The sequence below is a fragment of the Bos indicus genome, chromosome 28, assembly GCF_029378745.1.
Source record: "Bos indicus isolate NIAB-ARS_2022 breed Sahiwal x Tharparkar chromosome 28, NIAB-ARS_B.indTharparkar_mat_pri_1.0, whole genome shotgun sequence".
NCBI lineage: Eukaryota > Metazoa > Chordata > Mammalia > Artiodactyla > Bovidae > Bos > Bos indicus.
This window is the reverse complement of record NC_091787.1, coordinates 44167837-44302529: the sequence shown is the minus strand read 5'-3', so window position 1 is coordinate 44302529 and position 134693 is coordinate 44167837. Positions and strand designations below refer to the sequence as shown.

The window sequence follows — 134693 nt, the reverse complement described above, 5'->3', positions numbered from 1 at the left end:
TTCACAGCTGAATTCTACCGAAAATTTAGAGAAGAGCTAACACCTATCCTACTCAAACTCTTCCAGAAAATTGCAGAGCAAGGTAAACTTCCAAACTCATTCTATGAGGCCACCATCACCCTAATACCAAAACCTGACAAAGATGCCACAAAAAAAAACTACAGGCCAATATCACTGATGAACATAGATGCAAAAATCCTTAACAAAATTCTAGCAATCAGAATCCAACAACACATTAAAAAGATCATACACCATGATCAAGTGGGCTTTATCCCAGGGATGCAAGGATTCTTCAATATCCACAAATCAATCAGTGTAATACACCACATTAACAAACTGAAAAATAAAAACCATATGATTATCTCAATAGATGCAGAGAAAGCCTTTGACAAAATTCAACACCCATTTATGATAAAAACTCTCCAGAAAGCAGGAATAGGAGGAACATACCTCCACATAATAGAAGCTATATATGACAAACCCACAGCAAACATTATCCTCAATGGTGAAAAATTGAAAGCATTTCCCCTAAAGTCAGGAACAAGACAAGGGTGCCCACTTTCACCATTACTATTCAACATAGTTTTGGAAGTTTTGGCCACAGCAATCAGAGCAGAAAAAGAAATAAAAGGAATCCAAATTGGAAAATAAGAAGTAAAACTCTCACTGTTTTGCAGATGACATAATCCTCTACATAGAAAACCCTAAAGACTCCACCAGAAAATTACTAGAACTAATCAATGAATATAGTAAAGTTGCAGGATATAAAATCAACACACAGAAATCCCTTGCATTCCTATACACTAATAATGAGAAAATAGAAAGAGAAATTAAGGAAACAATTCCATTCACCATTGCAATGAAAATAATAAAATACTTAGGAATATGTCTACCTAAAGAAACTAAAGACCTATATATAGAAAACTATAAAACACTGGTGAAAGAAATCAAAGAGGACGCTAATAGATGGAGAAATACACCATGTTCATGGATCAGAAGAATCAATATAGTGAAAATGAGTATACTACTCAAAGCAATCTATAGATTCAATGAAATCCCTATCAAGCTACCAACAGTATTTTTCACAGAGGTAGAACAAATAATTTCACAATTTGTATGGAAATACAAAAAACCTCGAATAGCCAAAGTAATCTTGAGAAAGAAGAATGGAACTGGAGGAATCAACCTGCCTGACTTCAGGCTCTACTACAAAGACACAGTCATCAAGACAGTATGGTACTGGCACAAAGACAGAAATATAGATCAATGGAACAAAATAGAAAACCCAGAGATAAATCCACGGACCTAGGGACACCTTATCTTTGACAAAGGAGGCAAGAATATACAATGGATTAAAGACAATCTCTTTAACAAGTGGTGCTGGGAAAACTGGTCAACCACTTGTAAAAGAATGAAACTAAAACACTTTCTAAGACCATACACAAAAATAAACTCAAAATGGATTAAAGATCTAAACGTAAGACCAGAAACTATAAAACTCCTAGAGGAGAACATAGGCAAAACACCCTCTGACATACATCACAGCAGGATCCTCTATGACCCACCTCCCAGAATATTGGAAATAAAAGCAAAAATAAACAAATGGGACCTAATTAAAATTAAAAGCCTCTGCACAACAAAGGAAACTATAAGCAAGGTGAAAAAGCCTTCAGAATGGGAGAAAATAATAGCAAAAGAAGCAACAGACAAACAACTAATGTCAAAAATATACAAGCAACTCCTACAGCTCAATTCCAGAAAAATAAACGACCCAATCAAAAAAATGGGCCAAAGAACTAAATAGACATTTCTCCAAAGAAGACATACAGATGGCTAACAAACACATGAAAAGATGCTCAACATCACTCATTATCAGAGAAATGCAAATCAAAACCACTATGAGGTACCATTTCACGCCAGTCAGAATGGCTGCAATCCAAAAGTCTACAAGCAATAAATGCTGGAGAGGGTGTGGAGAAAAGGGAACCCTCTTACACTGTTGGTGGGAATGCAAACTAGTACAGCCACTATGGAGAACAGTGTGGAGATTCCTTAAAAAACTAGAAATAGAACTGCCTTATGACCCAGCAATCCCACTGCTGGGCATACACACTGAGGAAACCAGAATTGAAAGAGACACGTGTACCCCAGTGTTCATCGCAGCACTGTTTGTAATAGCCAGGACATGGAAGCAACCTAGATGTCCAACAGCAGACGAATGGATAAGAAAGCTGTGGTACATATACACAATGGAGGATTACTCAGCCATTAAAAAGAATACATTTGAATCAGTTCTAATGAGGTGGATGAAACTGGAGCTTATTATACAGAGTGAAGTAAGCCAGAAGGAAAAACACCAATACAGTATACTAATGCATATATATGGAATTTAGAAAGATGGTAACAATAACCCTGTATGCGAGACAGCAAAAGAGACACAGATGTATAGAACAGTCTTTTGGACTCTGTGGGAGAGGGAGCGGGTGGGATGATTTGGGAGAATGGCATTGAAACATGTATAATATCATATAAGAAACGAATCGCCAGTCCAGGTTCAATGCAGGATACAGGATGCTTGGGGCTGGTGCACTGGAATGACCTAGAGGGATGGTATGGGGAGGGAGGTGGGGAGGGGGGGTCAGGATGGGGAACACGTGTACACCCATGGCAGATTCATGTTGATGTATGGCAAAACCAATACAATATTGTAAAGTAATTAACCTCCAATTAAATAAATTTAAAATTTTAAAAATGTTTAAAAATAAAACAACAAAAAAATTATTTTTAAAAATGAAGAATTCATAACAAACAATATGATTTAAAACATGAACATTCTTAATCTGATAAAAGCAAAGAGAAAAGCAACTGGAAACAAACCCCATGAGCTGTACAAAAAAGGAATGAAAATGACAAAAATATGTATATTTTTGAGCAAAAGAAAGGAATTAAAGGAAAGCCCATTCTAGCAACCCTGGATTATGGGGAAAAAAATATCATACTATTTGTGTCTTCAATAATATTTCTATAAATTTAATACTTTAACTTATTTGTTGCCTTTTAATGTAAAATCAACCTAAAAGCAAAGCAGAAAAGACTATATAATCACTTAAAGTTGATTTAACGAGGGTTAATATGCAATGCTTGGGAACAAGGATAGATAGATGGACAGGAAGGGAATTCCTGCCTTCACGGACTTGGCATCTTGTGCAATTCAAAGGATAGCACAAGTGTCAAAATAATACCATGGTATATTCCATGAAGCAAAAGTACTAATGTAAGAGAGAAAGGGTACTGACTTAAAGATCAGGGAAGCCTTCCTTCAGAAAGTAATGATGGAGCTGGCATCTGACAAAATAGAGTAGGTGTTAATGGGCAAACAAGCTAGGAAAACTAAAAGTTAGTGTGGGCAAATCCCAGAAAACGTGGATAAGACAGTACAGCGTGAGGCTGGAGAAGCAGATGGAAGCCAGAATACAGAGGCCTTACTAGTAAGAAGGGTTGGGATTTGAGTCTTTGTAAAAGAACACAAGTCACTGATACATTTTGACGTTGATGTGCTTAATTTTTTTGGTTCTGTAAGAACAGTACGTTTAAGAATATAAAATGGGTCATGAAGGGCATAGAACTAAATTCGAGGAGCTTGGTCAGGAAACTATTGCAATAGCTCAGGTGAAAGCTATGGTAACATGGACTAGGGTAATTGCAGAGGAGTCAGTGAATTTGAAATACTTTCCTGGTGGCTCAGATGGTAAAGAATCTACCTGCAATATAGAAGATATGGGTTCTATCCCTGGGTCAGGAAGATCCCCGGAGGAGGAAATGGCTACCCACTCCAGTATTCTTGCCTGGAGAATTCCATGGACAGAAGAAACTGGCAGGCTATAGTCCATGGGGTTGCAGAGAGTCAGACAAGACTGAGGGACTAACATTTTCACTTTTTTCAATGTAACTCAGCTGACTGCTGCTGCTGCTAAGTCGCTTCAGTTGTGTCCGACTCTGTGCGACCCCAGAGACGGCAGCCTACCAGGTTCCCCCGTCCCTGGGATTCTCCAGGCAAGAACACTGGAGTGGGTTGCCATTTCCTTCTCCAATGCATGAAAGTGGAAAGTGAAAGTAGGAAGTCACTTAGTCGTGTCCGACTCTCAGCGACCCCTTGGACTGCAGCCTACCAGGCTCCTCCATCCATGGGATTTTCCAGGCAAGAGTACTGGAGTGGGGTGCCATTGCCTTCTCCAAACTCGGCTGACTACTGTGGGCTAAATATGTGTCTCCTCCAAATTCCTATGTTGAAGCCCTAAACCCATTGAGGATGTATTAGGTTTAGGATGAGTAAGGAAGTAATTAAGATTAATGAGGTCATAAGAGTGAAACTCTGACCCCATGGTATTGTCTTTTTTTTATTTACTGATTTGCATTCGATGGGTCTTAGTTGTGGCACACAGACTGACTCTTAATTGTGGCTCACAGGCTTAGCTGCTCCGGAGATGTGGGATCTCAGTTCCCTGAAGAGGGATCAAACAGTGTCCCCTGCACTGTAAGGCAGATTCTTAACCACTGGCCCACCAGGGAAGTCATGCTATTAATGTATGTCTTCATGAGAAGAGACGTCAGAGTTCCATGTGTACACACTAAGGAAAGGCCATGTCAGAAAGCAGCTCTCCGAAAGGCAGCGAGAGAGGGCTCACCAGAGGCCCCCCGTGCTGGACCGTGACCTGGACTTCTAGCCTCCAGAACTGTGAGAAAGCTCATTTCTGTGGTTTAAGCCACAGAGCCTGTGGTGTTCTGTTATGGCAGTATAAGCACTACACTAAGGCACTGAAAAACTGGGAAGTGAAAGTCTAAAATGTATTATCATGCTAAATTCCTTGCCTGTAATAATGTGGTATCAAAAAATAATGTCTATTTACCTTGGCTAGTGTTATGATGGTAACTACCAAAAAAATAAAATTAGAAATCATTACGAGATTGGGGAGGTATTTGGTGAAATCTTTACTTTCATTTTTCATCCTTTTATAGTTTCCCTAAAACTATGTCATTTACTTTCATCACTTTGAAAGGTTAACATAATTTTCAAAGAAAAGTGAAAACATACCTTTTTTCCTAAATTCCAGCCACTCACATCTGTTTTTACAATTTTTGCTGTATGTAACCTTGTCAGTTTTCAATCAACTTTCTTAACCTATATAAATTTATTTTCTACTTGTTACTTAGAGTTACATTTTTCTTCTGATACACATTAAAAATATATAATTATTCTTAAAATGTTCACCTGTGTACTACTTAAAATCATCTCATGTTCCAGGAGTGGTACAGGGGTCATAATTTGGAAAACACTGCTAAATATAAGACTGAATTATCTGTCATAATGGTATAAAACCATATTATTAAATATGTATCAAAAAACTAACTCCTGTCTTTTTCATAATTAAATACCTCCATAAGTCACAACACTTACAAAATTTTAAAACATCCTAGTATGTAAAATTCCCATATTAGAATGACTAAAATTCACTAAACTTAACTATGTGAAATATATGCAAGTTAAAAGTTAAAAATTTTCAGACATTTTTAGTGCCGCTAAAACCAAATGCTTACTGTTTTTAAAAATCCAGAAGCTAGATTTTATTAGTTATATAAAACAGTATAAATGCATTTATTTTTATCATGGTTAAACTGTCCAATACAACAGCGCCTATGTGTAAGGCATTCTACTTACTAGCAATGCAAGGATAGATCTAAGGTCTCTAAAAACTATGATCACTTCCTCATAAGAATTTAAGACATTAAGAAATGCTTCCCAATAATGATATAATATCTTGAATTAAACTGGTTTATTTCTCAGTGACTTAGAAATTAGTAAAAAGACTCAACTTTGACCAAAATCTTTGGTAAACTTAAAGCAAGAGTGATTTCCACAATGCATGGTCTTGGTTTAAAAAGCATAGTGCACTAAGCATATATCAAATGTGTCCTAAGCATTCATTTTTATCTATAGAATAAAACGTTTTGCTCCATGTTTCAGCAGCCTATCCACATAACAGAGTTCTTAAGATTTTAAATATCTAAAGCACAGGTGGTCTTGATAAAGGGAAAAAAAGTGAACTACGCGACACAGAAATATTTTTCACTAGCCTATACAGATAGCCCCCTTAAAAAGCATGCTATTAACCCTTACTAGCAGAGGGAAGTAGAGGGCTTCCCAGCTGGCACAGTGGTAAAAAATCTTCCTGCCAGTGCAGGAGACATAAGAGATGCTGCTTCAATCCCTGGGTCAGGAAGATCCCCTGGAGTAGGAAATGGCAACCCAGTCTAGTATTTTTGCCTGGAAAAAGTCTCATATACAGAGGAGCCTGGTGGACTACAGTCCATGTGGCTGCAAAGAATTGGACACGACTGAGCACAAGAATGGAGAAGGCGATGGCACCCCACTCCAGTACTCTTGCCTGGAAAATCCCATGGACGGAGGAGCCTGGTAGGCTGTAGTCCATGGGGTCGCTAAGAGTCGGACACGACTGAGCGACTTCACTTTCACTTTTCACTTTCATGCATTGGAGAAGGAAATGGCAACCCACTCCAGTGTTCTTGCCTGGAGAACCCCAGGGACGGGGGAGCCTGGTGGGCTGCTGTCTCTGGGGTTGCACAGAGTCAGACACGACTGACGTGACTTAGCAGCAGCAGCAGAGCACAAGAAATAGAGGAAAGATAACAGGACTCCCCATTTTGCTCACTTCTGTATTAGCCTCTGGCACCCACACATGTCCCACCCGGGCTGGACCAGAGTTGCAGAGTCCACGTGGGTTGCCTGTTAGCTATTTGCCAGGGTTCAGCATCAGATTCAACTAAGCTTCCATAAGGCAAGCGGCCTCCTCAAAGCTTGAATGCTGTATTAGCTACATCTGGGGAGCAGGATCCTTATACTGTTAAAGAATTCTTTTATACTGATAGTCATTTTTTCCAAGCAGAATAAATTACTGATTTATTTAAATGGTTTTATTTTTTAAGTATTTATAAGAGAAAATTATTGTAAATAATCAAATCAAAATCATAATGAAATTGAATATTTATTTGAATTTTTCCTGGTAATAGCACTCAACATAAGAAAAACAAACCAAGCTCTGAGATTTTGTTTTCAATATACTCACTTTTCAAAAGGTGAAAAGTTGGGTTCTCTATTTAATGGCAACAAGTGGGACTACCATTCAAAAAGCAGTATTTTAAGAGAGATATACTATGATTAACATGATGTGTTTTATATTGTAGAATGGATACATACCAAATGCCAATCTGAATACAGAAGAAATACATGTGTTAAAACCACACTGGAAAACCAAATGTTCTTTTTTATAAAAAGCTTGACATAAAAAGGAACTTGCCAGTAAATTCAATGAACTTTCACGTATGGGTTTTTTTTAAATCCCCACCCACACCACCCCCACAAAAAAACTGTAGATTTGAGTAGAGCCATTATATGACAGCTCATTTCTGTACAACATGGAAGCTGGCTACGCAGTCAGTGTCAGCTTCCTAAAGTGCATCTTTTGAAGACTTGTTTAGTAAAATTGCAATATCAAATACTTAACACAAGACATGTAATAACAGAGCTACATCATTATGAAGTTTTTAAAACTACTTTTTAAACTTTTTGATTCACCAAAGAATAAAGGTGTCAAATACAGTAGCTTTCTCATTCTACAACAGTATACATAATAAGCTTTTGTTATTTGGCAAGTCTTTTGGAGTCGAACAAAAATAATGCAGTCTAAACAATATTTCTTCTGTCACTGTAATACGACTCCTTGTGCAGAACAGTTAGGCGCAGAGCAAGAGTTAGATTTTTGGAAGCTTTGGTGCATTAACCACAGGATTTGCCTCCTGTAAGTATCTCCTCCCTGCACTCTTGTAATCATAGGTACAGCTGTGAGTTTCTGCATAGCGATGAGATGCACAGAAGTTGTTTCCACATCTAAAGCACAAAAAAAGTTTATGTGAATAGCCACATTTCTGTAAGAGCCTCCTCTCTTTGGGAGATCAAAGCTTGACTTCAGGTAGTCCAACAGGAGCCTTTCGGTTCTCTTTAGCAATTTCAGAATTGACATTTCCCTTATACTTATAAACAAGCACAGGCACCACCCCCCCCCCAAAAAAAAAGAACAAGTTAATTGTCCCTGAATGTCCAAGTGTATAATAAAGAATCTCCTCTGAAGTGAAAGAGGATGTAGACCTTTATGAAGCAGTAAAGCTGCGAGAGCCAATAGATACGTGCACCGCCTTCTTTCATATCTGGCAAGCCTGGGCAAACCGTGGATTTCTGAGAAATTCAGTCTTATAAGAAAATCAAATTATGTAAAACCTAACTATGCCATGGAAGGATTTTAAAGTATTTCAGCAATAAGGTAAGCTGTTTCTATTTGAACAGAATACACTCTAAAAAGCAGCAGCTTTACTTAATGCCTGGCCTCAACCTAAGGGCAGACACCATCCTTGGAGCATATTAATCAATACTACTAAATAGTTATTGGTAGAAAAACTCATTATTTTTGTAAACATATTATTCATCTCTTTTGAAACAAAAGTGTACCATATAATTAACAGTACATTAACATTAAATTTAGTCCTTTTTATTCAATTTAAAATAGAATCTTGGAAGAGGCTTTCTCCCAAGCTACATTCAAAGAAAAACCAAGACTATCTATCATAAGACAAAGAGAACACACTCTTCAATTGGTTTATATATCCTACTTTAAAGGGCAGGAGAGGATCTCAGGAGTTTGGAAATGCGTAAGCTATCTATCTGCTATTTATTCAGCCAATAAGGAGTTCAGCTGAGGAGTGCTATTTGAACATCATCTAAATGATATTATGAAGCGGCAATTTAAAGAATATTTTCTATTGTATCCCTAAGCTGGGTCACCACAAAGCAAGCATCTCAACTTTTCAGCTAGCCAACCTGCCTGCATTCGTAGCTAGTAGCCAGTCCAGTTTTCTTTCCACAGAGAAAACAATGCTTTGTTGTTTTCTTCTTTGTTTGAATAGGGGCTTTCACAGGCGGGAGGTGATGACTACATTCTCCTGTTCAGAGAAAGGACACCTTGATTAACACAGAAATAAAATTCTAAATGTGAAATACTAAGAAACAAAACATTAAACACATCCTGTCACAGCAAACCTCTCAGCCATAAATATCAATTTGTGCTTTTTTATATCTAAAATTATTTACAGAGTCTGTAATAAAGATGAACTAGAACTGTTATTTCTCTTAAGACATGGTAATTTCTACTGACTAAGACATTTTTATACATATCAATACCTTTCTGATTATTTCTGAAGGCAATACGTATATTTAAAGTACACTACACTCTGACAGAGAATCAAGAAAAATGTCTGGCTCAAAATCGTATTTATGAAGCTTCTGAGGAACAACATACGTATTAAAATCACCTTGTTCTTTCACGCCAAGCAGGAGCACGAGAATGTCATGAAACTGAGCTCTTGGTGCTAATTATACCACAGAAACTAAATGCATCGAGCCATCAGCAAATTATTTAACTTTAAAGCTTCAATTTGTTCATTTTTAAGATAACAGGACATGTATTTTTCTCCCTAAGTTTCTAAGTGTTCAAAGGTCAACTCAGTTCTCACAATAAAAAGCATTCTGAATTTTTAAAATATTATAATTATATAAAATACGGTATTATCAATAGTGACTTGTAGGGTGCACTGTTCAATTTCACAGTACTACAACCGTTCCAAAATATATTTACTAAACTCTGGGCTATAGCAACAGGTTGACTTTTTATCTTAAATGTAAGAGCACATCTGCTATTATATGAGAAAGGATTAAATCAGTTTAATACTAAGTGAAATGCTTTTAAAACTGAGCAAAACTCCAAGAAACCCCACTGACGAGCAGAGAGGCTCAATGTCGTCATCCAAAGCTGTTACATAAAAGTACAAGTGCCCAGTGCTTGGTGGCCCCAAAGGCCAAGGAGGAAAAGGCAAACAAAGCAAACACAAAGGGAAGGCGTGTCGGTGGAAATGGCGCCCACTCTCTACCAAAACAGCTTTGGGAGGCCTGGCTTAATGCTATGTAGCAGCTGAAAGTAATCCTTCAAGGGTTCAAAACGTTGAATTACATTTAATTGGCAGCATGCCTTTTGCCACAATCCGGGTTGGGTTCTGTATATACAAGCAGAATAAAATGAATGCTTTATGACTAGTCTAAAATACACTCCCAGATCTTGCCCAAAACTGGGGGGAAAAAACTGCCCCAAACTGGAAACTAACTTATGACTCCTAATGGTGGTCAGGTAGCAACTCAAGCTAATAAGCACTTTCTTCTTCAAGGGCACTTAAGAGTTATCAAGAACATTTCACCAAGGTGATGGGATGCTTTCCTCTTCTTAAATAATGAAAATAAGACAGGCATTTGCACAGGATGCAGAGGAAAGGCGCATACTGCCAGATACCCTCTGACGTCCATCTAATTGCAATTATCTCTGGAATTCAGGCTTAGGATATTGTTCCTTAAACAGCAGTTAAAAAAAAAATCTGTTGACAAAAATTTAGTTCAGCGTAGTCATTATTTTCATGTCTTTCTTTCCTTGGGGTACTTAAGTTTCCCAACCCTTTTTCATTCACAAACTCCTGTGAATGTGCAGAAGCAGAGCACACAGTAGTGACCAGCGTGAGGGGGCACAGAAACAGAACTGCAGTCTTCTCCTATGACAGTGGTTTCCGTTTATCCTTCTCCCCACTACAGAAAAAAACAAGTACTAGTCACATACTCTCTGCTGGGAACCAGCCCAAATAGGCAAGTTCCCTCCTACAAAGAGGAAAAATTCAAACTCCATGGGCTGACATTCAAGGACTTGTGTGTCCAATATGCCTTTATAACTTTCCAGGGCCATCTTCTATCACGTGCCACATCATCCCCACCCTGAATGACACACCAGATCCATTTACAAGTGCCACCTCCTCTTCTAAAACGCTCAGGAACTTTGTCAACTTAGTAACATTCTACTTATCCAGTAAGAAGATATCACTAATCATTAACTCTTCTCTGAAGCCTTCTCTCAAATATGTAATGAACATATATGAAAACAGAAAAAGTCAATAAAATAATGCTGATGTGAAAAGTTGCTTTTCAGAATGAGAATAAAGATATTTGGATTAAGGCACTTGTTTGGTACTTCCTACTTTAATATTTGGTCTAACACAATTATCTATAAAAATTCACCCAAAAGAAAAGTCAGGCAATAAAGTAATAAGGCAGTGTTTGTGATACAAGTTTGGTAGTCATCTGCCTAAAAATGATAACTAAAATGATGAGGATGGGTATGATTTCCAAGGAAGACCTTACAGTGAAAAGCAAAGAGAACCAATGGAAAAACTTAAGTCAATTAAACAAAACTTATGCCAGAATTTTCACAAACTCTTCTAAGTAATTGAGAATGATACTGTTATTACTGTATGGCAGGAAGGAAATGGCAAAAAGTTACACAGCTCTAGTTTGGGGAATCATAAACTGCAGGTAGCAGTTGATGACTTGACCTAAATGAAATCAATCAAGAGTATATATCTGGGGACAAGCAGAGGGGCTGGTAAAACAAGTTCAAAAGAAACCTGAAGTTTAAAAAAAAAAAAAAAAAACAGAAACAAAAACAAAAAGCTACAAAAATGTAACAGCCCAGAATAAAAAAAGAAAGGAAAGAGAAAAACTCTTCTAAGAAGGGCCATAACAATCAAGATAAGTGTACAGAATCATCCACTGGATTGAAAATTATGAAGATCTTTTCAGCAACAGCAGTTTCAGAAGAAAGCACTGTAGCTTGAATCAGAGTTTAGGGAGCTGGAACAAGTACAATTCAAACTCCCAAGAGCTGAGCTGTGGATCAGCACAAGACAGATTTAAATAGACGTCAGAAGAAAACTGCCATCTACTTATGGCTTTCCAGGTGGCGCTAGTGGTAAAGAACCTTCTGCCAATGCAGGATATGTAAGAGATGCAGGTTTGATCCCTGGGTTGGGAAGATCCCCTAGAGAAGGGTATGGCAACCCACGCCAGTATTTTTGCCTGGAGAATCCCATAGACAGAGGAGCCTGGCAGGCAACAGTCCACGGGGTCGCAAAGAGTTGGACACAACTGAAGCAAATTAGCACACATGCTCAAAGGAAAATAATTATAATATTAAAAGTAGATACACATTAATCAAAAACAGCATGGCACTGGCATACAGACAGACATACAGATCAATGGAACACAACAGAGAACTCTGAAATAAACTCTCACATATATAATGAAATGATTTTTGACAAGGTACTAATAAGACCATTTGATGGGGAAAAGGACAGGTTTTTTTTTTTTTTTTTAATGAATATAGCCTCAAAACCTGGATGAAAAATTTGTGACCCCATGGACTGTAGTCCATGGAATTCTCCAGGCCAGAATACTGGAGTGGGTAGCCTTTCCCTTCTCCGGGAATCTTCCCAACCCAGGGATCAAACCCAGGTCTCCCACATTGCAGGCGGATTCTTTACCAGCTGAGCCACAAGGGAAGCCCAAGAATACTGGGGTGGGAAGTCTATCCCTTCTCCAGCAGATCTCCCTGACCCAGGAATCAAACTGGGCTCTCCTGCACTGCAGGCAGATTCTTTACCAACTGAGCTATCAGGGAAGCCCCGAAAACTGGATATCCACATGGAAAAGAATGAAGCTGGACCCTTACATTACACCATATATAAAAATTAATTCAAATGTATTAAAGACCTAATGTAAGACCTAAAACTACACAACTTCTAGAAGAAAACGTAAAGGAAAAGCTTCATTAACGGTGGATTTGGTAACAATTTATTGAACACAATACTCGGCACAGGCAACAAAGAAAAAAAAGAGACAAATTGAACTTTATGAAAATTAAAAACTGTTGAGCATCAAGACATCATCAACAGAGTAAAAAGGTGACCTATAGATGGGAGAAATATTTGCAAATCATACATAAGGAATTAATATCCAGAATATATGGCGACAAGAAAACCAAGACACAAATTCAAAAATGGGCAAGGTGTTTTTTTTTATTTCCTGCCTCCAGGGCAAGGAATTTGAACACACATTTCTCCAAAGATCTCCAAATAGCACATTAAGAGGTACTCAACATAACTAGTCATCAGGGAAATGCTAATCTAAATCACAGTAAGATACCACCTCATATCTGCTAGGATGCCCACTATCAGACAAAACATAAAATAACAAGTATGGTGAGAAAGTAGAGAAACTGGAAACCTGCACACTGCCGCTGGGAATGTGGCACAGCACAGCTACTATGGAAACAGATGCAGCAACTCCTAAAAAACTGAGACCAGAACTGCCACATGCTCCGGGAATGCCACTGCTGGATATGCACTCAAAGAACTGCAATCAGAGTCTCAAAGAGATACTTGTACAGTGTCTGTAGCAGCATTGTTCACAGTAGCTAAAATGTAGAAGTGACACAAGTGTCCATCCATAGACGCACAGATAAGCAAGAGACTGTATATACACACAATGGAATGTTATTCCGCTTAAAAAGTATGGGGATTTGGACACATGCTACAACATAGGTGAATCCTGGGAACATTATGCTACATAAAGTAAGCCAGGCACAAAAAGACAAATACTGAGTGATTTCACTTATGTGAGGTACCGAGAGTAGTTAAAATTATAGACAGAAAACAGAACGGTGGTTGCCAGGGTCTGGGGAGACAGAGTAATGAGGAGTTAAAGTTTAATGGGCACAGAGTTTCCATTTTGATGAAATGAGTTCTGGAGATACATGGTGATACTGGTTGGCTAAAAATGTGAATGTACTTAACACCATTCAATTGTACACTTAAAAATGGTTAGGATAGTAAATTTTATTACAATAAAAAAAAGTAGATATATTACAACTTTAGAACCTTGGGCTTTATACAGTAGTGGAAACAAACCTTAGTTATCTCTTTAAAGACATGAAACGCACATGACAACCCTAATACGTAAGGTAGCCTTTAGAAGCTGGGGCTACAAACGCGGTGCACATGTGCTAGTCTCCATCCCTAGCCTGGGCACCAGGACACAAAAGGTGAAGTGATGGCTTCTTCACAAGTGTTTGGCCAGTATGCCTTTAAGACACCACTGGTAGAAGGAATGCTAATAAGGAAAGTGCTAGTCAAAGAGACCAGCCCTTTCTTTTATCCAGAAATAACCAGTTCATCAAGTGGAGCTCTTACTGTCCTTGATATTGGACCATGAGTTTAAGAAACACCTTTCTAGGGTATTTTCTCAAAACTCATCCTGCACCCCACATGGCTCTAGAGTGGCCAGGACTAGATAAATTGTGAAATACATGTTAATTTTTCATTCATCTTATCTTTTCACATAGACCATATCCTTTTCCAGACAATAGAGACCTCAACCTCAATTTCTGTTTCAGTCTTCAAATATGCCCTACGGTCAGTTCTCTCAATCGTTTCTTCAGTGGAACAAAGTCTAAGGAAGTTTGCTCTGTATACACCACAGAGAATGTTCTTCTCAGTACTCTCTGAAAATTCACATTCATAGTACGCATAATGCTATGATTATTAACCTTATATTGTTTTCAAAATTATCTGTAGCTTACCTACTCTTTTCCCTGATGTTGTATTATTTCCATTCATTCCAAAACCACGGGCAGACTACAATTAAAACACAAAACATCTATACAGGTGAGTTAATGGAAAACAGAGGAGATCACCTAACATGAAATAATTATATTTTATGACGAAAATGTTGATGAACTTTCACTTTAAATTATTTAATCTGTTTTTAAGTAAATTAACCTGGTACCTGGCTGTCACATCCATCAATACCGTACTTATTCTTTACCTTCAAGAGAGCCACAGCTGTCTACGGCCATATGACTCTCAATGTGCCTGACCCTGTCTGCGCCTGGAAGCTAGGCAAGGTCAGGCCTGGTTAATACTTGGATGGAAGACAGTGAAATTTGATGGCTCAAATAAAATTTCTTATTAGGGAAAAACATTAATTAAAATATTTAGCATTTTAAAATATATGATAAAGTGTTTAAAATTAAAATAATCTTAAGGTACTATAAAAATAGTTTATATTAAATTACTTTCAAATTATAATTCTAAATTTAGAACTAAAACATTATTTAAAATTCAACTGTCAAAAATTTTTCTATAAACTAGACAGACATTTTAAGAGGAAGTTATGAAAAGAATTCAACCTTGGACCTCTTTATTTAACATGTAAACAAAAAACAAAGTACCCTGAGTCACTACAAGGATAACTAGCAGAACACATTGAAAGGCAAATACTTACTAAAAAAAATTCTGTAGTTTCTAACTGAGGAGAACTTCTCCTAAGGCTTTCTTCCTGAAAATGCTGGAGGTTTGCAGACAGCCCAACTCCAGAGGCCCGCAGCCTGCCTGCCCCACGTGCACTCTGTAAGCTGTCTCTGCTTGCGCTCCGGGCCAGCGAAGCAAGAAAACCTATATTATTTACAAAACCAACAGGCTCTTTGGATGCCCTGTTAGCCATTTCTGTGATATCCCGAGCCTCAACTTTAGAAATAATATCAGATCTTTTCCCAGTTGAATCAACTTTAACAGCTCGAAAGCGAGTAGTCCTAGAGAAAGACGAATCACATGTATTTCGAACATCCAATGACCGAAGCAGGTTTTGTGAAGCAGAAGACTGGAGGCTCCCAGACTCAAAACATTTGGACTGTCTCTGTGGTTTCGCCAGAGAATTATGGAGTGACGTTGGTGCAGAACAGCGAAGAGGTGATAAGAGTCTATTCTTGTGAGGACTTAATTCACGGCGGCTGAGAACTGAAGCCTCTACCGATTCACCATTCCACACTTTTGCAGCGTGTTTCAGACGCTGCTCTTTAGCTTTCGACCCTTTATCACCATTAATGAGACAGGGTTCTGGGTTCACCTTGCGCATGCCTCCTACGCCACTGCTCTGTTCACCAGCATTCCCTTCTGTAATGGAAGCAGATGAACCCACTTCAGGTGGAAGTGACTCTTCAGTGACACACTCTTCTGAAGTTGGAAATAAAACAGCGTCATCCTCGTTGTTAGATGACAGACTTCCCGGAAAGTGCTTTGTCCTCCGAGGCAGGGACGATCCAAGGTGGAGCACAGCATCAGCAAGCTCTTTGTCAGTTTCAAACTCCATGTGAGGCATCTGAGATGGTAGTCTGAAGCCACTACTGGAGTGAGACAGTGCGTAACTCTCCCAGTTCTCACCTTCCTTAAGAAGATCACTAGTGATCGATGATACGGGTCTATCAGCAGCGGGCAGAGCTGCCAAACTGGAAACTGCACTGCTGGCCAAGTCAGGGAGACGTGTGCTCCCAGGAGAAGGTAAACACGACTGCCCGATGTGGGGAAGAGCTCTTAACACCCTATGGCGAGCAGCTGCTGTGGGACCACTACAAGGTCGAGGAGCTACGGGCGGACGAGGTTTTACCTTGACAGCTTTCTTAGGCTAAAAGAAAGGAATGAATACATAATTCTTTACACAATCATTTTCTCCACGCAATAACAAAAATTATCAAAGAAAAGGTTACTTACATATTGGCAATTGGATTACCTCAATCTAAAATATTTAAAAAGATTAAAATCTTAAGCTTATGATTGAGAAGAATTTTGCTATCTTTCCTCATTGAGTATAATTTCCAACAATGTTAAAGAAAACCAATTTTCTTTTTCATCACTATTGACTGTCAGTTTTGTTGAGAAGAAAATTGATTATATTAGATATAACACAGCTGACCTATTTCAGATCCCCAACAACTTTTCCTAGTAAGATGAGTCAAGTGTCTGGATAGGTAGCTACTGAAGAAGAGAGTTAATACATGACCTAAACTGCTATCCTTGAAAACGCCTGCTTGCAAGTCTGGCCCTTGGCTGGCTTCTAGAAACTTGTATTTCAAGAAGGTTCCTGCTACCTTAACTTGTAAGAGACACTCACTGTGCCTAATTTGTTTGTGCAAGCAATATGGTTTATGCTGAACATTGACTTTTCTTCTGGGAGTCTGGAATTTTGGTACATGCTAGGCAGAGGGTGCCTTCATTAAGAGCTCCGAATGAAATCCCTGGGCACAAAGTCTTTAACAAGCTTCCCTAGTAGACAACATTCCACATGTGCTGATCAAACTCACTGACAAAGTAAGTATATACATTTTATGAGACTTCATTGGGAAAGTTTGTACCTGATTTCCTCTATATTTCACCCACCACGCACCTTTTCCCTTTGCTGATTTTGCTTTGTACCCCTTTGCTAAAATAAATCTTAACCATGAGTAAAACGATATGCTAGTCCTGTGAGCCCTTCAAGCAAACCCAACCATCAAATCTAGGAGTGGTCTAGGGGTTCCCAATATAGTTGATTTTAATAGAAGTGTCACAGCAATTCATGATGTATGGTTAAAGCTGAAAATTAAAAATATGAAGCCTTAGCACTTATCTTTAAGATATGGACTGATATGAGCATGACAAAGAATGGAATACCTGATGAAATACCAAAACTCCCAACCTAGAAATATAAGAATATGTAGATAATGTAATATCCAGCCAAAAATGTTTGACTTGCATCTAATCATGATGAAACAATAAGATAAATTCAAATTGAGGATATTCTACAAAACTAACCAACACTTCAAAACTATTTGACATGAATGTTTAAAAAAAGGCTAAGAAATAATTCTGCATAAAAAAGCAGACCAAGAAAACATTACAACTAAATACAGCACATGATTCTTGACTAGATCTCAAACTGAAGAGAGAACAAAAAATCAAAATAAAACAAAATGCTAGCAAATACATTATTGAGAAATGAAGAAATATGAATATAGATTATATAATGTGTATCAGTGATAAATTATGTGTATGATAACTGTATTGCAGTTATATAGGAGAAGACTCTATTCTTAGGAGTTATATACTGAATATTTAGGGGGAACTAACTCCCAAATGAATCAGGTAAAAAAAACAGAGAAAGCAAATGTGGAAAAAATGTTAACTGTTGAATCTAGGTAAAATGTCCATGGATGTTCACAGGTATAACATTTCTGAAGGACTGAACATTTTTCAAAATAAAAAAAGGCAAAGTAAGGGTTCAGACAAAGACTGAGATATTTAATTGCCAAAAGTCATAAATGGAAAAAAAAAGGGCACTAGAAGATTCAGACAGAAGGAAAATAATCTTTAAAGGAAGCAAGTAATTGCAGGAAAGAATAAAGAGCAACAGAAAAGGTAAATATGTGGATAAATATAAATAATATTGGCAATATAAAACAACTTGAGGTGTTCAAAATATATGTAAATTAAAATGCATGACAAAAACGACACAAAAGATGTTCCTAAGTGTAACTGGAGTTAGTGTTCTAAGATTCTAGCATTAAAAGAAAAGGGATAAAAATCATTTTTATTATACTATAGTCAAGAATGTACAAATAATCTCTAGAGCAACCATTTGAAAAAACTACTAATAAAAAAGTAACAGGATAAAAACTGAAAAACAAAAAGTAGATTAAAGAAAGGAAGAAAGAGAGGAAAAAGAAACATAAAACAGGTGTTTAAATAGAAAACAAACAGTAAGATGATAAAAATTCACATGTATTGGTAATTATATTAAATGTTACAGAATGAAAAGCTTGTCAGTTTGAATAAAAAAATAATAAAAAAATCCATCATCCATTGATTATAAGCAAAATTCTTAAATGTAGAAACATAGGAGTAAAAATAATAAAATGGAAAGGATATACAATAGAAATATAAATCAAAAGAAAGCTAGCTTAGCTATACTAATATTAGACAAAATAGCTTTTAAGACAAGTGCATTACAAGACAAACATTTTTATAATAATAAATAACAGTATTTATAATACTAACTACAAGGAAGATACCATAATTCCTTGGATATCATACAAATCTGTCCTATATCATCTGACCTAGTTTGACAGTTTCAAAATATATAAAGCAAAAATAAACATACTAAAAGAAGAGACACACAAATTCACAACCAAAGGAGAGATTTCTAATAAATTTCTCTCAATAACTGATGGAAAACAGACACACACAAAAATCAGAAAGGCTCCAGAAGATCGAACACAAATAACACTTATCTAACTGATATATGCAGACCACCACACACACACACACACACACACACACACACACAGTATCAGACTACAGTCTTTCCAAATGGCATTTACCAATATGCTTAGTCACGAATCAATCCTCAACTTATTTCAAAGGTCTGAAATCATTTAGAGTATGTTCTCTGACTACAGTGATATTAAACTACAAATCAATAAAAAAGATATATAATATTCTACATATTTGTAAACTAAGGAGTTCAGAGCCATGAGTCACATGGATCTAAAGATTAAATATAATTCCTATCAAAAAATCCCAATGGATTTTTTTTTTTTTGCAAAAATAGAATAATCCATCCTAAAATTCGCAAGTGACCACAAGGAACTCCAAAGAGTCAAAATAATCTTGACAAAGAACAAAGTTGCAGGTCTCACATTTCCTGATTTCAAAACCTACTGCAAAGCTCAGTAAATCAGAAAAGTGTGGTACTGGCATAAAGACAGACATACTGGCCAATAGAACAGAATCAAGAGCCCAGAGGTTCTCTATAAATCCATTCCTAGCTACATGCCCCAAAGAAAAGAGTGCATGTGTCCACCAAAGACGTGTATAAAAGAATGCTCAAAGCAGCTTTGTTGACGAAAACCAAAAATGTCAAAAGGAGAAAGAATAAACGAAGTACAGGCATATCTCGTTTTATTGCACTTTGTAGATATTGCTTTTTTACAAGTTGAAGGTTTGCTGCAACCCTGCATTGAGCAAGTCTATATTGATGCCATTTTTCCAACAGCATTTGCTCACTTTGCATCTCTGGGTCACATTTTGGTAATTCTTGTAGTATTTCAGGCTTTTTCATTATTATTATTATATTTCTTATGGTGATCTGTGATCAGTGATCTTTGATGTTACTACTACAACTCACTGAAGGCTCAGATGATGGCTAGCATTTTTCAGCAATAAGTATTTTCAATTAAGGTATTTACATTGTTTTTAGATATAATGCTATTGTACACTTAACAGACTATAGTATAGTGTAAATATAAATTTTATATGCACTGGGAAACCAAGAAATTCGTGTGACTCACTTTATTGTGATATTCGCTTTATTGTGGCGGTCTGGAACCGAATCTGCAATATCTCCGAGGTATGCCTGTATAGTCATACAATGGATTAGTACACAGCAGTAAAAGAGAATGAGCCGATACATGCAACAAACGGATGAATTGCAAAAGTATTATGTTGACCAAAAGAAACCAGACCAAAAAAAGGAAGTATATTACATACGATATCATTTGTACCAAGTTCAAGAACAGTAAAAACTAATTTGTGGCGACACATGTAAGAACAGTAGTTATTCTGGGAGCAGGGAAAGGGAGGCACTGACTGGGAAAGGCTGTAAGAAAACGTGGAGAGAAAAACAGGTCCTATTTTAATTTGAGTTGTACCTACATGACTGTATATAAATGTAAAAATTCATCAAGCTATATTAAAGACTTGTGAATTTTATTTTATGTACATAGTACATTTCAATAAAGAAAAAGTTACTAACAGAGTGAAAAGCAAAGTTATAGAGTAGTGCTATACATATGACAAAGAACTAATATACAGAATATATAAAAATCTCCAAAAAAATCAGTAAGCAAAATGAACACAATCCAATTTTTTAAATGAGCAAAAAAACTGAATACACATTTTACAAAAAAGGATATCCAAGTACCCAATAAATATATGAAAGGTGCTCAACTTCATTAATCAGAGAAATGAAAATTAAAACTATAATGTAATGCCACTACACACCAATGAGAATGACAAAAATAAAACAGAAGAACCATATCAAATACTGGTAAGAACCCATGAAAACTGTAACTCTCATTCACTACTGGAGAGAATTCATTCAATTATTTTGGAAAACTGACAATATCTAGGATAGCTAAACATTCCTTACCAACCCCAGACAGACCTATCCCTAATAAGTAAATATTAACAGCATTTTAAAAAGTAACTTGCAAAATTAAGGTTAGACTCTCTTTTACTATCCTTCTTAGTTCTAGAATCATGAAATTTTTTAAAGCCATGAGTTATTTTGAGTGCAATATTATCACATTAAATACACTGCTGGCTGAAAAAAATTAATTCTTTACGGTTAATATTTCAATCAATGAGGTCAGAAACTTGAGATGAATAACATTTTATATAAATGTTTTTCCCAACGATTACCAACAGACCTCAATGCTGTGAGCCCTGCAAAGATAAACTGAAGAAAGACCTGGCCCAGCTTCACCTTTTTGCTGAGATTCATGTTCTCCATCTTAGCCTTCAGCAGCTTCATCTTATTCATAGTTATTGAATTTTCAATTATCTGTTGCCCAGAAGGAGAAGGCTCTATTTCCTCATCTTCATCAGCATACAAACTATACACAGAACCACTACTGCAAAGAAAATGATAATTGCTATTGAAATGCACCTGATACCTGCCCAATGACTAAACATATTTAAGTACAATACAAAGCTATAGATGATACTAATGATAAAATAAGTTCATTTTCTCAATGGAAGTTCAAGGCAAATGTACTTCAAAAATGTATTTCTTATGAGAAAAAATAAATGAGGATAAATACTATAATTTAACTTTATCAAAAATCTAGTATAACTGAGCTTTTCTTTAAAGTCAATATACCATAAGCGAAGATCTTTTGTTTGGAAACGGAACCACTCAGAATAGCACAGATTTTACAATGAAAAGACACACTGTGGTCACGTCATGACAAATTATTACAAATGTAAGAAACTCCAATTACTGATCAATTACAATAACATCTATTCACACCTTATTATTTGGCATCCCTTCTGACTACATAATGCCATGGTATAAGGGTACTACCACACTGCCCCGCTATTATACGTCTGTCTTTCCCTCTTACTCCTCTCTATGTGAGCAAGTTGAAAGCAGGTATTAATACTGGGCTTTTTCCATCTTCCCAGTCTTAGCACCTGGCACAATGCCTGGCACATATTTAATAAATGTTTGCTAGATTTATTAAACATTTAATAAATGTTTGCTAGAACACAAATAATTGTAATTTCATTCAACTTTTTCAATAAGGGGAAAACTTAAATGGCTACATAATCTCAGTGTATTTGAAGAATGACTGAAATTTTAAATAGAGCATAGCAAGACTTTATATTAGTCACTGTGTCCAGTGTACTACAGGAGAACTAAAGTATGCATGCTAAAGCAGTATGAGAATTAATAAGATTCCTGTTCTACATGATTGCTAAGAAATGGAAACAATCTAAGACAACCCTAGCAAGGCATATTCCCTACCACTTCTGAAGGACTATTACCATCACGCAAAGATGAAGCTGGGAGTGGATGTGTCCCTTCCTAAAATTCACGTTTAGGGAACCAAATGTGAAACTGGTGACGTTTTGAAACCATGGGTCAGTTACACTACCCAGCAGCAATGGCGTCAGGAGGAGTAACGGTGGGAACGGGCCTCCACGATCAATTCAGTCCCTCTGCCTGGTCTGTGACCATCATTTCCACCTAAATACAAGACACGTCTAGTATAAAATGAAAACTGGCACAATGACAGAAGACCAAGTTAGCACTGCTGCTCGCTACTCAACGCCTAATCGCCAGGCACTTTCCACATAATATTTCTAATCCTCACAGAATTTACATGAAATGATATTACACCCCATTTTATAAATGAGGAGCCTGCAGCTGAGAGAAGTTAGATGATTCTGTTCAGTCATGAGTAAAATCAGAACGCGTAAACGATGCATCTAAGACTCAAGTCCTTCCTCTCTCTGGCTCCAAAGCCGGTGCTTTACCCTGCTTCCTGCTGTCCCCAGGCACCAAGCAACAGCCCTTACTGCGCCATGCTTATCCAAACAAGAGACAGAGCTCAGGGGCGTGACGGCTCTCGTCGGAGGCCAGCTACACCTGAAAACGAGGGCTGAGTGAAGATTTCTGCCAGTTCTCCCTTGGAGTTGGAAGGAATGACTCAAGATATTCTATTCTTGCTCATCTTATAATACTTTAACTTCAACTACTTCTCATTATATCTCATGGCATTTTAAACTTATCCATATTGAACGCTGAAAGAGGTTTCTGACTCAGTCTTCCTGTAATAAAACGCTGGCCCTTGACCGTTTTCCCACAGAGACCAATGTGTTTCTGTGTTTCTGTGTGTGTGTGAATACACATACATACACACGTGAGAAACACTTCATGGGATGCATTGTAGCAGGTAAAAAACACTTTTAAGTTCACCTGATTTTTTAAAGCACCACCTTATTGTGTTTTCTCTCGCAGCGCACAGATTCATGATTCACTGAGAAGCCAATCTCAAGTTTTTTCTAAATGGAAAAATGTAACTAGGATAACACATTAATTTATCAACTTAATCCAAGAATATCCTTCTTTATATTTAAATGCTGTAAATATTTTCTTGAATGCTATATTTAACTTTTTCTAAATCTTTTAATCTAATAATACGATTAAAAAATAAGAGATGTGCAAATGCAATATTTATTTCAACAAGAATACTGTTCATCCTGAAGCCAAGTCCTCATGCGACTTTCACAGATAAGTTAGAATTTAATTAACTTTTGCAATGCTTCCTTTTATTTCTTCCCACTTAAAAAAGCGGTAAGGTGGAAAGATTTGAGATTAATAGTGATGACTGATACTAGATGTTGCATCAAATCAAATAATTCTATTTCTTTTTTAGAGCAAGAATTGGCAAACTGAGACCAAGATCAAACTTAGTCCACCACTTATTTCTTATTGACCCATGAGCTAAGAATAGTCTTTATAACTTTAAACAGTTGAAAAAAATTCAAAATATTTCATAATGTGAAAATGTGAAATTCATATTTGTGTCCAATAAAGTTTTACTGGAATATAGTCACACTCGATCACACGTTACACATACTGCTCTTGCACTACAATAGCAGAGTTGATCGCTACTACGGAAATTGTACGTGGCTCTCTCGTTGCTTTGCTCTGTGGCTTAGCGCTATAAATCACAGTGGCACAGGCATAATTCAACAGCATTTTGAGTGCCATGTGTATCACTGTACAATGATATTTTTTACTAGTACATACCCAACAAGTCAAAACAAAGAGAAGAATGAATTTCAAAAGTTGCAGTTTTAAAGCACTGCAGAGAGTGCTCAGTCTTGCCAGACTCTGCAACCCCACGGACTACAGCCCTTCAGGTGCCTCTGTCCGTGCGACTTCCCAGGCAAGAGTACTGGAGCGGGTCCACTTTCCCCTCCAGGGGGTCTTCCCTACCCAGGGACTGAACCCAGGTCTCCCGCTTGGCAGTTGGATTCTTTACCACTGAGCCACCAGGGAAGATCATTTTGCGATCAATTAAGCAGCAGAGTACTGTCTTTATGATACAAAGACACTCACTACAGGTATGCTAAAGAAAAACAACATATTTGGACATTATCAGATTAAGGAATCATGACAACATGCCCAACTTGCAGGAACGCAAGAATAAGAAAGAGCAGAAAATAAAAAATGGAATATATCATCACAGTGTGAGAACGAACATGAGAGTGCAGCCGAAAGGAGCTTTGGAGTGGCTTGTCTACCAGCCACATAAGGAAATGTTTACCAATTGTGAATTAAGCAGTTGAACACAGCAGTTGAAAAAATGTGGCCAGAGAAAATAAACTTGTTTAAAGACAATTTTTTTGGCAAGAACAATTTCTAGAAGAGATGAGAACAATGGAAGCAACATCAATAGTCAGTTAAAAGATGAGGCAAATGAGTCACTTTCTTCCTTGGCTTTTGATGAGTTAATATAAGCCAAATGTTACTCAGTTGTCTTTGTTTATTCAGGGTATCAATACCAAATTTGAAGTGACTGAAGAACTAGACTCAATGTACAGTCTGCATGAAATAAGCACAGGTAAGAATATTTTCAAAAAAGTTGCTAAATCGCCAAGCATAGCTTGAAGTGAAACTGTGAAAGTGAGAGTCACTCAGTCATGGCCCACTCTGAGACCCCATGGACTGTGGCCCGCCAGGCTCCTCTCTCCATGGATTTCTCAGGCAAGAATACTGGAGTGGGTTGCCATTCCCTTCTCCAGGGGATCTTCCCAGCCCAGGGAAAGAACCCCAGGTTTTCTGCACCGCAGGCAGACTCTTTCCCGTCTGAGCCACCAAGTGAGACCTGCCACAACTGACAGAACAGGAGAACCTTGCTGAACAAATGTACAAAGCTAACGAAAATGCGAGGCGTGCAAAGCCTACGGCTGTCTGTGTTATTCGTCAGAAGGCATTCCGCAGTAATACTTCAGTCTGTCACATACCACTGAACCAACAGTGTCAATGGAAGTTAAAGGAAACCTGCATATTTCAAAAATCTGTTTAAATGTGCAATTGAGAAGCTCCACCTATGTTCAACTGGAAGTGCAACATAGTCACACACTAAAGGCAAACAGCAAAAAATACTCTAAGAGTATTCTATAAATGCCTTCCTAGTGACGAAAGTGCTCAATTAAAATCATGTGCTCATGGACTGCTACCAGTATTTGGAAGTACAAATTTTTCAAGATAAATAAAATCTCATTCCAGATCAATATTAACAAATAAATTTTCACAACTGATTCCACAAATTTTGACAGGTAACGCTTTCAACCCCAATTAACTAAACTATTACTCCCACAAAAGAGAACTCCATTCTTCTCGTTAGTAGACCTGAATTAGATACACACACACTCAATTATTATATTTTGAATTTTGTCTGTAAAAATTTTGTGAAAATTTGTTTTATCTGGTTATATAAGTACTTTTACATGGTATCCTTAACTTCATCTCTTGGCCTGAAAACCCTAGAATAGTTACTATCTGGCCCTTTACAGAAATGGTTGCTGTCTCCTATTATAAGAGTTAAGAAAGCCTCTCTCGGGGTAAGAAAAGAACTTTCTGCTCTGCTTCTTCATCCACCCTATCCCTTGTCCAATTCTGGTAAGTGACTACAGAGAAAAGTAAAAGAAACAAAGAATATATTAAGAGGAACAATAATATAATTTTAATTGAAATCCATAATAACATTTGGATAATGTCTTAAACACAAATAGAAGTTTTGTGTTTACTCTTAGTAAAAGGAGTAAGTGATGTTTCAAGCAAACGAAAAAGAAGTACAAAAGCATGGCACAGTAAACAGGAGCTATAAAAATGATAACAGGTGTAAAAGGCCGTCCACGCCAAGCTGTGGAGCTTAGATTCTCTCCTCTAGGAAAGGAGAGCCAAAGAGGACGTCCTGAGGAAGAAAACCGAGACAACCGCAAACTGGCGAAAGGCAAGACGGGCATAAAGGAATCCTACTCACGGCCTAAACCGAGAGACGCTGGGTTAAAGCCGCGGCCTCACTGCTCCCTCTTCTCCACTTTTATGTTTAAGGCACGTTTGCAGTGCTAACCAGATTCTGACACAGAGTCAACAAAAAACGCCATTCCTGATGTCTGCTCTCTGCCAACAGAGTAAGTATAATCTTTCTTCCACATAACACACCGAGGCGAGGCAGAATCCTAAAGGAACTCCCTGATTCCCAATTCTAGGTGCTCACACCCTGTATATTCTCCTAACCTCGAGTCTGACATGACCTATGCCTTGCTTCTATTCAACAGAATATGGCAAAAGTAGAGGGATTTTTCAGATAGAACTCAGGCTCCAAAATCAGCTGATTTTGAGTTAATCAAAAGAGAACTGAAGGCAGCCTCTACCCAAAAGCCAGCAAAAACACCAGGGCCCTCAGTCATACGACTGTCAGGAACAGGCCAACGAAGTGAATGAGCTTGAAAGCAGATTATCTTCCCCACTGAAATGTCCAGGTGGGGGTGCGCCTTTGCCAACACCTTGACTGCAGCTTTGCAGAGGCCTGAGAAGAGCACCGGCTAACCTGTGCCTAGACTCCCCAGCCACGGGACTGACTCCAGACGGCAAGTTAAGCTCCGTGCACGTGGGACTGCCGCTAGGCTTTAATGCTGTGGGATTAAATCTTAGTCTCCTGTAACCTTTCCTTCGCTGCCTGTCCTACTTCTCTTTTAAGGTCACTTTTTCTCAGAGGTTATTCCTAACTCCCCACCTTTCAGATAAAATGAAGACCCTCTTGTTTGCTTTTCCAGAGACTTTAATGTCTTTTTACAACAAATAACAAAATTATATTATAGATACAATTTATAGCAGATTTCATGTTCCATAAAGGAAGGAATATAATTTTTATAACTTAGTGTGTAGTATAAAAACAGACTATAAAAGTTCAGTTAAATGTTTAGTGAATGTTTTAAAGTGAAATAAGGTTAAAAAAATCATAGTAAGGCAGAGTGCACAGAAACTTAAAACTTACCTTACCCAATTTACTAACTTTTCCACTGCCTAGCCCAAGTACCTTTGTTTCCTTCTGACTTTAAAACAACCCTCCTTCCTTTTTTTAAGGATTATACATTATATAATTTGTTATTTTATTTATTTATCATTTTTTGAGGCTGTGCCCCACAGCTTGTGGGATCTTAGTTCGCAAACCAGAGATTGAATCTGGGCCCCTGTCAGTGAGAACACTGAGTCCTAACAACTGGACCACCAAGGAATCCCCCTCCTCCTTTCACAGAGTAGGAAAATAGGACTAGAGAAGTAAAGATTTATCCACCTTTAAGCAACAGTTAAATTTTGGGGGAAAAAAGAGTAACTTCAGGCTTAATCCTTTATATTATGCCATAGCTATATTGATATAACATCATACTATTATAACAAAACTCAATAACCCAGTAGGCATCTTAGAGTGTTAATGACAAATATTTTTATAAAAAATCCTACTCCATAAAGAAACTTCAGTTTTAGAAATTACTCCTATCAATCATAGGAAGGACAATTTCAGAATTATACAACTGAGGTGGGATGGGGAGAAGGGGAGAATGCATAAAACTTAGTCAATCTTTTGACTACAGTAAGATTATCCTGACAACACAAGGTAAACCTGAGGTTTATGGGTGTATCATATGACGTTCTCCTTTCCTAAGTGAGACATGTAAATGAAACCTCTTTACCTTAAAGATTCAGACAACGGTGTTAGAGTGCCGTCTCCCCTGTCTACTACACGGAAGAAATTCAACTGATCTCCTTCTTGGTATACCAGAAGTGTAACTTGCTTGTTGCAGGAGGTCTTCTCCCAGACCTCATCTCGGCTGGAATCCATGTACTCAGCCATGTCCTTAAGTGGATCTTCCAGAGGAACTACAAATGGAAACACTGATAGATAAGTTTTCAATTTATATCAAGTTCAATGCATTTTTGTACACCATCAGGATATAACATGTCAAATTTGAACAACAATCCTGTGCATACAATACATATATATTATATTCTTCAAATAAGTTTTTGGTCTTTTTATAGTTAGTACAACATTTACTATGCTGTATTAATACGAGAGAAAAGAAATATGTTGTTATGTACAAAGACAGGGTTTAACCAAATGCATGAGGCTTTCCTGGGCCACTGGAGTGTACATTCACTGATTCTATGATGTAATTATCTATAACTACTTTCACTTCATATCTTTCACTCCCTATATGTTCAAATATTGGTTTCAACAATCAATAATTTAAAATTAATGTAAATTCCACTTACTTTAGATTTAAAAAACACACACACACAACTGGGAGGCATATTTTAGAAATTAGAAGTGAATCCCTTTTTCCTTTCTGGTTTTATATAAAGGCTGATTCTTCTCAGAGTTCTTTCTTGACGTGAAGACAGGTAATTTTAAAAAAGCAAAAGTGAGGTCGCTCAGTCGTGTCCAACTCTTTGAGACCCCATGGACTGCAGCCTCCAGGCTCCTCTGTCCATGGGGTTTTCTAGGCAAGAGTACTGGAATGGGGCGCCATTTCGGTACATAGTAACTCAAGACCACAAGGGGGCCGCTTATTATACAAAAATTGCTGTCTGTAATGATTAATATGCTGCAACTTGAAAGCATCCGCCCAGGACCCCACATGTTCTGGTGTACATCTGTGTGTCTTGTCAGCGTACACGGCTCCAGTGATCTAGAGCAGTCGTCAGGCTTGAATGATATTGCTACCATCATCTCAAGCCACTCTCATCCACGGCAGCCACAGATCCTGCTCTTGTGGTGGGAACAAGCCTCAAGAGGTGGCTAGCTCACAGGCTCAATGTTCTAAAAGCCCCTGAACCCCAGATCGGGGCGTCTAAGTAATGGCTACAGCAAAAAGAGCTCATTCCCAAAGACATTTTCATGTCAAGTTGCACAAACACTGTTCTTTCTTAAAGAGGCAACAATTTCCCAAATTCCATAACTTTCATTCAAGTAGCTCATTTATTAACAGAATCACAGTGCTAAACTACCCTTTAGAAAGTCACAACAATAATGAATATTAAAGTCTGAAGCTAATTAACCATTAATGATGTCCCCATATCCTAAATTCAATACCCCACTATTAATAAAACACAGAAACTTTAGAAACACAGTAAGATTTACCTTGTTTTTGATAAGACTTTCATAGACACAAAATGTATTTATGCAACACTTTCCGCATTACATTAACAAGAAACAAAAGCTATGCGCCGCCATTACTAAAACCACAGGGAAGTCTTGTTTAAACCAAGAGTGTGCCCATCTTCAGGAGTCGTTGGCACTGACTCTGTGTATGCACTTAATGTCTACACACACACATCCTTTTCCAGAATAGAAAAATCACTTAGGTTTCATCAAGTATAAAATATTATGCATATAGTTTAGGATAAAATTGAGTTTTAGAAAGGAAAATATTTTCCTTTTCTGGCTGTGCCATGCAGCTTGCAGGATCTTAGTTCCTACCAGGGATCAAAATCATGCCCCCTGCTGTGGAAGCAGAGTCCAAACCACTGGACTGCCAAGGAAGTCCTTTTCTAGGTTGCTTTGATAATGTTTAATTCAAAAACAATTTTAAAAGCTAAGTATTACTAGCATTCACATGATAAAGATATTTTCTAAACCACGAATTTCAAGTAAGACTCAGTAGCTAAAAATAAGGTTTCTGATATACAGTATGGAAAAGTTCTAGATTTGGGTAGTTTTTCCTTTTCACAAAGTTTTCAATGATGTAAAGCAGACAACTGGAGAAGGAAATGGTAACCCACTCCAGTATTTTTTCCTGGAGAACCTCATGGGGAAAGGAGACTAGCAGGCGATAAATAGAGTCCATGAAGTTGCAGAGTCAGACACAACTTAGCAACCAAACAAAGGAGATAGACAACAGCAAGCTGTTAAATTTTAAAAGCTGACTCAATAAAGGCAAACTTATTAAAAACTTAATCTAAAATATCAAATAAGACAAGTTCTAGGGTTTGACTTTTTCAGTTACAAACAAGGCACAGGAAATTGTAGGCAAAATGTATGACAACACTTCAACTACAAAAGGGTAGTGATAACTTTCACTTACTTTAAATTTAAAAAATACACATATTTTAAATTCAGAACCTGTGGTGCACATACTCTTTCTTATACATATTATTGTAGTCCTAGTAAGAAAAACAGGTAATAAATAATAATAATAATGATAAATAATAATAAAACATCCATGTTTAAAGACAATCCTCTACACAAATAACAAACTTCGAAAATATAACGCAATGGAATTCACACGTCATTAAATTCGCGTCTATCGTAGCGGCTCAGTAAATGCATTAGGGTTTTTGTACTACTTTCAGAATTGGTAGTATAGACGTCACATGGGCCAATTTAAGTCCAATTAATTGGAAGTCCCTGATATTACGAGTCTAGTTAATCAGCTCTCACATTATTATCTTTGTTTTTTTCTAACTTATCCATAAGAGTTCAATAGTCACAGTAACCTATCTCAAAAAATCCTCTTGAAATAGCTAAGAAAAAGACGGTGATAACCCTATTTTCTAATCAAAATTAGGAAGCATGGAGATGGAATCTGACTTGTGGAAGAAGTATTAAGCCATCAGTGGAATCAATACTTAACATTCAATTTTCTGGTTAGTAAAGGATCAAACACAAAGACCCTCCCCAAAACGAGGCCTACAGAGCAGGACTGCTCTCGGAAGCGACGGACGCCTCTGCTTTGCGGGGACTCGCGTGACAGACCTGAGTCAGGGACACAGGCGAGCGCTCCCAGCTCCTCCCGTGCTCGGAGCTTTCCTGCTACTCCAGCCTCTGCTCAGGCCGCCATCCCCAGGGCGCTCCTCCTGCCCCGAGACCCTACCCCCACAGACACTGTCATGCTGCTGCCGCCCCCGCAGCACTGACAGCCGCTTAGAGCGACATCGATTCTCCTCACGCCTACTGTGGGCACTGGAATGAAGCAGGGACACTCTCTCCCAAGAACACTGCACTGAACATCTAGGAGATGCTCAACATGTGCTTCCTGAATGAATCAATGAACGGACTCTCAGAGACACCCACGTCCTGAAAAAAAGGCTTTAACAGATAGTATCTATAAAATCCAAATGCATCACAAACCAGGCTAAGAGGCGTCTTTGGAATTTCCTATAACAATCATTACCCCAGGAGTTGAAGACTCGGTGGACTGAAAAAAGCAACAAGACCAGTAAACTGCACCTGAAGACAGGGATAACAATGTAATATTTATACCACACCATCCCACTGTCCTTTCCTATACTGGTGAGGTTTACATTTAAATCTTTCTGGATTGAATGAGGAATCATGAGATTTTCTGGAACATGAGTTCCTGCCTCTGTGCATTTAGGCTTTATAAAACAATGCTGAAGGACCTATTATATGGCACAAGGAAGTATACTTAATATAATAACCTATAAAGGAAAAGAATCTAAAAAAGATACATACATATACAAATAAACACACATATAAATAAGTATGACTGAATCACTTTGCTAGATACTTGAAATTAACACGCCACTGTAAATCAACTATACTTCAATAAAAATAGATTTTTAAAAAATAAAAAAAAAAATGCTCAGAGAAACAAGTGTGGTTCTTCTAAGACGTAATAGCAGGGAAAAACACCTGAATAAAACCTGAGGCTAGGTGACAGCCTGGCGGCCTGGCCACGTTCATCCCATCCAGACGCAGACAGACCCCCCACCCTTGGCCAGTTGAGTTTAGTACCCGTGCAGATCCTGCATTCCCGCTCCAATGCAATGAAAAGTGCCTGATGATGCTGATGAACTTACAGACACAAGAACAATCTTTGCTATTATTGTATAAAGCCATAAATGTACGTAAATCATGTTTAAAAAAAAAAAACCTGAGGCTATAACATCATCTGGCTTGAAGATTACTACTGTCAAATGGCTTTAATATACGTAATTTGAACATATGCCTACCTCTACTAGTATTTATAGGTCCACCGCGCATAGCCAAAACCAGCTTCAAGGTACAACCGTCTGAAATGCTGCGGATAATTAACACACACAAAAAAAAACCACAAACATCAAAATACATTCAGTGTTAAATATACACATACTTATGTGTTGGTTTATCAGGCATAGTGCCTACTCTAAAAGATTTTTTAAAAGATATAGCAATGTGCATAAATATAAAATGTTAATTTATTTACTTGCATAAATAATGAAAACATGAAGTTCTCATAAGACTTAAATATGAAATGAATAAAAAGTATGAAAAGGACCTCTGTGGTTTAGCCTCATCATTTCACATGTTAGGCCCTAAGAAGAAAAGAAGCTGTTAAGACCCAAAGTGTCAGAAATAACAGATCTAACTAATAAAATAGAAAAACTGCCAGTCTACAAAGCTCCCAATGCCCAGTGCTCTCCCAGCTATTCCACATGGCCTCTGACCTTTTTGTTTTAGGAAAGAATGAAGAATTACGTGAGAGAAGGGAGAAAGACAGAAGGTCAGAGAGCACACCTGCAATCGCTGATGCACAGAGTGGCGCTTAGTGTCGTATCAGGAGAGCTTAAGAAAAATGAGGCGTGAAGAGCAACACTCCCTTACCCAGTACACTTGCGAAAACCAAAGAAAAGGAGTGAAGCCAGGAGGGAGTAAGTCAATATTCAAAGAAGGTAAGATAAGAAGGAAGTCTAAAAATGCAGGGGTCAACAGCTTGGTATAAATAGTGAAAAGGTGAAACAAAGAATCAGAGGACAAGGACCAGGTGGCATGGGTATGGAACCAACACATCTTAAAGCATGGAATTTACACTGAGATCCAGGGCCAAGAATTATTCAGAAGAAGACGAGACATAATTCAAGGATTCAGAAGAAAATCAAAGGTAAATGGAGTCATAATTCTGAGCATCTATAAAACATCTGATATGCAATTACACTCACTTGTAATAATTCAAGCAATAATCATCTTCAAGTTCCATGTTATTCCAAATTAAGTGCTGCTGACAGATGGGAATACCTTAGGGGAAGGTTATAAAGAAATTGGTTAGAACTTCAATAGAAGCTTTGGAAGAGTATGATACAAACCTATTTCATTAAATACACAATAATAAACACAACTCTAAACTGAATGACATCGCTTAGCTAAAACGTACAGCATTGTAGGAAGAAGGCATGGCTGAAAGCAGATGCGGTTCCACCCACTCACCAGAGAAGGACAGTGAGAACAGTGTGTGTCAGCAGCTCTCTGGCCTTGAAACAAAGTGTAAGAATACGAAGTTGTTTAAAAAATATCTCGAAATCAGCTCTCAAGAGTTTAGATCTAAGGCCTAGAGAACAGTTCTCAATATTGCAAAGTACGGCCTCATTTAGTTATATTAAGCATGAAAAGTGTGTTACGAGTAGAAGGTGAGCAACATGGGTGAAGGGGGTTAAACGTGTAAAGTGCAAGTTAGAAAATGAGAGAAGTCAGGGGATATGATGCACAACATGCAGACTACAGTTAATAAGCGTGTCCTGGCTGTTATAAACAGTGCTGCGATGAACACTGGGGTACACGTGTCTCTTTCCCTTCTGGTTTTCTCAGTGTGTATGCCCAGCAGTGGGGTTGCTGGATCATAAGGCAGTTCTATTTCCAGTTTTTTAAGGAATCTCCACACTGTTCTCCATAGTGGCTGTACTAGTTTGCATTCCCACCAACAGTGTAAGAGGGTTCCCTTTTCTCCACACCCTCTCCAGCATTTATTATTTGTATACTTCTGGATCGCAGCCATTCTGACTGGTGTGAAATGGTACCTCATAGTGGTTTTGATTTGCATTTCTCTGGTAATGAGTGATGCCAGTCCAGGTTCGATGCACGATGCTGGATGCTTGGGGCTGGTGCACTGGGACGGCCCAGAGGGATGGTATGGGGAGGGAGGAGGGAGGAGGGTTCGGGATGGGGAACACATGTATACCTGTGGCGGATTCATTTTGATATTTGGCAAAACTAATACAATTATGTAAAGTTTAAAAATAAAATAAAATTAGAAAAAAAAAAAGAGTGTGTTGTATATCTAAAAGTTGCTAAAAGCGTAGGTCCTCAAATTTTTCATCATTAAGAAAACAAACTTTTGTAACTGTATGGTGATGGATGTTAACTATCGACTAGACTTACTGCATTGATCATTTTACAATACAGCAGCCCCTGGGTATCCGAGGGATACTGGTTCCAGGTCCCCCATAAATACCAAAATCCCTGGATGTTTAAGTACCTTATGTATAAAATTTGTACATAACCTTATACTCATCCTCCTGTATACTTTAAGTCATCTCTAGACTACTTATAATACTTAATACAATATAAACACTATGTAAATAGTTGCTAATGATGTAAATTCAAGTTTTGCTTTTTGCAATTTTCTGTAATTTTTCCCCAATATTTTCAATCCATAGTTGATTAAATCCTGCAGAACCAGAGGGTATGAGGTGCCAACTTTATATACAAACATCAAATCATTATGCTGTATACCTCTGAAATAATATAATGTCAATTATATCTATATTTAAAAATACAACATATCTATATTTAAAAATACAACATTTAGTTTACTTGGCCTTAAGTATTTGTATTCTAAAAGTCTGTTCCCAGAGCAGCATGTACACATGGAATAATGATTGTTTATATGTGAGATTATTTAGTGATTCAGATGCATCTTTCATACCTCTTCCAAATAGAAAAGTCAATAATCTTGAAACAGGGCACAGAATATAATTTACCATAAAACATTAATATATTAGAAAATTCCTTCCACCTTGAATGGGATTATAGTCCATAATCGCATATTAACATGCCTTTTGTAGTCTGAACACTGCTGCTGCTGCTGCTGCTGCTAAGTCGCTTCAGTCGTGTCCGACTCTGAGACCCCATAAATGGCAGCCCACCAGGCTCCCCCGTCCCTGGGATTCTCCAGGCAAGAACACTGGAGTGGGTTGCCATTTCCTTCTCCAATACATGAAAGTGAAAAGTGAAAGTGAAGCCGCTCAGTCGTGTCCGACCCTCAGCAACCTCATGGATTGCAGACTTCCAGGATCCTCCGTCCATGGGATTTTCCAGGCAAGAGTACTGGAGTGGGGCGCCATTGCCTTCTCCGAGTCTGAACACTAAGTAAAGAATAACTTAATCTTGAAAAAAAAGTGTATTATGGACTATTTTCAGGCTTACTTGGTGGCTCAGATGGTAAACAATACAACTGCAACGCAAGAGACCTGGGTTCAATCCCTGAGTCGTGAAAATACCGTGGAGAAGGAATGACTACCCACTCCAGTATTCTTGCCTGGACAAGAATACTTGAGAAGAGTTGGACATGACTGAGCAACTAAGTATGCACACAATGGGCAATTTTCAATGCTGAAAATTATGGTCTACAAGACAGTGTCTTCACACGTCCGTGATGCTGAAAAAGTGTTAAGGCAGAACCCACGTGTGAGTGTGTGTGTGCATGCGCTCAGTTGTGCCCAACCCTCTGGGACCCGTGGGCTGGAGCCCACCAGGCTTCTCTGTCCATTGTACTTTCCAGGCAAGAATACTGGAGTGAGTTGCCATTTCCTACTCCAGGGGGTCTTCCCGACCCAGGGATCCAACCGGCATCTCTTGCATCTCCAGCACTGGCAGCTGGATTCTTTACCACTGCAGCACCTGGGAAGCCCAGATTCCATACTTCAGCATAAACTTCTTTTTCTGCAAACTGTACGTTTGAATCCCTGAAGACTATACTAGCCAGAGTGAGCATTATACTCAAGAGAATATTTAATGGTTGATATGTTGATGAATATCTTTTCCAAATACTTTACATACTGCCTTCTCAAGTTACTTTTGCTTATGATGCTACAAAAAAAGTTGACTAGAATGATAGCAGTAAGTGCAATATGTGTTAGTTTTTATTATTATAAGCTAGGCACTGTTATAAATGCTTGACCTGTATTATCATAATCTAACTGCAACAATAATAATCTTGTGAAGCAGGCAACACTACGATATATATTTCACAAATGCTAAAACTGAAGCACTGAGAGACTAAGTGACACCTGGAGAGTGTGGATTAGAGATGTAAGCCCCAACAGGCTAACTCCAGAGACCGCAGTCAACCTTTATGCTGATCAGTCTGAAGATAAGCCAGTCTCCACAAAGCAAAAGTAGCTGTTTGGGTGTATGTTTAAGTAGTATTGCCTGTTAGTAGACCTGCTGCTGCTGCTGCTGCTAAGTCACGTCAGTCATGTCCGACTCTGTGCAACCCCATAGATGGCAGCCCACCAGGCTCCCCCGTCCCTGGGATTCTCCAGGCAATAACACTGGAGTGGGTTGCCATTTCCTTCTCCAATGCATGAAAGTAAAAAGTGAAAGTGAAGTCCTGAACGGCTACTAAACATTCTTTAAATGTTCCAAAAGATCATGAAATACAGCCCATGGGCTCAGGAGGTGAATATACATGTATCTCCCAACTGGGAACAGTTCACTTTTTTGCTTGCCTGGAAAATCCCATGGATGGAGGAGCGTGGTAGGCTACAGTCCAAGGGTTCGCTAAGAGTCGGACACGACTGAGCGACTTCACTTTCACTTTTTCACTTTCATGCATTGGAGAAGGAAATGGCAACCCACTCCAGTGTCCTTGCCTGGAGAATCCCAGGGGTAGGAGAGCCTGGTGGGCTGACGTCTATGGGGTCACACAGAGTTGGACACGACTGAAGTGACTTAGCAGTAGTAGCAGCAAGAAAGAATGCCACTGAGGAAAGGCTTTTAAGCTAGAAATTATTTCATGTTAAAAGTACTTTAATATTTTAAAAAACTTAGTGCTTCCCTGGTGGCTCAGTGGTAAAGAGTCTGCCTGCCAATGCAGGAAACAAGGCAGGTTTGATCCCCCGTCCGGAAAGATCCCACATGCCGCGGGTAGCTGAGCCAGGACACCGTAACTATTGAGTCTGCGCTCTAGAGCCCAGGAACTGCAACTCCTGAGCCCACAGGCCCCAGAGCCCACGGGCCACAACAGAAGCCACTGCAATGAGAAGCCCATGGGCCACGACCGGAGAGTGGCCCCACTCAGCACGACTAGAGCAGAGCTCAAGCAGCAACACAGACCCAGCACAGCCAAAAATAAATAAAGAAATATTTTTTAAAAATGTGTTTAATATGCTGTGGTCATCTTTTCAACCTAAATTACAGGATTTTGCCAGCATAGCTAGATAAAAGCAATACGGGTAGGTGGTGAGGTGAGGTGAGGTGAAAGTCGCTCAGTCGTGTCCACCTCTGTGACCCCAAGGAATTCTCCAGGCAAGAATACTGGAGTGGGTAGCCATTCCCTTCTCCAGGGGATCTTCCCAACTCAGGGATCGAACCGAGATTTCCCACATTGCACGCAGATTCTTTACCAGCTGAGCCACAAGGAAAGCCCGGGAATACTGGAGTGAGTATCCTATCCCTTCTCCAGCAGATCTTCCTGACACAGGAATCAAACCGGGGTCTCCTGCATTGCAGCCGGATTCTTTACCAACTGAGCTATCAGGGAAGCCCATGGGTAGGTAAGACCATTGTTTATTTAACCAACATTGTATAGCATTATTGAGTTAAAGAAAAAAAACTTTAAAACAGGATTAAAGACAAAGTAACAACACTGCTTAGATTAACTCCTATAATCACTATTAACAGAATCTAGCTATCAGTTAGCAAGCTAAAAATACAGAAGGTTGACACGCAAGACAGGGTGGCAAGAATTGTGCAAGACTTGAGTTGTGTTCCTGACAGCCACCTGAGTTGCTGGATGACCTTGAGGAAGTCATCAACCTCTGTGACCCTTAACCTCCTCATGTGCACACTGAAAAATATTTGGGTTCTTTCTACTATGAACACTTTTAGAATCTCAAATATACAAAGTAAATCATATTTCTTTAATATAGGGTTGTCAGATTTAGCAAAGAGAAATATGGCATCCCTCTTTAAAGGTGGCCCTTTGCCTTTAAGCCTCAACTCTTAACTACATTCAGAAAAATTAATTCCTATTAAACAAACATGTCTTCCCAAAAGACAGATTCCATATATATGATTTTTCCGTCAGTGTTTTTAGGACTTTTTACAAATTCAAGTATTTGTTTATGATAAAACAACTTATTAAAAAGACAACACAGAAATATTCAAAAGAAAATTAAAACTACATGCAGTCCTAAGTCCAATAAAATCTATATTCAATATTTGGGGTATATTTCCTTTAAAAACTTATTCCTTTTAATAAAACTGGAACATACTTTGAGCTGTTTTATAAAGTTTTCACTTAAATACTGCATACATCTTTCGTATCGATAAATGAAAATACGCCCTGTGCACAGTGACTAGACGATATTCCAGTGTGTGTTTCGGTCATAAGTTTTATTTACCCAGTCCTCTGCTAAGATATATTTTCACACATCCAAATTTTTTACTGTTACAAAAAAATCTGTAATAATACACACGTGTACACGTATCTGTGAGTGTGTGTGCGTCTATACATGTGTGTCTTGGCCTACGTAGACTGCTGTAACAAAATACAACAGACTGGGTGGTTTAAACAACAGAAATTTATTTTTTCACAATTCTCAAGGCTGGGAAACCCAAGATCAAAGCATAAGTTTCATTCTGAAACCACTTCTCTTAGCTTATAGGTGGCTGACATTTTTCTGTGAGCTCACGTTTTCTTCTTTATGAGCACACCCAGAAAAAAAGAATTCCCAGGTTATCTCTTCTAAAAAGCGCACTATTCCCATTAAGGTGGGGAGGGTCCCCACACTTACAACCTCACCTAACCATAATAATGACTCAAACATGTTTCTTGTGTCTTTTTTAGAATTTTCACACAGATATTTGTATGTTTGAGAACATGTTCATATCTACATTTATAAAATAAACCCAGAATCAATACCACTTATGGATAATTAAAGACAGTGGTGGGCTATCGCTTCCCTCTTTCAATATTTTCTCCCAAAATAGTACAGAACAAAAAGAAGGGAAGTGAATCCACACAGAAACTATGCCCTCAGCCCTCATAATTTGAAGACTGAGAATGTCTAAACTTCAAAATGACTGGAAATAAAAAGGGGCAATCTCTCTGTCCCAGAGGGGGAAGTCTTATGCTCCTGCTCCTGCAAGGCTGATCAAGAAAAACTGGAAAAGTTAATGCTAATGGCGGTATACAAGTTCAATACAAAACCATCACAAGGAAGAAGAAGGCATTTTAAGTCTGAAAAGTCTACAAAAAGGACTCACACCAGAAAACTGCCTACAAGTAAAGGACTTTTAAGGACAAACAATTTGAGGGAACTTCTATAGGAGGCAAAAAGCAAAAAAGGAAGAGCATCCATTAGTAATTTCAGTTTCTGGGGGAAAAGAAACACTGGGTAAAAACTTAGAGTCCTGCAAGTAAAAAGATAACCACAGAAGTGGAGACACTCATCTCTCCCCACCGTCACCACAAAACAGACGTAAAACGCCCATGTAAATGTCTGGACGTTGTTAACTGGCGGAGCACCAGTAGACAGGATCTGTAGAATACCTGAATATCACAAAATCAACAGGAGAGAAAGTAACAAATCCACAGAGAGTTAATAGTAAAATCTAAACAATGAAATTCTGCACCTAACAACCAGGGTAAACTTTACCCAGAACAGTAACCGTGAAGGAAAACTGTAAGGCCACACCCTAAACATACTAAAGCATCTGAAATATTCAGTACTCTGAATCAGGAATTCAGAAATTAAGGACAGAAAATGTCCAAAAAGGAAGAGGAGATAAAATGATTGCCGACAGAACTCAGAAAAGACAGTGGACAGTGCAGGCGAAAAGACGAGAGACGGTGCAGGCCAAAAGGAAACAGTGTACTGTGGAGTTTACAACACGCGTAAGAGAAAATGCCTGACAGTAAAAGCATAAAGGCCATCAGGGGAGAAATGAAAGCAACCGATTGTGAGGTTCTTGTAAGATACGTGAAATGGTATATCACTTGAAGACAGAAAATAAGTAAAGATGTGTATTACAGACCACCAAAGCCAATAGCTAAAATATTAGGGCAAAGAGTTATAATTGATAAGCCAACAAAGGAGAACAAAATAGAATGATAACAAATACTCAATTTATTCAAAACAAATGTGGAAAGAGGGAAAAGGGAATAAAGAACAAATGGAACAAACAGAAGACAATAAAGTGACGAACTAAAACCTAATCACAACTACAGTCGTCATACATGAAGTGGTCTAAATTAAGCTGAAAGGTAAAAGGCAAACAGATTGGATTAACTAGAAATAAAAACAAAACTCAATTATATGATGCTTGCAAGAAACAGACATCTTAAATATAAAGACATAAATAGATTAAAAGGACAGAAAAACATATTTTATGCTGACTACTAATCAAAAAATTCTGAACTGATGATATTAACATCAGATATGGTGGATTTTAGGGTAAAAATTATCACCAAGGATAAAGAATTTAATCTCACAATAATGAAGAGGTCAATAAACTCAAGAGGACATACAATCTGAAAAATGTATGCACTCGATTACAGAGCTTCAAAACACATGAATCAGAGGTTGACAGCACTGGAAGGAGAAAAAGATAAATCCACAATTCTAGCTGGAGATTTCAATACTCCTCTCCCCAGAGTTGACAGAATAAGTAAACACACAGAACATATACAACACTACCACAGAAACTGATCTAACTGACATCTGTAGAACACTGCACACATCAATAGCAGGATGCAGACTCTTCCCAAGTGCACAGGTAACATTCACCAAGATAGACAGAATTGCGGACCACAGAACAAGCTCCTAAATTTTAAAAGAATCAAAATTACGCAGAATTAAATTATAACCCAATGTAAGAAAAATTTCTAGAAATTCTCCAAATTTTTAGAAACTAAGCAACATATTTCAAGATAACCCATGGATCAAAAAAGGTATCAAAAGGAAAATTAGAAAATAATTTGAACCAAATGAAAATGAAAACACAACGTTATCAAAATATATGAAATACCAAGAAGACAGTAGTACTTAGGAGGAAACAAAGCACTAAATAGCAATATTTCGTAAGAAGAAATGAATCATATCAATAACCTTGGTCTCAAGAAATTATAAAAAGAGTAAATTAAATCCAAAGTAAGCCAAAACATTAATAAAAATCAAAACAGAATTCAATGAAATAGAAAAAAGAAAAACAGGAGGAAAAAATCAAAACAAAATCTGATTCTTTAAGAAATTCACTAAAATTAATAAAGGCTAATTTGTTAAATAATATGCAAATTACCAGTATTAGGAATGAAAAGGGTAATAACATCATTACAGACTACACAGACATTGAAAGAATAAGGGAATATTATGAACTCTATGCCAATAAAATTTAACAGATCAACAAAATCCTTTAAAGACGCAAGCTACCCAAACTCACTCAAGAAGAAAAAGATAATCTGAATAGCCCTATATTTATTAGAGATAGCTTCACATTTGAAGCTACAACACCAATTATGCTCTATCTAAAAACTGCAAAGGAAAGAATAGCCCCAATTCATTCAATGAAGACACTACTTCCCTACCAAAACCAAATACATTATAAAATAAAATCAATATTCTTCATGAAAAAAATATACAAATATCCTGACACAGTCTTAACAAACAACAATATATTAAAAAGATATACAATATGATCAAGTAAAGGGAATTCTAGAAATGCTAGTTTAATATTTTAATAATCAATGTAATTGGGACTTCCCCGGCAGTCCAGTGGTTGAGACTCTGCTGTCAATGCTGGGAGCACAGGTCTGATCTCTGATTGGGAAACTAGCCCTGCCTGCTGGGGTGCGGCAAAAACAACAAAAAATCAACGCAAGTAAACCTTTACAGGAAAATACAGAAGAAATTGTTTGTGATCTCAGACTGACATATTCTTAGATATGATATCCATTTTCATATCCATAAATTGGACTTCAGCAAAATTAACATTTTTGCTTTTCAAAAGATACTGTTAAGAGAATAGAGATAAGCCACAGTCTGGGAGAAAAATCTCAGCAAAATGTGTATCTGATTAAAAACTTGTATTTGGAATAAAGAACACTTAAAACTCGACCATTTTTTAATGGGTAAAAGAAATGAATAGACACTTTAACAAAGAATATATAAGGATGGCAAATAAGTTCATGAAGATGCTCAATATCACTAATCATTAAGGAAATGCAAATTAAAACCACAATGAGATATCACTACATACCTACTAGAATGACTTAAAAAAGATTGACTATACCCAGTGAAGGATATAAAGGAAAAAAATATTCCTGCTTCTCCGCAACTGCGTCCTCCTCACTCCACCCAGGGGAAATCGCTGTTCTGAACGTGGTACGATTATTCCTCTGCTTCTTGTCAATGCTTTGCTTCCAGTGATAGTGTTTTCTTAACCCCTTTCTGACCTTTATATAAGTAGAATCATACTGTGTTCATCTGTCTTGTTTTTTTAGTTCACCATTGTTCTGAATTTATCCATGCCGTGTACAAAGCTACACGTGTACAAAGCTACCTTGTTGTCAATTCACAGAATTTGATCCCACCATATGACACAATATTTACATATACCACAACTTATGCATTCCAGCATAGTCACTCAACTTGTTGCTAGATTTCTGACATTATCAACAAGACTACCAGGAATATCCCTCCACAAGACTTGTTCACATGTTTAACTTTGAAATGTATTTTACAAAACAACTTTACTAATACAGACACACCAGCTTTCTTCAGGTTAGTATTTTCCTGATATATCTTTTTCAATTCTGGTTTCAACATTTTGAGAACCTTTTATTTTAGATTAGGTCTCTGGCAAACAGCATTTCATATGATTTTTAAAAAAACCAGTCTGCTAATGGCTTTTCAATTAGAAAGTTGTATCCATTTTACCTTAGGGGGATTACTGACATATTTCTATTCATTTTTACTACCTTATTTTGTGCATTCTAATTGCTCTGCTTTATCTCTTGCCTCCTTTATGTATTAATTCTGAATGATGAGAAAAGGTGAGGCACTTCTGTCATTTTGAAATTAATTCTATTTCTAATCTCAAGTGATGAATTTAGAAATTTAAATGATCATATTTAACAAAATAAAGTCTAAAAGCTAATCACATCTTTATCCTCCTCATGAACAACGCTGAGAGCCTTATGACTTCCGATACGAACAATTCCACCTTGATTTGCATGCCAGTTACTAGGATTTTAATTCCATTTTTTCAAACCTTCATATACTGCTTTTTTAAGTAAATGTTTATTTAGATTTTCCCAAAAATATGCCATTCCATCTTGCATCATCAACTTCCTTTAGGGATCATTTGCATTCTAAAATATATCCTTCAGAAGTCCCTTTGGCAAGAATTTGTTGTTAGGAAATTCAAGCTTTGTTTTTGTTTGGAAATGTCTTTATTTTGTCTTCACCCTTGGAAGTTAAATTCAGTTCTAAGTAGAAACTGTTATTTCTCTCAGCACTGTGCAGATAATATTCCACTGTCTTCTGGTTCCTATTATTGTTGCTGAAAAATCAATTGTCATGCCCACATCTTGGTTTTTAATACCATACTCCAAAAAAAGGAACCAGAGCTTCTTTAAGAAATGGCTAGTTCTAAGATAGGGCAAAAAATACACAAGATGATCCTAGAGCATCTTGCAATTCCAGAAAGCAGGTGGGAAAAAAAAAAAAAAAAAAAACACAGTGGTTGTGCGGTTTAGAGAACAAAGATTTACATCAGAGCCAACCTCCCACTCTGCTTAGATACACCTGAACTCGCAATGTCAATAATCTACCTCATCAGATTTTTTCTTCCTGTTTCTTCTATACCACACATGAATTTTTATAGAGCCCCAGGTTACTATAAGATTCAAAGACAATTGTACACATAAATACCATGCTTACCATAAATATTCTGTTTACTGACCACCTGCAATTAGATTCATAATTAATAATAAAATGAAACTTTTTAATTCCCATAAGTATGGAAATAAAAGTGTACCTCCAAAACTTCAGGGGTCAAAGAAGACACAAGGAAACATATGAAAAATTTAAAAGCACTAGGACTTTAAAAACACAATAATAAGAAAACTTAATTTTTAAAAATGGGCAAAGATTGACTAGAAACTTTACCAAAGAAGATGTAATCAACAGGAAAATAGAAATATGCTCAAAATCATTAGTTACGGAGACGCAAATTAAAACCACAATGAGATATAACCAGGATCTATTAAAATGGCAAAAAAGAAACAAAAACACCCAGACAATACCATGTTCTGATGATACAGAGCAACAAGAAATTTTAGACACTACTCACAGGAATACAAAATGGTACAGCCACTCTGGAAAAGTCTGGCAGTTTCATATTAAGTTAAAAAACCACTTACAACACAACTCAGCAATTCTACTCCAAAATACTGACCCAGGTGAAACGAAAACTTCAGTTCAGTTCAGTCGCTCAGTCATGTCCGACTCTTTGCGACCCCATGAATTGCAGCACGCCACGCCTCCCTGTCCATCACCAACTCCTGGAGTTCACTCAAACTCAAGTTCATCGAGTCAGTGATGCCATCCAGCCATCTCATCCTCTGTCGTCCCCTTCTCCTCCTGCCCCCAATCCCTCCCAGCATCAGAGTCTTTTCCAATGAGTCAACTCTTCGCATGACGTGGCCAAAGTACTCGAGTTTCAGCTTCAGCATCAGTCCTTCCAATGAATATTCAGGACTGATTTCCTTTGGGATGGACTGGTTGGATCTCCTTGCAGTCCAAGGGACTCTCAAGAGTCTTCTCCAACACCACAGTTCAAAGCATCGATTCTTTGGTGCTCAGCTTTCTTTATAGTCCAACTCTCACATCCATACATGACCACTGGAAAAACCATAGCCTTGACTAGACGGACTTTTGTTGGCAAAGTAATGTCTCTGCTTTTCAATATGCTACCTAGGTTGGTCATAACTTTCCTTCCAAGGAGTAACCGTCTTTTAATTTCATGGCTGCAGTCACTATCTGCAGTGATTTTGGAGCCCCCAGAAATAACATCTGACACTGTTTCCCCTGTTTCCATCTATTTCCCACGAAGTGATGGTACCGGATGCCATGATCTTCGTTTTCTGAATGTTGAGCTTTAAGCCAACTTTTTCACTCTCCACTTTCACTTTCATCAAGAGGCTTTTGAGTTCCTCTTCACTTTCTGCCATAAGGGTGGTGTCATCTGCATATCTGAGGTTATTGATATTTCTCCCGGCAATCTTGATTCCAGCTTGTGTTTCTTCCAGTCCAGCGTTTCTCATGATGTACTCTGCATAGAAGTTAAATAAACAGGGTGACAATATACAACCTTGATGTACTCCTTTTCCTATTTGGAACCAGTCTGTTGTTCCATGTCCTAACTGTTCCTCCAGTTCTAACTGTTGCTTCCTGACCTGCATACAGATTTCTCAAGAGGCAGATCAGGTGATCTGGTATTCCCATCTCTTTCAGAATTTTTCAGTTTATTGTGATCCACACAGTCAAAGGCTTTGGCATAGTCAATAAAGCAGAAATAGATGTTCTTCTGGAACTCTCTTGCTTTTTACATGATCCAGCGGATGTTGGCAATTTGATCTCTGGTTCCTCTGCCTTTTCTAAAACCAGCTTGAACATCAGGAAGTTCACAGTTCACATATTGCTGAAGCCTGGCTTGGAAACTTATGCACCCATAAAAAACTGTCATGAAACTTAAAAATGGCTTTATTCAACATCACCAGCAAGTGAAAGGTCCCTCAACTTAGGAATGAATAAGTGTAGGATATCCATACAATGGAATACTATTCAGCCATAAAAGAATGAACTACTGATATGCAGAACAATATGAATAAATCTCAAATGCATGTGTATCATGTATAAGCAAAAGAAAGCTGACTCAAAAGGTTACATACTATTGTATACAGTTATACGAAATTTCGGAAAAGGTAAAATTATGAGGACAAAAACACATCAGTAGATGCCAGGTACCAGGTCTGAAGGCAAGTTGACCACAAAGGCACAAAGAATTTTGGTGGGTGATGGAACCATTCTGTACCTGGATCATGGTGGGAGTTACGTGACAGTAACGTCTGTCAACACGGACAGAACTACGAACACAGACTAGTTATGGGATGAACTGTGTCCCCCAGGAGTTCATATGCTTAAGTCCTAACGCTCAGAACCTCAGCATCTGACCTGACTTGTAGAGAGTCTTCACAAATTAATCAAGTTAAGATGAAGTCATTAGGGAAGGGCCCTAATTCAGTATGATTGGTGTCATTATAAAAAGGGGAAATCTGGAGATAGACACAGACATATACAGGGAGATGTAAAGAGACGGGTGATGCTTCTACAAGTTACGGAACAAAAAAGACTACCAGAAAACCACCAGGTGCTAGGCAAAAGGCGTGTTCTGGATTTTCCCTCAGAGCCCTCAGAAGGAACTAATAATACCAACACCCTCATCTTGGACTTTAAGCCTCTGAAAATATGAGACAATTTCTTTAAGCCACTTGGTTTGTGGTACCTTTTTATGGCAGCCCTAGAAAACAAATATAAAATAGTGAATTTTACAAAATGCAAAATTGTATCATATATAAAATTATATTTACATATTCAGTAAAAAGTGGAGTAAAAGAGTTTGCTAGATCTTGGAGACAAATGAAAACATGTTATATTATTGGTCAGAATATTGGGAGTGAGTATAAACTACAAAAAGTGATCAAATCATACACAAGCAACTCATGCAGCTCAATAACAGAAAAATAAACAACCCAATCTAAATATGGACCAAAGAACTAAACAGACATTTCTCCAAAGAAGACATACAGATGGCTAACACACACATGAAAAGATGCTCAACATCACTCATTATCAGAGAAATGCAAATCAAAACCACTATGAGGTACCATCTCATGCAGGTCAGAATGGCTGCCATCAAAAAGTCTACAAACAATAAATGCTGGAGAGGGTGTGGAGAAAAGGGAACCCTCTTACACTGTTGGTGGGAATGCAAACTAGTACAGCCACTATGGAGAACAGTGTGGAGATTCCTTACAAAACTGGACATAGAACTGCCTTATGATCCAGCAATCCCACTGCTGGGCATACACACTGAGGAAACCAGAATTGAAAGAGACACGTGTACCCCAGTGTTCATCGCAGCACTGTTTGTAATAGCCAGGACATGGAAGCAACCTAGATGTCCATCAGCAGACGAATGGATAAGAAAGCTGTGGTACATATACACAATGGAATATTAACTCAGCCATTAAAAATAATGCATTTGAATCAGTTCTAATGAGGTGGATGAAACTGGAGCCTATTATACAGAGTGAAGTAAGTCAGAAAGAAAAACACCAATACAGTATATTGACACACACATATGGAATTTTAAAAAATTGGTAATGACGAATCTATATGCAAGATAGCAAAAGAGACACAGATGTAAAAACAGACTTTTGGACTCTGTGGGAGAGGGAGAGGGGGGACTGTATGAGAGCACAGCATTGAAACACGTGTATTATCACACGTGAAATAGAAGGCCAGTGCAAATTCGATGCATGAAGCAGGGCATTCAAAGCTGGTGCTCTGGGACAACTCTGAGGGGTGGGGTGGGGATGAAGAGGGGAGGGGGGTTCAGGATGGTGGGACACATGTATACCCATGGCTGATTCACGTGATGTATGGCAAAAACCACCACAGTACTGTAAAGTAATTAGCCTATAATTAAAATAAATAAATTATTTTTTTAAGTGATTAAATGTATCCAATCCTATATATAACTGTGGCTACAGAGCCCCTAACACAATTTTTAAATAGTAAAAAATAAGTATTTCTGGCAAAACAAACTCTGAGAATTTAATGTCAACAAAATTCCACTTATGAAAACTTGTAGGATTTGGCTAACACAGTTCTTGGAAGGAAATTTTAAATCATAAATGGTTACATTTAGAAGAAAGTTTAGACTTCCAGTTTTATGTAAAACATGTACAGGGCATGTGAGCTGCCACTCCCACCCTTACAATAAGAAAAAGGTTGAACAAACTGAAATTCAACAAACAACTTTTCTTGGAGCCACCAGAAATATGAGGCAGGATGGCAAACCACCACGCCCAAACCTACAGATAGGAAAACCCAAAGAGTTACAGCCAAGATCTGCTTACCTGAAGCAGAAGCCTCCAGTGACATAAGCTGGAAGGAAAATGTAAATGGTAGTTTCAGGATCTGGTAGAGGCTGAGTATGGCTAACATGGGACTGAGGAATCCCTGAAGTCATAGTCATAGTGGAGCTGTAACACTTTTGAGAGTTTTATCTCTAGAAACTCCATGAGGTTCTTACTCAGAAGTCAAGAAAGATTCCCCTACAGCTCAGGCAGAGGGAGGGGGACATAAACATTATGAAAAATTCCAGAGTATTCTCCATAATGGAGGCCAACTCACTTTATTAGGGGCTGATCCCACCTGGTGCAAGGATATTTCGGTGATTCCAGACTCCTCTGTTCTTGCTTTTTCACCTAAGTGATTGTATGGTGGGGAAAGGTAAGAAGCTAAGAAACACTCTGCCCCAGAGACACGGGCCCACTGAAAGACTGAGATTTAATCATTAGACACAGACAGTCTCCCCTCCCCAGTACCTTACCACCACACTAGCAGGACCCTAGTGTAAAACAGTAGGCTACAACAGAAAGGGCTACAGCACGCAGATTCTTTCTACGGAGGAGTTCTCAGGGCAACCCAAAGAGAACAGAGGAGGCCAAACAAGGAAACTAGAGGAGCCTGAAGCCTCACAGAGAGACAGTGCAATACTGGCACAGGGAGACCCATCAGGCGACTGACAGTTGCGTCTACACACAAAAATGGAAGAGAGACAGGCATTAAATTAGTGAGGAGAGGCTAGACTAGCTCAGTGGGTGGTATTTGGATAACTATAAAGTAAAAAAAAAAAAAAGGATGCCTACTTGATACTGTATGAGGCAAAATAAAGTAGGTTAAATTGAACTTATCCCAGACCATGCCTAAAATGTCAGTGGTTTAAGTGACATTTAACTTATTTTCTGCATAAGTCACATGTCTACTGCATGTCATGATGAGGGCTCTGCTCACTATAGCCACTCAGAGACTCAGGCTGATGGAGACTTCCATTCATAGCTCGCTGGTCAGAACTATTACCATGGTCCCATCTACTCAAAAAACTGTCCAGGACAACAATCCTAACCCATGAACAGAAATCTCTGTTAGGAAGCAGTAATGCCAATGACTTGATGGCAAGCCAGGGAATCCACTGCCGTGGCAATGAAGAGCCAGGTGACAATAATTTCTTACCTTTCTTGGCACATGTTTTCTTTCCAATTCCTATCCTCTGAGTACTACGTACTCTTCTCTACAGATCACTGCTCTACGTAATGATAAGCTCCAAACAATTTCCCTTCTCCGGAAACTCAGAACTAAAGCGCATCTCCTCCCAAGGGCACAGCATTTATATTGGTCAGCGCGGATCGCACTATCTCCACAGACTAACAGAGCACAGATGCTCTGCTGAGCGCTTTTCATTCAGTTCATTCGAGCCTGAGAACAGCTCCTTGAAATAGCTATTATTATTATTCCCACTTTTAATTAGCACAACTGAGGTAAAGAGAGGCTAATTTACTCAGCTGGAAATCTGGAATCAGGCAGCGTGGCTTCAGTGCTCCTGGCCCATCGAGGCCCATTTAGATTCCCTTGTAGGTACTGCTCCTTCCTCATTAAGCCTCATCACGTCTATCCAGCACACTTCTTCAACCTCTCTCTGCAGTGCTCTCCATCTACCCTCTTCTCTTCTATGATGCTCTAGTTCCCAGCTTCCCACAGCTGCCCAACAGGAAGAGCAATGCAGCAGACAACCATTTCCTGAATAACTAGGCCGAGCGGTGTCGCCTCTGCCCCATTCCATACTCCTCTCTCTTGGGAGACTGGTCCAAAATGTTACTCTCAAATGTTGTCCAGGGCAGGATAGAAAGATCCCCTACTAAAGGATTAGAATGCATTTTACATGAAGGAATCCCTCTCGAAGCCTCCTGAAGAAGAGTGACTGTCCCTGCCCACATGCTGCAAGGAGTTACCAAAGCTTAAAGAACAGGAAGGAAAGAAGGGGTGAGGGCTACAGGGTGGGGAATGGGAACAGCAATTAAGGTCTACTGACCACCAGCGGTGCCTCCCACCTTTCCTTCCCCTGGCAGAGAGAGTTGATCCTACGTCTCCAGGTACCTGAGTGAACTGTTCACAGGTGGGTGAGTCTCAGGTATGAGTTTGTCTTCTACGCTGCTTCTCTGACGGCTAAGCATGCTAACCCTGGTTTGCAGGCACTTCCAGCCTAAGTGAGGAGCACAGCGGCGTTTTCTGTAATAAGGACTGTCTCTCCTCCCCGGCGGCGCAGTGCTAAAGAATCTGCTTGCCAATGCAGAAGACACAAGAGACTCAGGTTCGATCCCTGGGTCGGGAATATTCCATGGAGAAGGAAATGGCAACCCATTCCAGTATTCTTGCCTGGGAACTCCCATGGCCAGAGGAGACTGGCGGGCTGCAGTCCACGGGGTGGCAGAGGGGGCGTGGCTGAGCACACGGAGCACGGCCACTGCTCTAAGTGCTGCGAGCTGAGCTGCATCCCCCAAGTTTACATCTCAAAGCCTAAGCCCCCAGAGGGACGGCATTCGGAGATGGGACCTCTGGGAGATTATCAGGTTTAGAGGAGGTCATGAGGGTGTGGCCCTTACGGCGGGATCCGCATCCTTATAAGAAGATGTGCCCGTGTGAGGACTGAAAGCAAGCCTATCTGCAGGTCAGGGAGACAGCCTCAGCAGAGCCTGAGCGTGCTGGTGCCCTGATCTCAGACTTGCAGTTTCTGGAGCTGTGAGAAAATGAATGTCTGTCATTTAAGCCTCCTACTCTATGGCATTTTGTTATGACAGCCCTAGCAAAGACAGCAGAGGTTCTACATTACTTCATTTAATCTCTCAATAGGTATATTTGTTTTGTATGTCTAAACTAGGATTCAACTGTCTAATAACTACAAAGTACACTGCTTTTATCCTGACAATGTCTCCTACATCTTGGCTCTTATCCAATCCTGTCAGTGAATAGTTCTCTTGGATGAGTCCCTAATCTTCCCTAAGCCCAAATTTACTCTTCTGACATTAAGATAACTAAACAGGATTCCTTCTAGAGTGCTTTAGCTGCTCAGAGATTATGCATGAAAGCTAGAAAATAATGCAGAGATTATTTAGAACACAAGAGGCTGTTGTTTTTTTTTCAATCTTCCTGCTCCTAAAAAGTTACCATTACAACATCATATATATAAAAAAGCAGAACAAAGTCAAAAATGAACTATCATTCAGAAGCTCAAATACCAATATCCTTGACTTTACAAGGATAAATTCCAATCCTCCTCATCCTTTAATTCTGAACTTAAACTGGGCTGGAGGGCAATGCTAGTTTCTGCCTTAAATTATAAGCTAGTTCTAGCTGGCACAAAATGCAAAGACCCATTTAGTGTTACATGGAACAATTTTCTAGTGTTTGCTCAACTGTAAATGGCAAAAAACCACTTCTTTCAGAAATCTGCCAAAGAAAAAGACTAATTTTTAACACAAAGTAACTCTTAACACTTTTCACAAATACACCAGTCAAAAAAGAGATATTATACAACATTCAGTATCCCTCTATACTGCTGCTGCTGCTGCTGCTAAGTTGCTTCAGTCATGTCTGACTCTGTGCGACCCCATAGATGGCAGCCCACCAGGCTGCCCCGTCCCTGGGATTCTCCAAGAACACTGGAGTGGGTTGCCATTTCCTTCTCTAGTGCATGAAAGTGAAAAGTGAAAGGGAAGTCGCTCAGTCGTGTCTGACTCTTCGCGACCCCATGGACTGCAGCCTACCAGGCTCCTCCATCCATGGGATTTGCCAGGCAAGAGTACTGGAGTGGGGTACCATTGCCTTCTCCACCTCTATACTGAGGAAACTTCAAATCTATGTAAATGTACACCAAAGACTCTCCTCAGAAAATCTCCACATTAAAAAAAAAAATTTTTGCAAAGCACTGTAAAAAAGTAAAAAGAGTCACTAAATTATTACTGTAAGGTAGTTACAGCAGAATTTGCACATCATTATAACCTGCTGAAAAACCATTTTAAAATATTGTTTCACACATTAACATAATGCCAGGGATTTGCTTCAAAAAAATCTGGTAGAAAGGGAAGAGCGGGGGAAATGCAGGAATGGAAGCAAGACAGTTCATGGTAACTGCTGAGGCAGAAGAGGGGCCATATAAGGATTCATCATCCGATTCTAATCCATGTATGGTCGACATTTCTCCACAAGAAAAGCTAAAAAGGTATTACACAATCTTGAAGAACAAATTTAATCCTCATATTCTAAAAATTTTTTAAATAGACTAGTACCTTCCAATCTTTGAATTTTCGCTTTCACGGAAATGATAGCTTCAAAGGGTGAAACTCTCAGCTCAAAACAAGTTCCAGTCAGTGTTTCAATGAAGAGCTCCATGGTATCATAAAAAGGAAGTCTGCAGTACAATGGTCCCACGTTATCTTCATTGAAGAATGGAGGATCTTTCCTGTTATCCATTACTTTGACTTTTCTAATTCCTCTGGAATATGCTGTAGGCAACTGTATTCCAGTTCTAGCCAAATCAGCTTTGAACACTGGTTATATATATGGTTGCTCATGTTTTGAGTTTTATACCTAAAAAACAAGAATAATTTTTTTAACAAGCCCATGTGAAAGTCTCAATCCTCCACAGAGATTTTCTGAACTCTGGCTTATATCAATCTTCCAGACAGCCCAGAATTCGTTTTAGTGCTTACTATGTCTACTCCTCAACTATTCACGATTGTCTTTGAAAGCACTCTCTACCGGTTAGAATGTAAGATTATTAAGAATAGATATATTTGATACATTTTATCTTACTAGAACTCAGCAGTTACTTATGTATACTGCATGCTGAACAAATTATATGTCTTCTTGTTAATGATACTTAAACCAATGACTTCAACATGTAGGTATACATTTGCAAGACCTTGAATGTTATGCACATCCTTTCCTGAAATACACAAGTTACATTTATAACCCACATAAAGCATAATGTTATAGACATTGTACATTTGAATCACACTGAATGGGTAAAACCTCCAAGTGGGAAAAGAATATCTGGAAGACTAGGCGAACAGAATGGGAACACAAGGGCAGTGCAAAAATCAAGAAGAAAAAATGAATGATAAATTTTTTACTTTTTTTTTTTTTGCCAAAGCATATATCACTGAACTCACTGCAATTTTCATTAACAATGTGAGTAAGAGAGCACTTATTTTTTAAAACATGTGGTTTAATTAATAACCTATATCTCCATTCTACAGAGATGATTTCCACAGGCATCTGAAATCCCACACGTCCAAAACTAAGCATCTTGTCCACAAACCTCCTCCTTGTCCTAGTCCCCGTCCTGGTAAAGAGCACCACCATTAACCTAGTCACTTGAGCCAGAAACCCAGGAATCATTTTATATTTTTTCACAATCCTCAAGGTATCCAGATGTGACCAATTCTAACAGGAGAACTTAACATTTCTGTAACACATGACCCTCTCCAACCTCACTGATTAGGACCTAGTTCAGGCCATAATTAGCTCTTAATGGAGAAATTGTGATAGCCTAGCTATGATCTTTGACTCTTGCCCTTCATTATTCTGATCCATTCTCTAGAATGTCAGTTATCTTTTCTTAAAAAAAAAAAGGAAAGTTTAATAAAAACTGGATTAAGGTATCATATCACATAGTTCAGAAATTATTTTATTCTTAATTATATTTGAAAAGATCACACAAAATTTTAAAATTACTTAATATTTGACTTTAGAAGGCACTGCAGTGAAACCACGCATTCAGACTAAATGAGGAAATGAACCTAAGATAGCCTAAAGCCTGAATCTGTTTTCCATTTAAATAAACTATTTTCAGAGCAGTTTTAGGTTCACAGCAAGATAAAACAGAAAGTATAGAGTTCCTAGAAAGTACAGTCTCCAAGTACAGAGGAGAGTGAAAAAGCTGTTTTGAAGCTCAACATTCAAAAAACTAAGATCATGGCATCCAGTCCCATAACTTCATGGCAAACAGAAGGGGATAAAGTGGAAATAGTGACAGATTTTATTTTCTTGGGCTCCAACATCACTGCAGACAGTGACCGCAGTCATGAAATTAGAACACGCTTGCTCCTTGGAAGGAAAGTTATGACAAACCTAGACAGCACATTAAAAAGCAGAGACATCACTTTACCACAAAAGTCTGTAGAGTTAAAGCAATGGGTTTTCCAGTAGTCATGTACAGGTGTGAGGGTTGGACCATACAGAAAGCTGAGCGCCAAAGAATTGATGCTTTCATACTGTGGTGCTAGAGAAGACTCTTGAGAGTCCCTTGGACTTTAAGGAGCTCAAACCAGTCAATAATACAGCAAATCAACCCTGAATTTTCATTGCAAGGACTGTTGCGGAAGCTGAAGCTCCGAAACTTTGGCCACCTGATGAAAAAAGCCAACTCCCTGGAAAAGACCCAGATGCTGGGAAAGATTGAAGGCAAAAGGAGAAATGGGTGGCAGAGGACGCGATGGTTACATAGCATTGCAGACTCAATGGACATGAATTTGAGCAGACTCCAGGAGGCAGTGAAGGACAGGACAGCCTGGAGTGGGGAGTCGGTGGGTTGCAGAGTCAGACACGACTTAGCAACTGAACAACAGAATTTCCATACACTCTTTGCCCGCACACACGCACAGCCTCTCACTACCAACAACTTACATAAGAGTAGTGTATTTGTTACAATCAATGAACACATTGACACAGCAGCATCACTCAAAGCCCACAGTTCACGTTAGGGTTCACTCTTGGTTTTGCAAACTACCGATTGTAGTAACATCATTATAGTAACACAGAACAGCTTCACTGCCCTAAAAATCCTTTGTGCTTTGCCTCTTTATCCTTCTCTCCCTTCAATCCCTGGCAACCACTGATCTACTGATCTTTTCACCATCCCCATAGTTTTGCCTTTTCCTAAATGTCATACAGTTGGAATCATACAGTATGTAGCCTTTTCAGATTGGCTTCCTTCATTTAGTGATTTGCATTTAAGTTTCGTCTATGTTTTTCCATGGGCTGATATAGCCCACTTCTTTAGAGCACTGAAAACCTTTCTGCTGCCTGAATGTACCAAAGTTTATTTATCCATTCACCTACTGAAGGACACCTCTTGGTTGATTCCAAGTTTTGTCAATTATAAATAAAGCCGCTATAAACATCCAAGTGCAGGTTTTTGTATGGACGTTAAGTTTTCGACTTACTGGGGTAAATACCAATGAGTATAACTGCTAGATCTTATGGTAAATATGTTTAACTTTTAAGAAACGGTCAAATTGTCTTCCAAAGTGGCTGTTCTATACTGTTTTCCCACCAGCAATGAATAGCTCCTACTGCTCTACTTCCTCATGAGCTTTTGATGTTGTCAGTGATCTGGATTCCGACCATTCTAACAGGCATGTAACGGGAGGCCTGGCGTGCTGCAATTCATGGGGTGGCAGAGTCGGACACAACTGAGCGACTGAACTGAACTGAATGGAATGGTATTTCACTGCTTTAATTTGCATTTCGCTAATAACATGCAATGTAGAGCACGGTTATCTTTTTAAAATGTAGAACTGATCACGTTATTCCTTAGCTCAAGGCCCCACAATGGGTTCCCACTGTCTACAAATTTGACTCCTTAGAAAGGCTCCCAAGCCCTACTTCATTTATACACATAGCTCATCCCGTCCTGCAATACCTCGGGCATTCTCTCCAATAATCATTTGCACCTGCAGCTTCAGAATACATTGGTCTCTATATCGTTGCTCCTGCTCTCCTCTCCTCACTGCCATCCCCACACCTGGCCACTTGACAAGCACCTATGACCTTTCAAGACTCAACTCAAATAGTAGCTAGTCCACAAAACCTTTTATGGTTACTCCCCTTCACACTCTGACCTCCATAATACAGTGCACCCATTACAATCAGTTTCATTTTTAAAATGGCTTTTTTGCTACTTAAGGGAAGGATTTACTGCCCCATCACCTAAAACAGTATTTTGTACATATTGGTGCACATTAAAAGGTTGTTGAATGAGAAAGTAAATAAATTTTCACCCTCTCAACTGATTTTTAGAGCAAAACTATAATACAGGGCTTCCCTTGTGGCTCAGCTGGTAAAGAATCCACCTGCAATTCAGGAGACCCTGGTTCGATCCCTGGTTTGGGAAAATCCTCTGGAGAAGAGATAGGCTACCCACTCCAGTATTCTGGCCCATATTTAATATAATGAAGTATATTTAATATAATTAACTAACCAGGGAACCTGAATTGCATTGTGCATATACTGCAAAAGGTCCTGAAGATATGATGAAAGAAAAGCTTTTGCTGGCAGCAAGCTGCTTCAAGTGCTGTTATACTATCAAAATAATGAGTAATAAATATAATAACACAAAGTGAAAGCGAAGTGGCTTAGTCGTGTCCGACTCTTTGCGACCCCATGGACCATAGCCTACCAGGATCCTCCGTCCATGGGATTTTCCAAGCAAGAGTACTGGAGTGGGTTGCCATTTCCTTCTCCAGGGTATCTTCCTGACCCAGGGATTGAACCCGGGTCTCCCGCATCGTAGGCCAACGCTTTACAGTCTGAGCCACCAGGGAAGTCCTAATAACACAAAGTATTGTGCTAATACTACTGCTGGCGATAGTGGTAAAAGACCGTTACTTTCACGTAAAAGCCAAATATATGGCTATATTGCTCAGGCTGTGTTTCTCATTTCCTTAATATCTTCACAGGCCTGTAGAAATAATGAATGTATAAAATGAACCCCTAACCCCTTTTTCCATCTCACTGAAATGACTGTTTTTGGATTCAAAATATGATTTTGGATAGAATGTGGATTCGTAAGAACATACTTACCATGCTATATCAAATAAGAACATACTACAGAATTCTCAGTGTCTGTACCCTCAAAGCCAAGAGCACTTTTATCTACACAGTAAGAGATCTAGTAAGAGAGGTCAGGGGTCAGAATATTAAACTGAGCATTAGAAAAATAAAGCCATGGGTGACCAGTGCCTGCCCAAAGAACTCAGAGACAAACATAAAAAGCATTTCTTTCACCACAGTAGACTTCCACAGCAATACCCTGAATATAATAAAACAAGGGGTGGGAGATGGGAGAAGGTAACATAAAGACAAGTTTGGAAGCCCTTCATCTACAGTGAGAATGGATACAGTAATTATGGTCTAAAGAAAAAACAGCGACTTAAGACGAGCATTCCTGGTACTAGGGCACTGCCACAAATCTAGGTCCTAATCATGCAGTAATTTCCAACATCCAAAAAGAAGCAAGATTGGTAATCAAATTCGAAACTGAAATGTATGCCTCTAAGAAATAATTATACCTTTCCTCAGTAGTAGAAATCACTGCATCAGGACACCTTCTGAAAGTTGTGGCTGAATATGCTAGACTGAGCTTACTATGGAACCCTAAAATGCTGGAAAATGAGGGGCAATGAAGAATCAAAAACAGGATGGAACAGGATACAAGGACAGCTTAAAAAAGAAAAAAACAGAAGAGGAGGAAGAAAGGACGAATGCAGCGGGGGGGGGGGAAATTACTTCCAGAATTTTTACCAATAATTTTTAAAAAATGCTTAGCTATTAAGAGTAATGACAGCAAACATTTCTCTCTTGTCCTCTGAAAAAGTTCTTAAAATACAATCACCACAGATGTAAGGGAAATGAAAGACAGGTAACGCAGGACCGTGCTGAATAACTAATTTCAGTAACTCAAAATCAGCTTTATCCTCTCTGTTCTAAAGAGTATTAGTCATATAAAAGCAGTTCTTTTAAACTCTTCTCCCGACATGAAGAGATCCAGCATATTACGCAGCCCTTAAATATACCAACTTTTAATGAACTGTTTTTACTAATGTCTGGAAATATCCGTAAGTTTTAAATATATGCTTCAGAATTACATCCACCACGTCACGCATCTGTACCCTAAGCTCTGAAATCAGTTTTCCAGCGGGATTGGGAAGCTCTTCGGAGCCAAAGCCTTCTCGAGCCTTCAAAGTACAGACATTTGAAGAGGACGGAGTCACCTGCGCAGCCCGTGCTCCTCCAGGATAAACTCCGGCTACGCACACGCACTGGCCCGATCAGGACCGCAGAGGTCAGGCTCCGCGTCAGAATCGGCGACTCGCAGGGAAGCACCTGTCCGGCGGGGCGGGCACCCCGCGTCGGGGCGGAAAGTGGAGACAGTCTCCTCCGCCAAAGCAGCCCACCGTGCCGGTCTCGGGGCAGCGGCGGCGGAGGGGGCGCAGCCAAGAGGCCAGCGGCAACAGCGCGGCCCGACTCAGCGGCCCGCGACCCTGGGCGCCCTCCCCATCCGGCCGCTCGCCCTCACCGGCTCTCTTCCACTCGCTCGCCCGCCCGCAGGTCTTTAAGGAGGCGCCGCCCCACGAGCGACGCTGCTGCAGGCACCGACGAGCAACGCTCCGCCGCCGCCGCCGCGACCCCGCCCCTTTGTGACACCGCGTACCAATCGCTCGCCAACGCTCGCGTCGCCCTCCAATCAGTGGGGTCGGGGGCGGGACCTGACCGCCGGATGCCGGCGGTTGCTCGGAAGCCCAGGCTGCCTTCGCGTTCGGTGGTGGTTGTCGGTTAGGAGAAGCCCGGATGTTCTTTATTACTAACAGTGGCCGCCTGACGAGGGCCAAAGCGGGCGGCAGGAGACCAGTCGCACAGCCTTCTGGGAACAACAGGGTTGGCCTGTGGCCGGACGAGGGTGTGGACAGCACCTTTACCAAGACCAACCTAAGGCGCTCTTAGAGGTGCCTGACTTGCTGAAGCCATAGTCCCAGTCGATGGTCTTCCAAGAACCTGTGCACTTCCACTGCGGCCCAGGAGCCATGCCTTGAATGGATGCTTCTCCACGCACTTCACTGTCCCCTAATGTTTCTAGTCCTGCCTACCTTATCTGAAATGTGGGGCCATTGCCATGCCTGGTTGAAAGCAAGGGGGAAAGAAAACACGTTCTGTAGGTCTTACCCATTTTTTCCTCATCCAACCTACCGAGAATTGTGCGGAGTTGAAATTGAGTGGGTACTTCGGGTTGTTAAACTGCAGTGTTGGGTATGCCCAACCAGCCAGCCCCTTCTGTTTTCTAATTGTCAAGCTGTTGAGCTTAGTGTACACCATAACGGACAACACAAGCCTTTCAGCCTGACATGGCCTCCATTGCTGCTTTTTCTCATTTCCCATAGGTGTTCTAAATCCAACCCTTACAGTTTTCCTACTATCCTGGCCTATTGTTTTACTAGTTGGATTAGTTAGTTGACAATAAAAGTAGTCTCCCTCTCACAGAAGCTTTTACTAATCCTTATCTTGTGACTCAGAGGAACCAGTCTAAAATGAACTGCAGTATCTAATCCTTGTCACCCATCCTTTCACATTCTCTGAGAACCTACCCACCAATTTATCTCCACAATTCAGAAAATTGAAAATACACTGAAGTTTATGAGGAGGTACTGGGGCTTTCACACATCTTCAGGCTGTCTCGCCAATGATTCCTTCTTAAATTCTGAGTAGATTGGAGCTCCTTGAGGAACAAGATAAGATTATTATCTTTGTAGACAGCCTATGATGGAGTGAATCTTACTGAATCAAACCTTAGCTTCCAAACCTGCCTGCCTCCCCTCCCAGTCAGGAGAACTGAGAGAACAAGCTAGAGTCAGGTGAATGAGCTGATGTCAATGTATGGCAACCACCACCACAATATTGTAATTAGCCTCCAATTTAAAAAAAAAAAAAAAGCCTTGGGTTCCAACACTGGAAGCCAATTCATTATCATCATCATCTACCAAGTTTCAAGTGCCAGATAATTAATGAAGATCTTTGCATATTCTCTCTCTTAACAATCCTGCAAGGTTGGTACTGAGGCCCCTACATGAATGACAAAGAAGGAAATAACTAAGGTAAAACAAGTTGCCTACACTCAAAACAGTTCTAAGTGGCAGATTTAAATCTAGGCCTCAACACAAAACTCCAAACTTGTTCCACTATGTTACTTTGCTTCCACATTTTGCCTCATCTGTGAAATGAGGGCAATATCTGTATCTGGTAGAGTTATGGAGACTGTATGTGTGTGTGTGCATGCTCAGCCAGGTCCAACTCTTTGCAACCCCATGGACTGTAGCCACCCAGGCTCCTCTGTACCTGGAATTTTCCAAGCAAGAATACTGGAACAGGTTGCTATCTCCTCCTCCAGGGGATCTTCCCAACCCAGGGATCAAACCCACACCTCTCGGGTCTCCTGCACTGGAAGATCAATTCTTTACCACTTGAAAACAGGAATAGTGCCAACCATTGAACCAGTGAGTGTTAAGTTCCCTCTCCCTTTCAAGCATCTCAAAATAGCAATTTGCATATTTTCTAACTTTACTGTCTCTTGAATTCCCTGGAATCAGTCCTAATGGTGGGTCAGTAGATTTTATCATTCCAAAAGAAACACATGTCTAACAAATGCTTACTGAGTGAGGAAGATCCCACATTGGGCTCTGACTCAAGAGCATACAAGTAGCTCTGAATACAAATACCCTAAGGCACAGAAGGAAGATGCATTACATGGGTAGGGAAAAGGAACAGCAAACTAGTATGTACCATCTGGGTCACTCTCTCGGCAGAGCAGGACGAACAGCTGATCTGTGACAGCTATACAAAATCTCCTGAGAATAAACAATTCTCAATTCAACTTTATAAAGTATCCAAGAAAGAAAGAAGTTAGTGGCTTCAGAATGGGTGAAGCCAACTGGGTCTGCTTACAAGATTGCACCACGTTACGGACTGAATACTCGTGAGCGAGAGAGCACCACACAGGAAGAGACTAGAAGTATCCGCCATCCACAGGGGACAACAGTTACAGAAAATTCCCATCAATGTGGAGTTCTACGGAACAGTGGTGCTCTAGAAGCCGACATTCCCATCCTCAGCATTTCTCCCTACCATTATCTGGGTTCATTCCGCTGCTTTCAAAAAATAATGCAAAGCTCCAAGGAGTGGAGACGGATGCATTATGACAACGTCAGCAAACTGCTTCTGTAAAGGGCCACAAAGGACACACCTTGGACTCTGAGCCGTCCAGTCTCTGACGCAGCCGTCAGCTCTGGCGTTTACCTACTACGGGTGCAACAGCCATCAGTTCAGTTGCTCAGTTGGGTCTGACTCTTCGTGACCCCATGGACCGCAGCATGCCAGGACTCCCTGTCCATCACCAACTCCCAGAGAAATGAATGGGTATGACTGCCTCCCAGTAAAACTCTATTTTCAGAAATAAATAAATAAACAAACTGTAGAGGACTGTAGTTTGCCAACTCACTGTAGCAGACCTGTAAGGTCTCTTCAAAATTCAGTGGAATGCGAGGAAACCTGCTCTCCTAGCACAAAGACACGTGAAGTGTATAATCTCTTATCCTCTTCTTCTATCTAGTGCCCAGGCTCTAAGTTAGGGCTCCCATTTATTTAGGGAAGACTTCTGGTCATGTCAGGCATTTGCTTCCTCTGGGAGTCTCTACCCACCTATGAAAGGCACAAATAGGTTTCTTCTCTAATAGACCCTAAACCCATGGCCCCACCAAGGCTAATCAAAATATGGTTTTAAAAAATAGTAACACTGTGAAACATTTATTTTTGTTTGCAGAATTAAGCATGATTTTAAAACCAGTACAGAAAAATATTAAGTATGCTGGGCAAGAGGTGAGCAAGTTGTTTCAGTATTTGTTTTCTATAATTCAGTTAAGGAGCACAGAAGACAGCATCATTAACTCAAGGATGTAGCTGAAAGATACCCTGTACACTCTACTGGCCTCCAAAGGCATTCAAGGGATCATCAAATATGTTGGAAACCTTCTGTCCAGATCTCGATTCAGTCACTTTCTGTGAAGATCGACTTTTTGATTTGGTTGTCTTAGTCTGGATACCAGAGGAGAAGATATCATCTTTAAAAATGGGGAAAAAAAAAAGAAAGAGTCACAGAATAGGCAAGAAAATGTGTGCTTTTAAGACGTATCTACACAAACCAGCAAAGACTCAAGTCTGATAATAGCACAGGATACCTAAAACCACTAAGAGGAGGTTAAGCCTCTAAGACTCCAGCCGGTCCTGACTCTGCTACTAACCAAGTTTTCTGATCACATACAAGTTAGAGTTTCTGTCTGAGTATAATTTTCTCAGCTACAAAGCCGTGTGTGCACATGCAGGAGAGGAAACGCAGGAGGATAAGTTAATCTCCAGTCCAGCCCATGGCTTTACCATCTGTGATATTATACTTATTTCTACTCTACATTCTTTTGCCTTTGGGTTTTAAAAGGAAAAGGCACTAAAAATAAGCAAAGGGAAAAATCCAATCTCAGTCTTTCAGAATAAACACATCAATTTGCAGGATCTCAATGCCAAAACGCAGTCTAATGCCTACTTTGGATGACTGGCAGGGGGCACAGTGAGATGAAAGTTAAATTAGACTTCACAGTCAAGCTCCAGGCTCTTCACCACTAGGATATTTATCAAATTTCTTGACATCCATCATAACAAAACATGGTTTCAACAAAATGACTAGTCGATTTACTTATCCACCGTCAGTCTATCCCAGAAATATAGAGCAGGTCAAAGGAAACCGACTAGGGAATGTCTTCCAGGAAAGGGTCAAGACAAAGACAGCGAGAGAAATATCAAGTCACTGAACGGTGATGACTCTCTCTGTCATGTACAGAAAACCAAACTTACCTGTATCATCGTCAAATATAGACTTAGCTTCCACTTTCTTTTTGGACTTTTCTTTTGGTTTTACAGTTAGGTCAGCAAAGATATCAATGTTGTCATCGAACAAGTTGGAGTCAAATGTTCTTTCCTTCTCTCTCGTTTTTTGTGAGGGTTTATTTGCTTCTGTAGCAAATATATCATCCTTGTAAGCCAAAAAACAACCAAAACAATTTTTAATCAAGGTTTTTTTTTCTTTACTACATACATTCATTTCAACAAATTGAAGAAATGCCGACTGCCACGGTGTTCTGTGACAGCCACATTAGCTGCTCCTCTGTCTGGAGAGCACTACCCAAAATCTCTGCCTGGCAAAGTCCTTTTCATTCTTCCAGGTCCCAGCTAAAACACAAGCTGCACAGAGAGCCCTTCTCTACCAGTGCTACCTGAAGAAGCACCTCGCACACCAATCTACCACTCTGCCCCACTGCCCTGGGTTGTTTCAGGCACTTAACATTACCTGGAAACGTTACTGCCCTGTCTGATCCAGTTCCCCTCCCTGAGAGCTCTGGGGAACAGAGCATGGGTCCTGGTTCACCTTGTGTATCCAGTATCCAGATTCTCAATAAACATCTGCCTAATGACATGCAGTATCCAGACGCTCAATAAACATCTGCCTAACGACATCCAGTATCCAGATGCTCAATAAACATCTCTTGAAGAGTATCACCCAAGGCCTTGCTGTCTGTGTTAAATCATCAGCTCCTGCCATGGCCCGTTTCCCCAAGAACCAGAGATTAAACATCCAAGCTGTAAAGGTATCACTTTATATATGCTGACTGCAGCAACATCTATATAAAAATGATAAAAATCAAGACCTGTGTCAATGGTAATGGCCAAGAACAAAACAGAAAATCACTTCTGAATAAGTTTCAGAGTTATTTAATAAGAGAAAGAAAGTGAAAGTCACTCAGTCGTGTCGGAGTCTTTGCGACCCCATGGACTATACAGTCCACAGACTTCTTTAGGCCAGAATACTGGAGTGGATAGCCTTTGCCTTCTCCAGGGATCTTCCTAACCCAGGGATCAAATCCAGGTCTCCCACATTGCAGGTGGACTCTTCACTGTCTAAGCCACCAGGGAAGCCCTAATAAGATAACCTAATAAGAGAACCTAAGTATAATTAGTACGAAAACTTAAGTATAATTACTAAGCAAGCAGATACTGAGCAGCCACAAAACAGCTTTAATGTAATCTCTGGTTCGAATGAGCCAATCAGATATCTTCCTTAACAAAGAACCAGGCACAAAGATGTATTTTTATGTCCTATTACCTCAAATATATCTTGTGCTTTTGAGATAATATCCTGTTGACTGTTGGATTTTGACCCATTCTTCTTGCCTCTCTGGTCTGTAAACAGATCGTCCTCATCTTCTAGGAAAGGGAAAGGATTTGTTTTCTTTGCTGGTTTTGGTTTAATGGACTGAAAGAGATCATCATCACTGCCTGTCTCACCGAGAGCAGGGAACATGGGGCTTCTGTCTTTACTTCCCTCTGCCAGGTTGGCCAGGCTGCTGGCTGCCTTCACCTTGGCTTTTCTTCCTGCGGACTGAGATGCAATGCCCTTGGAAAAGATATCTCCAGAATCAAACAGATCATCCTCAAGAGGCTGACCCACAGATTTCACAAATGGGCCTCTGTTCATTCCAGGCACAGGACCACCTGCCCATGTTGGAGTGGCAGCTGCCACTGCTTCTTCTGCTCCACCAGCTGCCCTCAGCGGTGGCTGACGACCATCTGGTGATGTGGCACCATCTGTCAACTGTGCCACAAATCCCCTGGGGGAACCCACATCCTCGGCCTCAGTGGACTCCTGGGCAGCCAGGTGTCGAGCTGCGCGCGTCTGCGGTCTGCGCTTCCCTCTCACTTTGACCCGGGTCTGCAATGGCAAGAACCACACGTTGATCTGATGGTTTTTTAAAAGGTGCTCCAAGCTAACATAGCAAATAACCAACATCTCAAAATACTGTAAGGTTGTCTGGTCTGTTTCAATTAAGATACTATGTAACATACAGACAAGGTTATTTGTTACAGATTTCCAAAGGCATTCCATAGCTCCTACTACTCCAAGACTAAGTCATTCTTAACCCTTTAGTGTCCCCCATTTTTGAGTCTTTTGAGGACAATTTTTGTTCAGTTTGATAAGGCTTCCCTTACCTAGAGGCCACACCACTCTGTGTCCCACAGTGCTCCCTGGGCCCTACTCTGCCCTAGTTTAAACGCAGGTATCTTTCAAAACAGGAAAGAATCGGGGGGATTCTGGCACTAAGCTTTCTCAGAGGGCTAATGAAAAATCAGGCTCCAGAAACAGGGAACTAAGACAATGAAGAAAGAGAGGGGCTCTTTCCTTCCAGTCAACAAACACTAAATCCAAATTTAAATATTTCACATAAAAAAAAAAAAAATGTGGCCTGGGAATCAGAACTTTCAATATATGCATCACTTATTAGTAATCACAAAATATGCATCACTTATTAGTAACAACCCAGTATTTATAATACTTTTCCAAAATACACTGTCAAGTAGTTTTAAAAAGGCACATGCTACTTTAGGCAAAGTACTCAATGGTGTTTGCCTATTTCAAGGAAATTTCCTAAATTATTTCAAGAAGTAGTCCATTTAAACTTAACAGGAACAACAAAAAAGCTAACAGAAATATAACAAAACGAGGGATGTTTTATTTTTTTGTAAGGAAAACAGTTTTGAAAATACTTAAAATGCATGTATGTGCAGGGTCATCCTATGTACTACTGCTTACTCAAAGTACAGCTAAGACTTCTTAGAGAAGGAAGACTGGATAGAAAAAAAAGAGAACAAACTAAAATAAAAGTAAACCCCCAAAGAGGTCACGGTCCATGCAGCACAAGTCCACAGTCTTGCGCAACAGTGTGACATGGGATAACTGCCATGGGATCTCAGAAAGGGAGCCCAGGACAAGGAGCAGGAGGGGAAATATGCCAGAAGCTGTGACGTCTGTGCAGAGTTGCCAATGAGGAAAGAGCACTGCTGACTCAGAAGGTGGCATGAAGGGATGGCAGCATCGCACTGGGGCATGTGTGTTCAGGGAATGGTGCCTGAGGACTCGATTTAGACTGACGGTGTGAGGGGACTGGTGGGAGCTGGAAGCTTCAGTTAGCACAGACTGTAAATGGCTTTAATACTAAACCACGGAGCTTGAACATTCTCTTTTGAGCAGTAAGGAGACAGCAGAGGAAGTACATGGTGAGGATATGATCCGCTCAGTGTCTAGAAGGTCTCCAGGGAGCAGCCAGAAGCTGGTGAGCCAGCCACTGAGTTAGAACATAAACATAACAAACGTGGGTGGTGGAAGGGTGGACACAGAACTAGGGAGGTGGAAGGAAGGCGAGGAGGCTGAAGGAAAGAAGAGGCGCCTCCTTCAAATGAGGAATCACGGTCAGCGGATCCTGTGTTACCGATGAATTCAGAAGAAACATGCAAATTGTTCTGGTTTGTTTTTCTTTAAAAAAAAAAAAAAAAAAAGGGCAGGCAGGCAAGCAAAGAAGGCTTCAGTACCTTGTTCGCACAGTGTAAGGTATCTGCCTGAGCTGGAAGGTCAAAGCTCACACCAGCCTCCCCACTCCCAGGAGGAGTGGGCACACGGTCCAGACTCTGCATCCTCCCAGGTTCCGACGAAGGAGCACCAGATTCTGGCAAAACAGACTTCATTCCAGAGATCTGGGGAGCTGCTGGAGGCAGCAAGGCTGCTGGGTTGATCGCTAAATTTGCCTAAAAAAACGAAAGGAAGCTGACTCTGTATTGTTTTCTTAAACACAATAGTCAATTATTGTTACTGTGACACATGAGGAAAGACTTGGTGTACATGATGTATATAATATGAGAGGAGAAAGAGAAAGGCAGGGAAATCTCCTGATCCACTCTGAGCTGAGATGGAGGGCTATCACCTGTGCCCATCACAGGGCCCAAGAAGAGGTGTTACAGACCCAGCACACAGGAAGCAACGACTAGAGGGTGGGGAAGGGATGAGAAGACACCGGCAGCAGCTGACAAAAAGGAAAACCCAAAAAAGTGGATAGATGCCACAAGGCAGGCAATGAAGATTCCAGACATGTTATAATTACTTGTATTTTCCAGATCCGAGGGGATGGCTCTTTGGTTTTAAGTGGAGCGGGACCTGGTGAGTCCTGCGTGAAATTACATTCAGTTAAAAATCCACTGGGGAAAAGAGAAGTGTCTCTTGGATCACATTTATATCTGAAAATAAATTTGTGATGGAACAAAGCTATCGGTTTCTGTAATTCTACAATGGAAAAAGCGTTTGAATCTTTCCTGGACTCTCAGAACATTTCATGAACATTACTTCATTTGTGCTTCCTTATCCGTTGAGTTAGGGGAAGGCTGTTAAGACCATACATGGAGTAAAGGAGAGACAGATCATGAATAAGATTCGTAAGAATTATAGTGTTTAGAGCACCAGCTGGAAACATTATCACGCTGGTTATCTCACACAGTAAATATTAGCGCACACAGAAATTCACCCACAGCTTAATGCACTAGTTCTAGAAGCAAAAGAAGCTGAGACTTGAGTTACTGGAGATGTGCGAGTCCTGGAGCTTCATTTCCACAGCTCAGATCACCGAGGCCTCAGTGAGGTATCCCAGGACAGCTGTGAGCCAGGGCCGGGACACACTGTCGAGTCCTGGTCTGCTCTCAGAAGGAGCGCCTCAGAGAAGACTGCTGAGGAGGCCGGACAGCAGCAAGCTCAGAAGAGCCACAGAGAGGGAATCAAGAAACTGGATGCAATTGATACTTAATTCAAATGAAGTCCTACTCCAAGGTAGCCCAAAGGCAGAAATGAGGTTCCAGGGGAAGAAAACGTTCATTTTATCTTCACTCTACCTTGGAATTGAGTCTGCAGGCACTCCAAAAATAATAATGGTAAGTGTAGATTCATGGAAAGACCGTGCAGTGAGGAGAGGAGAGAGAAGCAAGGGCTGGGGAAGCAGTAAGCAAAGAGAAGCAGCCCAGTCGCTATTTCTTCCTTCATAAAGAGAGCTCTGAACGACCCTGGGGTGGCATGGTGGAGTTCATCTGTGTTATAAGGCAAACAGGAGACGCAAGTCCTTAAAGAGATCAGTTCTAACCTGAGGTGTTTCCGACTTCCATATGTCTTTTTCTTTGATACCCTGAGTGGACTCAGGATGTTTCTGGTTCTTGACAGAGGAAATAGAGTTGTCTTTTTTCACTACCTTCTTCTTTTCTGGGATCTTCAAAAACAAAGAACACCCAAAGTCTGTCAAGTATCATAAGACATTAAGGAAAAGTCATAATGCAAAAAAAAAAAAGGCTTCTGAGTTTAAAGTCATTTCTCAAGGGTTGAACAAACAAATACAAGGGCAGCATTTCAGAAATAGCTTTCTGAAGACTGACTTTGCCGGCATCCTCTCTACGGTACAGAGAAAACAGAGTCCTTAGAAAAGCTACTGCAGAAGCAGGGGCGGGGCGGGGGTGCGGGAAATGACAACACAGATGAACATTCAGACTTGTAACTTTGCGCCTGAAAGGCATGAGTGCTCAGCCATCCTATCACATGCAGTGGTCTTTCAATGAACAACTTTAGAACCACCCAAGATTTGTAACACAGTGAGAAAACCTGGTTAGTTATTGCTTTAATGCTAGTTAACTAGGAAACATAGGATGGGGACAACATGAACGCCCTCATCGGCACATCATTTGCTGTTCATTTACTTATGAGCACATTCCTTAACTGTACAATTGGATAATTCATTTCCTTTCCCAGAAGTTTCCCCACATGCCATAGTATTGAGAACAAAAGGCTGGTACCAAAGGCTGCGACTTGGCAGAGCTGAAAAGATCATCGTCTTCATCATCTCCAAACAGGCTCCCAACACTGGGCTCTAACAACTAGAACAGACAAAACTCAAATTCAACATCCAAAACAAAACCAGTTCACAGAGTCAGGTGAGCGGCAGAAGTGCTAGTTAATACAGAAACAAAGCTATGTTGTGCAGAACCACTTGGAACTGACCCTGGATTTTTTGGTGCCAGAGAAAAGGTCAACATCTGGGTCGTTGTCCTTTTGGAGCTTGTGACTAAAAAGGAGCTCTTCATCCTGAAAGACACCTGTGCTCTTGGGGCGGGTACCAGGATCAGGACTCTAGGAAAGAGGGAAGGTCATGTCCAGACTCCCAGCGATTTATCCAAGGAAATCACACAGATATAAAGATTAGACAACAAAGATGTCCCCTGTGGCTCTGTTTATAGCGTCCAAAGGTTGGACACAAGCTGAGTGTCCATCACAAAGGGAATGACACATGCACAGAATGGAATACTCAGGAGATACCAGCCACAGTGGAGAATGTATTTATAAAAACAGATAAAACACACATAATCTGGGAAGATGATCTTTCAACCTTTGTGTGGTATCTGAATTGTTATTTAACATCAATCTTTAGTCCTAGTTCTATACTGAGGAACATTTTAGGAATGAAAATACAAAATTAAACAAGTTCTTTCTATCTCATTCCCAAAGGGAAGAAGAGACGGCAGGTGACTTAATAGCAGAAACTCACAGGTGGTCAAGCACATTTACCTAACTTCTGCTTACCAGCACCTTAGGCCAAATACCGGGCACAGGCGGATGCGCCAACCTTCCACTTTGTCCATCCTCATCCACCTCATTACCTTCAGATTCCAAACAAGTTCTTTCTGTTTGCTAGGGTATCTGACATTTGCAAATTACTACTCACATTACTTGGTTTGATACTATAATGCCCCAGACTTCACATTCTAAAATTCTTCCCTTCATTCTTTAGTGTCACAAACACAGATAGAAACAAACACACACACTCATTTCTGACAAAATGTGTCTCATTAAAATTAATGATTATTGATTACACATAAAAGTGTAACACGGCAACTAAGATTAAAAGTTTTATATCTGAAATCTACATACAAAAGCATATCCAGTAAGAGAAGGGAAGAAAATGCAGCAAAGTATTACATTCACTGTGTGTAGCTCTCATTTACAAGCAAGGCTATCCTACTCGTGTAATAAAAAAATCATAGAACATTGGTTGTTGGACTATATCCTCAGTTTGATTTACAGAAAGTACTGGCAATCTACGGCCCAGCGCTGGTTTTCTTTTTTTTTTAACACCTCTGTTGAGATAAAATTCACCTGAAGTGTGTAATTCAATGGTTTATAGTATATTCACAGAGTTGTCCAAATACCATTACAATCTAAGTTTAGCAAATTCTCACCATCCGAGAAAGAACCTCCACACCTGCCAGCTGTCACTCGCCACTTCTGTCCACTTCTTCCCCCAGACGCTGGAGCCACTCATCTAATACTTTGTATCACCATGGATTTGCCTATTCAGGACATTTCACATAAATGAATTCATATAATAACGTGGTTTTTTTGCCCCCGGCTTGTTTCATTCAACACGCTTCCGAGGTTCATCTGTGTTGTAGCATGCGTTAATAATTTACTCTCTTTATTGCCAGAGAATATTCTCTCGAATAGCTATACACACTGTGTCTATCCATTCATCAGCTGGTGGACATCTAAGCTGTTTCCATCTTTTGGCTATTATGAATAATACCTGTTAGGAACACTGCCTTCGAGTTTCTGCATGAACGTGTGTTTCCACTTCTCTTGGATACACACCTGGGTGTGGGACTGCTGGGTCACATGGTAACCTTGCTGTTTAATAATACCTGTTAGGAACATTGCCTTCGAGTCTCTGCATGAGCGTGTGTTTCCACTTCTCTTGGATACACACCTAGGTGTGGGACTGCTGGGTCACGTGGTAACCTTGCTGTTTTAGAGTCTGAGGAAGCCCCAAACTGCCGTCTGAAGTGGCAGCGCCACTTCACCCCCCACCAGCAGTGAAGGAGGGCACCGGCTTCCCCACCTCCTCACCAGCAGTGAAGGAGGGCACCGGCTTCCCCACCTCCTCACCAGCAGTGAAGGAGGGCACCGGCTTCTCCACCTCCTCACCAGCATGTGGCCGCCATCAGAGCAGTCAACAACAGTGAGGCCAGAACGTGAAGAAACCGGAACCCTCCATGATCCAGCAACTCACATCACAGAACTGACAGTGAGATGAGACACTCTTGTCCTTCTGAAGGCCTGAACCTTCACAGCTTTGGCTCACCTTTCCTACTTCTTTTCTCAGAGCTTGGAAGCTGCTTTGATCTTCCGTTTTATCCTCTTCCTCATCAAATAAGCTAAGAACCGTTTTGGTTCTACTTTTAGTTCCTTTGTCCAATGGGGATGATGAAGAAAATAAATCAGAGTTCTTGGCTGTTTCCTGAGTAGGTACATTCAAAGATCCTTCCTGAAAATGGAAATAGTAAGGTTAAGGGAAAAAAGTGAGTAATATCTGGAAACACAAATACTATTGTGGGGCCTACCAAGCTCCTCACTAATTCAGTTACTAACATATCTGTTTCAGGGCATGACAGCTAATCACACTTATCCTAGGTGACAAAACACTCCAGCCAATTCTTGATCAGTCACTCTAATGGAAGGTCTAGAACAGGTAATTCGTAATCAAAGATGATTTTTCCAATTAAAGATGATTTTTTTTCCCAAAAAAAGATGATTTTTTATACGTACAGTTTAAAACCTGTATGTATAACTCCATCCAACCAAGATACATTATGTATCAGTTATAACCCTGAGTCACACAGCTTGCTCATGAGCTAGAAATAACTTCAAAGTCACAGATAGAACACAAAAGCCAATCACTGTGAATGGATTATATATTCTCTACTAACTAACTAACACATAACTCCAAGGGAGGAATCTAACTGATAGAACTGGACACTTAAATTGTAGAAGCCTTTTCTATACTCTGCAACTAGAAGAATCTCTAAAATAATCGTAAAATGCAGCATTCATTCATTCAACAAGCACCACGTTTCAGGCAAGATACCATTGATTAGGATAACTACTGTTCCTGTATGAACTGCCAAGAAAAAAAAAGGAACAACTTCTAATTAAACATGCCATCAATTGTGAGATGCATCCTAATTTCACAATGGTTAAACCACGAAGAAAATAAGCTTCTTTAAATAAAATATGTGAGTTTGAATGTGGCTACTTGGTGCAAGGTAACGCACTAAGCACTCTCCCAGATATCATGGATAGCAAAACGAACGTGGCCCCAACCCTCAAGGGGCTTATCTTCAAGCAAGGGAGGCAGCAGTGCAACCCGCAGCTGGAATCCAGGGAGAAAGCGGCCGCAGCACCACAGGAAAGGCCCACGAGGAGGTGATGAGAAGAGAAAGTCACACAACGACGCAGATACAGAGAAAACGTCTGCATCACTGTAGCCCCACGGAGCCTCAACAGCAAAAGTGTTTGTGACATTTCTTCACGTAGGCGCTAGAAGAGAGCCGATCACACACAGTAGAGAAAAGTTACCAGTGAGAGAAAGGCAGAGACTGAACGAACTGCCGATTCCCAGATGCAGCCAGCAGTCTTATTCACAGGCCTCCTATAGGAGAGGACAGACATCCCAGGAGAAGAAAGTTAATGCAGAAGAAACAATTCACTCCACTCTGTAATTCACAGGCAATAGCATCAAAGACTGGTAAATGAAAATGAAAATCTTCTTACAAGTTGTCACAGTGAATGTGATATCCTGGAGAAAAAGGGGGTGTATCAGGTTAAAAACTAAAGAAATCTGAATAAAGTATGAATTTTAGTTAATATTTTTTTTTAAAGCTGTCACTATGATTCAAGTACAAGTGGAAACTAAAAGAAACCAAAGGGAAACAGACTCCAGAGAACAGAGTAAGTCAAAAAGGACAGATGTGCAGGGAGAAAACCAAAAGGAAAAAGGAGCTGAGACAGAGAAAGGCAAAACACTGACAGTAACATAACCCGGGAAACGCGCGTCACGGTGTGCACACACGCGTGTCACGGCGTGCACACGCACCTAGAAAAGAGAGCAAAGGCGCGAGCAGCGCTGGAGACCTCCGGGAACAGTGAGAGCAGGTATTGTCTTCTTCATGCTTTTCAGTGTTCTCAAAAGTTTCAACAACTGAGTCATCATTTTCTGTGGTAGAAAAATGTAAGGGTAAGTGCGTACATGTATGGGTTTTACAAGAACATCTGAGAGACAAAAATAACAGATGATACAAGAAAAAAAGAGTCCACCTTTCCTGACTCCTCGACCGCAGGAGTTCTCCCAAGTTCTGAGGTCCCCTTGGCGCTCCCAGCCTTCTTAGCTGCAGGTTTCACTCCAGACTGAGCCGCCTTTTCTTCCTCATCGCTGAACAGCAAAGGCGGTACTTCAGGGACAGTCTCTTTTTTCTATCAAAAGAGGAGTAAATGACATCCTCAAAAACAAACAAAAGGAAAGGGGCTTCCCTGCTGGCCCAGTGGTTAAGACACGGCGCCTCCACTGCAGGGGGCACGGGCTCGATCCCTGGTCAGGGACCCAAGATTCTGCATGGCTCACGGTATGGCTACAGACAGACAGCAAAGTGTGCCTGACAAGCATGGCAATGTATAGAGGAAGACAAACGTGTGCTCCTCTTCAGGGTTACTAGCTAAACATTGGGGTCAGCAGAGACAGGACAGGAGAGGAAAGGGGCACGAACAGGGAGGAGCAGTAACTACCACTGTCTCAGACCTGCCGGCAGTTTCTGCCCTGAGTCTGTGGTTGACTCCTGTGTCGTTAACCCCTCGTGGACGCCGTCAAGCAGCCTGTAACCTCTGCCACCAGACACTCAGCAGCCTCTCCTCTCTGCCCCCCTCCTTCCCTGCACATTTCAGCTGTATGTCATCACCCAGAGCTGACCTGCTAAAAGAAAACACCTACCAGATTACTTTGTCTCCCATCCCAAACGTGCACAAGTTTGTATTAACTGTGGAAATGGCAATCCACTCCAGGACTATTGCCTGGAAAATCCCATGGACAGAGGAGCCTGGTCAGCTACAGTCCATGGGGTCACGAAGGGTCGGACACAACTGAGCAACTTCACTTCACACATAATCAACAGGCCCTGCTTTAAACCCACATCTACCTGTGCCTCCTCAACCCTCACGCTTCCTGACACCTACCGTAAACTTCCACTCTTCCACACCGGATCCCCACTGTCCAGAGAAGCCAATCCTCCATCGTCCCAGCAAGGCTCAGCTCGGGTGTCACCCACAAAGATCTTCCCATTCCCTTTGGTAAGTTACAGCTGCTTCGTTGCTAAGAATATTTATATCTATGCCTGGCCTTTACTGCCTTCTTAACTTACACTGATAGCTGTCATGCATCTTTATCCATTCATTTCAAAGGATCAAGCAGTATATTTCTCTAGCCAGTCACAGCATTTTATACCAAGTAAGGGCTCAGCACAAGCTCGGCACAAACACGACCGTAATGCCACCATCCTCTCACCCCTTAATACTCCTTTTGATATAATTAACGTGAAGACTTGCTAATTCTTCAGCTCAAGTGATCATGGTGTAATGCCGTTTATATGTGACTGCTGAAAGCTATTTAGACTGGACAGGCACTAATGGAGTTTTCCTATCACACACCATTACCAGTGTTTGAAAAACTTTAATGTTGATTTAAAAAAACACAGAATTTACCATCTTAATCATTTCTAAGTGGAGAGTTCAGTACTATTAAGTACATCCACATTATTATAAAACCAACCTCCAGAATGTTTTCATCTTACAAAGCTCTCTACCCATTAAACAACCCCCCATTCCCCTCTCCAGCACACTCCAGGCCCTGGTAACCACCGTCCTACTGTTTCCATGGATCTGACTGCCCTAAGCACTCACGCAAGAACGATGACACAGCATTTGTCGTTCCACGGATCTGACTGCCCTAAGCACTCACGCAAGAACGATCACACAGCATTGTCCTTTTGTGACTGCTTTATTTCACTCAGCACTATGTCCTCAAGCTCCATCCGTGCTGTAGCCTGTCAGAATTTCCTTCCTTTTTTACTTGTTTACTATTAATAATAATAGTGAATAATTACCATCCAGGACCAAACTGTTAGCTCTTGAAACCTGCTCCTGTAAGGGATAACCTGTCCATTAACTGGCCTGCTCTGATGCTCGCGGAATTCCATGCTCCTGGACTAAGCCCAGCAGCTCCCCCAGGAAGGGAGCAACCGTGCTGCTCCCTGGTCTCCCTGAGACTCGGATGCCTACAACTCGCACTGAAGGGGCTGTGTGATGCTTTCCTCCAGGCTTTGCACGTGTACTTCACCTGTAAAACACCATTATCAGGAGATCTCTAAAGTCAGGCAAAGGAGTTTTTCCACAAGATTCAGGCTCCAAGGTTAGGTTTTAGGACCTCATTGAGGGGACCATCAGTATTCACATAACATCATCTCAAGGATACTTCATGGGCTAAGAGGTTAGGAATACCGTTGTTGCAGGAGGAACAGATGTGGGAGGAGAGCCGAACAGAGAGCTTCCGCTGTCAGCATCATCTTCAAACAGAAGTGATGCTCTCTGGGCCTTCTTTTGGCTGTACAAACAAACAAAGAGTCCAACTGGAGGCAAATGTGATTTTAAAAATATAATATTCTTTCCAGGCCATACCTACAGGAACCCACATACCACCAAGTCAATCGTTGACCTTACACAGTTGCATTTCTATCCAAATGACAAACTTAAGTAACTTGGACAAAACTCCACATTCTTTAGGGTATCCCGGGGGGAAAGAAAAACAAAAAAAGACAAATCATACTTAAACCCCTAACAAACTTAGGAAAAACAGTATTTTAAGGTTAAAAAAAAAAAAAAGGGAGAGCGCTTCCCTGGCAGCCTAGTGGTTAAGACTCCACGCTTCCAATGCAGGGAGCATGGGTTCCATCCCTGGTTGGGAAATGAAGATCCCATAAGCCATGCAGAGATAAGCAGAAGAAATCAGGTAAGGATCTATGAAGAAAAACATTTCACAGTACCAAAGGAGAATACCGTGCAAGTGAAAACCAAAGACATTCTCGTTTGGACCATCACCAGGTGATGAACCATCAGCATGTCACTCCCAGAAACTGACACCTTGCACATCAAATACCTTCACCTGTTACCAGACACTGACGAAATGCTTTCTTACATGGACTGTCTCACCTGTCCTTGGCAATAGCAAACAGGTCATCCTCGTCATCCTCCTCAAACAGGCTGGTCTTTTTCACGGCCTTAGCCTCCTGGTGGGTGGGCTCAGGGTCCCTAGGTTCTCCTTTAGACTTGTCAGATGTGGAGTTGGTCTGTGAGTCAGTAACGTGCCACTGGTCCTTAGAAGATAAAATACATGTTAAAGTCCTCTGGCAACCCCGAGTAAGAAACCTGAAAAATAAAATACAATCCTGCTCATTAAGCTGAGCTGCGTGCAAACCAAGTGCCGCTTTGGAGGCGAGTCCACATCCACGGCTCCCGTGAGCTCAAGTCCAGACAGCTAGGCCCGCGGAGCCCACACAGCTGCTGGCGTCTCCCTCCATCACTGCCTACCACACTCTCTCTCCCCCTGTGTTAGGATAAGGGTCTTCTCTACTTCAGAGAACAAAATTAATTATGAAGGGGAATGAGAAGGAACAAGAATGTTTAAAAAAAAGTCAAGAACTCTCAACTTTAGAGGAGAATGATATTTGAATTACAATTTTTTTAAATTCCAAAGTAAGCTGGGGAAAAAAATGCATAAAAAGCTCATGCAGGGGATTTCCCTGAGATTTCCCTTAGCAGTGGCTAAGATTCCAGACTCCCAACACAGAGAGCCCAGGTTTGATCCCTGGTCAGGGAGCTAGCAGTGACACCCCACTCCAGTACTCTTGCCTGGAAAATCCCATGGACGCAGGAGCCTGGTAGGCTGCAGTCCATGGGGTCGCTCAGAGTCGGACACGACTGAGCAACTTCACTTTCACTTTTCACTTTCATGCACTGGAGAAGGAAACAGCAACCCACTCCAGTGTTCTTGCCTGGAGAATCCCAGGGATGGGGGAGCCTGGTGGGCTGCCACCCATAGGGTCGCACAGAGTTGGACACAACTGACGCAACTTAGCAGCAGCAGCAGCAGGAAGCTAGACCACATGTGCCACAACTAAGAATCTGCAAGCTGTAACTAAAGATCCCACATGCTGCAAATAAGACCCGACTCAGCCAAATTAAAAGAAAAAAAAAAAAAAAAAATTCACACAACATAAATAAGACACAATGAAATCTGCAGGTAATCCTTATCACAAAATTCTGAATCTGGCCTTCAGAAAGCATTTAAGGAAACCCCACCTGGCTATGCTCACCCCTTCAAATCAAGGATCTCCTGAGCACTTGCTTAAGTGATCCTTTGGTCTCTGGAGTTTAGAGCTTTACAAATCCAAGTGGGTTTTGTAAAGCAGCAGCTGCTGTTATACAGAGTCTCAAGTTCTAACTCCAGACCTTTTGAATCAGAATCTGCCTTCATTAACAGGATATCCAGTGACTTCTTCACAAGTTACAGTTTGAGAAGTGCTTCTTAAAGAAGTCCGACTCAACACTGACCACAAGCCAGAGCCCCCAAATGAGCTTCAGAAAACTCCACTGACGGGTCATCCCCCAAACAGTTAATTCAGAACCCCAGGGGTGGAATCGGGATCAGTGCTCTCTCAGGTTCCAAGTGACCTCAATGGCAGCCAAAGTCAAGCTACTTTTCTATAATGGAAGCCTGTTCATCTTTCCTCTGCAGGTACTATTGCTCCCTACTTTAGCTGGTATTTTTATTTTCCCTGAACTGCAATAATATGATAGAAAATTCAAATGATGGTTGGCCATTACCACAGGGAGAACAACCCACTAACAATGCTAGAAAGAATAAAAAAAAAAAAGGAAAATCCATCACCGTTCACAGGTTTGAGTAGAAAAAGCAAATTATGTTGTATCATTTTAAGTTTCTTTCAACAAAAAACTGAACATGTGTATGATTGATCTATCTGTATCTTACCCTCAAAGCTTAACGACAATGTTAAAACAGAGTAATTATTATGAAATAAGAAGATTTTTAATGCTCACAGTTATTATCATCATTATACTTAGTCTTTTCCTACACTGCTAAATCTGAACAGCTGCTAAACTGTACTCTCCGCTGGCTCCAACAATATATATGTTCCAGACACCAGACGGCAATCCTGTGAAGACTTACAGACGAGGAGTGAAACCAGCGTAAGCCACTCCTGCCTTGTCGAGCTACAGTCCTTGATCAGTGAAACACAGCGATCATTCAGCAACGTGAAATAAGCCCTAATTCATTTGGATAAGTATGTATTATAAATTTGAGGACCATACTCACTTTATGCCCAAGTATTTTGAAAAGATTAACCTTTAAGTTAATGTACTATAATAAATATCTTTCTTCAAGAATAGAATGACAATTTTGTGAATACAGTCTTTAGTAACCAAATTTCACTAGATCTACACTAAGGAGAAAAAGAAGATGTTTAGGACAGCCGTAACTCTTAAATCCATCAAACCAACCCCGACTCCCCACTAGGAGATAAATTTCCACCCACCTCCTCATCACTGCTGAACAGTAAGGCAGATGCTTTCTTTTGGGGAGGCTCAGAGGGCTTTGTTTTCTTTTGGCTCTGAGTCAGTAGAGACGATGTCTGCTTCTTAGCAGCTGGAGTATCAAAAAGATTATCCTAGAAAAAAAAAAGCGGGGGGTCAGAAGAGTATGACAGCTTTGAACACATAAAACAAAAAACTAGATATTCTCTTGTGTTAAATTATGAGAGAGTAAGTCTCCAGTGAAGTGAAACATATATATAACATCTTTGGGGGGAAAAATCATACAGTGCCAGTAGATGCCACTTCTCTCTTATTATAACCCTACAGCAACCGCTTACCATATTCTCTAACTGTATTCAGTCATAGAAGTGAAACAGAATTCAAAGGCAGCACACTCGGGTGGGAGCACAAGGGTGAGTAACAAGAAGACAAGGTCACAGAAACAGGAAGGAACTTGGCTCCGTCTGGGCCTCCTGTGGGGGCCTTCTATGCTCACTGGGAGGGCCCAAAGCCTACAGAAGGCGGGGGGACAGCACAGCCCCTGCAGCAGCCGGCAGCCTGCACCTTTCTTTCTATGAATTACAAACCAGAGCAATGAAGAAAAAGAAAGAAATGGGAAGCTTTCTCTACTCTCTTACATTTATGAAAGACACATACCTGGGGAAGAGAGAACAAACCATCAAAGGGCCTGAGCCCAGGTTAGACAGAAAAACACTCTTAACAATATACCACAACAGGTGAATGGCCCTGAAGCGTTAAGCTCAGATAAAGGGAGCCCTTAAGGAAATCGTGCAAAGGCAGGAAAGGCCGTGAGAGTAATGACCTGGCCCTCGCTGGAGATGCCCGAGACAGAGTAACATTCACCACGCGTTTACTGCGTGCCAGGTGCTGTGCCGTCACAATGACGCTGTGGACTGTTAAGCCAGAGGAGACTCAGCAAGGTTGTTATCAGTACTTGCCCAAAGTCCCTGATCTGCATGTGGGGACCTACGGTATGAACATGGGCCCTGATGACAGAGCCCGTGAGCTCAGCCTCCCCGTGATTCTGTGTAAGAGCAAAGGCTGGGCTTTTCTTCCCTCTCATTTCTTTCCCCCACTTTGCTCTCTCATCCAGGGTGGGGAAGAAAAGCAAAGCAGGGACATGGCTGTCTTCTCCCCTCTACTCCCACTTCATCTGAGACACTCTTGTAGATCACTGGGTTTCATCCCCTGAAACTATTCCTTAAAGGCAGATTATACAAGTGCAATCTACAAAGTCTGGCACAGAGCTGGGTCAAGAAATCTAAGGGCTGCCCACTGTGCAGCTGAGAACTTAAGAAAGGAATCACTGAGATAAACACCGAGATGTGTGTGTTACGTGTGCCTCAGACGGCTCGGCTGCCTTCCTGCCGCCCCTCAGACGGCTCGCCTGCCTTCCCGCCGCCCTGTTCTACTGTAAGAGCCTCTGGATGCACAGCCATGTTAGCAATGGTTTTCTACCAACTGAAAACTCGATTAGCTTGTGTTGCAGAAAGTGTTTACCTGTCCATCTTCATCATCAAAAAGCAAGACTGAGCTGCGGTGTTTGCTAGGCAGGACACTTGCATCTTTTGACTTACTCACACTTTGAGAAGAAAACAAATCCTGTTGGATCAAGATTAAAGTTCCTGGTTAATAAAATGTATCAGTTTTAAAGTATCAGATATAAAATACTGAAGTTTATGGCACAACAGATGCCATCCATCCAGGTCTCTCTTGTCAGAGAGGAAAGCGGGCTGTCACAGTCCTCGAGGAACACACACCAGACTCTGTCCTTGCTGTGTGCAGGTGAGAAGGAAGAGACCCACACCTGACTCCAGGCGGCCTCACAGGAGCCCAGAGGCTCCATTCTCCCACCTAGATAGATGGCAAAGGACAGGGTGAACTTTGCCAATCAATTTCCTACCATGCTTAAAAAATAACTTCCTTTTTCTGTCCAGAGAATCAGAGAGATAAACACATGTAACAATGGAAATAGAAGCTAGATTCTCAAATTACTGGACCTGTGACACTGTTTAATGTAGTTATACCCCTTTTTCCTCTAATAAGAGTAGGATACCAGTCAGTTCAGTTCAGTCACTCAGTCATGTCCGACTCTTTGCGATCCCATGGACTGCAGAATGCCAGGCTTCCATGTCCATCACCAATTCCTGGAGCTTACTCAAACTCATGTCCATTGAGTCAGTGATGCCATCCAACCATCTCATCCTCTGTCATCCCCTTCTCCTCCTGCCCCCAATCCCTCCCAGCATCAGAGTCTTTTCCAATGAGTCAACTCTTCGCATGAGGTGGCCAAAGTACTGGAGTTTCAGCTTCAGCATCATTCCTTCCAAAGAAATCCCAGGACTGATCTCCTTTAGATGGACTGGTTGGATCTCCTTGCAGTCCAAGGGACTCTCAAGAGTCTTCTCCAACACCGCAGTTCAAAAGCATCAATTCTTCGGCCCTCAGCTTTCTTTATAGTCCAACTCTCAGATGCATACATGACTACTGGAAAAACAGAGCTTTGACTAGATGGACCTTTGTTGGCAAAGTAATGTCTCTACCAGACCACCTCACATGCCTCCTGAGAGTAGGATATGATTTCTTCTAAATAAATATATATTCAGTTTTAACTTTAAAATCTTTTGTACTCTTGACATGACAGCTAGGAAATGTTGCAAACTAGACAAAGATCTGGTAGATTATGAAGAAACTTCCAAAATGCTGTAAAATGTCAGCCTACAATGCAAAGCAAGACCTGCAAACTGAGTTACATGAATCAGAAACATGAAATAGGACAACTATTCCCTCGGGAAGAAAATCTTCAATGTGTAAGAGTCAGGCAAGTAGGACAAGAACACAGTTTCAAAGACTCTCTCGATGAAATCGTTTTAATCATGGAATCAATGTTTACTCAGTGCAGTGCTAATGAGTTCATTAAGTGAAAAGAGCTACACTCAGCCCCGTGGTTTTTGCCTGGGCCCCAAAGAGCCCCATAGGTCTGTTTAGGTAGAAAGAGCCACACAGGAGGAGCACCAGCTTCCCATGCCTCTCCTGCCTTTTACACACTGGCAACAGTTCACTGAAAGAAAGGGCTCTGTTGCTTTAAAAAAAAAAAAAAAAAAAAACCACAAGCATCTAACCCAGAGTTCACAATTTCCTGAAATTACATGTAAATTTCTGCCATGTCCACATCTTTTTCTGTGAAGGAAGTCTATTACTTCCAGGGATACAGAGTGTGTGTGTCACTACATATGATAGCCACTGTTCATACGATACCCTATTCCTCCTGAAAGACGAAGCTGTGTGTGTACTTCTGTTCTGGAAGAAGCACCTCATTACACTGCACATCAATTCACAGCCTGAAATTCGAGCATCCTGAGTTTTCCTCCTAGGAGATGCACTGGATTTAAACCCAACAGTGACAGGACTGTACGCACATTGCTTTCTAAATGCCATGTGTTCTCAAAACATTGTTTTCAAAGAAAGAACTAAAGTACTGACTGAGTCTTATACCTCTGAGACATCCTGAATCAGAAATAGTTCCCATTGTCATATCCATGAAGTAATTTCCAGAACTGAGAAAAAGAATTCCTTACCTCAGAGTCCTCCTCATCTGAAAATAAACCTTTGTGAGTCTTTGTTTCCGACGAGAGCTTGAGATTTTTGCTGGAAGGTAGCATAACCTTTGTTGAAAAGAAACAATTAAAGAATTAACAAACCAGAAACCTGGAAATAAGGGTTCATTCACTCACTTGTTCAGGAGATGCACTGACTCTCTGCTAGGTAAGGTCCCAGGCCACGCATCAGAGGAATGAAAACATCATGGCCGTTGGCCGCACATCAGGTGCATATAAAGAATTAATGCAGAAAGAGAAGCACCATGGAAAAGGATTTAAAAATCGGTATATGTTAGGAAAGAAGGAAGCAGCAGTCCTTGTAAATTTCTCAGGACAGATGGGACCTAGACATGGGCCATGGTTCGAGCAAGGACATTCTGGGCAGAGGGAACCATCAAAGAAAAGAAAAACCAGGTAAAGCAGAGGGCTCCTCTGGGGGCGTCAGTGTGGAACGACTGCCCACAGCGTGCAGAGCACAAACGGGATGTGTATAGCTGGAGCCGGGGTAGCAGCCTGCTGAGTTCTGAACGCTGGCACCCAGGTGGATGGCAGCAGCAAGGCCAGGGTTTCATAGGAACACATGACAAGAGATGTGCTTCAGCAAGAGGACAGATCGAGCTGTGCAGGATAGCAAGGGAAGCGACAGGAGCGAGCAGGGCTTAAAGACTGAGGTGGACGCAGCCCTCTAGCCAAAGACAGGTCAATCTGAGCATCAAAAAAACAACGACGTTAATGGATTATAAGATAATGAATGGAGAATCCATGATTCTATAATGATACTAAAAAGACAAGAAAGAAGGGGGAGAGAAAGCTCTTCTGTTCAGAAGAATCGCAGCTAATCCACACAGGAGGAATGACAGAAGTAAAGCAATGTTCTTTTGCACATGATAATGCGTCCATCTAACACACCCATTAAACCACTCGGGAAGGTAAAACCCAGTAACCGCTTACTCTAGGCGGTAGCAGTTACTTGGCTGTTTGCTGTATTCTTTCAACACTCTACACATCTGAAGTTCACCATACATTTGCAAGGAAGCAATACCTCCCTGTGGGTTCCAGATGAATTAACAAAATGCCCCATAGATTCACACCTAAGTTTAGTCTTCCCTCCTGCTCACCTTTGTTTCTGCTCTTGCTTTGTTTTCATCTGTCTGATTCACAGTAGCTTCTGGCAAAGCCACTGTTCTTTCTTTGAACAGATCTCCTTCTTCATCGTCAAAGATACCGGCAGTGGACTCGACTTTGTCTTTAGAAAGAAACCACGGCGTAAAGTTACACAAAGTCAGAAATCCCACCACAGAATTCCACGATGAAAACAACTTCGCTCTCAAAGAATAAACAGAACAAGCATGTTACTGCTCGATTAGTTACAGAAGAAATATTAAGTGGACCAGCTGGAATTTTTCACAGAGCATGAGAGCTGCTCCAGTGAAACACACAGGGCAGACAGCTTCACTATCTCCTGCATCCTCTCCAAGCAGCGGCACGCGCTTCGAGGGGTCTGGACTGGCCTAAGAGGCAGAGAGGGACCTACGGAAAGATCATTGACAAGTCAACCGCTCTAGGAATCTGAGAAGTGAGGGCTGGCTTCTGCTACCCAGGTTCAATCCTTGGGCAGAAAACCAAGATCCCACAAGCTGCATAGCCAAGAAAAAAAAAAAAAAGCCAGGGACTTCCCCGAAGATCTAGGGGTAAAGAATGCTCCTACCAATGCAGGGGACACAGGTTCTGTCTCTGGTCCGGGAACATCCCACACGCTTCAGGACAACTGAGCCTGTGCTCCCAAGAGCCTGTGCACCCAACAAGAGAAGCCACCCAACGAGAAGCCCACACACCGCTCCCCACAACTAGGGAAAGGCCACGAGCAGCAAGGAAGATCCAGCACAGCCGTAAATAAATAATTCTTTAAAAGCACCGAACTACACAGAATCAAATAATGAAACATGCCCCATAATTCCACCTGCCCACCCAAACGGGAAGGCCAGCAGGAAGAGTTTGATGCACATACTTCTAATTTCCACAAAAGATATAGTAACATGTTAACTCTAGCAATTCACAAACATGGCTCTAAATAACATCATTAAAAAAAAATCTTATGATTTGCAATTTTCCTTCCAAATACCTAGGGTGTAATATCTTACCATGTCAACACAGATAAACTTCCATTTTTTCACAGCTTCACAAAATTCCACTAAATGGAAGGACCGTAGTTTGCCCCACTGGTGACTATGTGGGTGGTTTTCAACCTTTCGCAACCACAAGCACCGCGTCACTGAATGAGGTGTGAGGTGTGTGTCCCTGAAGTGAGGGCACTGGTTCCTGAATGTCCCAGGAGAGCAGCAGGTCCAGCCGAGTGGCGCCCACTTACCTGGGATTCCAAATGAGTTAATGACTCAAGTGAGACGCCTTCCAAGCCCCGGGAAGCAGTACAGCCTTTACTCACTGTCCTCTCAGCCAGCCTAGATGTGAGCGTATCACGTGTCCAGTCTGCACGCTTTTTAAAACCAGGCCATCACTTCCCCTGCATTTCTGCTGCTATCCTTACTCCACACTTATTGCTGGAAAATAAGCTCAAGTCGAACAGCCTGCTTCTCGATGCATCCTGGTCCACGTCCTTAGGAGAAAGAGCTCTTTGCTCAGGTAGCTGGAAACTGTGTGCACCTCAGCAGTGTCTACCTCTCTCTTCCGGAAAACAAACCAGTGAATCAAACCCTCTGCCACTCCAAGTGCAACAAACGGACCAGTGATCTCTGCCCACCAGGGAGCCTGTTAGAAACGGAGACTCAAGGGCCCCACCCTAAATCCACTGAACTGGAATCTGCATTTTTACAACAGTCCTGGGAGAGCCATCTGCTCATTAAATAACTGATTCAGAGGAGTGACTTCAGGAATGCAATGGCTGAGATTTGAGGGGTGAAGAAAGGACAGTGCCAAAGCGGTAAAGGGGCCGAAAACTCCATCACAGAAGAGAAAAGCCAAGGTCACCTGGAACTGGATACCTGGCATAGATGGTCTGTTCACATACAGTTTACTAAGGACGCCGGAAGAAAGCACAATTAAAACTTTCTTGGTAACTGAGAAGGTCCAAGCTAGAATCCTGATCATATTAGAGGGGAGCAGCTTTTTCTCCCTCTGAGGAAGACAATCCTAGTAATTAGTTTCTAAAGAGGAAAAGATCGGTCCATAACACAGAGACTGCCGAGGCTCCATAACCGAATAGAGATGAGACGCCTCTGACAGAAACGCTTGAGAAGGGACTCCAGCACTGTACGAGAGCTGAGGAACCAGAGGAACTTCATGCCTTTTAGGTCAACATTCTTCATCCAGCTACCTTCCCTGAAACACAGGCTGGAGCAGTACCTGTCTTGGGAGGTTTGCTACGGGATGCCGAGAAAAAGTCATCGTCATCGTCGTCATCATCGAAGAGGCCAGCCGACGCTGGGACGTACGCGCTTTTCCCTGGAGGGGGCCGCTCGTGCTTCTGGGGCTCCCTCGGTGCCGGGGCAGAGGTGGCACCAAACACATCAGTATCCCCTGTGGGTGGAAGGACAGGACAGACCAGCTGCGAGCCACTGTGGGTGGGCTTCCTGACTTCACAGAAAGAAAAAACACAGTTCCACCACCAGAACTTGTAGTTCCGATTCATCCACAAACTAACAGGCCCCAACAACGTGCATCCTTTACTGATACAGATCGTCCCACAGTGGGAAACCAACTGATACCCAGACTGCAAAAACCCAAGGCTGCTGGTTTCTAAGGCAACAGGAGCTAACACAGGTGAGTGAGCTCTCTGTGGATGCCCTCTGAAGGTCTTCCTGCTCTCCTCCCTAGTCAGCTCTTGGAAGAGGACAGTATTAAAAACACAAAACTACAGTATGTAGTTATCAAAAACAAACTCTGAGTTATGATACCTAAAAATACAGAAACAGCTCCTGCCGGGATTTTCTTTCCAGGTTTAGAAGATGAAGATGCTAAAATGAGAAACAGAGAGAGAACATTTCAACAAAGAAAGCAACCTTCCTTGCTAAACGCACCTTCCTAAAATATGTACAGCACAACACAGAGCTAACAGGAGACTCAAAAGCTAATTTTTCCTCAAAGAGCCATTTAAAAGTTCCTTAGTATTATCTTCTCTACAGACGTCATGACTTTTCTCTTGGTATTAAACCAATCTAGGCTGTGACTCCCATGGAAGATCACAGACTCTGGACAATCACAGTGGGGCTGGCTGCCGAGGCCAAGGAAGATGCAGAGCACAGATGGGGAAGGCGGGAGCAGAGCAAGCAGGGCTCAACAGTTCCGACTCCATCCATCCCGTTTATGAGAACATGCAAGTAAAAAACGAACAGCAAAATATCTGAGACGTCAGTGCCCAAAACGAAGACAGTAACAGGAAAGCAGGAAAGCAGGCAAGTCACAGATGCCAACAAGTGGAGAGTAGGAACCTCAAGACAATCAGGTCAGCCAGCATCATAGTAGTCCAAAATCTGATGACTTCTGGCCTGGGGAGACCAGGTCACTTAAAATAACTCATTCCCAATTCTCAAGACTATCATAGACCTAACGGATTTTAAGTTTTTTAATAGCATATGTGTGCTTAAAAATGTCACAAATTATTCTAATGTACACTGGGCTAAGGCAGTACTGGTCTCCAATTTAGATGCAGAATTGCAGAAATGTTTCTTTGAACTGAACTTGATTAAATTAAGATGTCCTCAACAGTGCCAGAATGCTTTCCCTGGTTGACTTTTTCTGCTTTCTCTATGAAAGAGACAAAATTGTGATATGGGTTTACAAATGGTACTTTTTTGTTTTTGCAAGACACGAATTAGTGCAAATGAACCGCTTTTAACTAGATGAAGGCGAACGTAACAGCTTCCTGCCTAACAAAGTTTGGGGATAACTTCAAGGGCTCCATCTCCTGACAGGAAGGAACCAGTTCTGGAAATCTATAACGAAGAAGCACAGTCAGCCTCAATCCACGCTCACCTTCATTAACAGGGGTTCGAGCTCCCCGATCCTGAGGGGCTTCTGCGAAGAGGTCACTCTGCTTATAATAAAACAACACAGTTCAAAAACAGCACAGGAAAACGGAGCTGTATTTCAAGATTTCTAAAGAAAAGTGTCTTATAAAGTTTAAAAAATACACATCTACTGTCTTGACAGAAAATCAATTCCAAAGTGAAGACTATGATGAAATCAGACCCTGAAACAGTTTAGGTCTTATTGTTATTATTCAACCGCTAAGTCATGTCCAGCTCTTTGTGACCACATGGACTGTAGCCCCTCCAGGATCCTCTGTCCATGGGATTTTCCAGGCAAAGATACTGAAGTGGGTTGCCATTTCCTTCTCCAGGGTATCTTCCTGGACCAAGAATCAAACCCACATCTCCTGCATTGGCAGGCAGATTCTTTACCACCGAGCCATCATGGAAGCCCAATTTAGTCTATAGAGAAATTAAATACAAACATGTAAGAATATGATAAAAGACGTTAAGAAACAACCACTTAAGCAGTAAATGTAAATTTTTCACTACTAACACTCTCACATCCTCTCCCTACTTAACAAAGGCATCAAGATACAGTATTTCCTCACTTTGTGACCCTTAGTTCAAAATCTCCTAAAATATGAAAGTAGAAGCAACTTCCAACTAAAAAGCCATTGTTTCCTTACTAAAGGAACTGAAAGTTCTTTCTTCCTTGCAAACCCATGACACAGCTATGGAGAGCTTCACTGATTACCACGGGCTTACCTCCTCATCCTCATCATCAAAAAGTCCCTTCCCTCCACTGAACAGGCCGCCTCTAGAACCAAACGGCGAGAAGTCTTCATCTGTCAGCTTCGGGGGTGCAAATAAGTTATCTTCTTCATCTAGCAAACAGAAGGGAATGCTTTGCATGGAGAATTAAAGATGGGTTTGGAACTCCAGTTCTGGGGATTAACATTACAATACCTCCACAACCGGCAGGGAGTTTATCTAACCATATGTAATAAGCACTATTTGAATGCTGGTGGTCTGAGGGCCTTCAGACAAAAACCCATCGAATTCCTTAAAAGGTTCTTTGGGTTCCCACTCTCAAGTCTGTTAAGCGTCTGGAGCAGAGTGAACTCTGCAGGCGATCCCTTTCATCTCATTTCTTCTGAGGCAAGTATATGCTTCAGTTGCCATCAAGACCTATCCCACCAGAATTTGAGCGACAGAAGGGTAGACTGAGGGGAGATGAGACTGACACAGCCCCAAGTGGAAATACAATGGACATTGCTGCTGAACGTGAAAGGGCCTGATATGATATTCCTTACTGAAAACAAATGCTAGCAATCCCTAGTTTATAAATGTCTAGAAAGACAGCTAATGGTCCCTGTAAAATCTAGTATATCAAACCTTTAAAGCATTTTTAACCCACACTCACTTCTCCCCACACCCCCAAAAGCATGCTGTTAAATCCTTTCTAAAAGTGAACGGAGACAGATCTCATTTGTCAGCTTTAAAAGAGGCATTTTAATGAATTACGGAAGCGATATTCCCCTTCCTGAGTCAAGAGCCTCCTAAAGAAGAGGATCAAGGGGAAAGACCTACCATCTGAGGGAGTTTTCCTTTCCTTCTTCTCTTTCAACGTCTTCTGAGGTTTTGCTTCCCCTGGGGATAAGGCTTGAAGAATATTTCACAGTTTAGTAACACTCAGTCTACTCTACTGAAGCTTCATGCACATCCGCCACCCTCACAATTCCTAAGATGAGAGCAAGACATTCAACTTTGTGTGTCTGCTCCACCAGAGCACCCACTCAGCGCCCTACCCAGAGAAGACACTCAGAAGTGCCTCTTTTTAAGGCAGAAGGGTCCAGCTATCACAGCAGGTCACACACAAACCAGGATTGCACTTGCTGAAAGATTTCTTCTGATATCTTTCCACTTTGTTAAACCACTAGAAAATATTATATGCTACATTGTTAGTCAAAATAAAATACAGGAGTAAATACTAAGCCAGGGATTTTTAATCCGGGGCCGATGGTTCTCTCCGTTATTCATTAATCCCCTGAAACTTCATATATAGATGTGTGTATGTGCATTTTTCCTGGGGAAGGGGGCAGTCCAGTGTTTACTTATCAGAGAATCTATGAAGCAAACCTGGTAAGAACTGCAATTTATGCTTTTCATGCCTTAGTAATTAAACAGGAAACCCACCTCAGGGCAGCCCAGAGAGGGGTCCCGACGGCCCACCGCCCTGTGAGTGCCTCTCAGAGGCGGCGACGTACCTGTGCGCTCCCCTTCCATCCTGCTCGAGGCGTCCCCTTTGATCCGAGCTGCCAGTTCATCAGCAAATGATGTAGGCCTGCTTCTTTTCTACAGCCAGGGAAGACCGAAGGAATCACTTGTTTGTACTATTTTTTGTGACTAACTAGTAGTTTATTTGGGGACACCTAACAAAACTATCCAAACAATGGCAAAGAAGGTGACTGATGAGAAGATATGTTTTCACTAAATAAATGTAAACATATGCACCCTATAACAGATCACCTGAGAAAGAGGACTCAGTGTTCCTTCAAAGGGAGATGCTCTCTATTTTTTTTTAATACTTCAACTTTAAAACTCGAAGATCTAGACAAGAAAAATACCACAAGGTCCTTGGGGGGAGGAGTGTTAGGATCTTGAAACTCTGAATGTGAATATATATTGAATGATCTAACTAGTAAAATCTTAATATTTGGAGAAGAAAGTGGTACTTGTTTGGCAATGTGGGATGCTCAACTATTATTCCGAAAGTGAAAATGAATTACTGAGCAAAGTGATGAAGTGAAAGGTGAGATGATGCGAAACAAGACGGTTACAAATATAAATGACAATGAAAGGAATGAATTCTAGGGGTTGTTTCTGAACCCTCGCCTGGTGATGGCAAGTAAAGCCTTTCTTACAGGCCTAGAGTTTTCTTCCATGTCTTCAACATCTTCCTCCTCCTTCTCAGAGTCAGCAAAAATGTCGCAACCATCATCATCCTCTTCTTCATCACTCATCGTTGCAATGTGCTAAAAGCATAAACCATCGGATTAAAAGTATCAGATATGGGCATCAAGCTCAAAAAGATACTACCACTCAGCTTTAGACTTCTTCAAAACGGAACAACAAATAATGCAGCAACAGTTCCGAAGCAGTAAATGTGCTGGAGCAAATCATACACGAGACTTATTTTCTGTGCAACAGCAAAAAATGAAATATTAAAAATGTCCACCACTAGCCTAAAAAATCCCATGGACAGAGGAGCCTGGTGTGCTGCAGTCCACGGGGTCGCTAGAGTCGGACGCGACTGAGCGACTTCACTTTCACTTTTCACTTTCATGCATTGGAGAAGGAAACGGCAACCCACTGCAGTGTTCTTGCCTGGAGAATCCCAGGGACGGGGAAGCCTGGTGGGCTGCCGTCTCTGGGGTCACACAGAGTCGGACACGACTGAAGCAACTTAGCAGCCGCAGCAGCAGCATACTTACTTATGTTCATTTCTCTGCTGCTGCTGCTGCTACGTCGCTTCAGTCGTGTCCGACTCTGTGCGACCCCAGAGACGGCAGCCCACCAGGCTTCCCCGTCCCTGGGATTTTCCAGGCAAAAGTACTGGAGTGGGATGCCATTGCCTTCTCCGAAGTAAGTATACTACTATCTTAACAAAAATATTAATAGTTAAAAAGAATTAGCTATAACAACTAGAGAGACACCCAAGGCGGTCCAAGCGACAAAGCAGGGAATGATAAACCCAGAATGAACTCGCTGCCCCCGACACACGCCACTGCTACGGACACGGGCGTACCTGTGAAAGCGAAGGACAGCACTTGGAAACAATCTACTTTCAGATAACACCAGTTACCTCTAGACAGTGTAAAGATATGAAGAATAAATGACTCAAACAATCTTTTGTGTTAAGTTCTAATTTTTACAAAGGTAGCCATTGTATATAAAAACTGTTTGGTTTTTTTAATTTTTTAACATTTAAATCAATAAACTGTGCCAATCACTATGCTTAGATCACTTTTTCAACTAATTTAATCCTTTGAACTCTGAGGTTGGCAATGGCACACAAAACAAGTCTATTTTCAACAATACAAATGGTTCCACTAATGCTTTTAAATCACCGTATTATTTGAAAAACTGTCTGAATTTCAAGTGTTGTCCTTTGCTTTTACAAATATGTCCATGTTTGTAGCAATGGTGTGTGTCAGAGGGTAGTGAATCTTAATAGTAAATTGCGTAAAAATACACACACTCTCCAGAAGGACCGACTATTACAATCATAAAGATAAGCCACATTTGTGACACACGGCAGTGAAAAACAAAAGTAACATCAAAAGGTGCTGAATCTTTCATTGATAGTTGGAAATTTTTGTGGAAAAATTTTTTCTCAATTAGGAAAGCGAAATACAAACTGGAATCATCTCAATGTACTGCTGAGCATGTTCTACCGCAGAAAAATCATACGTAATTCCAGTGCTGATGAATCTCAATATACTGCTGAACATGTTCTACGGCAGAAAAATCATACGTAATTCCAGTGCTGATGAATCTCAATATACTGCTGAACATGTTCTACAGCAGAAAACTCATACGTAATTCCAGTGCTGATGAATCTCAATATACTGCTGAACATGTTCTACGGCAGAAAAATCATACGTAATTCCAGTGCTGATGAATCTCAATATACTGCTGAACATATTCTACAGCAGCAAACTCATACATAATTCCAGTGCTGATGAATCTCAATGTACTGCTGAACATATTCTACGGCAGAAAACTCATACATAATTCCAGTGCTGATGAATCTCAATATACTGCTGAACATATTCTACGGCAGAAAACTCATACATAATTCCAGTGCTGATGAATCTCAATATACTGCTGAACATGTTCTACAGCAGAAAGCATCATACGTAATTCCAGTGCTGATGAGATTCTGGGAAATCATTATGCGCCATCTGTTAATCTGGAATGTCTCTTAAACAGTAGTATCAAGTAGTATTAGATCACCTAATTTCTAAGAAAAGAGGTCAGAGGCAAAGGGTTTTTAGGAATGAAAACTCTGAATGTAGTATTATCTCAAAAATAAAAATCTTAAAACTATTTCCCATACACATTTAGAGACTACAACAGTACCATGCTGCTGCTGCTGCTAAGTCACTTCAGTCGTGTCCGACTCTATGCGACCCCATAGACGGGAGCCCACCAGGCTCCCCCGTCCCTGGGATTCTCCAGGCAAGAACACTGGAGTGGGTTGCCATTTCCTTCTCCAATGCATGAAAGTGAAAAGTGAAAGTGAAGTCGCTCAGTCGTGCCCGACTCTTTGCGACCCCATGGACTGCAGCCCACCAGGATCCTCCGTCCATGGGATTTTCCAGGCAAGAGTACTGGAGTGGGGTGCCATTGCCTTCTCCAACGACAGTACCATACATGTATGCTAAATACATAAGCTTACAAAACAACTCACAAAGACGATTTAAAACGACAAAGAAATCCTTGTGATGAAATCCATATGAAAATTTCAATACGGGTAATTGGGCTATTTAGAGGCTCTGTTTCTCAATTTTTTTTTTTTACTTCTTTGTTGTCCAGGAAAAATGAAGAAAATATAAATAAAATTGAGAATATACAAGGAAGTAGCCTAAAAACATTAAAATTTGAAGCAAACATGAATATCTATAAATATGAATAAATCCTTACTTTCCCGTAAGTCATTCAAAAGTAATTTTAATATACATTTATTATACATGCTATGCTTAAATTAAAATTTAAAAGTCACTTCAATAGATGCATCTTACCCGGTTTTGATCATTGTCACTATGATTGGCAAAATCTTCATCTGACTCCTTTTTGGGGAGAAAAGAAAGGTTTTATTAACACTGGCTCCACTTGGAAGTACAGAAATGATGTCGTGTCTAAGTCTCTAGGGCAGCCACCACTGACTGGTTTCTGAACTGACTGCTGATCACCTGAAGCATCAAGGTGCAGATGAGGTGGAGAGTTGGCAATATCACCAAGGGCTACTCCAGTTACATATCACTTCTGTAATTCTTTTAAACCTCTCCGACAATGTACTCATATCAATCTGCCCCATCATTTCTAACCTTTGGATTAAGAGTTGCACATGTAATTAACTAACTTATCAAAAGCTAGTTTGCATTGGTTTGCGTTGGTTTGCATTCTCTATTTTCCTTCTAAGTAAAACCACTACTTCATCAGGCCCAAGAAGGGAACATCAGTATTTAATACAAGCCGTTAGGTAAAGAGTTGCTTCAGTGGCTAAAAGCGAAGGGTTTATTTAGCTCCTGACAGTCAGTGAAAGCAAGGCTGTTTCACCAAGTTCATTTCCTCCTATCAGGTGTTCTGAGGGCAGGGCTGGAGGCAGGAGGAAAGGAAACCGATTGTGCCAACAGAGGAGCAGCAGCGGGGAGGAGCACGCTACAAAACTGTCGCCTTTGAGAAAGCAACATTCAGGAACGATCCTCCGGAGAGTTCCTACCCTTTGCAGTAACACATATTCCACTTAAAGGAACAATGCCAGATACAACAGGCGTCAAGGCCAAGGCCCGCAGACTCTGAGGCCTCAGAGAACAGGGAGTCGGATCAGGCTCTTTGGGTGTGAAGATGCCAGAGGTCGCAGTAAAGCTAACATTTAAGTGGACGCTTTCAGCAAGCTTCTGGTCTAGAAGGTTTTAGAGTAAAGAAAGTTTTAAATATGGACTTTTCTCCTAGAATTACTCAAAGATAGAACTTACTCAAAGACTGTATCTCAGGCAGAGATTCCACCAAACTATCTAAGTTGTCCCCCTCAAAACACATTGGTAAGAAGAGGGTTTGGTGGGGAGGCAGGAGGGAGGGTAACGGTTAAGGTAATGTAAAGCTTAAAGCAGTTTTCTGTGGTTTTGTACACAGGAAAAAAAGGAACTTCCCATCCCAAGGAAAAGACTTGAGAACATGGCTTCTATTGCTATTAAGAGATTGTTGTAAACAAATTGCTAATTCGTGAATATGTTATTTACTGAGCCTGCTAAACCCACCGTAAGTTTCCTGCCCACTATGACCTGGACACACCTGCAAGCCCTTACCTCTTCCTCGTTCTCTTCTTCACTGTCTGCGATACTCCCACGATCACTGCCTACTGAACCTTCTGGTTAGAAGAAAGATAAAGGTTATAGCCAATATTCATAAGGAAACATTCTTAATTTCTTCTCAAGATCACAAACCGCCATACATCAACATCAAAAGATTTTGATAAAACCATCCATACTCATTCATTGGAATTAAAGTGTCTTCACTATAGTGAGGAATGGAATATTTACATAGGCTCAAAGTATTTCCCCAGGTGATATTTATTAGTTACAAAAAAATATATTAGTTACAAAGGAAAAAACTGGCTTATACTCTCTGACGATGTCACGGTTGTGAAAAGCAAAAAGAGGCTGAGAAATGGTATCAAACCAAAAGACCAGAGAGATCTGACAACTACATGCAGTGAGGAGACTGGATTTTGAGCCAGAGAAAAAGACTGCAGAGGCCATTACTGGGACAACTGGAAAAATGGGAGTATGACTGAGGACTAGCTAGTATTAAATCCAGTAAAATCCCCTAACTTTGGTAATCATACTTTTTGCTACTGTTGTTGGAGACCTGTCAATTGGTGACTTTATTTCATATAAAAGTTACTAGGGGAAGAGGTCAAAAAGTCAAGTATACTTGACTTGAACACTCTTGCCAAGTCTCACAAGATGCAACCACTTGGATTAATTTTTTCCATTAATAAGCAGGATATAAAAACTAAAAGTCTCACATCAAAGCCCCATACATACATCCAACCAAGATGACAGATGGGCAAATGAATATTCAGAATGTGCAACGAAGTAAGAGAAAGTTCTTTTTCTTCAGATCAGATCAGATCAGTCGCTCAATCGTGTCCAACTCTTTGCGACCCCATGAATTGCAGCACGCCAGGCCTCCCTGTCCATCACCAACTCCTGGAGTTCACCCAGACTCACGTCCATCAAGTCAGTGATGCCATCCAGCCATCTCATCCTCTGTCGTCCCCTTCTCCTCTTGCCCCCAATCCCTCCCAGCATCAGAGTCTTTTCCAATGAGTCAACTCTCCGCATGAGGTGGCCAAAGTACTGGAGTTTCAGCTTGAGCATCATTCCTTCCAAAGAAATCCCAGGGCTGATCTCCTTCAGAATGGACTGGTTGGATCTCCTTGCGGTCCAAGGGACTCTCAAGGGTCCTCTCCAACACCACAGTTCAAAAGCATCAATTCTTCAGCACTCAGCCGTCTTCACAGTCCAACTCTCACATCCATACATGACCACAGGAAAAACCATAGCCTTGACTAGACGGACCTTTGTTGGCAAAGTAATGTCTCTTATACTTAGAAATACACAAAGAAATACAGCTGTCCCTCAAGGGATAGGTTCCAGGACCCCCTTTCCCCAACAGACACACACAAAGACACCAAGATGGCATAGTGTCCACATATAACCCACATCCTTCTCCTGTAACAACCTTAACTCGTCTCCACGTTACTTGTAACACCTAATACAATGTAAACGCTATGTAAACAGTTGCCTGTGCAGCATGGCAGCTATTTGCTTTTAGGACTTTCTGTAATTTTTTATTCCCAAATATTTTCTATCCAAGTTGGTTAAATACATAGATGCAAAACCCATGGAGATGAACTGCCAACCATATACATGAGTAAGGTGGCATGATGTCTCCTAAGTAGGTTCAGGAGAAAGTAATACTATATATAGAGAGGGAGAATGATACACGAATATGGCGAAGTATTCACAAATGGAAACCTGGGTAAAGGGTATGTGAGAGTTCCGTGTCCTAGTCTTATAACTTTAAGACTTTAAAGTGAAGTTTGAAATTATTTTTAAATAAAAAGTTAAGCTATAAATGTTAAAAGCAACAAAAGTATGCAATGCAAAAGTGTACCTTCACTAGAAAGCTCTCCAAGACCAACATCTTCCTGCTCCATGAACAGCTTTGACCCAATTAAATAAGGTAAAGGGCGGTCAATGTACAGATCCTGTGAACAATGGAAGGGAACAGGCAGTTAAATACTTAAGTTGAAAATCAAATTAGGTATTCCATTTGGCATCCTCTTCCATCTGACTACCCCAAAAAAGTTACATAATAAAAGAGGATAAGAAACACAGCAGGATTTTTTTTTCAATCACTAATTTTAAAAAAGTTAAATCCTAGGTAAAGATAGAAAAGTAAAGCTGATTCATAAAGACTTTCCCTTCTCAAGTGCCTAATTATATTAACAAAAATGGCAAAGGCTTGTAGAAAGTTTACCAGCAGTAACTGAACAAAGAAAGGGGCACAACCTCATAGCAACATGCCCCAGAGGAGGAGGACCAAGGAAAGAAACTGGAAATCCTGACAAGCTTTGATGATGGTGACCTATCTTCCTCCCCTGAAAAGCAACTTGGTGAACAAAAATCAACCAATCAACGACCCTTGAGAACGAAGTCCTAAATGTGGAGAAGCACACGGAGGAAATAACACAAATAGTCAGTGGGTAGTGGGGTGTGTGGACAAACAGGGCAGAAGGCACTAAGGGAGGGAACGGAGTAGGCCGCCTCCACGCTGCGTCGGGCAGAGGCAGGAGCACAGGCAGAAAGCATGGGCTGGACAGAGAGAGACAGCTACTTACCGAGGACTGTCAGCCATCTACAGGGCAAGTATCTACGGTCAACATAATTAACTAAAGGAATGTTTCCAACAGACTGATAAGAACCTATCTAGGAGAGGGAGGGGGAAAAAAAAAAAACCCAAAGAAAATAATAATAATGCCCCTCAGAGGTTCACGTGGTAGAATTTAGAGAAGTGAAGTTGGTAAAATAAGATCAGAAGATCAAACAACAGAATAAAATGAAGTAGACTATCTACAGGTACATGTTAGAGATTCTTCCATTTCAGGCCATTACAAACATCAAAAATTTAGAGCCAAGAAAGCACTCCACCCTGGAGGCATGGTCCTTTGGCTTTAACAACTCTTCCCTATTAAAAAGACACTGGGAAAAGAAGAGAACAGTTCTGTCCTTGGAAAATGACAGGAAGTTTGGGAAGGTTCATGTAAAGGTCAAAGATACAGCAAAAACTAATTTAGTGCAAAGAAATCAAAGTGCTAATTGGGCTGACTGTTCAGTGACTCAGAAGGCTTGTTCCCATGTCTTTCTGTAACAGAAAAACTGGTGAGAGACTTGCAAGGAGGAAATGTGACCCAGGCAATACATTTCCCAAGGTCTGCTGTGTGAGTTAGTCACTCAGTCGTGTCCAATTCATTGCAACTCCATGGACTGTAGCCCACCAGGTCTGTCCACGAATTCTCCAGGCAAGAATACTGGAGTGGGTGACCATGCCCTCCTTCAGGGGATCTTCCCAACCCAGGGACTGAACCCTGGTCTCCTGCACTGCAGGCAGATTCTTTACTGCGTGAGCCACCAGGGAAGCCCTGCTGCTAAATCCCTACAGTGAAAAGGCAAGACAACGACAGCGTATCAGGGTTAAAGGACCAGCCCCAGCTCGGCAGGGTTAGCTCTAACTGGAAGAGAAACGTGCGGTGAACACACGTTCAGAAGAGACTGGTTTTGCAGCATGCGCCAATTCACAAAGCACTGCTGTGTCACAAGGACTCTCAAAATCAGTAAGGCGACCTCTTGTGTTTACTACTGAGCCAACCTGAGAGAAAGTAACAGTAAAGCAGTAAGTACCTGCCAGGCCAATAATCTCTTCATGAACACTCACAGCGGTTTTATTCATACTGGCTAAAACCTGGAACAACCCACATGTCTTTTAACACTTCTGAGGTCCCTCTTTGTGCAAGCTACAGAATGTCCATTTCCCAACAACCCCTGCCTCTCATGAGCCTCCTCATCCTTCGAAACCCAATTCAAATCTCATCTTCACCCTACTTTCTCCAGGCAGAAGTCAAAACATCTATGATGGTGACTTTTGTAACTGCCGCCTTTCTCTGGCCATCTGGTATGGTTATGACAAGCATCTTGAGAGTAGGAATGAAGCCCTGCATCTCTGTACTCCCCCAACTTGGCACGCTAGTACCCAGTAAGTGCTCAATCGATGCTCCTGAACAGCACCTTCTGACTGATGGAGTCAACATGAGAGCGATAAGTGGCACCGTCACTTCTTACAGCTGAAGGCCCCATCTTAACAATTCTGCGCCCAAGGACCCAGATCACAACAGGTGTAACAGTGAGTATTGCAGTTGAGTGTCTTTACCTTTGGCTCAAGGATCAATTCCAGCCGCTCATTAGCATCATCTTCTTCAGAGTCTGAGTTTCCCGCTTTTATATCTAGTTGCTCAAACGCACTGTCCAACACCTGTAAACCGTAGTTCACGGCCTCCTGGACTTTAGGAATCAGATCTACTTCTTTCTGTTCCCGGGTCTTTTCCTAGAAAAAGTAATTTTTAGTAAGATCTCCAGTATATTGATACCACCCTAATAAAACACTGGGAATGTTCACTGAAGCCTAGACTCATGCTCAAAAACAAACAAAACCAAAAAAACTTAATTAAAAATGTTGTTCTTAATCATTTACAACGTTAAAATGTCGAAAGTCAAAGATTTTGCTGAATGCCTCAGCACCGACTTTGGAGTGTTAAGTCCCAAATGTGTCTATGCACTGAACACGCACCAAACTACAGAAGGTTCTGGAACTCCAGGTTCATCATTCACAAAAACAAAAGCACAACGGTGGGATGGAGCAGCCTCTGTAGACCATGTAAAAGCGCCCAAGAACAATGAATGGCACATCACAAGACATCAAGGGCACCTTCCCTCCCTGCTTCTGAAGGAACAAAGGGCCTAGGGTTTTAGCTTGGCCATGACTGTACCCACTAACCTTGGTCAATGGTCCTTAGGACAATTTCGGAGGTTAAGACTTAGAAGAAAATACTCCAGGCAGAGTCGTTATTTTTCAATTACAGTTAAAAAAAATAACTGGACGATTACAGTTTATAAACTTGTTTCAAACCGAGAGAGAGTCGGTTTCATCTCTAACCTATCCTGTACGTCACCCTGGAACAATGCCCCCCACTTCGACAGAACTTTGTACACAACACCAACCTCCTGAAAATATTCCACCCATCTCCACTTCCTGGAACAGCAGTGCTCACACACTCAACTGTGTCATCAGTTGCAGGAAGTATTGCAGAATATATTTAGTGTCATTTCCTCTCCTCACAAATATTCTGCAAGCTGACATATAATTACAGAAACCAACCATACAGTTTTCCCTTTTTCTGCCACACCACGTGGGATCTTCGTTCCCCAACCCGCGCCCCTACCCTGGGTCGGTGGCGTCTTGAGCACTGGACCCTGCAAGTTCCCATACACTGCTGCTTTGAAAGCCAAGGGAAAACCTGAGGGGTGCTTGATACTTCTACCCCAAGTGCAGAAGTCTTCTAATTCACTTTTTCGTTTTGGCTGCGTCTTTTTTGCACTCTGGTACGTTTGATTCTAAGTTAAACAGCTAACATGGTACCAAGTGTGCAAAAACATGCTTGTGGATTTTTTAAAGACAATTCACTAAATAGCTATCACTTTAAACTGAATCTTGACTTGGTCTAACCAGAAATTACTACACTTAAAACAGTTTAGCAAATCCATTAAAAATAAAATTTTTTTAATAAATTTTTAAAGGCTAGAAACAGGCAAAACTGTAGCTGGTTGCTAGTACCCTTTCTTAGTCTACACGTTCATAAGTGACAAGTAGCATGGCTTTCTTCTTACTTTCATTCTTAAACTGGTAGTAATAAGCAGCAGCACAGTCCTGAAATGACAGGGATATACAATCTTCAGAGAACTCACCACCTACTGCCCAGTATGGCCCGTTTTGGTTTTTTTTTTTTAATAACCATCAAGGTAAGAAAGGTTTTTACATTTTTAAAGGAGGAAGGGGAAGGGACAGGAGAGGAAGAAAAGAAGAAAAAGAAGCAAAGGATAGAAATCAATGCAGCCAGCAAACAAAATATTTCTTACCTGGTCCTTTACAGAAAATCTCTACCCACCTCTGCTCTACTCTTAAGCCAGAAATCAGGAACTTAATCTACACATTTCTTAATACAATGAATTTCAGAAACAAACAAGTTCAATTGTTGAGCTGTCAAAACCAGCTTCTCCCATTTCTCCCGAAGTCCATCTCCCTGCCCCCCTCTCCCTCCAGCAGCCGTATCATAAATCACTACTTTTCTTCTCTAAAGGAGCCCAAGAGAAGAGTAATTCAAAGCAAGTACCTGTTCTGGTTTTTCCGCCTCAGTCTTGAGCACCGGCTCCTCCACCTCCTCATCATATACACGCTAAACACGGAAGCAAGGTTCAGCTTTTAGTAAAAACAGCGTTTGGAATCAATCACGATGTAAGAATTCAATATACAATTTAAAAAGACAAAGACAAGAAGAAATGATTATTCAAGAAATGGCTGAGGCCAAGCAGAGAAGAGTAGACAACTTGCCCAAAATTAAGTTTAAAGAAAAGACACAAAAGACTAGGAAACATGAAAACAAAACAAAACCTTCAATCTCATGGTTGACCATGGTCACAAAATTAACAAGAAACCAGAGTTCACATGTTCTTGTTTAATCTAACACAACGCTGGCAGAGCACTGGCACAGGCCCTCGACGTGCGGCTCTGAGTGTGTCAAGTGGCAAAACTTACCCACCAGGTGTAAGAGCTTTCACATTTATACAGTAGAAGCCATGAAGCTAAGTTACTTTTATCCTGTTGCTTAGAATGGTTGATACGTTTTTATTACCTCATTTATGAGAAAATAGGCAGGCCAAGCCCACCAATGACGTGTCAGAAGACCGGTCGTGGGACTCACCCATACAGCTTGGGCAGGCGGCTTCTCTTTTCTAATACAGAGCCATCGTTCTGGCAACTCATGGTCATTTTTTTAACCATTTGTTGTTGTCTAAACTCCCAAAGCAAAACATTCTCATTATAAATAGTGCAGTGATGAGAATGCTCTAGAATCAGACACAAGTAATGGTCACAAAACTCTAAGAACACACTAACATCTACTGCCTTCTACACTTTTAAAAGGGTGTATTTTATAGTGTGTAAACCCTATGTCAATTAAAATTAAAATGTCAATATAAAGATAGTTGCAGAAGAGATATATTTAAAAATAATTCCATCCCTGCCTCCAACCTCATCCTCAGAATAATTAAGTTTGGTGTGCGCTCCTCTTTGTTTCCCAAGGCTCTTACACAAATTTATACGGACATAGGCACACATTCAGTTTTCTGCCCTTCCAGCTTTGAAACAAAACTGCATTCATATGACACGTAGCCTTCTGCCCCACTTTTTCACTTGATATTCTCATAAACCACTTTCTAGGTCAACGCATATAGATTTGACTCAATTGTTTTTATATCTACATAATATTTTATGGTATGAAGTTGACTATAGTTAGTTCAAGAATTCTCTATTACAGAACATTAAGGACATTTCCAGTTTTTGCTAGTGCAAACCAGCTACTGTAAATATGTACTAAATTCTTAGGCCATGGATCATTTATTTCTACAGGCTTCTCAAAAACAGGATTGCGAAGCCAAAGGACAAAACTCTGGTTTACTCTTCAGAGCTTCTTCTAGATCTCGGTGTGGAACAACTCTCACTGCCATGGCAACACACCCCAGTGCCCACTTCCCGGACCTTTGCCAGCAATGGAACGAGGTCGCCCATCTTTTCAAAATAACTATCAATCTGATTAGACAACGTTATTTTCAAATGTTCGTATCTTCTAACCCAAGGTCAATCTGATTAAACGGTGTTATTTTTAAATGTTCACATCTTCCAACCCAAGAATTCTACTTGAAATTTGGTTCCAAGAAAAATAAATACAAGCAGTCAGATGCTCATGGCATCAGATTTACATTCAAAATCACAAACACCAAATCTGTAACTCTCTGCAATTCCAATCAAAATACTAGTAGACTTTTCTGGGGAAATTAGCAAGATAATCCTCAAATTCACAGAAGTAAAAAAGCCAAGGATAACTATGAAAATTATGAATAAAGAGAAGTCACAGAGATTTGCCCTATTAAGACTTATTAGAAATCTCTGGTATTTAAGATTGTGACACTTACTACAGCAGATAAAGATAATAAAAGACAGAGGTAAGAGGCAGACGCACAGTTCCACGTGAGCCTATTTATATTTACAAGAACACACAGTCACATGTATGTCACTGAGGGAAAGACCTACACGATAAAAGTTACCTTATATGGAAAAGAAACAAAGGAGATCCCCAGCTCATACTACACACACACGTACCGATACACGCCCAAAGACCATATACATACTCTCCACATAAGAAGAGTAAAGAGACAGCAAAACAAACGAGCCCACACCCAAAATATTTACAGCTGAGGAAAAAAAATATTAAAATCTGTTAATATAAGGCAGTGCACATTATTAGCATTTGTGGTTATTATCTGTTCTTTCCTACATACACAAAATATTTTATCTTAAAAAGTTTTGTATGGGGGATTGTTAAATAATGGTAGCCATAAAATGAAATAGAAACAGAAATTAAGTTCAGTAAATCTTACAGATGTGTTAAAATGCTTATAAAATAATATGCTAACATGAAGAAAAAGGCAGGCTGCAAATACATACATATAGACAAGGTTAAAGTTATGCACATACATACGATTAGAAAAAAATATGCCAACGTGTTGAGCGGCTGGTTAATTTGGGGTGGTAGAATTATAGTTGACTTCTGTAGCTTAAATTTTTTCACATTTTAATACTTTTTATACATATTTACCTCTCCTACTATAAGTGTCCATTATTCTTACAACAACAAAGGGAAAAACTTAAAGTCCAATGTCTGCATGGGAATGAACTTGGAATATACATGTCAAAATCTTAAGAGGCTCTTCTTTAGTATCTGAAATTTCATATGCTGCTTCTTTTTCCATATTAAAAAAAAAAAAAATCATTCTACAAAGACCAGAAATTAGGGGAGTAATTTTCAAAGGCATGAACAAAAAATGGCAAATAAATCTTAAAATTGAGACTTTAAGACAAGACAGCTGCCAAGGTCACTTCAGACTTTAAATAGCAAGACCATTTAACTTAAAAGACTGAGCTTCAAGCTTAGGTCTGAACAGCATCAATACCCTCCTTTTTCTCCTGCCTGTCATTAAAAACACCTCACGAGACATCAGCAGGCTTCAGAAAGCCAACATGGCATCTGGGAAACCAGCCAGCAAGCACACAAAACCCGTGGGGGCTTTTAAGGGTGGGCAGGACCACGCGTCTCAAGTACTCAGTTCACAAGCAGGTAAACAATGCTGACTCACCTCACCCTTCAGACTGAACTCACAGCTTCATGGGTTGCTCAATCATTTTAAAATCAGGTAGCCATTCACACAACTGTCAAATATCTTTGATATTTCTACTTGAAGAATCTTTTCCTCACTTGGGGAGATGAGGTAAGAGGTGAAGGTGAGGAATTAAGAGAAAAATCTGACAAGGGGCTGAGATTTCCTCCCACATTATACACAGCCATGGTCCTCTTTACTTTTATGATCTCTCATTAATTCATGCAAATATTCACTGAGTCTCTATGTATCAGGCTCACGGTGAACCCAAAGAACATAACACTTAGTAAAAATGTGGGGCTTGATTTAGTAGAGAAGTTCAACACATCAAACCATATCAATAGATGTAGAATTACAGTCATAGGAAGTGCTATGAAAGTTGTTGTTAATTAGGTCACTCAAGGTTTCAGGACAAAATTCCTAAAGAAACAGATTAATGAAGCTGCAAGAACTGTATTCCCTACCGATAACGCACTGATGCACTGGCCACTGCTAATCAGCATTTCTCCTCCTTCAGAGTCCCCTCGTGAGCCTTTACTAAAGGTATTGATTTTTCTTGCCCTAAAAAGTCTTGATTGCTTTTCAGTTTCACTAACTCTATAATGCAGTTCGCAATCTACTAGCTGCCTCTGAGGTCAGTTACTAAAACCTAAAAACCTATTACTTTGTGTATTTTTCCAATAAACTACCGTGAAACCAAATAGCACCATCATTTAAGACCGAATTGCAATACATGAGTCCTGATGTCAGGGTTTGAAGAAAACATTTGCAAAGCCAAATCACTGCCAAATGTATTATCAGCAGGTAGATTCCTCCAGTTTTATTAAGCGTTAGCCATCCTTTTAACAACATGACGCTCTACCACAAATGGAAAGAACATGTAACACGTGGCATTACAGGGAAGTCTGGGAACCAGTTCGACTTGGCAGTGGCCACAAGCACATCTAGAGCGAAATTTGGCCGCAGACTGGAAGCGGAAGAAGCACAAAACAAAGGAGACAGAGAGATGGATGTAGGGAATCCAAGGAGCGAACAGAAATCATGAACTATTACCAAAAAATAACCAACAAAAACAAAAGTAAACAAAAAAACCTCCCACAAAAATTAGATTATCAGAAACTCAGAATCTAAGAAAACTTGGAAAGAAAAGAAGAGCTGGGGAAAGAGAAGACCTGAAGGTTATTATTCAGAGAAAGAAGCTTATAATGCCCGTTTCCCCCAAAGTGCCAGTCAGGACCAAGCCAGTATCAATGTGCTACAGGCACACCAGGTACAAAAGGCGGCTCCCAATTCTCCTCCTTGCCCACTCTAGGGCTGCAAGGCTGACTGCTGAGAAGAGCTAAGCACCTGATCCAGCGAGAAAGGTACAGAATGAGAGCAACAGATATAGTGAAAAGGACACAGGATTCAGCGCGATGAAAAAGTGATAGGACCACACACACACTACTAAAGCGGAGACGAGAGTCCTGTAGACTGCCTCTCCCAACAGGAACATGCTCAGGACCAAGCACGGACGTTCTGCGCAGATGACCAGAAAATGATTACAGATTTAACTAGAAGATCGGCTATATCTTAAGTTACAGGCAAAGAGATATTTAAAACCTTTATTCAGATCTTTATTTTACACACAGGTTCACCCAAAAGCCCAGTAGTGGCATTTCAACCTCAGTTACTAAAAATATACAAACATGCTGTATAAGATATCTGCAGGACAATATTTAGTCTCCTCTTAACAATCCTAAATCTTTGTATAATCTTGCAATTTTCAAAATCATTTTTATTACTTTGTATCTAACAGTCTCAGGAGATAGCCTAATTTAATAATCCTCTTTTCACAGTATAACTAACACTGATACTTAGAAAGTTAGTCACTCTATGAGAAACACAGGTCAGCTTAACTAAGCTTCCTCTCCATCTTCTAGAATAATCTCCCCTACAGTCATGGAGCTCCAGCCACATTTTATTCCTTTTTATTCTGGAATAACACTATTACAGAAAATTGTGATGTTCTCTAAGAGGGGGCTCTAGTTTATCTACGTGTTCCTAGAATCTAAAACTTTGAAACTTGATAAACCGACAAAATTGCACTTGGGTTAAAGTGCAACAATCTGTTTAGAGTTGATTTTATGACACAGCTTCAGCCAGCACAACAAAGCATTAGTTCAGAATAGTCCAGGTAGACACACACATGCTTTTAATATAACTTAACAGAACATAATGCATACAATTAATAACATGCTGGTGCCAGAGGACCAGACCAGGTGTATGGCTTTCCTTATAGAGGATAACAAGGCTTGTTGGAGGGCCATGCAATTCACCAAAACTGCTGACAACTCCAGAATTAACAATGGATGAAAACACTGGAATACCAGGAAATTTTTATCATTAGGTTTTCTCAAAGGCTTGAAAAAACAGGTAAACTTCACTAATAAAAAGGGAGAGAACATCAATTACCAAGAAGTACTACTTACACCAAAATTTAAGAGAACCTAACAATAGGTCACTTAATATCAGTGACTACTGCTCCTTCTAACAGTATTATTTCTTTAAAAATCGGATGTCACTAAGTAACTCACGTTTTCAATGAACTGGGTATTAGACAGCATAAGGAACTCATTGAAGACATTATGCAGGCGGCAATCTGTGGCTTTAGTCTCCCGAATTAGTCCATCCACCTGTTTCTTGATTTCATGAGTCCTAGAGATAGTCTGTTGTGAAAATTCCTGTAGAAACTGTAGTAGCTATTTAAAAAAAAAACACATACAGTAGTATCAATATGCGTCTATTACACGCATCTATTCTGCACATCAAAACAGAGAAGCAGCCACTTCCTTTCACCTTGGTGTGTGTGCGTGCTGGAATGGGAAAGGGATGCTGCTTTTGACAGTACCAAGACCAAGCAGCACAGAAAAACATTGAGAAAGCTCGTCAGAACAGTGGCAGTGAGTCAATGGACACTTCCTGTCTCGTCTCCGGAGAAATTTTAAAGTGCTGTTTGGTTGTCATTCTTCAGGGATCACAGACGAGAGGCAAAATAACAAAGCACTACTCATCCAAAACTCCTACGCAAATGGGACTTTGGAATCACGGCTCTGAGCTTGTCGGGCCCCAGGCCTAAGGTGTCTTACTCAACGATATTCATATACTGGTTTGTCTCCCACCCCACTCAGTCCAGGTCTCAACAGGGAGTCGCCTATGAGGCGCCACTGTAAGCCTGCGGCGTGGTGGAAGCCTAACTCTCAGGATGGAGCCGGCGCCTGGCTGAAAAAACCAAACAAGGAAGAGACCACCCTGCGATGGGCGGCAGTAAGTCAACCGGCCGGCATCCGCCCAAGTGCCTGAGGACTGCCGCCAGGAAGTTTTCGAGAGCAAGAAGGGATGTTATTTAGTCCACGAGAGACAGAGCGGGATCGACTGGGTGGAGAGGGGCTGGGACTGATGTCCTCCGCTCGCAGGCCGCGCATCACCCCCAGACGGCCCGCCCTCCCCTCCCGTCCCGGGTCCCGCCTCTCACGCCCGCGTCGGCCGCCAGCGACCAGCTCTGGCTGCTCCTGCGGATCTCCTCCACCGACCAGGGACGCTCCCACACGGGCTCGGACGCCGGCGCTCGCTCCTGGTCGGGGGTGGTCCGGTTCATCTGCAGCGGGAAGGACGAGAAGAGGGGCTGAGCTCCGGGGAGGCGGCGGACGCGGCCCAGCCCCAACCCAGAGCGCCGCCCTCACCATCCCGGCTGTGCAGTTTGGTGGGCTCCGAAGCCGCAGGACCGCACCCGCCGAGCCCCCAACGTCTCCGGAAGCCTAGCCCCCAGCAGTGCGGCCCTGGCACGTGACCAGCCTCACGTGACCACAGCGCCCCGTGACCTGCCCCTCACGTGACCGGATGTGGGGCGTGCCGCCGAAGGGAGGCTGCGCCAGCTGGCTGCGGGTGAGTCACGTGCATGGATCTAGCGATGATCCCACAGAAGGAGCTAAGAGAAAAGGAGAAAGGCAGATATATGATATCACTTACATGCAGAAACTGTATGTGGAACGACACAAATGAACTGTATGTGAAACAGAGTCGCAAATGCAGAGAACAAACTGGTGGTTGTCAAAGGGGTAGGGGGTCAGGGGAGGAATGGATTGGGAGTTTGGGGTTAGCAGATGCAAACTATTACAGATTTAACGGATAAACGACGCGGTCCTAGGAAACTATATTCAATATCCTGTGGTAACTCGTAATGGAAAAGAATATGAAAAAGAATGTATATGTGTATAACCCTCACTCTGGTGTACAGCAGAAATTAAAACACTGTAAGTCAACTATACTTTAATAATTTTTTTAATCTGTTTCACTTTAGAAAAGAAAAACAAAACAAAACAAAACAGGAAGACTGCGGAAGCCAGGGGGCGCTGAAGGGGTGCATGAGTCAAGTTGAGCTTCAGCTGAAGGGCCCGAGTGGCCGGCGCGTAATTAGTCCGGAAGTACGCAGGGAACCAGATGTGTTCAGAGGGGAGCCAAAAGGATCTTGGAAAACCCATCCAAAGAGCTTTAAACGTCCGGAGATGTGTGCAGAAGAGCTCGCAGCTGCTGCGCCTCTTCCTTGCTACATCTCCGCTTACTGTCACTGGATCAGCACACAGAAACCCAGATTTACTGGAGATTGATCTATCTCGTTATCCTCCTGCTTTTAAGGACATGCGCGGTTTCAACTCACTGGGTAGGGCCTCCTTAAAATCCTTTACTCCCTAAATCCTTTACTCCGTAGGCAATGCCCTCAGATTCAAGTCCAAATTTCTCGTATGACAGGCAAAATCCATTTGTAATCTGACCCCTGCCTGTGAATCCATTCTCAGCTTTCCCGGCTTCCCAGGAGCGCTCAGTGATTCAGCTGCTCTGCCTCACACTTCCCCGAAGGTCCATCTGCAGAGACCTTCTTCTGCCAGACCAACTTACCTTTTAAAATGAAGATTCCAATTTCTTTCCATTCCTATGTGCCCATGGGCAAGTTATTTAATCCTTGTCAGTTACCTGTCTTTCAGGAATGTGGTGTTAAATGTGGTAAATGTGGTATTTGTGAAGTACCAGGGTGCCTGCCATACTGTAAGCATTAAACGTAGCTCTTCCCGTGTTTTCTATGCCCTTTGTTTATCAAACTCTTGCCCTATGTTTTGTGTTTGCCTTGAGTGAAGACTTCCCTGATTACCCCAAGGATAGTTTTGAGTGCCCCTCCTCAGTTATTTGGGTGGGGCTTACCTCCTAGCTCAGTTCCTAAAGAATCTGCCTGCAATGCAGGAGACCCGGGTTCTATCCCCGATTGGGAAGATCCCCTGGGGAAGGAAATGGCAACCTACTCCAATATTCCAGCCTAGAAAATCCCATGGAGGGGGAGTCTGGCAGGCTACAGTCCATGAGGTCACAAGAGTCAGATACAACTTATCGACTAAACCACCACCACCACCTCAGTTATTTTCTACAAGTTTGCACAAATATCCAGGCTTCACTGGTGGTTCAGAGAGTAAGCAATCTGCCTGTAATGCGGGAGAGCCTGGTTCCATCTCTGGATTGGGACGATCCCCTGGAGAAGGGAATGGTCACCCACCCCACTATTCGTGCCTGGAGAATTCATGACAGGGGAGCCTGGTGGGCTGCAGTCCATGTCCCGAAGAGTCGGACATGACTGAGAAACTAACACCGTCACACTTTTCCCAAATATTCATCATAGAGTATCACATTATATTATGTTTTATAATGTCTCATGTATAATAATATATAGCATGTTTGAAGTACTAAGAATTTACTACTTGATACATACTACTTCATTTAATTCTCACAATGACTGTGTGAAGCAGGTACTCTGATGCTTGCATCATAGTTGAGGAAATAAGAGGCACAGAGAGGTTAAGTGACTTAGACAAAGCAGTAAACAAGCGGTGCCTGGAGCCACGCTATCAGCCACTTCGTTGCTCCATAGCTAGTCTTACTTTCTTGAAGCAACTTCACTTTTAAGTTGCATCTGCCAACCTCCTGGCCATTCCTTCACATTCATTTAAAATATTTTTAATAAATAAAACCGCTTTAGAATTTGGTTGGTAAAACTGGGCCGAGCCAATTACCAAACTTACATCTCCTCTGACATCATCATGGACAACTTCAGTGGGCACGTGGGTAAGCTTGGCCTCAATGTACCTTAATCTGCATTCCAATTCTCAGAGCCCCTCAATTACCCACACCCTGGACCTTATCAAATGAAACTGCTGACTTCTCACTGTGGACTGTAACAGAGCTGCCTCTTAAACTTCCAAGTCCCTCTGTTATTCCCTGGTCTTTTCTCAACTAACCCAAGTCTCTCAATGCCCCACCATGCCATTTCACCCTCTCAGCTTTATTTTCTGTCCTGAGGTGTCTCCACGGGGATCTTGCTAAAATGCGGATTCTAAAGGAACAGGTACAAGATGGGGCCTGAGACATTGCATTTCTGACAAGCTCCCAGGTGATGCCCAGACTCCTCAAACTAAAGAGTGTTGGAATAAAGAGCCAGGCTGAATTCCCTGGTGAGCAGTACAGCTGCATGGCCAACCTTGTGAGCCAGTGTGTCTCTGTGCCATATGAAAAGTCACTAAGAAAGGTTGTCATAGAGGAGAGAGGCCAAGTTTTGCTTTGGGAGGCTCCCATGGAAGCCAGGAACTGGGCCCTACAATTTATGTAGAGGGTCTTCGGTGGGAGTGCAATGTATTAGGGTCAAACCCTTTGCATGGTAGTGGAAGAAAATTGCTTAGGCTTAGAAACTGAAGTAGCCCTCTCTTGAACTGTGGGCTTTAGGGGGGCCCAGACATAGCAGGACTCCGCAGTTTCCTTGCAGCCCCCTGGACCACTGGACCACAGGGGAGAAGGAGAGGGGTCTGCCCAGTCATTGTCCAGGCACCAAGCCAACACAAGTTCAGGGGATCAAGCATTAATGATGTTTATACACCAGGAACTTTGAGAGTCTAGTCAGTTAAGTAACCAGTAGCCACTGCATTAGGAACTTCAAAGGGGAGAAAGAAATAGAACCAGTGGTACTGAGAGAGTCCACTCCCAGGCAGGTTGATAAGAAGTCCAGGGTCCCCAAGGAGGAGAAAGGTGTCTGGAGCCCTTGAGGAGGAGAAAGGAGTCTGAGGCTCTCCAGGAGAAAAGTACAAACGTTATCTTCTCCATTGTTTTGTCTTAGTCAATATAACAATGTATTTCCTTAAGGACAAGTTTCTCCTTAAGGAGGTTTTCTGACTAATCTTGTTATCTTAAGACATATGTTGTGGGAGTGAGTCTGGTAAGACCTTTCTATTATTAGCTCTAATCTTGTTAATTTAAGACGTATATTGTGGGAGTGCGCCTGGTAAAAGTATATAAGGCCTTGATCAGGCTAGTGAGTGGGGGCACTGCCTCTGTCCCCATTCTGATGTCTATGTCAGAAGCTTTCTCTGTCCCTTTTTATACTTTAATAAAACCCTGCTACATGAAAGCTCTTGAGTAATCAAGCCTGGTAGCAAAGCTAAATCTTCGGAGATCAGGAATCCAACATCATTCACAGTAAGCTATCATTACAATACAATCAGCAGTACTGTAAAAATTCAAAATGTAAATTCCAAATAGATTCTGCAAATTTTGACTTAATACTGGGGTTTCAGAATATGGATAAAGTTCTGAGGGCTGTGGGGCTAGAGAGGAAATACTTTAGACTTTGCAGTATGAAATTTGAATTTAGTGTTCTCGTAAGTATTTTATTTCTACAACAGCATCATTTTAGAAGAGCAAATTAAATTTTCCAGGTTGCCAAACAGAAGGATTTATAAGCAGTTGATTGGAAAGAAGGGACAAATTTAAACTAGCAAAATGCGTAAGCCTGATACTAATTAGTGACATAAAGAGTTGTTCTGAGTGTGCTTCCGGATTTCCCCTTTTCTTGATATTATATGCTAGAGCTCGGAAAGTGGATAGCTCAAGAGAGGTCACAGAAAAGCTTTAATAGTCTAGAAACTATTGGGTCGGTTTCATTGTGTCACTGAAACCTTACCTGAAGTATAATTTTTCCAGCCTGCTTATGTAAAAGACGACTTTCACACACACACACACACACACACACACACACACGCAAACACACACACGCCTTTGCTTAGCAAGGTGCTAGTAACCTGCATATTCAAGAGTGGGTGCTACCATCCTTAGTCCACAGCTGAGTATGGCGGACGCCTCTCCTTCCTTAAGATCCCAGCGTCTGGTGAGTACTGTGCGGTAGAAGGGAGGGAGGAGAGAGAGAGCGTGCATCCTGTTGTGCGAAGGTTGGTAAGCCACTTGCCTACACAGCCCATTCCCTGAATGCATAGCTAGTCTAGGTTAGCAGATCTGCCGTCTATGCAAAGGCAAGCGTGTCCAGAAGGAAAAGAACTGTAATCAAACTCATTCAGCAAATAATCAGACTTTGAAAGTAAAATCAGACTTTACAAAGAAGACTAAAGCCCTGGTATGTACCCCACTCCAAACTCTCCCCACAAGCCAACATGTACCGCTCACCCCACTCTTCATCTGAGCTCATCCCTTAGAGATGACCTTTTTTTTTTTAATTTTATTTTATTTTTAAACTTTACATAATTGTATTAGTTTTGCCAAATATCAAAATGAATCCATCACAGGTATACATGTGCTCCCCATCCTGAACCCTCCTCCCTCCTCCCTCCCCATACCATCCCTGTGGGTCGTCCCAGTGCACTAGCCCCAAGCATCCAGTATCGTGCATTGAACCTGGACTGGCATCTCGTTTCATACATGATAATTTTACATGTTTCAATGCCATCTGATGTTTAAGTTTTCAGAGCTTTTTCTGTGTGTTTGTTTATATGTGTCTACCTATCTATCTATCTGATCTATACATAAAGGATTTATTTATGTGGTTTTACACATGTAAACTGCTTCCCTGATGGCTCAGTAGTAAAGAATCCGCCTGCAATTCAGGGGACGCAGGAAACTTGGGTTCAATCCCCAGGTCAGGAAGATCCCCTAGAGGAGGAAATGGCACACCACTCCAAGTAGTCTTGCCTGAAAAATCCCATGGATAGAGGAGCCTGGCGGGATACAGTCCAAAGGGTCACAAAAAGTCAAACATGACTAAGTGTCCCTGCCTGCACACATGGACACGGATTCTGTACCTTTCATTGTGCATATTTTTAAATATTCACAATATACCTCTCCATACTATCAGAAGCTAAACTATTCTTTTTAACTACTGTGAAGTATTCTGCAGTAAGAACATGCTATGGCTTATTTAGTTGTTACCTCACTTACTTAGGTTCTTTCTAATATCTCACTGTTACAAGGCAAGCTGCTAGATATCCTTGACTATGCTTCCTTGCACCCATATGCAAATATTTTTATTTTAATAGATATGCTAAATTGTTCTCCAGCTTGTGCCAAAATACACCTCCAATGGTGGTCTATGAGGGTGTAACTGTCCAACTTTCTAACTAACTTGTGCTATTATCAAAATTAAAATATTTGCAATCTGATCAGTAAAAATGGCATCTCGGTGCCATATATTTGTATTTCCTTCATAACTAGGGAGATTGAGCATCTTTTCCTTAGCTTATTGGCAATTTTCCTTTTCCTCAAATAGTTTTTTCACACAAATCTCCCATTTTTTTAATTCACTTTAAATTTTTTTCTTATTACAGTCAATCGTTTGTTTGAATTTAACCATGTTCTCTTACTTTGCATTTGCTATTTCCTGTGGTCTCCTTTTGATTCTTTTTCCTCCCCATTCCTGATTTCTGTTGGGTTGATTAAATTTTCTTTGTTCCATTTTTTTTCCTCTGCTGGTGTGAAATTTATATATTCCATTGCTATTTTTTTACTCAATTTTTTATATCCACACAGAAAGTTATACTTGCCTAACAAAATCTAAAGTTAATCAGTAGACATATACTCGTCCCAAACAGGACATTTTCACTTCCTTCTGCTGTTTCCCTTCTCCCCAAATCCTCCATTGAGATCAACCAGAATTCTAATTCTAGATTGTTCTTGTAAACATTTTTGGTAATCAGTACTAACTTAGTCTTAAACTATAGGAATAGCTGACGCAGTGGTTGAGATTACTTTTTTCATACTGCTTTTTCTTCCGGATTCCTTCAGTCTTTGTCCTGTGTGGGTGTACACCTTGAGTACTTGTTCCAGTGAGAATCTGCTGGTGCTGAACTTTCTTAGAGGCTGAATGCTTAAAATATGCCTCTTCACCTGTGCTTTTAAGTGACACTATCTCTGAGTGTAGAATTCTAAAATGACAGTGACTTTTCAATAGCTCGTTGAAAGTATTGCCTCATCGTCTTCTTGTATATAGTGTTGCTAATGAAATTGACAATGAAAATCTGATCCTTATTTCTTTAGACCATCTTTCTGCTTTGGTAACTTTCAGCGTTTTTTTCCCTTTATTTTGAAGTGCTGAAATTTTATAGCTTTCTTCACTTCTGGGGAACACTTGGCCATTGACTACATATTTTCTCCTCCTTTCTCTCTATTCTCTCCTTCTGGAATTCCTAAGTGAAAGCTAAAATGTCCTTATCTGTTCTTTATGTCTCTTAACTTTTTCATTTTCCTTTCTTCTTTGTACTATTCTATAAGACCCTCTCAACTTAATCCCCAGCTGGCTAATTTACACTTTAGTTTGTCTGTTCTGTTATTCAGAATATAATTTGACTTTTTTCTTTTCAGTAATTTGGGCTTAAATTATCAACATTTGTAATTGGTTCTTTTTCATAAATCTTTGGTTTTATTTTGCTTTTTTAAAAAAATTATTAATTTATTATAACAATAATAAATTCATTGCATATCAGCATAAATTACATATTTTCATGAAAAATTAATTATATGTTCACAAAAGCAATTTAGTCAGAGAGTGCATTGGCTTACATTTTTGCAGACCTCTTCAACACCTGGCTTAATAAAACAGTATTTCTTTAGTTGGGTAAATAGGAGAAATAAAAAATGCCTACAGAAATAATAGTTGACAAATAACATAACTTTCTTAAATGCACTGAATAATAGTCTATGGCTCATAAAGAACCATAAGTTGAACTTGAGTTAACAGTGGAAACTTAACTCCAAAGTATCAAACACAAGGTCCCACAAGTTTGTTTTTCTTTGTGGTGCTAAGATGCTAAATGAACTTGTTTTAATAATCTACTGATCATGTATAGCATCTTCCGTTTGCTCAGGGCTTCCTCTGACACTGGCACTTCTGACTGTACACTAATTCTGGTTTAGAGTTCTCCCGCCTGCTTCAGAATTCAGCAGAACCTCCTTGTGGGTGTAGACTCGGGTTGCCCGAGGCCTTGTCCTCTGTCCTGGCTTGCTGTCAGTCTCTTTCTTGGGGGACCTCGCTGTGTGTTTCTGTACTCTCAAGCACTCCCTCCTCATGATTTCAAGCTCAGGCGTGACCCCAGAGATTTAATTCTTATATCTGTTTTATCAGGTATAAGGATAGGACCTGGACATGAGTAATTTTCAGACTATCTTTATTGCATAATCTTAAATCCCTAAAATATTAATACATTTTTTAAAAAATCTCAGCAAAAGCTTTGCTTTTTACTTAGGGTAGTGGAGAGTATCAGACGTCGGCTCAAAGTAGGTACGTGGCTTTGTGAGTGTGTGTGTGTGTGTGTTCACATGCCCATGCTGTGACATTTTAACGTGAAATGATGTTTTAGGGTCAGTACACTAAATAATTCAATTTAGTTTATGTAAGTCAATCTGAATCTCCTGTTTTTAAAAAAAGGAGGGTTAATATCTATGAGGAATACTTTAAAGGAGTAACGGATAAATAATTCCAAATCTCATGATAATATAATCTACTTGTTTTTCTTGTGAATACTGTTGCTCAATACAATAAAATAAAATTTGTAGAGCCGGTTCAGGTAGCTGTGTCCTTGCCTCTCATTACAATCTGCAACAACGGTGAGGACTCTCCTTTGAGGTTTGGACTTAATGCTTCACCTCCGGGCACATGCGGTGGAAGATAGCCTCTGGGCCTTGCCTGTAAATCTTGAGTCCTCTGGCAAAAAGCCACAGGGTGGTAACATGATGCTTTGAAACGAGATGTACTTCCTTATAAACTGGGACTCACTGACTGCAGTTTCTCTTGAAATAAATTTTTCTTTATTGAATATAGGAAAAGATTTTAGGGATTTTTCTCTGTTGAATATAAGAAATAAAGGTGATCTTATGAATGTCTGTGCGTCTAAGCTTTGGAGAAGAGTGTTTTTTTAAAGAATTTTTGAGATATAATCAACGTATATTTAGTTTTGGGTGTACGGCATAATGATTTGATGTTTGTGTATTTTGCAAAATGATCACCACAGTAGGTCTACTTAATCGGCATCACAATACATAGTTACAGATTTTTTTCCTTGTGATGAGTACTTTTTTGATAAGATTTACTCTTGGAAACTTTCAAATATAAAATAAGTATTATTAATTATAGTCACCATGCTGTAAATTACATTTCCATGACTTACTTATTTTATAACTGGAAGTTTGTACCTTTTGACGTCCTTCACCCACTTCTCACACCCCTCCACCCTCCACCCCTGGGAACCACCAATGTGTTCTTTATAGGTACGAGTTCATTTTGAGGAGGAAGTTTGTCTGCTTGTTTGGATTTGTTTTTGTTTTCCTATTCCACATTTAAGAGACATTATATTTTATTTGTCTTCCTGGAGAGGAATCTTTATGACCTATTTGGACCCTAGGGAGATTAAAAACATCTGTTTAAATAACTTTTATTGTTATCTCTTGCTTCCTTGATCTGTGAATACTATGCCATCTTCATCTTCTTTTTCTCATCTTCTCTTTTGCCATCTGGGCCCAAGTTCCCATCTTTCTGGTCTTTGTTTCTTCTTCTTTTTTGACCATATGTGAACCAGAAAAAAATATATATATATAAATGATTGGTTGTTTTAGCTAATATAAACATATTATCCGTGTTTTCACTGCCAAGCCAGTAAATAAGATTTTTTTTAATCATTTCTTTACTGTAAAAACAAAAAACACTGTGCCAAAACTAACAGAATTATTTGGATTATAATATACCTATAGAAAAGCACACCTATTGTAGCTATAGAGCTCAACTAATTTTCACAGATGGAACAAAGCCATAGAACCGGCACTTAGATCAAGAAACAGACCATTGCAAACACCCCAGGAGCCCCTCTTCTGTCCCCATCCAGCTCCCCTCAGACCTCTACTGTCATTGATTAATTCCAGCTATCATTGTGCTTCGTATCGATGGAAAGAAATATCCTGGCTTCAGTCCCCTTAGAAGCTGACCTTGAGAGAAGGACTTTGGAGCAGATAGTTTATTGCAAAGTAGAGTGAACTCTAGGCAGGGAGTGAGCAAACAGAGGTTGGAAGGCAGCTGCCAACGAAGGGAAGGTTAAAAGTCAAGCTATCATGGTGAGTGGCTGGAGCCTGCTCCTGCAGGGAATCTTTAAAAGACCCTTCAAACACATGAGCGCCGAAGAATCGATGCTTTTGAACTGTGGTGTTGGAGAAGACTCTTGAGAGTCCCTTGGACTGCAAGGAGATCCAACCAGTCCATTCTGAAGGAGATCAGCCCTGGGATTTCTTTGGAAGGAATGATGCTGAAGCTGAAACTCCCGTACTTTGGCCACCTCATGCGAAGAGTTGACTCATTGGAAAAGACTCTGATGCTGGGAGGGATTGGGGGCAGGAGGAGAAGGGGACGACAGAGGATGAGATGGCTGGATGGCATCACTGACTGATGGATGTGAGTCTGAGTGAACTCTGGGAGTTGGTGATGGACAGGGAGGCCTGGTGTGCTGCGATTCATGGGGTCGCAAAAAGTTGGACACGACTGAGTGACTGAACTGATCTAATCAAACACATGCCTCAGAATTATCTCCAGGGGGAGGAGGAAGTTGTTATATTCATATAGCCAATTATTATTTGTCCCTGCGATGCCTTTTCCTGCCCCAGCATCCCACCCAGAACCTCACGTTGCGTTCAGTTGTATGTCTCTTAGGCTCCCTCAATCTGGAATGGTGCCTCAGTCTGGCTTTCTTTGGTTTCCTTTCGTGGCCTTGGCTTTTCTGGAGAGTGCTGGCCGGCCCTTTGTAGAGTGTCCCCGGTCTGTGGAGTGTAGGCTTGTCTGCATCACTCCTCATTTTAGGGTGAAGAAACAGAGACACAGAAAAGAGAAATAATTGTTTCAAGGTCACACAGCTCACGAGTAATAGAGTCTGTATTTGAATCCAGACCATATGGCTCCAAGTGGCTGGTTCTTAACAACTAAGCAATGATGAATTCTTGGACTATTTAACTGAACTGTTGTATGTTACAAAGTGGTAATGCTGTTCTTACCTGGAAAAAAAATTTTTATCATTTTTACACATATTAGGAATTAATAATTGGAAAAGACTCTGATGCTGGGAGGGATTAGGGGCAGGAGGAGAAGGGGATGACAGAGGATGAGATGGCTGGATGGCATCACCGACTCGATGGACATGAGTTGAGTCCATCTGGGAGTCCATCTGGGAACTCTGGGAGTTGGTGATGGACAGGGAGGCCTGGTGTGCTGCGATTCATGGGGTTGCAAAGAGTTGGACACGACTGAGCGACTAAACTGAACTGAACTGAGGAATTAATAAATATTTATAAATCAATAAGTATTTAAGGATCCAAGCAGTTTACAATTGTGTACTAAGTACTCAGAGTACAGAGTAATCATGAGCCTACTCCTGGACTGCAGTAAGTCACCATCTAATAAATGAATGAGTGATCTAAATTCACAATACAGTGTGATTCATTATGCCACAAAGTTTGTTTTAGAATTAATGCTTAATATATCCTAATAATTCACTGTTTTCCTAAAAATACAATGTAGTATGTGTGAAGCAAAAACTACATGCAAAAACTTCACTTATGGAGAGAATAAATTTTGGGGGTCTGTTTTCTTATTTGAAGGCAAGGGCACCCCACTCCAGTACTTTTGCCTAGAAAATCCCATGGACAGAGGAGCCTGGTAGACTGCAGTCCATGGGATCGCTAAGAGTCGGACACGACTGAGCGACTTCACTTTCACTTTTCACTGTCATGCATTGGAGAAGGAAATGGCAACCCACTCCAGCGTTCTTGCCTGGAGAATCCCAGGGATGGGGGAGCCTGGTGGGCTGCCGTCTCTGGGGTCGCACAGAGTCGGACACGACTGAAGCGACGCAGCAGCAATCCCTATTTCACAGGGTTATACGCAATTAAGCAGATAGTACATGAAGAGCACTTAGAAATGCTTGGTGCGTAGAAAACATTCGAGAGGAGTGTGTGTCCTTAACATAATAAAAGTCATACAGGAAAAAACCCACAGCTAAAATCACGCTCAATGAAAGACTGAGAGCTTTCCCTCAAAATCAGGAACAAGACAAGGATGTCCGCTCTTGCCATTTCTGTTCATCACAGTAACAGAAGTTCTAGACAGAGTAATTAGACAATAAAAGAAATAAAATGCCTCTGAAATGTAAAGGAAGGTGCAAAACTATCCCTGCAGATGACATGATATTATATATAGTGATGAGGCTCAGGATATGCTACCCTAAAATATGGCACCGTGGGAAATGGAAGCTACAGAATTTTGAGAAAACAGCAGAAGCAACGTCACGCTGATCTTTCCCCACTTCTCCCCTGAAACAGATAATAAAACTCTCATATGTGCCCTCTCTATACCCGGCAAAAAGGAACATCCTAATCTCTGATGACCAAAGGATGCCAAGAGGAGTACTGATGACAAGGTCCGGCTAAGTCTCCTCCAGCGTACTACAACCACCTCCTATTACGTAAGCCTCCAGCGTACTACAACCACCTCCTATTACGTAAGCCTCCAGTGTACTACAACCACCTCCTACTACGTAAGCTATCATTTCCCTCCATGACTACCAACTTCATTAAACCGAGTACCAGTCAATTCAGTCGCTCAGTCATGTCCCACTCTTTGTGACCCCGTGGACTGCAGCACGCCAGGCCTCCCTGTCCTTCACCAACTCCTGGAGTTTACTCAAACTCATGTCCATCGCGTCGGTGATGCCATCCAGCCATCTCATCCTCTGTCGTCTCCTTATCCTCCTGCCTTCAGTCTTTCCCACCATCAGTGTCTTTTTCAATGAGGCGGTTCTTCACATTAGATGGCCAAAGTATCGGAGTTTCAGCTTCAGCATCAGTCCTTCCAATGAATATTGAGGACTGATTTCCTTTAGGATGGACTGGTTGGATCTCCTTGCAGTCCAAGGGACTCTCAAGAGTCTTCTCCAACACTACAGTTCAAAGCATCAATTCTTTGGTGCTCAGCTTTCTTTATAGTCCAAACTCTCACATCCATACATTACCACTGGAAAAACCACAGCCTTGACTAGACGGATCTTTGTTGGCAAAGTAATGTCTCTGCTTTTTAATAAGCTGTCTAGGTTGGTCATAACTTTTCTTCCAAGGAGCGAACGTCTTTTAATTTCATGGCAGCAGTCACCATCTACAGTGATTTTGGATCCCCAAAAAATAAAGTCTGTCACTGTTTCCACTCTTTCCTAGTACAAATATACTTAATTCTATTTCTTTGATTGTTTGTTTCCTTATAAAGTCTCTTGTATCATAAAACTTATACTAAATGAATTTTTATACACCTTTCTCTGGTTAATCTGTTTTTGTTAGTTTATTTCAAACCCAGCAAGGAACTTTAAGAGAGTTAAGGGAAAATTTTTTCCTTCTCTAAAGTAGAAATCCCTAAGTATTGCACAAAATATCTGTTAGAGATAATAAACAAATTCAGCAAAGTGTCAGGATAGAAGATGAACTCATGTAAACTAATTGCATTTTTATATACTAACAATGGGCAATACCAAAGAAATTAATAAAACAATTCCATTTATAATAATATCAAATAGAATAAAATACTTCAAAATAAATTTAAAGTCTTGTATGCAAAAAAATGGCAAAAGACTTCTACACTAAAAACTACACAAAACTGTTGAAAGAAATTACAGAAGACACAAATAAATGGAAACATATCCTATGTTATGGATTGAAGGACTAATATTATCTTAATATTGTTAAGATAACAATGCTGCCCAAAGCAATCTACAGACTCAATGCAACACCTATGAAAACTGCAAAGACTTTTTTGCAATTTGCAATTTAGAAATAGAAAAACCCATCCTAAGATTCGTATGGACTCTCAAGGGACCCCACAAAGGCAAAGCAATCTTGAAAAAGAACGAAGTTGAAGGATTCACACCTGTTTATTTCATAACTTCCTACAAGTCTACGAGGTAATGAAGGTAGTGTGATGTTAGCACAGGACAAACGGATAGACCAACAGAACAGAGAGCCTGGGAATGGATCCTCATATACACGGCCAGGTGATCTTTAACAAGACTGTTCACGCAATTCAATGAGGAAAGAGCAGTCTTTTGGCATTGGGAAAACTACCATTTGGTATTAGGAAAACCGAACATCCATATGCAAAGAATGAAGTGGAACTTTATACTATATACAAAAATCAACCCATCTGGCTGTACAATGATTAAGACTCTGTGCCTCCACCGCAAGGGACAAGGGTCCAATCCCTGGTCAGGGAGCTAAGATCCTGCATGCCTCATGGAACAGCCAAAAAAAAAAACCAAAAAACAAAAAAACTAACTCAAAACAGACCAGAGACTTTAAATTATAACCTTGGCTCCTTCCCTGCCTTAGCTGTATTCCTTTAGAAAAGGCTTCTTTTGGGGTCCGTCTCCCATGGATACGGCTTCTGGTAATGGTTCCCACCCCTAGGGGTTAGAAAGCCACCCTGTTACTGGCAGCCTCTGGGAGCACCACCTCCTGTACCCACCTATATGTGCAGTCCTTTTCCCAGCAGAAGTCTAACTGATACATCAGCGGGGGGAAGAAGGAACGAGGAAGAGGACATGCTGACGCAAGGAAAGTAAACAGCCTCTCATATGCCAGATACTGTTCATTTTGCATTGTATTTTATGTTATCCTCACAACAAAATTGTAATAAAGATTCCATCATCTCTGTTTTCTGAGAGATTAAACAATTTCTCTGATCCCCCAAATAGTGAACAGAGTTGGGGGGATTTAAAAGCAGGTCTTCCTAAAACTAAAACCCATATTCTTTCCCCTATAAGATCTGCAGGTATTATACAAGATTCACTTCTGTGCTGCAAAAACTGTTATACAAATGAAATCAATTAGAATCTGCCATGTAAAGCCTTCCCAGGTGGCGTGAGTGGTAAAGAGTCCACCTGCTAAGGCAGGAGATGCGAGAGAGGAGGGTTCCCTGGGTTGGACACATCCCTGGAGGAGGGTGTGGTAGCCCACTGCAGCATTCTTGCCTGGAAAATTCCACGGGCAGAGGTGCCTGGCAGGCTATAGTCCATGAGGCTGTAGAGTTGGATATGACGGACCACCATAAAGTTCCACATGAGATATTTATTTTATAAATTTTTTAAGGGATTTCAAGGAGTTTTTAAAAAACTTTTTATTTACTTTTCTATTATTTGGGATTGTACTGGGTCTTTGCTGATGTACTGCCTTTTCTCTAGTTGCGGCAAGCGGGGCTGCTCTCTCGTGTGCAGTCTCCTTGTCGCAGTGGCCTCTCGAGCAGCACAAGCTTAGGCCGAGCAGGCTTCGGTAGCTGTGGCCTCTCGAGCAGCACAAACTTAGGCCGCCCAGGCCTCGGTAGCTGTGGCCTCTCGTGCAGCACAAGCTTAGGCTGCCCAGGCTTCGGTAGCTGTGGCCTCTCGTGCAGCACAAGCTTAGGCCGCGCAGGCTTCGGTAGCTGTGGCCTCTCGAGCAGCACAAGCTTAGGCTGCGAAGGCTTCAGTAGCTGTGGCGCACGAGCTTAGTTGCTCCACAGCACGTGTGATCTTCCCAGACCAGAGACAAACCCTTGTCTCCTGTATTCACAGACGGGCTCTTTACCACTGAGCCACCAGGGAAGCCCCTATTTTATAAAATTAAAACCTTCAAAAAATTTTTTGTTATTTAAAAATTTTAGAAATCCAGGATGGAAACTGTTAAGAATCTGGAATGCTTCTCCCTTTCTGAGAAGAATTATGTAACTTCTTTTTTTTTTTTTTTTGCCTCCCTGGAAACCAGGAACCTCCTCCTGCCCAAGTTCTAATTGTTGCTACAATGGCCCTTTTACACCCATGAATTCTTCTGCCTTATTTCCTTATCTTGATTTGCTAATTCTATTCAATCAGCTTAATTGTATGACTCTCCTTTAAGCTTTGTTTAGAATCCCTTTGGGATAAGCATGAAACTGATCATGTATTTCACTTAGCTTTGTCCGGTTTTTAGTTGAAGACCCTGGCCTAACATCTTAAGGATGACACTGAAAGGGTCAGAGTTGGGTGTAGGTCTCTGTGGGGCCTTAACCAGTAGCAGGGTAACTTGCCCTATAGCAGGAAACCAGCAGAGCTGTTTTTCTTTACAAAGCAACACTTTGCATTGTTAATCTGAACTTTGACAACAGTGAGCTGATGATTAAGGAAGAATCAATATGTACATGCCATAATTTAAAGCTAAAATATAAACATCCAATACATCTAAAGAAGTTCCTTCTTCTTTCATCAAATACTGTTTGCCCATGTATTTCATGGGTAATTCGATAAGAAGTAACTTTCTCAGATTTCTATCCTAAGAAGCCCCAAAGCTAACACTGCGACTGAAAAACTGGGAACATGCCAGCCCCTATGTGTCACCATCCAGATAGGTTATAACTATAAGATAATGGAATTTTCACAAGAAACTTTCACAAGAAATTCACAAGAAACGCAGGTACAAATTCTTCTCTCGAATGAGTCAGTTTCTTTCAACAATGCCAGTCCATTCCTTGAATTCAAAGCTCTGTGGCAAATTCTGGCCTCCAAATTTCTCAGAATCTGACATCTGAAAACACACTTTTCTTTCATGTGGTGTGTGTGTGTGTGTGTGTGTGTGTGTGTGTGTGTGTGTGTTGTCTGTAGCTGAGAGTGAACTGACCCTAACAGCCAAGAGTAGAAGCTATGAGCCTGCACAGGAAGAATCCCCCAGGGCTACAGATGAACTCAAGCGTGGGCTGAAGGGATGTGGAACAAGCATTGATAGCATCTGCTGCAACTGACATTTAAGAAAAAGTCACTGACCACAGACTCCCCACCCCCATAAAGGAAGAACCTGCTGCCCAGCTTCAGGGAGTGTGGTCGATGGCCTCCAGCTGTCAGCTGCTTCGAGGTCCCTGGTCTTTCAGAGTGACCTTGGATCACCCCGGGCTGCTGCCTTCCTGGGGCAGCCTCATCCAGCAGCGAGGTGAAGTAGAGTCCAAAGCCCTGAGCATTCTGGTTTGAAGTGGACGCTGATGGCGCAGTTGCTCTGTGGCACCCCCAGGTAGGTGGAGGCTTTGCTGTGTCTGCCCGTCTGCTTTAGTCTCCTTCTCTTCACAGGTGCTGAACTCTACTAAATATCACACACCTCAAACTCCATCTATGCGGCTGCTCTTGGAGAGCTGAACTCTCAGCAAAGCCCACCAGATACCTCTCCCTGTCTTTATTCAGAGTACAAGGAAGGGCAGCTTTTCCCCAGAAAGACCTGCCCGCCCACAATCATTTGTCTCCTCCAAGATCAGGCAATTGGCGAAATCACATTCTAAGTTAGCCGGTACCCCTGGTCATTGTTTATTCCAATAATAGACTCAGTCGTCGACTGCTCCTCACTGGTCATGGGCCAGTCCCTCAGTGTATTAACCACACAACCATTGAAAGGTTGTTGTTGAATCACGCGAATACACCGGGATTCTTGGCCCCTGGAGGAGAAGAATTCAATCCGGGGCCAGAGACGAGGCTTGATCGCTCGGAGCTTTTGTGTAATAAAGTTTTATTAAAGTATAAAGGAGATAGAGAAAGCTTCTGACATAGGCATCAGAAGGGGGTAGAAAGAGAACCCGCTTGCTAGTGTTGACAATGAAGTTATATACTCTCCAATGAATCCAAAGAATGTCTGGAGGTTGTAAAGACCTCATCAGACCTACTCCATTAATTTACATTTTAAGGTAACACTGTCCTCAGGCAAGATACATCCTTGTAAAGACCAGGTCTACTCCCATAATTTACATTTTAAGATAACAGAAGGTTTAATCCAAAGACTGTCCTTAGGCAGGATACATTATTGTTATATAATCCTAAGGAATGTGGAGAAAGAAAAAAAGTTTGTCCTTTCTTCCTCCTTGAGAATTCCAGACCCCTCTCTCCTTGGGGACCCCTAGACTCCCTATCAACCTGCCTAGGAACTGACTCTCTCACCATCAAGAGCTATTCTGCCTAGAAATACCCCAGAAATACTCTCTCCTGGAAACCTGGTGCTCGATGGGTAGGTATCCCAGGAACCTCTGTGATAATTAGACTATTCTCCAGTTATTGATGGAAACCTAGCTCCAGTTCAAGAATGTTTCTGGTATGCATTGCTGACAGAGATCCCATGAGGTACCAGCATGGAATATAAACACAGTCAAGCTTTTCTGGTCTGACTCTGAACTAATTCCACAAAATAAAACCAAGATCTAAAGCGTTTGCCAGGTGTCTCTTACGCTCTAAAACCACGCATTCAAACGAATTGCAACACAATTCTGATTAGGTAAGCACCAGGGCCGTCACACATTTTTGTTTCTGGATGGTAGAGCTCAGCGGTTAAGTCTGCCGCCTCACTAGCTGCATCACCGTGAACCAGCTACCTGATCTTTTTGAGAATTTGTTTCTTCACCTGTAACATAAGGATCATGATATTTGGCTTATAGATCTGTTGTGAGGTTGACACGATGTATTGGAATGACTCCAATACGCTGTGGGCACTTTGCTCAGGCTAGTTGTCCTGACCCTGATAGTTACCTTACTAGGACATCTTCTTAGCAGTCACCATCTTTTAAGGTCTTCAGTAACTAAGGCAATATCAGAATATTAGGCTCACAAAGGCTTGGAAAGTATCACTGGCCTCGTAAAGACCACTAACTTCACGGTGAAGCAGAAGCAGGTCATAGGAATAAACACTTGTGGTATTAGAATATCTCCCTATCTTAACGTCTTTCTTGCTCTGACTTAGGAGGCTTTCAGCATCCTGACTGCCCACATCCCATATAAGTAGTTGGGACTCTTATTAAGAGAGACAGAGAAAAGGAGCGTGATGCTTTCTTCTTGGCTCTTCTCTGCATCTCACAGATGCTTGTCATTCCATGGTTTTCAGAACTTGCCAGTTAGTTTTCTAAAAGTTTCAAGAGGTTCCAAGTGTTTAAGACTCCAAGTTTTTTTAAATCCCATTTAAATCTATTCTTATTCTTTTTCAGAATTATTTGAACTACTGTTGCTTGTTTCTTCTCCTAAATAAACATTACAATCATCTAGTACCAAAAATATCCTGTGAATATTTTAAAAATAGATTTATAAGTCAACAGGAAGAATTGACATCTTCTCTGTTTCTAGTCAAGAACACAGCATGCATTTCCATTTAATCATGTTGTCTTATTATTCCTTGGTAGAATTAATTCTTAGTAAAAACTTTATTGAGATATAGTTCAAAAATGACAAAATTCACCATTTTAAACTGTACAATTTACTGGGTTTTAGTATATGCACAGAGTTGTCCAACTATTACCAAAATCAATTTCAGAACTATGTAGAATTTTAGAATACTCCAAGACAAACCCCATACCCCTTAGCTATCATTCCACTGTCCTCTGATCTCCCACCCCCTAGAAACCATTAATCTGCTTTCTGTCCCTGTGATTTTGCTTGCTTTAGATATCTCATGTAAATGGAATTATATAATACACGGCCTTTTGCAACTGGCTCCTTCTAAGGAGCAGTGTTCTGAGAGGCAGCCTTGTTACATGAATCTGTACTGTTCCTCGTCATTGCCTGTTTATATTTTACTGGATGGACAAGCCACGTCTTTTTCACCCATTCAACAGCTGATGCACATTGCTTCTGCTTTCTGACTATCGAGAACAACACTGCTATGAGCATGTGTGTAGAAGCATTTGCTTGAGTATCTATTTTCAATTGTGATGGGGGTATACCTAGGAGCAGTATTTCTGCCTCATATAATGGCTCTATACTGAAGACTTGGAGGAACTGTTTTCCAAAAAAGCTATACCATTTTACTTTCCCACAGGCTACGTGTGAGGGTGTCAGTCTTTCCACATTCTTAACAATATGTGTTAACTTCCATCTTTTTGATTTACCCATCCTACTAGATAAGAAATGATATCTCATTGTGGTTTTGATTAGTTATTAGTCCCTAATGACTAACGATGGTGAACATCTTTTCATGTGTTTATTGATGATGAAGACGACATCTTTAAAAACTTTTCGTTTTGACATAGTTTCACACTTACAGAAAAGTTATAGCAGAGCTTTCCTGAAAAGTCCTGACTACCCTTCACCTGTACTCACCCTAACTGTAAGCGCTTCATCCCATTTGTGTTATCATTTCTTCTCTCTGTCTCTGTCTGTTTCTACACACACACACACAGTTTTTGAGTAATCTGAGAGGAATTTGCATATCGTGACCCTTTATCTATGAATGCTTGTGTGAATTTCCTGAGAACAAGGGCAATTTTATTAAGTATAACTTCAGTACATTTATCAAAATCAGGAAATTAACATTGGCAAATTAATGTTATCTAATCCACAGTCCATATTTGAACTTTAGTACTTATCTCAATAGTCCCGATTCAAGCCCAGGATCAAATATTGTACTCTGTTTCTTATTTCTTTAGTTGCCTTTAATCTGAAACAACTCCTCGGCCTTTCTTCATCTTTCATGGCCTTGATACTTGAAGAGTAGGGGCCAGTTATTTTGTAGAATAGATTTGTCTCATATTTCCTTGTGATTAAATTACATTATGCATTTTTCACAGGAATTCCACAAAAGAATGTCCTAGGGCATTGTGGCAGGAAGCTTACTTACCCCATCACTGGCAATTAACTTTGAATATTTGGTTAAAAAGGTATCACTTAGTATGCATTGAAAAATTACTATTTTTCCTTTGGTAATTAATAAGCCATGTTGAGATGGTGTAGCACTCTGTCCTTCACTGGCTCTCGTTCACTGGCCTCAGCATATTGTGTCTTTTTCTTGGACAGGGCTGCATAGCTTGCAGTCAACAAAAGCACAAAGTCCTAACCACGGGAAGCGGGAAAATGTCCAACATCCTGTGTCTTTTTTAAAATAAGTTTTGGGGTATAATTTACATACAATGAAAAATTTTCTATTTTACATTTCTAATGGGGTTAGTTTTGACAACTGTGCAGAGTCATGCAGCCATCACCATCATAAAAACATACATTTCCCTTCCTCTACAAAGACTGAAAGGAGAAGGCGATGGCACCCCACTCCAGCACTTCTGCCGGGAAAATCCCATGGATGGAATTGGTGGGCTGCATTCCATGGGGTCGCTAAGAGTCGGACACGACTGAGCGACTTCACTTTCACTTTTCACTTTCTTGCATTGGAGAAGGAAATGGCAACCCACTCCAGTGTTCTTGCCTGGAGAATCCCAGGGACGGGGGAGCCTGGTGGGCTGCCGTCTATGGGGTCGCACAGAGTCGGACACAACTGAAGCGACTCAGCAGCAGCAGCAGCAGCAGCAGCAGCAGCAGCAGCAGCACAAAGACTGAAAAGGAGACCTTCTTAACTATGTGAGGCAACAGACACAAGCTAGACACATTCTACTCTAATCTTAAGAAACTCAGTCTCTCTGACACAGGCCTGGTCTTCAAGATCATTGTCTTGGTAGGAACCCAAAGCAGAAGCCAGCGTTGAGGCCCAAAGCAGAACAACAAACCCTTTGTCCCAGGTGGTACCCACCTCTTCCCTGACTCAGTGAGTGAAAGGACTCCAGGCAACAGGACTCACGGAACAGGAAAACCTATCTGGAAATGTTCCCACAAGTATTTCTGTGCACACTCAGAGTTCTGCTTGTCCTCAGCACAAGGCTCACGCCTGCCCAGTGGCCTCTCGGCGGGGATGGGGCGCTCTGCCTGCCCGGTGGCCTCTAGGGGGTAGACGGGACGCTCTGAGACGTGCGCCTCCCCCGCTCTGGAGCCCAGCAGGCAGCACACTCGTGCTGGGCCTCGGTGCTGTCACCATGTGCCACCCCATGGGGATGCTCCGAGACCTCCTCTGTTCTCCCTGGACCCCTGGAGCAGTGAGCAAAGCTCTCCTTTCCCCACTCCAGGACCCTTCCAGGAGGGTCTCTGTTTTGGGGTCTCCGTTGGTTTCCCAAGTGGCTCAGTGGTGAAGACTCCACCTGCCAATTCCAGGAGATGCAAGAAATCTTCCTTGGGTTGGGAGGATCCCCCTGGAGGAGGGCATGGCAACCCACTCCCGTATTCTTGCCTGGGAAATCCCATGGACAGAGGAGCCTGGGGGATGTAGCCCACAGGGTCACAAAGAGTTGGATACAACTGAGTGGCTAAGCACACACGCACGCCATTGCCTGTGCCATTTCCTCTGCTGCCCACCCTAGGTAGTGTAACGAGTAGAATACAGAGGTCCCATTCAAGGACTCACACGGATCCGTATCTACATATTCTTATCAGGGAGCCATGACTCACTGTATTGTTCCCCTGTCCAACTCTCTCTTTTCCCCAGGCCTGTGGGGTCTTCATCAGTCTGTGTGGCTGTTAGGTATTTTCTATGCTTAGTGTTCAGGCTCGGAGAAGCCGATGGCGCCCACTCCAGTACTCTTGCCTGGAAAACCCCATGGACGGAGGAGCCTGGTGGGCTGCAGTCCATGGGGTCGCTCAGAGTCAGACACAACTGAGCGACTTCACTTTCAGTTTTCACTTTCATGCATTGAAGAAGGAGATGGTAACCCACTCCAGTGTTCTTGCCTGGAGAATCCCAGGGACGGGGGAGCCTGGTGGGCTGCCGTCTATGGGGTTACACAGAGTCGGACGCGACTGAAGCGACTTAGCAGCAGCAGCAGCAGTGTTCAGGCTAATAATTGAATGTGTTGATGCCCCCAAAGCCTTTTTCTCCTAAAGCTGTTGGCTCTGCCATGGGTTATGAAAATCTGTTTTGAAACTAAAAGTTGAATGCTAAAGTTGAGTCACTTTTTTCTGAATTACCACAAGAAACATCCCCCTCTCAATGGAGGGATACCAGAAAGTAGAGTAGGGTGGGAAGAAAGGGCAAGTCATTGCCTAATATTTGTCAATACCATCCCATCATTGTTCAGCTGATTTGGGAGAAATAAACACATGACTTCATGTTTACCTACCTTAAATACTATCATTATTTATCTACATCAGTCTCTACTTTTGACCTCTGAGTAAACTAAATAAGAAAATATCTTTATTTACTTTTTATTTTTCTTTTCCAGTAGTGTAGCAAGTGGGAAGGGACATAAAGGCAAACAAAGATGACTGCCACTGCTGAGTCGCTCAGTCGTGTCTGACTCTGTGTGACCCCCTAGACGGCAGCCCACCAGGCTCCCCATCCCCGGGATTCTCCAGGCAAGAACACTGCAGTGGGTTGCCGTTTCCTTCTCCAATGCGTGAGAGTGAAAAGTGAAAGTGAAGTCGCTCAGTCGTGTCCGACTCTTAGCGACCCCACAGATGGCAGCCCACCAGGCTCCCCGTCCCTGGGATTCTCCAGGCAAGAGCACTGGAGTGGGTTGCCATTTCCTTCTCCAATGCATGAAAGTGAAAAGTGAAAGTGAAGTCGCTCAGTCGTGTCCGACTCTTAGCGACCCCATGGACTGCAGCCTACCAGGCTCCTCCGTCCATGGGATTTTCCAGGCAAGAGTCCTGGAGTGGGGTGCCACTGCCTTCTCCCCCAAAGATGACTAGGAAAGCAATAAAGGATTAGATCTTGTGATGGGGTGTGAGTTCGGGCTTGGTAGAACAGTGCCTGGGCCTGAGGGAAAGAAAGGGAGCTTACCAAGCAGTGAGGAGGATGGTGTGTGAGCTGATCAAACAGAGTAAGGGTAACTGGAGGGAAAAGAAGACCCTGTCCTCGAGTTCATCTCAACCTAGGTATGTTCATTGTACAATAAATACATTTATAAAGATGTAATGAATCTAATACCGCTTTCGCTTCTCCTGGGATGTTACGAATGGTTTCTCAGTGTCCGTCCCAGACCTCAGGAGTGGGGGCTCAATTCTAGTGATTCCAGTGACTGCGACATCTTCCGTCCTGTGTGGGATCTGTGTGGGATCTGGGGCTTTAATTGCTTTAATCAGTGTGAGGGAATCAAAACCACAGGAAGCTGTCACCTCCCACCTGTCAGAATGGCCGTTATATAAAGCATACAAATAACCGACTGTGGACCTGGATGTGGAGAAAAGGGATCCCTCCTGTATTGCTGGTGGAGATGTACACTGGTGCTTTCACAGTGCAGACAGTGCAGAGGTTCCTCAGAAAGCTAAAAACAGGGTTATCATATGAAACAGAGTTATCACGTGCTATGGCAATTCCACTCCTAGGAACATATTTAAAAAATGAAAACACTAATTTGAAAAAAAATACGTGCACCCCAATGTTCGAGCAACACCATTTACAATAGCCAACATATGGAAGCAACCCAAATGCCCTTCAGCAGATGAATGGATAAAGAACATGTGGTGTATACATACATAATGAAGTAATACTCAGCCAGAAACAGAATGAAATTCTTCCATTTGCAGTAACATGAATGGATCTAGAGAATACTATGCTTAGTGAAGCAAATCAAAGACAAATACTTCATGATATCATTTATGTGAATCTCAAAAATAATACAAAGAAAGGTGTATGCAAACAGAAACAGACTCAGTTCAGTTCAGTTCAGTCTCTCAGTCGTGTCCCACTTTTTGCGACCCCATGAATCACAGCACGCCAGGCCTCCCTGTCCATCACCAACTACCAGAGTTCACTCAGACTCACGTCCATCAAGTCAGTGATGCCATCCAGCCACCTCATACTCTTTCGTCCCCTTCTCCTTCTGCCCCCAATCCCTCCCAGCATCAGAGTCTTTTCCAGTGAGTCAACTCTTTGCATGAGGTGGCCAAAGTACTGGAGTTTCAGCTTCAGCATCATTCCTTCCAAAGAAATCCCAGGGCTGATCTTCAGAATGGACTGGTTGGATCTCCTTGCAGTCCAAGGGACTCTCAAGAGTCTTCTCCAACACCACAGTTCAAAAGCATCAATTCTTCAGCTCTCAGACTTCTTCACAGTCCAACTCTCACATCCATACATGACCACTGGAAAAACCATAGCCTTGACTACAAGGACTTTGTTGGCAAAGTAATGTCTCTGCTTTTGAATGTTATCTAGGTTGGTCATAATTTTGCTTCCAAGGAGTAAGCGTCTTTTAATTTCATGGCTGCAGTCACCATCTGCAGTGATTTTGGAGCCCAAAAAAATAAAGTCTGACACTGTTTCCACCGTTTCCCCGTCTATTTGCCATGAAGTGATGGGACCGGATGCCATGATCTTAGTTTTCTAAATGTTGAGCTTTAAGCCAACTTAAACTTTCGTCAAGAGGCTTTTTAGTTCCTCTTCACTTTCTGCCATAAGGGTGGTGTCATCTGCATATCTGAGATTATTGATATTTCTCCCGGTAATCTTGATTCCAGCTTGTGTTTCTTCCAGTCCAGCGTTTCTCATGATGTACTCTGTATATAAGTTAAATAAGCAGGGTGACAATATACAGCCTTGACATACTCCTTTTCCTATTTGGAACCAGTCTGTTGTTCCTTGTCCAATTCGAACTATTGCTTCCTGACCTGCATACAAATTTCTCAAGAGGCAGGTCAGGTGGTCTGGTATTCCCATCTCTCAAAGAATTTTCCACAGTTTATTGTGACCCACACATTCAAAGGCTTTGGCATAGTCAATAAAGCAGAAATAGAGGTTTTTCTGGAATTCTCTTGCTTTTTCGATGATCCAGCGGATGTTGGCAATTTGATCTCTGGTTCCCCTGCCTTTTCTAAAACCAGCTTGAACATCAGGAAGTTCACAGTTCACATATTGCAGAAGCCTGGCTTGGAGAATTTTGAGCATTACTTTACTAGCATGTGAGATGAGTGCAATTGTGCGGTAGTTTGAGCATTCTTTGGCATTGCCTTTCTTTGGGATTGGAATGAAAACTGACCTTTTCCAGTCCTGTGGCCACTGCTGAGTTTTCCAAATTTGCTGGCATATTGAATGCAGCACTTGCACAGCATCATTTTTCAGGATTTGAAATAGCTCAACCGGAATTCCATCACCTCCACTAGCTTTGTTCGTAGTGATGCTTTCTAAGGCCCACTTGACTTCACATTCCAGGATGTCTGGCTCTAGGTCAGTGATCACACCATCGTGATTATCTGGGTCGTGAAGATCTTTTTTGTACAGTTCTTCTGTGTATTCTTGCCACCTCTTCTTAATATCTTCTGCTTCTGTTAGGTCCATACCATTTCTGTCTTTTATCGAGCCCATCTTTGCATGAAATGTTCCCTTGGTATCTCTAATTTTCTTGAAGAGATCCCTAGTCTTTCCCATTCTGTTGTTTTCCTCTATTTCTTTGCATTGATCACTGAGGAAGGCTTTCTTATCTCTCCTTGCTATTCTTCGGAACTCTGCATTCAGATGCTTATATCTTTCCTTTTCTCCTTTGCTTTTCGCTTCTCTTCTTTTCACAGCTATTTGTAAGGCCTCCGCAGACAGCCATTTTGCTTTTTTGCATTTCTTTTCCATGGGATGGTCTTGATCCCTGTCTCCTGTACAATGTCATGAACCTCATTCCATAGTTCATCAGGCACTCTATCTATCAGATCTAGGCCCTTAAATCTATTTCTCACTTCCACTGTATAATCATAAGGAATTTGATTTAGGTCATACCTGAACAGTCTAGTGGTTTGAGGGGAGATCTACTTTTGGAAAAATTTAGAATTGGATTTGAGCCCCTAATAGCCTAGGCACATTTTTTTTCCTTTTTTGTGGGGCCCATGTTGCTGGCCATACAGGATCTTAGTTTGCTGCCCAGAGAACTCTCTCTGTGTTGGAAGCATGGAGTCTTAACCACTAGACCCCCAGGGAAGTCCTAGGTACCTTTAAAGGTCACTCAGCATGACCACCTGCAGATTAAGTATAATTGGACTACAGAGCTAAAACAAAAAGGCAATGTAAAGGAAACCATAAGCACTGTATAAATTTAACTACTACTGCTATTTAAGCCAGCCAATCGCTTCACAAGCTTGAAAATCGTCTCCCACGTTCCCTTGCTACTGTCAAAATTCCGCCTTAGGTTGCTTAAGACTTGTGAGCCTCCACCTGAATCTCCGTGTGTGCTCTTGCCTAAACAAAGATGCACATCCTTGATTTTATGTGTGTGTCCATTTGCTTTTATGCCATCGTTAAAGGCACTTGGTGTTAAAAATTTCCCAGCCATTGGCATACACAAGCTTGCAGTTAGTGGAACCCGCCAGGTATATCCTTAAGAGAGGATCACAGTGGTGGGGTAGGGCGTCAACATACGCTGGGGGGAGGCACAGACGTTCAGTCTATAATACCTGTCTAGAATTAGTCCTGTTTGTTTTCTGATAATGTATTTGACCAATATATCCAAAGAGTAAATATATGCACTTTAAGTTTGTATGGTTATGGCCTATGTCTTCATTTATAAATAATAATAGGGGCTTCCCA

General features: G+C 41.1%; 2 protein-coding genes and 1 long non-coding RNA gene across 23 annotated transcripts; 1 reads left to right on the top strand and 2 right to left on the bottom strand.

Annotated features, from left to right (window-relative positions):
• Positions 1-7042: 7042 nt before the first annotated feature.
• On the bottom strand, positions 7043-59169 carry ZFAND4 (zinc finger AN1-type containing 4). 11 transcript variants are annotated; one of them, XM_070782076.1, is made up of 10 exons: positions 59058-59169; positions 52984-53284; positions 33449-33524; positions 32483-32550; positions 28201-28402; positions 21410-21557; positions 15338-16513; positions 14634-14688; positions 8952-9069; positions 7043-7963 (listed from the first exon to the last, which is right to left on the bottom strand). In XM_070782076.1, exons 2-10 carry the CDS (start codon positions 53165-53167, stop codon positions 7828-7830), a joined length of 2163 nt encoding a protein of 720 aa, XP_070638177.1. In that variant the 5' UTR covers positions 53168-53284; positions 59058-59169; the 3' UTR covers positions 7043-7827. The 11 variants fall into 11 exon arrangements, 10 of the variants coding, with proteins under 10 accessions (XP_070638177.1, XP_070638179.1, XP_070638176.1 ...); XM_070782078.1 differs by having other exon boundaries at positions 21410-21554; positions 58753-59163; XM_070782075.1 differs by having other exon boundaries at positions 58753-59161.
• A 3147-nt stretch (positions 59170-62316) lies between these two features.
• WASHC2A (WASH complex subunit 2A) lies at positions 62317-107845 on the bottom strand. 11 transcript variants are annotated; one of them, XM_070782072.1, is made up of 32 exons: positions 107708-107845; positions 107500-107622; positions 106562-106726; positions 100886-100948; positions 98869-99042; positions 96556-96649; positions 94680-94741; positions 93393-93440; positions 90510-90620; positions 89853-89940; positions 89176-89247; positions 88351-88469; positions 87587-87647; positions 86509-86568; positions 85958-86188; positions 83716-83843; positions 82577-82663; positions 80499-80600; positions 78980-79111; positions 76575-76738; positions 75867-75969; positions 73638-73793; positions 71626-71808; positions 69492-69620; positions 69287-69367; positions 68587-68709; positions 67564-67626; positions 66998-67210; positions 64919-65342; positions 64737-64837; positions 63431-63608; positions 62317-62646 (listed from the first exon to the last, which is right to left on the bottom strand). In XM_070782072.1, the coding sequence occupies exons 1-32, from the start codon at positions 107708-107710 to the stop codon at positions 62507-62509; spliced, it is 3981 nt and encodes a 1326-aa protein (XP_070638173.1). In that variant the 5' UTR covers positions 107711-107845; the 3' UTR covers positions 62317-62506. The 11 variants fall into 11 exon arrangements, with proteins under 11 accessions (XP_070638173.1, XP_070638167.1, XP_019809522.2 ...); XM_070782066.1 differs by having other exon boundaries at positions 64737-65342; XM_019953963.2 differs by having other exon boundaries at positions 64737-65342; positions 85958-86131.
• Positions 107780-111465, top strand: LOC109553793 (uncharacterized). The gene is made up of 2 exons (XR_002180096.2): positions 107780-107909; positions 108325-111465. It is a non-coding gene; the product is annotated as an uncharacterized lncRNA (long non-coding RNA).
• The last annotated feature ends 23228 nt before the right edge of the window (positions 111466-134693 follow it).

What these genes read in the sequence shown, in the direction of transcription:
- ZFAND4 (XM_070782076.1), bottom strand. Translation starts at nt 53,167, where the DNA reads ATGGATAACAGGAAAGATCCTCCATTCTTCAATGAAGATAACGTGGGA. An exon ending in ACCTATAAATACTAGTAGAG is followed by an intron (nt 28,403 to 32,482) that starts GTAGGCATATGT and finishes CTTATCTATCAG; the next exon opens with TGTTTCCATTTGTAGTTCCT. An exon ending in GCTACTAGCTACGAATGCAG is followed by an intron (nt 7,964 to 8,951) that starts GCAGGTTGGCTA and finishes TTTGTGCTTTAG; the next exon opens with ATGTGGAAACAACTTCTGTG.
- WASHC2A (XM_070782066.1), bottom strand. An exon ending in TGAGAAAAGAAGTAGGAAAG is followed by an intron (nt 69,621 to 71,625) that starts GTGAGCCAAAGC and finishes CCTCTTTCCTAG; the next exon opens with AGTCCTGATCCTGGTACCCG. An exon ending in CTGGCACCAAAAAATCCAGG is followed by an intron (nt 69,368 to 69,491) that starts GTCAGTTCCAAG and finishes TGTCTGTTCTAG; the next exon opens with TTGTTAGAGCCCAGTGTTGG.